General features: G+C 48.7%; 6 protein-coding genes across 25 annotated transcripts; 3 read left to right on the top strand and 3 right to left on the bottom strand.

The window, feature by feature from the left end:
• Window positions 1-5,532: 5,532 nt before the first annotated feature.
• MPL (MPL proto-oncogene, thrombopoietin receptor) lies at window positions 5,533-18,512 on the top strand. The gene is made up of 12 exons (XM_036893177.2): window positions 5,533-5,611; window positions 5,765-5,897; window positions 6,213-6,391; window positions 6,927-7,225; window positions 7,600-7,762; window positions 8,025-8,151; window positions 11,811-11,989; window positions 12,148-12,290; window positions 14,285-14,444; window positions 14,646-14,742; window positions 16,790-16,877; window positions 17,084-18,512. Exons 1-12 carry the CDS (start codon window positions 5,533-5,535, stop codon window positions 17,369-17,371), a joined length of 1,935 nt encoding a protein of 644 aa, XP_036749072.2. The 3' UTR covers window positions 17,372-18,512.
• Window positions 14,312-26,089, top strand: CDC20 (cell division cycle 20). 3 transcript variants are annotated; one of them, XM_057500121.1, is made up of 12 exons: window positions 14,312-14,444; window positions 16,790-16,877; window positions 22,287-22,516; window positions 22,627-22,775; window positions 22,865-22,961; window positions 23,154-23,282; window positions 23,371-23,567; window positions 23,684-23,778; window positions 23,923-24,151; window positions 24,308-24,433; window positions 25,344-25,461; window positions 25,846-26,089. In XM_057500121.1, the coding sequence occupies exons 3-12, from the start codon at window positions 22,336-22,338 to the stop codon at window positions 26,022-26,024; spliced, it is 1,500 nt and encodes a 499-aa protein (XP_057356104.1). In that variant the 5' UTR covers window positions 14,312-14,444; window positions 16,790-16,877; window positions 22,287-22,335; the 3' UTR covers window positions 26,025-26,089. The 3 variants fall into 3 exon arrangements, with proteins under 3 accessions (XP_057356104.1, XP_036748943.1, XP_036748942.1); XM_036893048.2 differs by lacking the exons at window positions 14,312-14,444; window positions 16,790-16,877 and adding an exon at window positions 21,930-22,161 and having other exon boundaries at window positions 22,328-22,516; XM_036893047.2 differs by lacking the exons at window positions 14,312-14,444; window positions 16,790-16,877 and adding an exon at window positions 21,935-22,161.
• Window positions 26,090-26,261: 172 nt separating this feature from the next.
• ELOVL1 (ELOVL fatty acid elongase 1) lies at window positions 26,262-31,136 on the bottom strand. Of its 4 annotated transcripts, none has more exons than XM_036893050.2 (8): window positions 30,979-31,134; window positions 28,386-28,445; window positions 28,016-28,206; window positions 27,774-27,854; window positions 27,583-27,639; window positions 27,397-27,502; window positions 27,171-27,307; window positions 26,262-26,996 (listed from the first exon to the last, which is right to left on the bottom strand). In XM_036893050.2, the coding sequence occupies exons 1-8, from the start codon at window positions 31,067-31,069 to the stop codon at window positions 26,775-26,777; spliced, it is 945 nt and encodes a 314-aa protein (XP_036748945.2). In that variant the 5' UTR covers window positions 31,070-31,134; the 3' UTR covers window positions 26,262-26,774. The 4 variants fall into 4 exon arrangements, with proteins under 4 accessions (XP_036748945.2, XP_036748946.1, XP_036748947.1 ...); XM_036893051.2 differs by lacking the exon at window positions 30,979-31,134 and adding an exon at window positions 29,016-29,108; XM_036893052.2 differs by lacking the exon at window positions 30,979-31,134 and adding an exon at window positions 28,803-28,985.
• A 4,318-nt stretch (window positions 31,137-35,454) lies between these two features.
• Window positions 35,455-51,752, bottom strand: MED8 (mediator complex subunit 8). Of its 9 annotated transcripts, none has more exons than XM_036893120.2 (8): window positions 51,617-51,752; window positions 50,271-50,389; window positions 49,473-49,617; window positions 48,842-48,988; window positions 48,560-48,641; window positions 47,942-48,190; window positions 47,094-47,163; window positions 36,070-36,176 (listed from the first exon to the last, which is right to left on the bottom strand). In XM_036893120.2, exons 1-7 carry the CDS (start codon window positions 51,620-51,622, stop codon window positions 47,099-47,101), a joined length of 813 nt encoding a protein of 270 aa, XP_036749015.1. In that variant the 5' UTR covers window positions 51,623-51,752; the 3' UTR covers window positions 36,070-36,176; window positions 47,094-47,098. The 9 variants fall into 9 exon arrangements, with proteins under 9 accessions (XP_057356106.1, XP_057356105.1, XP_036749015.1 ...); XM_036893121.2 differs by lacking the exon at window positions 36,070-36,176 and adding an exon at window positions 36,186-36,454; XM_036893118.2 differs by lacking the exon at window positions 36,070-36,176 and adding an exon at window positions 36,186-36,474.
• On the top strand, window positions 51,728-102,497 carry SZT2 (SZT2 subunit of KICSTOR complex). 7 transcript variants are annotated; one of them, XM_036893106.2, is made up of 72 exons: window positions 51,732-51,853; window positions 62,771-62,896; window positions 63,209-63,382; window positions 63,676-63,846; window positions 67,253-67,384; window positions 68,029-68,170; window positions 68,590-68,696; window positions 71,713-71,923; window positions 72,125-72,295; window positions 72,743-72,977; window positions 73,163-73,292; window positions 74,046-74,188; window positions 74,418-74,570; window positions 74,710-74,824; window positions 75,018-75,235; window positions 75,334-75,549; window positions 75,925-76,003; window positions 76,228-76,322; window positions 76,585-76,753; window positions 76,938-77,052; window positions 77,153-77,266; window positions 77,452-77,622; window positions 77,783-77,877; window positions 78,109-78,232; window positions 78,338-78,502; window positions 78,590-78,794; window positions 79,069-79,184; window positions 79,319-79,565; window positions 80,436-80,577; window positions 80,734-80,826; window positions 80,951-81,029; window positions 81,131-81,424; window positions 81,519-81,660; window positions 81,837-81,944; window positions 82,037-82,100; window positions 82,317-82,502; window positions 82,858-83,025; window positions 83,114-83,201; window positions 83,333-83,404; window positions 83,589-83,790; window positions 84,617-84,716; window positions 85,432-85,561; window positions 87,337-87,489; window positions 87,571-87,673; window positions 87,763-87,868; window positions 87,948-88,059; window positions 88,681-88,799; window positions 88,906-89,070; window positions 89,374-89,458; window positions 89,626-89,790; window positions 89,880-90,047; window positions 90,414-90,547; window positions 90,991-91,160; window positions 91,284-91,381; window positions 91,468-91,600; window positions 91,705-91,835; window positions 91,962-92,062; window positions 92,135-92,311; window positions 92,511-92,778; window positions 92,881-92,960; window positions 93,046-93,171; window positions 93,298-93,497; window positions 95,495-95,585; window positions 95,822-95,902; window positions 95,977-96,051; window positions 98,319-98,532; window positions 98,925-99,078; window positions 99,227-99,349; window positions 99,452-99,857; window positions 99,986-100,102; window positions 101,441-101,509; window positions 101,652-102,497. In XM_036893106.2, the coding sequence occupies exons 1-72, from the start codon at window positions 51,827-51,829 to the stop codon at window positions 101,793-101,795; spliced, it is 10,302 nt and encodes a 3,433-aa protein (XP_036749001.1). In that variant the 5' UTR covers window positions 51,732-51,826; the 3' UTR covers window positions 101,796-102,497. The 7 variants fall into 7 exon arrangements, with proteins under 7 accessions (XP_057356103.1, XP_036749001.1, XP_036749002.1 ...); XM_036893107.2 differs by having other exon boundaries at window positions 72,746-72,977; XM_057500118.1 differs by lacking the exon at window positions 51,732-51,853 and adding an exon at window positions 54,846-55,093.
• Window positions 102,491-105,268, bottom strand: HYI (hydroxypyruvate isomerase (putative)). Its single transcript, XM_036893116.2, has 8 exons — window positions 105,020-105,268; window positions 104,801-104,912; window positions 103,611-103,725; window positions 103,334-103,412; window positions 103,193-103,242; window positions 103,048-103,117; window positions 102,779-102,913; window positions 102,491-102,657 (listed from the first exon to the last, which is right to left on the bottom strand). The coding sequence occupies exons 1-8, from the start codon at window positions 105,216-105,218 to the stop codon at window positions 102,584-102,586; spliced, it is 834 nt and encodes a 277-aa protein (XP_036749011.1). The 5' UTR covers window positions 105,219-105,268; the 3' UTR covers window positions 102,491-102,583.
• Between the last annotated feature and the right edge of the window lie 6,463 nt (window positions 105,269-111,731).

Here is a 111,731-nt window from a genome sequence, read left to right on the forward strand (position 1 = left end):
CAGAAAAATGATGGAGAAGGGAAGAGGAAAGACCAAGGCACATCTCGCAAAGACTCAACAGGCAGGCGGCTGGGAAGGCAAACCTGAGCATATTATCCAAAGAGCCTCACCACAGCCTGTCCTGGCCACAAAAACGGAACTCCCACCAGTCAGCCCTGAGTCATTCCCTCTCTGCCCCCAAGGAAAGGGTGATTTCCTGCATGGCCCTCTGGGCAGCTAAGGCTCCTCCCATGGACAGTACAGCCTCTTATCTCCCCCAAGTCCCTCTGGGCAGGCCAACCAGGGTCTAGCTATAGTGGGCTGTTCCTTGTGTTTTCTCAGCAGGAAACCTGTATTCAGGGGTCAGAGAGCCCAACGGCCCAGTAAGAGCAGCTCAGGAGCCAGGATGTCTTGCAGAGGATGGAAGACAGAGGGCTGACCAGAGAGGGTCCCTAGCAGCTCTCTTGCTTGGGGTCACTGCTGGACACCCATTGGTCCTTCTCCCCTTTACTTGGATTAAGTCTCTCCTGATGCCTGTTTTGAACTCAGCCTCATACTGTGGGAAAGATGCACACCAGGCCCTGTGCCAGGCACATGTTAAATAAATGAATAAAATGGAGGAAACAATAATCCTAGTCAGAAGTGTCTATGTGTAGCTAAAGGAACAGGCTTTGCAGTTAAATAGAACTGAATTCACATCTCAGCTCTGCTCCTTAGCAGTGACTTTGGACAACTAATTTAATCGATCTCAGCATCTGTTCTCTCTTCTGTTAAGACAAGGGCACCTACTAGAATCACTGTGTGATGGAATGAGCCAATGCGTTAGTGCAGTGCTAGCAAGTAGCAAGTGTTCCTTCGTGGTAGCTGCTAGGGTCATGGTAGGATAGGGGATCAGACAGGAACAGGCAGGCCCACTCCCACCCAGCTTTTACCACAGGAGGAGTGAGTTCGGATGACAGTCCCCACTTGGGGAAGTTCACATCTTGTCTAGCTGAGGTGGAGGCATAGCACGGCTGTTTACACATAAAAGCAGCCCAACAGAGGCACAAAATTCTGTAGGACTCAAAGGAAGGAAAAATTGTGTGTATGCAACCCAGTGTACTCAAGGCGGCCCTCTGGGATTTTCCATTTATATCCAATTAAAACAGCTCAGTCTCTCCTCGGGAAGCCCATGCCCTCCTCTGTTTTCACTAGGAGTCTCCAAGGGTTCACATCCTCATGATCACCTGCTGATCTGAATTCTTGCTCTTGCTAAATTGTTGATCACTGAGTTGCTCACTTTCTGTGTCTGTCATCCTCCACTGACACCACAGATATTGTTAACTTTCTCCCTTTGTTCCTAAAACACCACAGAGATAAGGTTGTGTGTATAGGACACTTAATGTTTGGGGGCGCTGACTAGGGAAGCGAAGCAGTCATAGAATAGAGAATAAATTTAAAACTGAGGACTAGGCATCACTGTTCTGAAACTTTCCTCCAGGAGTCCTTCTACTGGAATTTCTCACTGGGGAAGCTTTCCTTTCTGCAGCTTGCTTTCACTTACTAGCCCTCCAGCTTTTGCTCTGGAGTTACCATGGTATATTCCAAAATTTCCATCAGTTTCATATTCACCAGATTTAGCTAACTCCTTCCTATGAAGGCCATGCCCAAAGCCCCACCACATTGTTTATAATCACAAAAGAGCTTTAAGGCCTCTGAAAGGAATGTGCAATTGCATTTCTCCTTTTTAACGAGACTTTTTCCCCCATTACATATAGTTGGGGGATAAGAAAAGACTCCCAAGCAGTAGTGACTTGGAGACAAGTCTCGATCACAAAGAAAGTCCAACAGGCTGAGAAGTTGGAGGGTTCTGTGCCTGGGGAAGCAAGTAAACAAAGGTCCTGGTGGATGAAAGGGAATTGAGTTTGGGAAACTGCAAAAGGAGTATCACAAGGGAGAGATTCCAGGAATGGGAAGATGAAAGCTGTAAGGGCCTTGCGTTAACACTGAGAAATGAGTCTTGGTCCAAAGGATCATGTGAATCATGAAAGAATTTTAAGCATGAAAAGAATAAAAGCAACTTTGAGCTTCAGAAAAAGCACTGATAAGGAGATACCATTTGTCAACTATTGCAATGGTAAATTTAGAATGATGTGCTTTTAAGTGAAAATATAGTGCCATAACAGGCTGCTAGAAATGTAAATGGAAAAATCATTTTGGAGAGAAGTTTGGCAATGTTGGGAAAGAGATGAAGAGATAGAGAATCCAAGTGCCTACAGCTAGCTACCCCTGAATTTCTGCCTGGATAAAAATGGCAGGTGTTGGAAATAGGAAAAATGGGGAGATAAAAGGCAAGAGCATGGGTATGGGCTCATGAGAGCCTGTCCTCTTCCTGATTCACTATTCAATAACATCATATTAGTAGCTTACCATCGGCCATGGTGGAGTCTATATACCATAAAAAGCAGCAAATGCTGCAAAACAGGGCTCCCTTCCGCCCCCAGAGAGCAGCTCAACAGCACACTACCACTATGAGCCAATCCTCAACCAGCAACCCCTTGAGTTCTCTGAGCAACAGCTGCACAGAGATCAAATACAGGCTTTTTGTAAGCCAAGGCTTTGGCCTTATATCCCAACAGAAAAGCTGAAGTTGATGTAGGCTGGATATTCAGGAGCCCACTGGACTCTGGCCAAAGCGTAGGCAAGTAGGAGTAGTCTCCTTTCCCTGAGGCCCACTCCAGTTCCTGCCTGATACTCTAAAGAAGCAAAAGATGGAGAAGACACCTCTTGCAAGCTGTGTGAAAGCAGAGAAAATGGCAAAAATGACAAGTACAGTAACTGGACCTTCCTCCACACAGGCCGGAAAGCTCAACTCTCTGACAGTCATAAACAAGCCTTCTGTCTCGTGGGCTCTGCATCCTTAACCACAATTAATACTGCTTCTCTGTGAAAGTCACAAGACTTGGTAAGACTTGGATGTACTCCTACAGAGTAGAGGAAGAATGAAGATTTGAGGATAACTTTCAGGTTCCAAGCTTAAATGCCCAGGTAACCTAGGGCGAGATGCCAAACATTGGAAGAGAAGATCCAGTGGGGTGAACGGAAATTAGTGATAGTTGTATTTGGGTCTTGGTGAGTTTAGGTGAAGTGCGTATGGAATGACATATAGACACATCCAATAAGTAACTGAGAATTTGAAGTTTCAAGAAAGTTAATGGTATATAGATGGAACTGAAGCCATAAAATCACTCAGGGAACATACAATTTAAAAGGCAAAGCCTTGGGAACAACATTTAAGAGAAACAACAAAGAAAGAAACTGGGAGGGAACATTCCAGGAGGAAGGAGGAAACCAGGTGAATGTGATACATTATAGAATGCAGTAGAGGAGGAGAAATATCAAGTGTTACAGAAAAGCCTAGGTAGACCAGATGTTGAGTGCAGGTAAGGATTAAGATGAACCACACGATGAGGTTATTGTGGCTGATGGAGAGTGAAGAAAACAATGGTAGAAGATGAGATTTAAGTAGGCAGGGGCCAGGGCAGGCAGGACCTGGTATGCCATTAGGAGGTGCTAGGATTTTATTCTGAGTGCAGTAAGTAATCATTAGAGGGTTTTAAGCAGGGAATGAAGAAGTGTGATTTGCATTTTAAACATCTCCATCCATCACATGGAGAATGGACTGACGGGCTAAGAGTGGAAGCAGTTAGGAAGCTATGCAGTCACCCAGACTAGGACGGTAGAAGTGGAGGTGGTAAAGAGTGTTCAGATTCAGGGTACACTTTGAAAGAATATCTGGCAGGAATTGCTGGTGAACTGAATGTAGGGGAAGAGAAAGATAGGAATCAATGACTACTGGGGTTTGGGGTTGATCACTGAGTAAATGGTGGTGCCACTTATAGAGATAGGTAAATCTAGAGGAAAAAAAAATCCAGGTTTAAGGGTGGGAACCAGAATCAAGAGTTTCATTTTAGCCATCTTAACTATAAGAGGCGCATTAGACCTGCAAGTGAGGATGCCAAGTAGGGAGTCAGCAATCCAAATCTGGAGCCCAGGGGAAGTCACAGCCGAAGATGTTAATTCTGAAGTTATCAGCATATACATTAGCATCAAAGCCATGGGACTGTGTGAACATTAACGCTGTGTTTCCCATTTCACTTGTCTTGACAGCAGTGGGGTGGCCCTTGATTGGAGGCTGGAGGAGGCATCCAAAGTCATCTTCATTGCACAGAGGGAGGTGGTCCTTACAACCTGAGAGTTGTACAGGAATCAGGACAAACCTGGCCTTGGGAACTGAGTGCAGAGAAATGGTGCCAGAGAAATCAAGTCCTCACAGAAGGGCTGAAAGAGTCTATCTACTCCTTCCTTCCCCTCCCACAATTCTCTCTGTAAGTAACATTAATTCAGGAGGAAGATAGAAAGGTGATATTTTAGGGACACTTAGTCTGTAGCCAGCAATGGGACCCCCACTGTGGCTGGAGGAGCTAAATGTGGGAGTTAATGTGGCCTGCACTCCTCATTACACCCTGTAAGAGTCAAAGTTCCTGAGAGGTGGCATCAAAGCCGCCCACAGTTAACAGCACTTCCAGGAGGAGACCTGGGCTTCAGACAGGTCTCCATCTCTTCTGCTACTAATATGAAGATGAGCACAAGCTGACCACCTAGGCCTGATTCTGAGCCAACCAAATGAAAGTACTGAAGACCAGTGCTTCTCCAACTCTAATGTACATTTGAATTATATGGAGATTTTGATAAAGTGCACATTCTGTTTTAGTAGGTCTGGGACAGGACCTGAGAGTCTGAATTTCGAAATGCAGCTCCCAGGCCATGCTGTTGCTGAAGGTTTGTGGACCACATTTTGAGTAGCAAAGGACTGGAGGCAACTGTGTAGGCTACCCGCAATGGAGGGACATGCCCTGTCCCAGGGAGAATGTGTTTACTTGTGCACAGATGCAGGACCTGTTGAAGTAGAAACAGCCACCACTGCATCATGGTTGTGAGGCAGACAGCCATTTCTCGGCTGACTACACTTGCCAGTAGCATGGCATGGTTGTTAAGCACTTAGGTTCTGAAGCTTGACCTCTGAGCTTTACCTCTTAGTAGGTATGGGGCCTTGGGAAAATCTTTAACTTCTCTGCATCTCTGTTTCCTTGTCTCTATAATGGAAATAATAAGACTGTTGTGAGGATTAGTGGAGGTAATAAAGCGCTTAACACATGGCAGCATAGTAAATGCTCAGTAAATGTTGCCATTGTTGATGATACACCCTTCTACAAGTAACAATAGTTAAGGTAGACATGCACAGAGGCCAATCTCCTTCTGGCACACAGGCAAAAATGCAAGCCCCATCTCCCTCCCTCTTTAAAATTCCTCCCACCCTGCTGCCCACTCCCCCTCCCCTGGCCCCTGGCCCCAGTGTGGTCTGGATGGGCCCCACAGGGGCAGGGGCAGGGACAGGGACAGGACGTGGGGCTGTATCTGACAGGAACCCAAGGGGCTGGCCCGGGAGGGGATTGGGGCCTGGCTTCCTGAAGGGAGGATGGGCCAAGGCAGGCACACACAGTGCCGGAGAAGATGCCCTCCTGGGCCTTCTTGGTGGTCACCTCCTGCCTCCTCCTGGCCTCCCAAAACCTGGCACAAGTCACCAGCCAAGGTGAGGTGTGTGGAGGGTGGAGATCATGTACAACCAGGAAGAGGGAGCCCTGGGAGGGGTGCAAGGTAGGAGGTGCCCACTGGGACCCCACTCTTGCCCACAAACACTCTGGCCTGGGATGACCCAGAACCCACCTCACGAGCTGTTCCTCAGATGCCTCCTTGTTGGCCTCGGACTCAGAGCCCTTGAGCTGTTTCTCTCGAACATTTGAGGACCTTACTTGCTTCTGGGATGAGGAAGAGGCAGCACCCAATGGAACATACCAGCTGCTATATGCCTACCCAGGGTATGTGCTAGGCTGTGCCCACCTCCCCTGTATCTGTCCTGTATTTACCTCCACTGAGCCCCACTCCAGTAGATTCCCTGTTTTTGGCCCTATGGGAAAACAACTCCAAGTACATGACCCAAGTAGTCACTTAATGAACAAATGTGCTTTGGATACACCCAGCTCAAACTCCTACAGCACCTCTAATACCACCTGTCCCAGGCACTGAGAAGAAGAATGGCAGTAATGGAAATAGAAGTTGGGCTTGGCCCAGACCTCGGTCTTCAGGTCTGCACATGGTGGCCATGTAGGTAGGATGGACTTCTGTGCCTACAGGGAGAAGCCCCGTGCCTGCCCCCTGAGTTCCCAGAACATGCTTCCCTTTGGAACCAGATACGTGTGCCAGTTTCCAGCCCAGGATGAAGTTCGCCTCTTCTTTTCCCTGCACCTCTGGGTGAAGAATGTGTTGCTGAACCAGACTCTGACCCAGCGGGTGCTCTTTGTGGATAGTGTGGGTAAGGGACATCCTCCTGTCACCCTGGCTCCTCTAGTTGCTGTCCTCAGGCCAGCTGCTAGAAGCAGACTAGTCTGTGTTCTTTCAGGATGATATGGATACCCTCCACTACCAGCCCCCCAGAGGCACTTCAAGACCCCTTAGCACTCCTCCCAGCCTCAGCATCCAGAGCTAGATTTCATTTCCTACCAGAGACAACCTAGTCCTCCCATCATTAACCTATTCAATTAGTCAACAGATACAGAGCACCTACTATGTGCCAGGCACTGTGCTAGGTGACAAAGATAAAGAGATCCCTGCTTTTGAGGGGCACAGAATCTAATAAACCTGCAATGAGGTCACTATTATCATGGGGAAGGGAGAACAGGGTATGGAGCCTTCCCTGCCTGGCCCCCTAAGAAAGCCATGGCCTGTGATCTTTTAGAATCAGGCACTGCCCCCAATCCAGCCTCCAGCACCCTTCTCTACAGTTCATGGGTTGAACCACAGAATGTGGTGGCAAAAGAGAGTTCTGATGTGCTCTGTCTTGCCCCCAGGCCTGCCAGCTCCCCCCAGTAATATCAAAGTCATGGGTGGGAGCCAGCCAGGAGAACTTCAGATCAGCTGGGAGGCCCCAGCTCCTGCAATCGGTGATTTCCTGAGACATGAACTCCGTTATGGTCCTGAGGATTCCAGGAACACCACTGGTCCCACAGTCCTGCAGCTCCTGTCCTCAGAAACCTGCTGCCCAGCTCTATGGAGGCCCAATCCAGCCCCAGCTCTGGACCAGCCTCCATGTGTTCAACCCATGATGCCCCAACAGGATGGACCAGAGAAGACCTCCCCAACTAGAGAAGTATCCTGTCCTTCTTCTGCTCCACCTATGTCCTACCCCCAATTTTGCCCCAAGAAAGTAGAGGCCATACTTTGGGGGTTCCAGTTGAGTTTGATTCTTTGGGAATTAGTATAGGCTCTGATTAGCCCTCAGGAGCCATGTGAATTCACACCAACAAAATTGACAGCTTCAGGCCTCCCAGTTAATGGGGATTTCCCTAAAAGGCCTGAACTACCTGAAACCCACTGACCTGGTCCCTAATCTGTACGTGTATCTAGGCAGTGAGGAATGGAGCATCTCTTCACAAGCCTGCTGTGGGGCTTCAAAATAAAAGATGGAGGCTGTCTGGGCTGAGAGGCAGACCTAGATTCTGAGGCTGGGATTCCTCTCCCAAGGCTCCATCTCCAGCAGTGATGGGTGGAAGTTGCCTCATCTCAGGGCTCCAGCCTGGCACCTCCTACTGGCTCCAGCTGCGCAGCCAACCTGATGGGATCTCTCTCCATGGCTCCTGGGGATCCTGGTCACTCCCTGTGACTGTGGACCTGCCTGGGGATGCAGGTGAGTCAACAAAGAAATGGGCAGATGGGGAGGAGATAGAAAAGATCTCTAGGGAGGCCTGGGCTGGATATGGAAGCTCTAAGAAGCATGGTCCCTCCTGACGACCTCAAACTTGCCACTGGACAGACTGAACTGTGTTCAGGGAGAGGACAAAGAATAGGGGTAAGTGTTCCAAGATGTAAAGATGTGTGTAAAGACAGTCTGGATACTCTATAGACTAGAAGCACATTGGCCCTGATGAGACTTCCTTCTCTGACCTCAGTGGAAATTGGACTGCAGTGCTTTACCTTGAACCTGAAGAACACTACCTGTCAGTGGAAGCAACAGGACCAGGCTAGCTCCCAAGGTTTCTTCTACCACAGCAGGGCACGATGCTGCCCCACAGACAGGTGAGAGTTGAGCTGCTGATTGACCCTGATATCATGGGAGAGAGTCACATGCAGAAGGAAGGAAGAGTCTGTTCTTTGTCCTCTTCACTCCCCTCCCTTGTCTCAAAACCAAATGGCCTCCATGCTCTCATCTTCCAATGGGTTTCTTATCTTCTCAACCTCTTTCCATCCCCATCCAGAATGCCTTGGTTTAGTTCGGCTTTAATCACGTCACCCAGACCATTGAAACAGCCTACGTTCTTATTCACCTCCAGTTTATCCCCACGCTGCTGACAGAGTGACCTTTGTTAAACTCAGACTTTGCATGGCCTTCCCCTACTCAGATATGTACTACAGCTTTCTACTGTCTATCATATCCTTTGCCTGGCCTTCAAGAATTTCTACCAAACACCTCACTGATCTGTCACCCCCTCTATATCCAATCCATAACCAAGTCTTGTTGATGTCACTGTTAGCTATCTCTAGAATCTGCCCACTTTTGTTCATTGCTGCTGTTGTCCAAGGACAAGCCAGCACCATCTCTCATCCACTCATTCTCCATAGCCGCCCATTATTGGGCTACTGAGATCACTTACTGAATCCTTCAAATCATTCTCCACATAGAGCTGGAGTGATCTTTAAAAAAATGCAAAAATGAACCTAACTTCCCTGCTTAAAAGTCTTTAATAGCTTCCTGTTGATCTTAGGATAAAGAAAAAAACTCAATTGTGGCCTTATAAAGTTCTGAGACTCAGACCCTACCTATGTCTTCAGCTTCATTGTACACTATGCTACCTTTTGCTCTCTATGCTCCAGTACTGGCCTTCTTCAGTTCCTTCCTATCTGCCATATTCCCCACTGTCACTGGGTCTTTGCATGTACTATTTACCCAGCCCTCCTGTCTTTTCTTAACTTCTATTTATCCTTCAGCTCTCAACTCAAACATCACCTCCTCAGGGAGCCCTCCCCTGACCATCCTCATTAGGTCCAATAGCACTATTATACATTCTTCTTGTACCATGTACTTCTCCTTCTTAAGTAATTATCATATTTACAATTTTATGTGTATACTTTATGTAGTTATTTGATTGATAATAAAATTCTCTCAGAAGTCCAGGTGAGAAAGGCTGATCTTGCCTATACATGATCCATGAGGGTAAAGCCACTGTCTGTTTTTACTCACCAATGTATTCTCACCAACCACAGGGCCTGGAAGATGGTAGATGCACAGTTAAAAAACTGTTAGATGAATGGATAATGAAAGCACCACTATTAACAGTTTTAATGTATTCTTCTAGTTTTTCTATGCACTTACATGTGTCTATACACAATATTTTCAATATAAATTGGATCACATTATATATACGGATTAACTTTTTTGCTTAAAAATATGTCTTGGAGAGCATTACAAAATGTTGCAATTCATTCTTTTTAATAACTTCACAGATTTCCATGGTATGGAGGTGCCATGAATAGATTAAAAGGGGCCAAAACTGAAGTCATCATTTCCTTTACCAAAACCTGCTCCTCCTTTTACCAAAACTTCCTCCATCCTACCATCAACTCAGTTTTCCAGGCCTCTAACATGGAAATTACCCAGACGTCTGCCATTTCTCCACCCTCCATTCAGAAACAGTCTTGTCATTTCTATCCCTTCAGTATCTCTTGAATCCATCTATTTCCCTTCATCCCCTGCCACAACCCTATTTTCAGATCCTCATCACTTTTCGCGTGGAAAAGCATAACACTGTCCTGATGGATTTCTCTGCTTGTAGTCTACCTTCACAAATCCTTTCCTACAAACTGCAGTTAGAGTGATCTTCTAAAGAGCAAAGCTAATTTTGACCATTCCGTTTAAAATCCTTAAAATGTCATCATACTTACTACAAAATTAAGTTCAAGCTCCTTAGAAAGGCCACAAGGCCATTTATGACCTTAGTTTTCCCATCTCACATTTACCATCACCACAGGCCCTCTACGCTGAAAGTATTCTGCACCACTTAGAATTTCCCCCAAAGTGTCTTATCTCTTATCTGTGCACAAGCATGTGCCTGGGATGCCTGCTTCTGCCCTTTGCCCACACTATTTATAGTCTAAGACTCAATCTAAGCACTGCCTTGTCCAGGAAGTGGACCCTTCCAGTCTGGTTAGGTGACCCTCCTTGATACTCCAAAATCAGCCTATGCACATCACAGGAAAATGCCATCTGTTTGTTTTTCTGCCTCTGCCACTGAAATGAGAGCTCCTTGAAGATTATTCCTCTATGTATTCATAGGGCCTAGAACAATGCCTAGCACATAGTATCAATTATTTGTTGAATAAATGAGTAAACATATAAATACATAAAATGATAAATAATTTTAGTAAAAGCTAGCCATTTAGGGCTTATGATCAGGAAGGAGACATGATTCATTCATTAAATAAATTAGTGAGGGTGACTATATGCCAGGCACCAGGGATAGAGTGACAAATGAAACAGAAAAGATTGGGGCTCACAGCATTTTCAGGGCTTACATTTTAGTGGCAGGAATAAAGGGACTGACCAACAAGTAAAGAAATAAAGGAACATTATATGACAGAGACTAAATGGAGGTGGATGCTAATTTAGACTGAGTGTTCAGAGAAAGCCTCACCAAGGAGAAGGGTGAGCTGAAACCTAAAAGGCAACAAGGAGTGAGTCCCACGAAGCTCTAGAATCAGAGCAATCCAGGGAGAGGTGAAGTGCAAAGACAGTGCCTGTGGCATATTTGGAGCACAGAAAAAAGGCCTGTGTGGATGAAGGTGGTAAACTGGTGTGAGAATTGTAGATAAGAATGGCAAGGTAGGGAGGAACTAAATCATATAGTCCTGTAGGCTCTAGTATTGAGTTTGGACTTTATTCCAAGTGGGATGGGGAACCATGGAAGGATTTGAAGCAGAAGAATGACTGACATATGATTTACATTCTCAAAACATATGTTCCTCTGGGAAATTATAAAGAACAGTAGAAGCCAGTTAGAAACCAGTTAGATCACCAGTTAGAAATTTGACTTAATTCAGGCAAGAGATAGAGGTGGTTTCATCTAATGTGGCCATGGTAAAGACCAAAATAAATGGACAGATTTGTAATATATTCTGGACATTATCAGATCAACATTTTGGAAGCAAATTCTGGTAGCTGTGTGAAGAACAAATTGAAGGGAGTATAGAAATGAAGGCAGAAAGCCAGTTAGGAGGTTGATGTAATAATCTATTTTACATACAGAGGTGACTAGGAGGGCTGCTGTGTGAGAACAGATTGAAAACATAAGGATGTTTTCCTCCAGGAAGATGAAGGATCTTTTAATCTTTGAAACAATCCGGGGAAGTACGTATTATTAACCCAGTTTACAAATGAGAAAACTGGGGCAGCGATAAATCAAGTAATGTGCCCAGAGTACATCAACAAGCCAAGACCTGGACTCTATAGCCCATGCTATTTTCATGTATCATCTCACTCCTTCCTTAAGAGGAAAGGCTGGACACCAAAGTAAACTTCAGAAAACAAAACATTATGGCATGAAAACAGAGAAAAGGCCTTGGGGGCCTATCCAAGGGAGGATTAGATGATAGTCATGAAGGCCACAGCCCCTGTGAGATGAGTATCAGGATTAGACTCACAGGCAAGCTTGATTCAGTGACTCTATGGGGCTGTTTCTTAGGGACACCACCTGGGAGAAGTGTGAAGAAGAGGAGAAAAATCCAGGATTACAGCCCTCCCAGTTCTCCCGATGCCACTTCAAGTCACGAAATGACAGTGTTATTCACATCCTTGTGGAAATGACCACAGCCCAGGGTGTTCACAGCTACCTGGGCTCTCCTTTCTGGATCCACCAGGCAGGTAAGAACTCTCTTCCCTTCTCCACCCACATAGTTCCCACCCCTACCGCATCTGACCCCATGCCCAGGACCACCAACTCTGACACTCTGACCCAGGGTCCTGGTCAGATGTCTCATGCACAGAATGGCTTAGGCCAGCCCCTGTGGATGTCCCTGCAGTGGTCATCCCCACTCCAAACTTACATTGGAGGGAGGTCTCCAGTGGGCAGCTGGAATTGGAATGGCAGCACTCATCATCCTGGGCATCCCAGGAGACCTGCTATCAGCTGCGATACACAGGAGAAGGCCATCAGGACTGGAAGGTATGGCCAAGGAACAAATGCCCATACACCTCACTACACAGCGGATGCCTGAGTTTCACCATGTCTGTTATCAGGAGCGTGGGTGTCCATGTCTCTATGTCTGGGCTTGTATATCTATGTTTACCCAATTCAACCGGTATCTTAATCTCTCTTTGGCATCTGACACTGCTGACTTCTCCTATTTACAAATCTTTCTTCCCTTTGCCTTTGGGATATCAATCTCTCCTGAATCTCCTACGTCTTTCTGATTGAACCTTCTCACTCTCCTTTCCTGGTTCCTCCTTTTCCACTCTTTCTTAATATGTTGTGCTTCCTACAGTTCCATTGCAGGATCTTTTCTCCTGTAGATAAATAGATGTTCTCCCTAAGTGAGTACTTCACCTCCATGGTTTTAATCACAATACATTAACCATCCCAAACTTACCTTTGCAACACCCATATGGAAAGAAACTTCTATACCACAGGCAAATTTCCTAAACTTTTGAAGTCTCAGTTCCCTCATTGGTGAGATGGGGGAAAGCCATCTGCCTTCCAGAGTTACAGTAAAAATCAAATAAAATATATAAATATCTAGCATACTGCCTGGCAGACAGAAGGTATTTAATATATATTTTGTTAAATATTAGTTTCTTCTCTACTTTCATTTTCATTTACTACATGTGTACACAACTTCTTACCATATAGCCCTGGGGCATTTCATACTCAACATACCCAAAACTAAATTCATATTTCTCCCCAAAATTGTTTTACTTTTGTATCGAGGTATAAGACATATAAAGTACACAAATCTTAAATATAAAATGGGTTGATCTGTACACGTGTAATACACCATGGACCTAATACCCAGATCAAGATACAGATTTCTAGTACCCAGAAAGTGCCTCATATGCCCTACAGTAACACACACACACCCCAAAGTAACCACTACTCTGACATTACCATTGGTAACTGACTATTGCTGAACTTAACAAAATGGAACCATGAGGTACTTCTTCCTTAAATTACTTCTCTGTTCCCTATATCTGACAATGGCACCACCACTTACCCAGTTACCCATCTGGAATCTTCCTTGACTCTTCTTCATTTTCCCTTTCCCTTCCCCCTATTTATCAACAAGTACATTGAGTTTACTGTGCTAACAGTCTTCAAATCCCTACAACCACTGCCGAGTCTCATTTTTGCCCATCCAGCCTGCATGTCCATGTTCGCAGCACACTATACTTAACTATTCTGTTAACTCCCAACCAAACAGAGGCAGCGTTACATGCTTCTTCGGCTCCCATGGTGCTTTACTTGTCATTGTTATCGCACTAATAACTTGTAATTATTTACTTGTTTGGATGTCTTCCTCATCAGACACGTGAGAGATGGTGTTTCATTTATCTTTTTCCTGGTGCCTAGCTCAATGCTTGGCACAGCATAAGCAGTTTATAAATGATTGCTGAATGAATACTCTAAGTCTCCCTGCTTGTACACACGATGTTTGTTCTTTCTGCTTGAATCTGTCCTTGTCCCCCCAGAACCTAGCACAGGTCTGACATCCTCTGCTGAATGAGTGGTGTCTATGAACACTATGTGGCCCTGAGTATCTGCGTGTGTTGGGATTTCCATTGCCGACCTCAAGTTCAATCGAACACTTCTGTCAGGATGTCCGTGTGTCTGGTCAGTTCGTGTGCACCGGGATCTGTGTCAGGGGTGTATCGTACGTATTCGTGTTGTGTCAGGATGAGTAGTCTGCACAGATGAGGTCTGTGTCAGAGGGTGTGTCGGGGCGGGCGCATTGCTCAGGCGGGGCGTGCCAGGGAGAGGCTCTCGAGGGCCCGGGTGTTTCATCTTCCACGTTTTCGCCGGGATGTCTGTTTTCTGTCAGTAAGGTTCTTCGAGGGGATCCCCGGAGGTTCAAAGCGGTAGGATTTGGGGCAAACACACGCCGGTCTCTCGAGGACTCGACGCCGGCCCCCGGAGCCTGACCACCCGCCCGCTTCTCCGCGCAGGTGTTGGAGCCACCTCTCGGGGCCCAGGGAGAGACCCTGGAGCTGCGCCCACGCTCTCGCTACCGTTTACAGCTGCGCGCCAGGCTCCACGGCCCCACCTACCAAGGACCCTGGAGCGCCTGGTCTGACCCAGTCAGGGTGGAGACGGCCTCCGAGACGGGTGAGAGCACGGCCGGCAGAGGCGGTCTGCGGCTGCGCGAGGGGCGGGGCTCCGAGCACAGCGGTGTGCGGCTGCGCAGATGCACGCGGCGCCACAGGACGGCAAGAGGCAGAGAGCTAGTGCGGGATCTGGCGGGTCTGGTGGACTTGGCGGCGGGCTCCAGCCTGGGGAGGCCGCGGTCTGACTGTTTTTGTCCCACAGCCTGGATCTCCTTGGTGACCAGTCTGCTCCTGGTGCTAGCCCTCAGCGTCCTCCTGGGCCTGCTGCTGCTGAGGTGGCAGTTTCCTGCGCACTACAGGTATCACCCTAGCCAGGTGGGGCCGGAGGTCTCTATAAACGAGCATCCCAGTGTTACCCTGTGACACTAGCTCACTAGACAAGCGCACATCCACACTTGTGACCTCAAGCATTTTCCCGCACGTCTACCCCTGAGAATCGAACGACCTCCTTACGCTCTAACAGGCCCACTATTCTGGATACCTAAAGCGGCACCATCTCCTTGCTCCCCATCTCAGAAGGCTACCGTCCACCTGTCACCCAAGCCAGAACACTTCGGTGCCCCGCTCCCCTATATCCAGTCTGGTCTGGTCATTCCACCTCCTAAACCTCACTCAAACAATGGCTCCCTTTCCCCCTACAGACACTACCTGACTCACTGCAGTAGCCTCCATTCTGTCCAGCCTAGCCTCACACAGCCACCGGAATAATCTTTCTAAAATGCACATATGAACTTGTCACTCTCCTCCTTAAATCTTATTACTAGCTCCCCATTATAGAGTCCAGACTCTAAAATGACAAGCAGAGCTCTGCAAATCTGGCCTCTGCAGGCATTTCCACTCTCTCCCACCCTGTGAATCAGCCCTGCCAAACTGTTGGTGATTTCCTACATTAATCAAGTGTTTTTACTTCTCAGTGCATTTGCGCATAACGTTCCCTCTGCCAAGAACATCCTCCCTGGATGACTAATACCCATTTGTCTTTAAATAGCTTTCTTTACTAACTCCTGGGAAACCTTTCCTAACCCTCCACTGTTAGCTACTCCCTTTGTGCCCCAAAACAGTTCTATTATAGTACCAATAGCCTTTTACTGATTTATTTCTTTGTATGTCTTCTCTATACTGTACTTGGTCATCTTTAAATCCTAAGTACAGTGCCTGCCAAATAGCACATCCTTAAATGAATGTTATTAGCAAATGATTTGTTTATGTGGGAAGACTAAGGCTGAGGAGAAATGTCATTAGAACTTATAAACAAAAGATAGAATCCATACCACCTCAGTCCTTCAACTGGTAACATCTCTTTAATTCTTGAAGACCCCATTCAGAATGCAGCTCCTCCAGGCAGCCTCTTAGGCCCTAGGCTAGGTTAGATGCTCCTCTTCTGTGCTCCCATCTGTCCTTGAACATGTCTTTCTTTGATCTTTTAACCCACTCATATGTATGAGCAGACTGGTATGTATCTTCTGTTAAGTAGCCAGATCCAACAAAAAAGTTGGGAGAGAAGAGAGAGATGGTGCTGCTGAACCAGACATACCCAGTTCCTTTTCTATGATTTACTCAGTAAGTCACTCCTCCTCCTTTGGAGAAATGTGAGTGAGGTCACAGAAGAGGCCTGAAATGTTGTTCAGCTGAATTCCCTTCATGTGGAAATACGAGCCTAAACAATTGGAGATTCCCCCAACATACCTTAATCCACACTTCTCAGATAGACCACCTTCCCCAGTAACTTAATAAGCCCCACTGATTCATTCATTCATTCTATTAATTCCTTGAGCACCTGCTATGGTCCAGACATTGTTCTATACCCTATACATACAGGAGTGAGCAAGTAGACTCTGGCTTTCATGGAGTTTGCATTCTACTGGGGCAAGACAGACAGAAGGCAAGTATGTATAATAATATAACAAATACATAGAAAGCCAAGTGCTATAAAGGAATCTAAAGCAGAGCAGGAGATAGAGAGTGATGGGAAATGAAGGTGGTGCTATTTTAGACAGGGTAGTCAGACCCCTGTCAGGATGACCCTTGATTAGAGAACTAAATGAAGTGAGGGAACAAACTGAGTGTTCCAGGAAGAAAGAAGAGAAAGTGCAGAGGCTCTGAGGTTGGAATGTTTGAGGATACTCAAACTGTTTTTTTGAATATCCGTACCACTGACTTCCCTCCTCCATTTGAGGTTTTATTTCTACCTGTGCTCTTCTATCCTACTTTATTGCCTTGACCACACCTACCTCTCCAAGCCTTACCATCCCACCTCACTGCCTCCCCCCTGCTCCACCTAAGTGCTCTCCGCCTCCCTCCCACTCACTCCCATGACTCAGTCTCCTTCTTTTCATTCTCCCCAAGGAGTCTGAGGCATGCCCTGTGGCCTTCACTCCCAGACTTGCACCGGGTCCTAGGCCAGTACCTTACGGATGCCACAGCCCTGAGTCCGGTGAGTGAACTCCCCTCCCCACTACCCACCACCAAGCCTGACTGGAGCTGGATCCCTGCCCCATAACACAATTTTTCCAAGGTCATTGCCCACCAGCATAACATCCTAGGCCCCACTCCCAGCCACGCCCTCCTTCCTACACAACTCAGGTCCTCTTCCCACAGGACCTGCTCTAATCCAGACTCCCTTTCCCCCATCTCTCCCAGCCCAAGACTACAGTCTCAGATGCCTATGAAGAAGTAGAACCCAGCCTCCTTGAAATTCTACCTAAGTCCTCAGAGAAGACTCCTTTGCCCCTGTATTCCTCCCAGGCCCAGATGGACTACCGAGGACTGCCAACTTCTTGCCTGGGGACCATGCCCCTGTCTATGTGCCCATCCATGGTTGAGACAGGGTCTTACTGCACCACTCATATTGCCAACCATTCCTACTTGCCACTGAGCTGTTGGCAGGCCCCTTGCTCCCATTCCCCTGGACAGATCCAAACCCTCTAGACCTCTCCTGAAGCTCCCTACGCAAACCCACCCACCCCCAACCAACATCTGCCCTCATAGTTGGGCTTCACAACACTGACCGCAGTACTGTTGCTGACATAAAGTCAGGACCCTCTTTTGTCAGACCAAAGCTCATTTGACTAAGTTTCTCTTACTTTCAACTTTCTCTGTCCTCTTGAAAGCCAAACTCCTCCAAAAGAAGTCACCACTTCCCACTTCCCACCGGCTTTTCAGACTATTGTAATTCATTCCACCACTACCACTTTGCTAATGAAGCAGTCAGGAAAAGCTCACCTCAAACTTTCTAACTGCAAGATCCAGTAGGATCTTGTTAATCCTCAGTTTATTTGATTTCTCGGTGGCATTTGTCGTGTGACTCCTCCTTTCGCCCTTACATTCTCTCCTACCTTGGCTTCCATACCACCACCACCTGTCCTGGCTCTGCCCCTGACTCAGAGTATACTCAGAACACAACTCTGGAGTCAGACCTAGGTTCAAGTCCTGCCTTACCCCCTTGCCAGCTGTGAGATGTTGAGTGAATAACTTAAAACCCTTTGAACCTTAATTTTCTCATCTATAAAACAGGGGTAACAACAGAACCCCATAGAGTTGTGAAGAGGTTTAAGGGAAGTAATCTAAGTAATCTATGCCTAGGACATAGTAAGCGTTTCATATATCTGAACTATAATTATTCCTTCCTATTGTCTTACTCGGACATGTTTCCACTCCTTAATTATTACAGTCCCTCAGGAGTCCATTTTAACACAGTCTCTACTCCCACCCATTCTTACTGCCTCTCCTATATCCAAAAGTTCTTCTCCCCAGCCTAGACTTCCATTACAGCACCTGTGAGGCCTTATGCGGGTAACTGTTTACATGTCTGTCTCCCGCTACTAGATTGTGAGCTCCATGAGGGCAAGGGCCATCATTGTCTTTTCCCTCCAGCACCTAGAGTAGTGCGTGGTGCATGGTAGTGGGCCTTCAATAAATGTTTTCTAAATGTTTCCCTCTTCCTCTAAGCTCTTCATATGCAGTGGAGAATGTGCTGAGGGCCATTCTGGTTATGGATTCCCCTCACCCATTCAAATTCCCAAAATAAATGGTATTTTTTTGCTAGTTTCAAACATGCCCACTGCATCAGTCAGGGTCTTGGCAGAAACAGATGGCACACTCAAAACTGAGTATTTTGATGAGAGTTTAATAAAGATGAGGCAGAAGTCAGGAAAACCATCTAGGAATAGGGCAGTAGCACAGGGCTAACAACAGTTGGGAGCTGATACCAACACGGCATCAAGGGGCAAGGGGAGAGTGTAGTTACTGGATCTGCAGAGTGTAACTGTAACAGAGGGCTTCCTGGCAGGAACTGTGGCCTTCAGTAAAGAGAGACAGCCAACCTGTGTGGACATGGCAGGGAGGGAGCCAGGGAAATAAATAGCTCATGGTCACTCTCCCCCCTACCTTCTGATTACATCTCTATTAGTTTGCTAGCACTGCCATAACAAAGTACGACAAACGGGGGCTTAAACAACATAACTATTGACAACAGATGTTAAATATTAAACAACAGAAATTTGTAGTTCTGGAGGCTAGAAGTTCAAGGTGTCAGCAGGATTGGCTCCTTCTGAGAGCTGTGAGGAAGAACCTGTTCCAGGCCTCTCCCTAACTTCCAGTGGTTTCCTGATACTCATTGGTGTTCCTCAGCTTGCAGAAGTATCACCCCCCATCGCTGCCTTCATCTTCACATGGTATTCTCCGTGTGTGTGTCCACATCCAAATGTCCCCATTTTATAAGGACACCAGTCATATTGGATTAAGACCCACCCAAATGACCTCATCTTAACTAATTACATCTGCAATGACCCCGTTTCCAAATAAGGTCACACTCTGAACTACTGGGGCTTAGGAATTCAACATATGAATTTCAGGGGGACACATTTTAAGCCATAGCATCTCTCCATAGGTGGAACCCAAACAGATATGAGAGCCCAAGGGAATCCATTGATCCATAGACCATATGAATCAGCCTCGCAGGGCACAGGACAGGGTAGGAGATGAAGAGTGGGTCTGGACAGGACAAATAGACGTCTGATATACTCATTTTCCATAATTCCTTCCTCCAGTTATATTCAAGGCTCCAACTCTATTCCTGGGGACTCAAGACTACGATTGAGATCCAAACCACTGAAGCTTTCATTTTTAAACCCACTCAGCCATCATGTCCTGACCACTTTTACTTCCTAAATTCCATCTCCTATTCTCCATCTCCACTGAACTATTACTATAGTCTCTAATAATTCTGCATACAGTCTCGCCCATTAAATCCAACCTCCAGATTGATCTTTCTATTCATCTCATTCCTTACCTATAAATCTTTAGCTTGACTCTTCAGAACCTGATCTCTTTCTCTTCCATTATTTCCCTACACGAGGATTAAAAGTGTTAACACAATGCCAAGCATAGAGTAAATACTCAGTGTTTATTGAGCTCATTTTATTATTATCCCAACTGGGCTGTTCCACCCCCTGAATATCACCTATATTTTATTCTTTCCATGCCTCTGCTTTCCTAGATTCAGGTCTTTTAGGAGGGCATTTCCCCATCTAAACAGTTGCTCAGCCTCTAATTAACCATCTTTAAAGCCTTGTTCTCCAACCCTCTGGCCTAAGGGGAAGTGATCTTTCTTTCCTAGACTGGAAAGGCTCCCTGTGTTTTCTGTTCCATTTCTTCCTGGGGAAGGTACCCAAGCACCTTGTTCTATCAGCCAACCCTTGCCTGGCCTCTTTCATCTCCCCTGGCTCTTTTACCTTCACCTTCAAGTGTGCATGCGCCACTCCGGCACTGGTCCCCTCAAGCTACCTTGGACCACCCCTTTCTCACTCCCAAATCTCTCACACGATGAGCCAGTACTTACTGGCTCCACATTCTCTCTACCCTTCTTTCTGCAACTCCTTCCAAATGGAACCCAAGCACCCACTCTCCTGACCCAGCTTTCTCCAAGGTCACCAGTGATTTGTTTCTCAATGGCCAAATCTGGCCTTTTCTTTCATGACTCTGCTTGACCATTTCACATCATGTTAGAATTTCTCACACTTTAAGGTCCATTTCAGTATAATCTCATTGGCTTCTTTCATTCCTGAAGTTGCTCCATCCCTGAAGTTGTTCTCTCATTTACCTCAGCCTTCTTTTTCTCTACAGTTACCCTTACTCCAGAAACTGCAAACTGGTGGCCATGTCCTGCCCTCAGATATGTTTTGTTTGGCCCTTGCTTACACAGAAACTCACTGATTCCACCATGCTTAGCAGATAAAAGTCCAAACTCTTTAGCATAACATTTAAAGCCCTGACCAACCTGACTCTAGACTACCTTTTCTATGTTCTCTGGGGTTCAAGGGCTCCCTATTTCCAACCCCAGCACATCCAACTCCTTGTTTTCCAGGGTAATTGGAAATAGAGAACAAAATTGAAGATAACAATATTAAGTTTGGGCTAAGAACCCCAGATTTTTCTCTGTCATCATCAGTGTTGATCTTAGGTTAATGATTGAAAATGTGTGATTTTTTTTTTTCAGCCTCTCTGGGACAGTATAGCATATGCTTAGGATGCAGGGGTCAGTCAGATAGTTTGGCTCCACTACTTATTGTTGGTGGCATGCCTTTGGGCAAGTTTCTAACCTTTTTCTGACCCAGTTTCTTTTTTTATAAAATAGGGATAGAGTATCTGCCTTATAGGATTAAGGATTAGACTCAATAATATATGTAAACTGTTAAACACAGTAGTTAGCAGATGGTCAATAAACGGTACCCATTATTATTTTATTATTGCTGCTTCATCTCTAAGCATATTCAAACAATTCATTCAAGTCATTATTAGAGCCCAGGATTGAATGAAATCCAGATCTGGATTCCCACCAATTTGTGTGACCTCAGGCAAATCCCTTCCCTACACCTCTGTTTCTTTATGTGTAAAATATGGGTATGTTGCTTGGGATGGGAAGAGTGCACCATGCAGAGACTCGACTAGCGGATCTCTAAAATTCCTGACACCTCTAAAGTCCCACGAACTTTAAGCCAGTGTCTCCTGCAAGACAGTGCAATGTTATCTTTCAGATAGGCAGGTTTGAATTCTGATCCTTTTTTTGACTTTAAAGAATTCACCCCTCTTTCAACCTCATTTTCCCTGTTTGCAACCTAGCAAATACAACCACTTTAAAAAACGCATGGGCTACTTCCTTCCTAGCAGTGTTGCTACAGGCGTCAAGCAAACAGCGAATGCACCCTAACTTGGAGCTCTGGCCTTTCTGCTCCTAAACTTCTCAACTCCTTTCCCTCCGCACCACCCGCTCCCTGTCTTTCCCGTCTCTGAACGGCTCAAGGGCTTTATGCCACTCCGCCGAGCTCCGCACTTATCATAAACAGGAGCCACACGCGAGCTTTAAGCGTCACGGGCGGGTGAGGGGAAGCTGAGGAATGAATGGAAGCGACTCGGGAATGCGGAGGCCGCGCAGGTCCCGCCCCCAGACGCGCCCCGCCCCTCTAGCTTTCCGACGCGGGTTCTCTGTACCCTGCCTTAAACCTTTCACATTCTTTAATTCACGCTCCACTACTGGACTCTCGAGAGATGTGTGACTTTCCCCGGAAGGCCCGCCTCCTGTGTCGTAGAAGCCAATGGGTGAGGGCGACGGTTGAGACAGTTGGGTTTTGAAGGAGCCAATGAGTGCTCAGAGCGGAGAGTTTAAGACGCAAAGCCACTGCAAAGGCCTGTCGGGGTTCGGAACTTGCTCGGATCTGACGGTGAGGGATGGCTGTTCTGGGCCGAGCTGGGGCCGTGGCTGGGGATTGCAGGCCGGGAGGGCCTGTGACCGGGGTGGTTCTGACTGGGGCCGGCCGTCCTACAGCACTGTCGCCTCTTCCTCCAGGCCTTGGCCGGCACCCATTCCAGGGACTCCTCCTCCTCCAGACGCTCCCATGGCGCAGTTCGTGTTCGAGAGTGACCTGCACTCGCTGCTGCAGCTGGACGCACCCATCCCCAATGCACCCCCCGCGCGCTGGCAGCGCAAAGCTAAGGAAGGCACGGGGCCGGTCCCCTCGCCCATGCGGGCCGCCAACCGATCCCACAGCGCCGGCAGGACCCCGGGCCGAACTCCCGGTCAGTGGGGTGCGGCGGGAGACGCGGAGGCGGAGGGAACGGCTGGGAGCAGCCGTCATGCCTACCCCCGGAGCCTGTCAGACTGTCTGGCTTCCCTCTCCCCGACCCAGGCAAATCCAGCTCCAAGGTTCAGACTACTCCCAGCAAACCTGGTGGTGACCGTTATATCCCCCATCGCAGTGCTTCCCAAATGGAGGTGGCCAGCTTCCTCCTGAGTAAGGAAAACCAACCTGAAAACAGCCAGACGCCCACCAAGAAGGTTTGTGTCCCAGAGGGGCGTAAGGCAGGAGACCCATGTATGTACTTTGGGTAATGCCGTCCTGCCTCACCACCATCCTTATGTGCCAGGAACATCAGAAAGCTTGGGCTTTGAACCTGAACGGTTTTGATGTGGAGGAAGCCAAAATCCTTCGGCTCAGTGGAAAACCACAGAATGCCCCAGAAGGTAAGACCTTAAGTTCTTGGTTCATGGAGGGAGGTGACAGCCCATCTCCAGGGCTGAAGGGAGACACTGGTCTGCTCTTCCCACCTAAGACTGAGGGGGGTGTGGGGGCAGGAGGCCCCAATCGCCCTTCCAGGCTAGGGGCAGGGGAAGGTGTCAGTTATCCCAGTGTCCAGACCCACTCTGTTGCCACAGGTTACCAGAACAGATTGAAAGTACTCTATAGCCAGAAAGCCACGCCTGGCTCCAGCCGGAAGACCTGCCGTTACATTCCTTCCCTGCCAGACCGTATCCTGGATGCCCCTGAAATCCGGAATGACTACTGTAAGCCTTGCCTGGTGGAGAGAGAAGACAGGCCTGGAGACCAGGCAAACATGGAGAAACTTATGTTCTTCCCTGTCTCCTCTGGCAGACCTGAACCTTGTGGATTGGAGCTCTGGGAATGTACTGGCTGTGGCGTTGGATAACAGTGTGTACTTGTGGAGTGCTAGCTCTGGTGACATCTTGCAGCTGCTACAAATGGAGCAGCCTGGGGACTATGTATCTTCTGTGGCCTGGATCAAAGAGGGCAACTACCTGGCTGTGGGAACCAGCAGTGCTGAGGTGCAGGTGAGATCTGTCCCTGTCCTGCCTCTCTGTTGTTCCCTAGACCCCCAGGGGCTTGCCCAGCAGGAGAATTTCATGCCAAGTCCCAATCTCTGATCGCAGTGGGCTTTTCTCTCTAGCTATGGGATGTGCAACAGCAGAAACGGCTTCGAAACATGACCAGTCATTCTGCCCGAGTAGGCTCACTATGTTGGAATAGCTATATCCTGTCCAGGTCAGTAGTTTTTGCTAGTGTTGCAATATCAGTATGATTTTTGCCTGCTCTCCGCAGACTGTACACCTCTGAATCGAAGCAGCTCTGGCCTGCTGACCCCCTTTGGCACTGCCACAGAACCTGATTTACTTTTCCCTCCTGCAGTGGTTCACGCTCTGGCCACATCCACCATCATGATGTTCGGGTAGCAGAGCATCATGTGGCCACACTCAGTGGCCATAGCCAGGAAGTGTGTGGGTTGCGCTGGGCCCCAGATGGACGCCATTTGGCCAGTGGCGGCAACGATAACTTGGTCAATGTGTGGCCTAGTGCTCCTGGAGAGGGTGGCTGGGTACCCCTGCAGACATTCACCCAGCATCAAGGGGCTGTCAAGGTGAGAGCTGGGCTGGGTTAGGGCTTTTACAGACTCTCATCCCGAACCTGGGGGCTCTGAAGGGGAGATGGGATGGTGGGATTGGGTTTACTCTGTGACCCCTATAGCTCCTTGTCTAGCTCTAGTATGTGCTGACCCCGTGTTTATCCCACCTAGGCTGTAGCTTGGTGTCCTTGGCAGGCCAATGTTCTGGCAACTGGCGGGGGTACCAGTGATCGACACATTCGCATTTGGAACGTCTGCTCTGGGGCCTGTCTGAGTGCTGTGGATGCCCATTCCCAGGTAGTCTTTTATCTATTTCAGCTTCTCACTCCCAGGTGCGTTCTTCCTCTATACGATCTTCCTGGGCAATCATGGCCGTCCAATGGCTTCGCTAACTATACCCTGATAATTTCCACACTCCTTACTCAGCTCTCACTCAGGAGCTCCAGATCCACATTTCCAAGTCTGTAGTGTATCTCTAACCCCATGGCCCATAGGTGACACCATCCTAATACGTCCCAAATTAAACTTGTCACTTCCCCTTTCCTCCCTGAAATGTGTTCTTCCTCCTCCTTCTCCTCATATATTGAGAGGGACAAACCTACTCAGAAATTTGAAAAACCTCCCACAATCTTTCATTCTTCTCACCAAGATGTACTGGTTTTGCCTCAACATATCACGTGTCCCCTTTCCTCAGCCTCATCCTCCCAAAGGAGGCCCACTGCACTGTTCTCAGAATTCTTATGTCCTCCAATATGTCCCCTACACTGTTGTCTGGGTCACCTGTTTCTGTCCTCTTCAAACCCTGCAATGGCTGCCATCACCTACAGCGTATAATCCAAATCCATTAGAATGAAATCTGAAGACCTTGCTTTGGGTCTCCTTGCAAGCTACTCCAGCTTCCTCTCCTTCCACCCACCTCTCCTCCCCATGCAGCCTCCATTCTAGACTTGGGCTCTGGAGCCAGAGTTCAAATTCTGGCTCCATCACCTACTAACTTAACTTGTATGCTGTCTTAGGCAACTTGGTGAACTTCCTTCTGCTTGATTCCTCATATGTAAAATGGGTAACAATTAGAACTCTCAAAGGATTTTATAAGGACTATGATCATTCAAGTCTTGAGTCTGTAGTACCTGGCTCCAGAATGGATTTAATTTTGATTTGAGCAGCATTGGCTCTATGTTGTACCCACACCATCCCCTCTCTACAGGTGTGCTCCATCCTCTGGTCTCCCCACTATAAGGAGCTCATCTCAGGCCATGGCTTTGCCCAAAACCAGCTGGTTATTTGGAAGTACCCAACCATGGCCAAGGTGGCTGAGCTCAAAGGTAGGTGCTAAGTGACAGAAGCCAGACACAAAAGTCTGCGTATCGTATGACTATTTATATGAAGTGTCCAGAAGAGGCAAATGCAGGGAAATAAAACAGATTAATGGATGCCAAGGGCTGGGAGCAGAAGGTAATGAAGAGTGACTTTCTTCATGGGCTGATGAAAATGTTCTAGAATTATTAAATTATGGTTGTACAACTTTGTGACTATACTAAAAACCAATTAATTGTATACTTTAAGAGGAGGCATTTTTATAGTATGTAAATTATTAATTACCTTGGTGTGATTTTTTTTTTAAGGTAGGTGGCCTTTAAAATCGGAGGGCTGTAGGTAGGTCTACATTCATATACACTGCCCTCACTTTTTCTCTCCTCATGCCTCAGGTCACACAGCCCGGGTCCTAAGTCTGACCATGAGCCCAGATGGGGCCACAGTGGCCTCAGCAGCGGCCGACGAGACCCTGCGGCTGTGGCGCTGCTTTGAGTTGGATCCTGCACGGCGGCGGGAGCGGGAGAAAGCCAGTGCGGCCAAAAGCAGCCTCATCCACCAAGGCATCCGCTGAGGACCAGCCCCTCACCTTGATTTTCTGTGTGTGTTTTATTTTTCTAATAAAGTCATGTCTCCCTCTCTTTTTACATTCTTCTGTCCCAGTAGCCTTCCCAGAGGGTCCTCTCTACTGTGATGAGAGCTAGAAACATCCATCCTGTGGAATCCTTGACCATCCCTCCTGCTTGCAGACAGGGCTAGCATGCTTTGCACCCAACCTCCCCTGTTCAAACATGTACACACACACAGCCTGCTGGTTTCCTCTGTCACTTTTAATGAAAATATGAGTGAGCAGCCTCCACAGGCTGTATTTCCAAGCCCATCAACCACCCTGACCTTTGGCCAGGAAGCTTCTGCTTCAGTGTGGTGTGGAGAAGGAAGGAGCCTGGGTTCACAGTGACAGATTATTGCTGACCTCTTCGGTGTGAAGAAAAAGGCCACAAGACCCTGCTGGGGGCCAGCCCTGAGTGTTCCTCTCCCAAACTTAAGGCAGGGAGTGGGAAGTAAGAGTTCAGCCCTTTCAGCCCTCAGCTCTGGAGTGGCCGAGGGCAAATGAGGCCATGTCCGTGGGGCCAGCTGGGAGAAGTGGGTGAGGAACGGAAGCGGTGGTCCCTGTGTACCAGCTGTGGGGAGGGGAAGGCCTGTCCCCTGCTCAGTCCTGACCACAAAAGCCCTGGTCACAGGAGTAGGTAAGGAGGACATGACAGATGCTGCCCAAGGTGCAGTCCTGAGGCACTTAGGTGGGCACCTAGCTAGGCCATGTCTCTCAGTTGGCCTTGACTTTGGCAGTACCTGGAGCTCCATTTTGTTGAAGTACACGAGGCAGCCGTTTGCCTTTGGTATAAGAGTGATACCAGAAATTGGAGAAGAGCAGGAAGAAGATGGTACCATACATCCAGACCAGGTGGATGATGACAGGGTACTGGTAGTTACAGCTGGCCATGAAGTAATACTGGGAGATGTGCAGTGAGACCAGGACAAACTGGATCTAGGAGAGAGAAAGGCAAGGGTCAGAGGGAACAGGGAGTGGGCTTAGGCTGGAGGAAAAGAGACTGAATACTGAATGGGGAAGGATGGGTCAAAGGTGAGGTAGGTTGGATAAAGGTAGAATCCAGACTAGGAATGTTGCGGGGATGGTTATAGGCTGGCCCAGGCCCCTCACCAGCTGGATGGCTGTCATGTGCTTTTTCCACCACAGGTAGGGCTGAGCCACAGGGCCAAGGGCAGACAATCCATAGTACAGGTACATGATGACATGCACAGAGGAGTTTATCATGGCGTGGAAAGAGCCCATTCCACCTGTGAGTGGACAATGAACAAGGTCAGGAAAGTTAAGTGTCTTGTCCCCAGAGCCTGCTCCTCTTACCACCATGGCCTTTACCACTCACCTGGGGCAATTTTTACCCCCCACCACCAGCTCCAGGGAAGCACTGAATGGTGGAAGACATGTAGGAAGGTCACCTGTCCATCTTTTTTTCGGAGAATAAAAATCACCTGAAAGAGTGGAGCAGGGGTTTCAGAGCCAGGGCCTCTTGCTCCTTTCACCCCACGAGTTCTCACTTCTGACAACTCACTGTGTCCATGAGCTCAATGAACTTGGAGAAGAGAAAGAGCCAGGCCACTCGAACCATCTGCAAGAGGAGAGGTCAGGGCAGGCCTTAGGACCACTGCACTACTCCAAGAGCCTCCCTAACTGGCCCAAAAACACAGATCCCACCCAAACTGCTCCAATCCCAGGAGACTTACCTTACCCTCCCCTACTTACCCTCAGTGCCTCTGGGCTGTTGGAATAATCCACAGGGTCACAGCGCCAGGTGTAGGTACTCAGCCAGCCAGACATCAGGAACTAGGAAGCATGTGGATTAGACCACTAGAGTTCCCTCCCTCCAACTAACCCTTCCCATTTGTTCTCTAGCTGAAGAAATGAATCCGAGTCTCTTCTGGAAAGGAGATGCCATGCTCTGGCCTAAGGCCCACCCCTAAAGCTTAGATATACAAAGAGCCCACCTCATAGACAATGTAGAGGGAGAGTGCCACCAGTGAGAAGTTGTAAACAATCATGAAGCCACGGAGCTGGAAGGGCTTCCGATTGGCCATGATTCGAGGCCCAAGTGAGACAACGAAGTACACGTAGGTCAGGAGGATGGAGGTCATTACCAGGGGGGACCCCATCAGAGGATAGCCCTGGATCCGGGGATCTGTAAATAAGGGTCAAAGGAGTCAGGAAGGGGTCAGGAGGTCTAAAAGTCCCCAGTAGGTGTACAGATATGAACGAGGTCAGGTCATAAAGGATCAAGGAGTTATATGGACTATCCATTAACAGTCCTGGATCCAGGGATCCCAGGGCAGAATGGGGGAAGGGTAGAGAGCATCATACCTGCATACTTCATCATCTCCCAGTACAAGTTCACAACAGCCTCCATCCTGGCTAAGGACTCTGGGAAGTATGGAAGGAGGGTGTCAGACAGGGCCTACCGCACCATCCCCCATCCTGCCCCGACCCCCAGACAGGACCCAGACCAGACAACTCCTGAGTGATGCCTCATGGAAGAAAGCACAGAAAAGTGAGAGAAAGGAATTGCTGGGGACAGGAGGAGGCAGCTCCGTGGGGCATCTGCTTCCTGCACATCCTGCCTGCCTGGGAAGGGCTGTTCCGCCCTTCCTCTCTACACCTTACCCTCCTCTCCTCACTCTGCTCCTCTCCAGAGGTTTTTACTTCCTGACCTCCCCTCCCCTCTTCCTCCACAAAAGAGCACTCAGTTTTGGTCTCTTTCCAGAGAGGCTTACTGCTCACCAACAGGGAACTCATCTCCAGAACGAACCGCCTCTCCCTTCCTTGCCAGTCTCCCACATCTCCGGCTCTGGGTCTTCTCTCCAAGAATCCTCCCCTTCAGCCTCTCCTGTCCCCTTTCAGGATGCTCGTCTCCAGCACAGTCCCTCCTGTCCCATCCTCCTCTCCCCTGCCAAGCCACTCCCTAGGGCCTCCTTGGCCCTCTGGGGCTCTCACCTCCAGCGTCTCCTCCTCTCCTGTCCTCCCCTGTCCTCTCTAGCACTCTCCTCTTGTCCTTCCTCTCTGGGAGCCTGGCTCTTTCAGACTCCTGCCCTGGCGGCTCCACCTGTCTGACTAGATCTGGCGGCAGCCCCGCCCTCCACCCGCCCTGCCCCCACTGCACTGTGCATGGGGTGGAGGGTGGGTCCAGGCCGCAGGTCACTGCCTGGAGGAGCAGGACCCACCAATATTGGGAAAGCCAAGTAAAGCCTGGGATTCATCACTCACCCTAGACCAACCAGATAAGCTAGTTGTAAGTTTTGAACCAGAAACCTCCAAGGGCTCCAGCCCCAGCCCTAGCCTTAGCCCAAAGAGAACTGCTGAAAACCCACACCCAGCATCCTCTCCTAAACTAGCTCCTGTAAATTCTCAGTTTGTCCTACTTCATAATGGGTACAATCACCCTTCTCTCCCACGGAGGGGCCGAAAGCCAGTGGCATGTGAGGAGGTGTAGGGGTGGAGGAGGTCTCAGGAATCTTCCCCTCCTTCAGGGAGGGATCCTAGTGAGTTGGGCCCTCTCCCCCCAAGAGCCTGAAAGAATGTCAGGGGAGGGCTCACAGGGACCCAACGAGAGCCTGGCACTCTGAGACAGTCCGAGGGACAAGGCATTCCCTGAACAGCAGGGCAGCAGATACTCTGCGAGCTACGTGCACTCCAGTCCACCAGGTACCCTCTATCCAGAGAACAACCTGTGCAGGTACTAAGTGAAGAATACACCTTCTGACACTTCCACCAATGCTGCACACGCACCCCTCGTACACACACCCCTCACACATGCTCACCGGGTACACATGTCACAGATGCTCCCTAACCTCCAATCACCAGGGTCAGGTCCCAAGTCATGCACACATACACACCCTCTCACACACATCCGCTTGCCACACAGTTCTCCCCGACACAGATGAACTCAATGTTAGCACACATATGTACACACACAGCCCACACACCTCCTGCTGGCAACACCACCCTCCTCTGACATACGACCCAAACAGGCCTCCTCCATGGACTTTGACATGCAGCTTCTAACACTCAAACCTACCCTCTAACTATATTCACATGGGCAAACACAACCGAAACACACACATGCTTCTTCACAGGTCCTGCATTTCCATGTGCAAATGCTTATACTCACATGCTCAAACCCACATGCAGGTTTAATCACATATGTGGGTCATGAATAAACGTGGTCACATTAACACATACAGACCACTTAGAGATGAGTGAACGTAAAATTACCCACATCATATGCAGACACACACCTGCCCTCAGTCATGCGTACAGATCTCTTCATGGATGACAACCATTCATTCATTCACAATCAGCCTTTCGTCAGGTTGCCTGCTCTGTGGTAGGGCCTACCTGGCACTGGCATACGCTCTAACACACAGTTCCTCCCTGACCCATGTGTTTGCCAGCTTATCTCTCTGTCTCTCTCTCAACCACCACCCCAAGTTCACCACCCCCCCACACACACACACATGAACCCTGGAGGTCAGGAGTGGCTCAAGGCCCTGCAATGGACCTATCCCCAAGCTTACAGAGAATCTGGGTGTGTCCCCAGTAGGGGAACTCAGTTCTGTCCTTTTTTCCTTTAAAATGGATGGAAAAGAAAAGGAGACAGGCAAAAGAAGGGGGAGGGGAAGAGGAGGGAAAAGGGGAGCAAAGGGCAGGGAGGGGTAAGGGACAGAGAGGGGCAAGATCGGGAGGTGGTGGAGGAAGGCCAAGATGTAAGCAAACGGGGGCCAGGGGCAGAAGGGAGGTTGCTGGAGAGGCCCAGCCCCAGAGAGCTGGGACCTCCCACCCACTCTCCTCCGGAACAGCCTCGCCCACAGCCTGGGCAGGGCAGGGCAGGGCAGGGCCAGGCCATCCAGGCAGGGTGCCCGGGCCGAGGGCAGCCCGCCAGTGGAAGGTCCAGACTCACCAGTGGAGGCCAGGCAGGCAGTAGTGGAGGGCTCGGAGGGAGCAGGGCCAGAGAGAAGTCCCCGGAGCCAGCCTGCCTGCCACTTCCTCATCTGCTGGGCCGACTCTCTGTCACCAGAGGGGCACGGGGCGGGCCGGGTGGGGGGCGCCTGCTGATTGGGCCGCCGGCTGAGGCAGGAGGGGCCGTGCTGCCCCGACTCCGCGCGGCCGAAGAGGCGGGAGCGGAGGCGGGCCGCCAGGTCCCCGGCAGGAAGCCCGCCCAGCCCGACTCACCACCCCTTCCTCGGCGTCCCTCAGCCCGCCTGTCGGGTCTGGCTCTGGCCCGCCGACTGCTGCGTCTTCCTGACGTTCAACCCCGAATGGCCTTATCCTGAGCCCTCTGGTGATTGATCCACCAACTTGAGCAGCGCGTCCGTCTCCTGTCTGTGGCAGACCCACCTGTTACTGGAGACGGGTCCTTGGTCTCCTTGAGAGAAAGAATTCAACAACTGATGCGGAAAAGCCGTTGAGCATTAAGTTTATTTGGAGGTTTAGAATTTAAAGGATAGGGAGTATGCGGCCCGAGAGTTTGGGCGTAGACAGACCCAGAGGGGTCGCGCAGGGAGCAGTGGGGAGCCTTTTTTTTTTTTTTTTAATGTGAAGCGCGATGAATATTCATCAAGTGGGGTTAGGTTTCAAAGGGAACAGGTAAGGTCTTCCGGGAGTTCCAGCTTGCTCCACCCTCACGTCGGGAGGGGGAGGTTTCTTTACTATATTTGATTCTTGGACCGGCCCCTGTTGCGGGTAAGCAGGATTTTTACTATGTTAATTACTAGAGGGGCATTTACTATGTAAATAAGTGTATAATGTATTTTGAGGTGAAGTCAAGGTCAACTCCTCAGTGTTGGAAGCAGCCAGTTTGAGCCAGTCTATTATCTATACCCTCACTCTCCATACCATGGGAACAGCTTGTACAGGCTATGTTGAAGGCAAGCAAGCATCCCTCTCTTTTCCATCTTATGTTTAGCTACCTATCTACTCAAACACACCCAATTCAGGCCCCGGGGAAAGTTTCAGAGCTCAGCCCTTCCCTCAAAGTGCCCCCTTTTCAGAGGGTGAAACTGAGAGGTGGGCTAGAGGCAGTAACTGTATGCTAGGGGCTGACGTGGGGTAGCAGGGAGGCCTCAGCCTTAAAGAGCAGCTGGGCATGGAAGCCTTCTCTGCAAGCCTATAAACTTGGACAAACCCTAGCATTAGGAGTTGCTAAAAGGATTTTCTTGAATGGAGGTAGGAGATTACAAGTGACCTGGGGCAGGAACCCTGAGTGAGTAACTGCCTAAACTGGCCTTCCGGGTACTGAAAGGAAAAAAGGTGAAATGATGCTGCCTGTGGCTCAATGTAGTAGGGCTTGAAGGCTAAATGGGGCAGTTTGTTTTCATTCTGGAAGCAGAGGAGAAACAGCGGAGGCTTTTGATGGGGCTACAATTGAGCTTGCATTATCAAATACATATCAAATATTTATTGACCATGTACAAGACTTTTCAGTGCTGGTGACAGACATATCAGTGAATGAGATAGAGTGTTGTCCTTGCATGAGGTTTACCATCTAGCTGAGTTGATTCACTCTGGCAGCCAGTGTAATTGAGAGTATTGGAAGCAGACCAGGTGAGATAACAGCCTGACCTAAAGAAGGTTTGAAAACTGATCGGATTGAAAAGGCTGACACTGTGGATATCTGGAAGCTCTGAGAGTTGGAATCTCTATATATGCTTGGCTGTCTATCTTCCTTCACTCTCCCCTCCCTGCTCCACACACTCATCAACTAGACTGAACTATTGGGGTGAGACTAGGTATTGGCAAAATTAAATCTGTATCTCCAGCAGCTCCTGGAACAGTGCTTCACATACAGTGATCTGATAACTGCTTATAGGATTGGGTGGTGTAAAAGTGAACAGAATTAGGGGATTCAGAAGAGGCAGTGGTTTGGGAAAAACAGCATGTCCATAAACAGTGGGATGTAGCGATGTGGAAGTTTAGTGTTAGAGGTAAGAGGTACAGCTATGATCCAGCCCATCAGTACCTACCCTTGAAAGGAAATGGCAGAATTCAATTGTTCAAAAGGCTCTAACTTATTAGCAAGGTACACTAAGGCCTACCTGATCTGGCCCTCAGCCTCCTGTTATAACTACTATTCTCCTGGTCCACAGCCTATGCTCTAACTATTCCCCAAGCATGTCAGCATCTTTCCTACCCCCTCCCACTCCCACCCCAGGCTCAACACAAGGTACAAACACCTCTCCCAGGCAGGAAATCACTCCCTCCCCTTGCTCCCACAATCTTACTGCAACGCAGTTATCTGCATCCGCCATCGCCACGAGTTCCTCTCACCAGGAGCCATATTTTAGTCATCTCAATACCTCTACACCTGTCCCATTGTCTGGTTCATTTGACCCTCCATAATGTTTGTTGAGTGGCTATTAGAGTGAATGAGACAATGTAAGAAAATAGGAGAGGTCTAGGGACCCTGAGTCAAGTGTAGAGGACAGTAATAATTCAAAAGCCTTTCTACTTCCCTTGGGGTGGCAGTATCCATTGAGTCAATATTTATTGAAAGCCAAACGGGTTCAAGGTATAGCTTAGTGGCTTTGGAGTCACATCTGACTCCAGTTAGTACCTATATGACCTTATCCAAATTGCTGACCTCCATAAAATGGGAACAACACGACCTCTCTCCTAGGATTGTGATGATTAAAGGAGATCACCCACATAAAGTGTCGGGTACTATTTCTGTCTCAACATCTCACAGACAAGGTGGAAAGCAACTAATTTATCAAGAGGGTATATACTTGTATGTAGGTTCATGAGCAGTCATTTAACAAATATTTCCTAAACACTTACTGTGTGCAAAGCACTGTTCTGAGAGCACTATTGAGAAGTTTTGGATTAAGTATCCATCTAGAGACAAACTAGAAATGAACAAAGCAGACTTACAGATGATGAAATAGTCCAAGAGGTCAAACAGAGCATTGATAGGGAATGGCCTAGCCATTTATTCACCTGGACCACGTTGGTAAATTACCATAGCAAGCCTTCAATAAATGGTGATGCCCAAAGACTCACATCGTGCAGTTCCTGACCTAGTCCTACTCCTAGAAAGCATCTTCAAATATCTGATATAGACCACCTGTCCCCAGGGCCTGCCAGATGGCATCTCCATGGTGCTTGGGTTCCTGCAAAACATGCAGTCTGGAGAAGACAAACATGTAAGTTTCTAACTATAGTAGCAAGTATTGAGCATTCCCACAGAGATAAACCAGAGGGGTAGGAAACCACTGAGGGGGGGCCACCTTACCCCAAGGTAGGGGTTACTTCTTGAAGGCTTCACAGAAATGACACCTAAGCTGGGCATTAAAAGACACTTTCTAGGAAGCATGGAAATGCATTCCAGGCAGAGGGAAACATGTGTGAAGGCTTAGAAGCAAGAGAAGTGACAGATTTAGGGAGCTCTAAGTAGCTTGGTGTGGCTCCAGCTCAAAGAGCATATGGGTAAGGGCAGGAAATGTAGGCAGGAGTCAGTTTATGAAGAACTCTGTATGCCATGGTAAGAAGTTTGAATTTTATTCTGTTTGCCCTTTTCAACCCTGGCTGCACAATAGAATACCTTGGGGAGCTTTTAAAATATCAACGCCTGGCCCTCAAGATTGATTCTAATGGTTGTTTTTAATGGGAAGAGGCTGGAGCATGTTTATGTGCTGTGTGGAAGGGGACAGTGGGATCCAGCATACACGTGGAAGGATTAGCCAAAGGCTTTTGGGTAAAGAAAACACCTCTCAGACTGAAATGTATGGAAAGGAAGGGTAAATCTGACAGTGGACTAGGAGGAAGTGGGATCATTTGGGACCTGCAGGGAAGCTAAGTGGAAAGCCTTGGAGCTAAGTTCAGTGAAGGCTACCTACACCAGGATATAGGTAAACTATACCTATAGTTTATATAGCAGGTTGGTAAACTGGAGAAATTGAGGGGTCTAGGAACTCAGTTTTCATAAGGATGAAGGCCAGGTGTGTGGAGGGCAGGGGAAGGGGATACCCAAACCAACACCTAAAATTCCCTTTCTTCGTGGAAACTTCCTAATGGGAAGTGAGGTGACAACTTCCCCTGGGTCCCACCCTGTGTGTCATTCACTCACAGCTAAGGGGCGCTTCCCCATCCTCTCTTTCCCCAAAAGATAAAACCACTGATTTACTTTCTCCAAGGGCTCAGTCTGAAAGCCACCATCTATATGAACTCTTAACAACTCTATTCCAATGATTATTTGAGGCTTTATCTATCTCAGCAGAAAAATTAAACAGAAATAGGATCAAAGAGGCAGGAAAGGCAATTAGGAAAATGGATAAAGCTATACCTGTATGTGTATGAGTGTGTGTGTCTTGCCAATGGGTTTCAGCCCCGGGCAAGGTTGCTATGGATTCAATGTGACCAAAGAAATTGACAGTAAACATTCTTGGGGTGAAAGGGTGATACCCAACTTTATTTCCAGGTGGCAGGTCAGTCACTAGAATCCCATCCACTCAGAGCAAGTCTGCATGCAGCAAGCCGGTCTCTGCCTCTGGGCCCCTCTGTCTGCACAGCCGTCCTCTGGGCCTCTCTGCACAGTCGTCCCACACAGCCATCCTCTGGGCCTCTCTGCACAGCCGTCCCGCACAGCCTTCCTCTGGGCCCCTCTGTTGCACAGCTGTCCTCTGGGCCCCTCTGTCTGCACAGCCGTCCTCTGGGCCTCTCTGCACAGTCGTCCCACACAGCCATCCTCTGGGCCTCTCTGCACAGTCATCCCGCACAGCCATCCTCTGGGCCTCTGTCCTCGGTGCTGCCACCACTCTAGCCTCTGCTCTGCTCTCCTGCAGCCTTGCAGCCATGCCACTGTGTCGTGCCCAGAGCACTGGGCGGAGCTCTTTATATAGAGTCAGCAGCCATGTATTGCCCACAGGTGTGCAGTGAGCTAGTCAACCAGGGCCAGGTGAGACTCCTGGCCACAGGAACTCTCATTTTATCCACAGTGAGTGAGCAAGCAGATAGGGCTGTGGAGGGAGCAGAGTTCGGGAGGTGCAGGGGAATCGGCTAAGAACCACAGGAACTGAGGGTCTAGGCTGCTGGACAACACGAGTGGCAGGTAGAGATGGAAACTGCCACCTGGGGTTGTCTCAAGCTTCTCCCTTTCCCATCCTGTAAGGGACAAAGGTCACTCTGTACACAGTGCCCACACAGGGGAGTTGAGGGGAGGGCTGAGTCCACGAGGACAGGGGAGTCAGGTGAGGGTGAAGGGTTTGTCAGTTAATCATTCCATACATCCCTGGGTCTTAGCCAGATAACTAGTGTCTTCTGTCTGTGGCTGGGAGCTTGGCTGAAGGAACTGGGGCCGGAAGGCATCAGGAAGGTAGAAGGGAGAGACTGCATGCAAACACTCATCATATCATCCAAAATCTGGGGATCTGCCTGGACCCCTGAGGGGTCAGGAACAAGTCTGATCCATCAATGGGTAGCCAATGTCAACACACATGGGTATTAATCAGTGTTTGCTAACTGAACTAAGGAAACTCAGGTGAGGGGAGGGGGCTATGATAGAACCTGTAGAATGAGCTCTGGAGAGAGAAACAAGGAGAATTTTTTGGGGAGACAAAACAGGGAAGAGGTTATCAAGACAGAGGAAGGAGAGTTCGGAAGATCTAAAAGATACGTGAGAAGAGCCAAAAGGGGAAAAGAAGAAATGTAGCTTACTATTCAGTACTTTTCTCTGGCAAGCATGGGGCCAGTGGCTTTCCATATGTTCTTATGGTTCAATCCTGTAAGGTAAGTACTACTACTATCACCACTTCACAGAGGAAAAAAATGTAATCAGGAAGGGTGAAGGGTTTCCTCAAGGTCACACAGCAAATAAGGTGGAAGCAACACAGGTGTTCCAGACTAAGGGAAAAGTGTGCACAAAGGGATGGAAGCACAGGACAGGTGGAGAGAATTGCAAGTGATGCTGTTTTGCTAAAGGACACAGTTAATGAAAGGTTTTCATTGCTAGAAGGCAAAAAAGTTGTTGCCCCAAATCTTGAAGTGCTTTGAATGAGTCTGAGTTTTGTTTCTATTGGGGTGACCCTGAAAATTTTTAAGAAAGGGATGGGTATAAATTGGTAAGGAAGAAGTTAAACTGTCACTGTTTGCAGATGATATACATTGCACATGATATTATACATAGAAAACCCTGAAGACTCCATCAGAAAACTATTAGAACTAAAACTGAGTTCAGCAAAGTTGCAGAATACAAAATTAATACACAGAAATCTGTTGCATTCCTATATACAAACAACGAATTAGCAGAAAGAGAAATCAGGAAAACAACTCCTTTACAATTGCATCAGGAAGAATAAAATAGCTAGGAATAAACCTAACCAAAGAGGTGAAAGACCTATACCCTGAAAACTACAAGACACTCATGAGAGAAATTAAAGAAGATACCAATAAATGGAAACACATCCCATGCTCATGGATAGGAAGAATTAATATTGTCAAAATGGCCATCCTGCCTAATGCAATCTACAGGTTCAATGCAATCCCTATCAAAATACCAATAGCATTCTCCAACAAACTACAACAAATAGTTCTAAAATTCATATGGAAACACAAAAGACCCAGAATAGCCAAAGCAATCCTGAGAAGGAAGAACAACGCTGGGGGGATTATGCTCCCTAACTTCAGGCTCTACTACCAAGCCATAGTAATCAAAACAATTTCATACTGGTTCAAGAACAGACCCATAGATCATGGAACAGAATAGAGAGCCCAGATGTAAACCCACCCATATATGGCCAACTAATATACAATAAAGGAGCCATGAATATACAGTGAGGAAAAGACAGCCTTTCAACAACTGGTGTTGGCAAAACTGGACAGCTACATGTAAGAGAATGAAACTGGATTATTGCCTAACTCCATACACAAAAGTAAACTAAAGATAGATCAAAGACCTGAATGTAAGTCATTAAACCATAAAACTCATAGAAGAAAACCTAGGCAAAAATCTCTTTAATAAAAACATGAGCAACTTTTTCCTGAACACATCTCCTCGGGCAAGAGAAACAGAATAAAAAATGAACAAGTGGGACTACATCAAATTAAAAAGCTTCCGTACAGCAAAGGACACCATCAGCAGAACAAAAAGGCATCCTATAATATGGGAGAATATATTTGTAAATGATTTATCTGGTAAGGGGTTAACATCCAAAATATATAAAGAGCTCACATACCTCAACACCCAAAAAACAAATAATCCGATTAAAAAATGGGTGAAGAATCTGAACAGACACTTCTCCAAAGAAGAAATTCAAATGGCCAACAGGCACATGAAAAGATGCTCCACATTGCTAATCATCTCAGGGAAATGAGAATTAAAACCACAATAAGATATCACCTCACACTAGTTAGGATGGTCAACATCCAAAAGACAAGGAACAACAGATGCTGGTGAGGATGCAGAGAAAGAGGAACCCTCCTACACTGTTGGTGGGAATGTAAATTAGTTCAACCATTGTGAAAAGTAATACGGAGGTTCCTCAAAAAACTAAGAATAGAAATATCATTTGACCCAGGAATTTACCCTAAGGAAACAAGATGCCTGATGGAAAAAGACATATGCACACCTGTGTTTATCGCAGCACTATTTACAACAGCCAAGATATGGAAGCAACCTAAGTGCCCATCAGTAGATGAATGGATAAAGAAGAGGTGGTACATATACACAATGGAATGTTATTTAGCCATAAGAAAACAAATCCTACAATTTGCAACAACATGGATGGAGCTAGAAGGTATTATGCTCAGTGAAATAAGCCAGGCAGAGAAAGACAAATACCAAATGACTTCACTCATTTGTGGAGTATTATAACAAAGCAAAACTGAAGGAACAAAATAGCAGCAGACTCACAGACTCCAAAAAGGAACTAGCGGTTACCAAAGGGAAAGGGTTGGGAAGGAGGGGTGGGGAGGGAGGGAGAGAGAGAGAGCTTAAAAGGTATTATGACCAGCACACATAATGTAGTGGAGGCATGAGGAAGGCAGTATAGCACAGAGAAGACAAACAGTGACTCTACAGCATCTTACTATGCTGATGGACAGTGATAGCAATGGAGTGTGGGGGCAGACTTGATAATATGGGTGAATGTTGTAACTACAATGTTGCTTATGTGAAAGCTTGATAAGATTGTATATCAATGATACCTTGATAAAATAATTTTTAAAAAGATTGTACATCATGATACTTTAATTTAAAAAAGGGGGGGTTGTGGGTATGATCCCTGTTGTATTTTATGAAGACACCTGGTGACAGTGAGGTATAGTATCAAGAGAAAGCAGAGGCAGGGAGACCAGCTCAGAGTCACAGGTGTGACACAAAGAAGGCCTGACCTAGAGCAATGGGAGTGAGAAGAAGGGGTAGAGCAGAGAGAGGACCCAGGATCAACAGCAAGCTGGATAACTCAGGTGGGGCAGGAAGGAGGAAATTAAAGCAGTTGGGGACTTTCTGAGTACTGTAAGTTTAGGAGAAAGGAATGGGGCTTGAGAGAAAAAGTCCAAGGATTCTCTGTAGGGATGAAACCACCTGAAATAGACTGTGGTAGCTCAGACACTTTCCCGTCCCCTTGCTTTCCATCTCCTTTAAGGAATTCGCGCCCCCCTGAATTGGTCCATTAATCATGGTATTCTCCTCACTTCCCTCCATCCAAGCTCCTAATGGCATGTAATCCAAGCAAGAACAGAGCTCTCCATAAGATGAGCTCTACTGCTGTAGAATACTGAAATGCAGGAACAGAGAGCCTAGACAACACTGGAGGCCCTGAGCCCACCTAGAGCCAGTCACCCTTCAACTTCCCTTCCACATAAACCACATACAATTGGGTCCCCTTTTGCTTTTGGTTAAGCTAAGTTTAAGTGTAATGTGTTGGAATCAGAACAGTACAATATACCATGCAATAAAAATGAGATTGCTCAGAAGAGAGCAGAGAAAGAGGAGAATAGTAGTTAGCATTTGTGTGCTGACTGAATGCCTGAAGAGCCTTGTATATCCTAAGCTTGGACTTACCCTGTACAAAGCTAAGAGCTACTAAAAGGTTTAAATTTAATTTTAAATATGCTCAGCTTCAGGTAATTGAGGCAGGTGCCATAATCCCACAGAGGTTCTTGGAAGTGGAGTAACTTGCCTAAGGTCATACAATGGATAAGTGTCCAGTCAGCTATAATTTAAGAATGGTCAGGCATACAGGGAACAAGGTGGTAAAGACTTCACAGGAGTAAGTCTTCACTGAAAGGATGAATTATTCACTAGGTGAACGAGGAAGCTGGAGCAGGTAAAAGAGAGGACAGCCATTCCAAGCAGAGGGCAGAGCATGGGCAAGCCACGGATGTCTCGGACAGCACTTGACCCCCAGGTGTTGGCTATAGCTGAGAACTTGCAGTTTAGTGGCAAGAATGATGGAGTTGCCACAACAAAACAAAGCCTAAAGGACTGGTGGTAAGTGTGAAGGGAAGAGGGGCAGGCATGGAGCTCTGGTTTGTGATACCCAATGAGTTACACATAGCCACCCATGACCACCTGAGCCCAGACCTAGTAAGCATGGAGCAATGAGGACAGAACTCATCACCACAGCATTGAGAGTGGTGAAAGGCCCAGTTTAGGGACAGAAAATAGGCAGACTGTGGAACTGAGTCTTCATCTAGTTTGGACAAGGAAAAGATACACATTAGAAAGGATGAAAAAGAACACTGCAGGGAAGGGAGCTTGTCATTTGGTCTCAAATGACACACTTTTTAGAAACCAAACTGGACTCTAATGGAAGGGTATAGGTGACAACTAAGTAGGAGAAAGACAATTCACAAAACTAGATTGAAAAATAACTCGTGTCAGGCAAGTCAACATAAAAATGTTGCAGTGCCTGCTCTGCATGCTGTGCTGAGGAAATACCAGGGAGGATGAAATACACACAAATGTTCTCTCCTAGGCCGGGCTCCTGAGATGTGAGACTAGATGTAAGCACAGAGAAGCTTCAGAGGGAGGAAGGTTATGTCCTCATAGAGGGATTGGTTAATTATTGACTCAGGCAGCAATCACTGAGAGCAGAATTCTAGACACTACACTGAGGATAGCTAATACTTATTGAGTTTCTACTATTGTCAGGCACTGTTCCTAGCACTCTCTGTGTATTAATCTATTTTAATGTCACAGCACCCCTAAGAAATAGCCTACATTATCATCATCCCCGGGAATAAAGAGACTGAGGCAAGAGAGGTAAATTAACTTGCCCAAGGCTACAAAGCTAATAACAGCTAGAATTTGAACCCAGGCAAGTCTGGCACTACGATCTGTTGTTTTAACCAAAATGCTATATTATATTATCTTTCCAAAGTCAACTAAATCATAATAATAGTAATAGTAGCAGCTACCATGTATAGTGTTTATAGTCAGTCAGATGCTCTATATGCCAATCACACATTTCTTGCCAAAGATCACACAGCAGTCAGGCCGAAGAATGGGAGTCCAAACCCTGACAGTTCAGGGTGCTTGAACTTGCAAGACAGAAGACAGCAGCAGGAGCTGGGATAAGTCTGTCAAGGTACAAATGTGGGACATACAAGAGGTCACTCAGACCATACCTGGTTGGACAGGCACTGCGCTGTGGACAGGCTGGGTTGCTGGGAAGCTTCACAGAGGAGTGACTCTTAAGCTGAATTTTCAAAGATGATTAGCATTCATCAGACAGAATGATGGGACAAAGTGTTCAGTGCAGAAGGAACAGTGGGAATAATGGAATGGATGCCAGAAAGTTTTGTCATGTTCAGAAACCTTCAAGCAGTTTAGATGGTTTGGGAATAGAGTGGGTTAGCGGGACAATATAGAAACTAAATTAAAAGAAGAAGTGAGGGGACTAGACCACATAGAATCTTACTTGCCTTTCCAGTAAACTTCAGCTGTTTTTCCAATGAAGTAAATGTAGTGAAAAATAATAATAATAATAAAGAAGTGTCTCCAGAGAATCTGGTGGCTTAGTCCAAAGCTCTCTAGACTAGTAGGAATGTTTTCAAGTCGGTTGTCTCTTAATAAATGCATGATAACTTTGCACTGTTTATGTTACTTACCCTTGAGAAAATGGTTTCATCCTATGACTTTCAGTATGCTTGGCACACTGCACCTACCCACCTGCCAGGTACGTGAGCCCCAGTTTGAGAAACAGCAGGAGGAAATCATTAGATTTTAATCAAAGGAGGAATGTGATCAAATCTGTGGTTTAGAAATATCTGTCTGGCAGCCATATGGAAGACTAGTTGGAATAAGCAAGATTGGAGACAGGGAGTCTGAACACAACTTTGAGGATGAGAGGCCCATGGCCTATACTGCAAGGCAGGATGGATATTGGGAAATAGCACTGACAACATTTGGCATCTGACTGGCTATCAGGGTCTGGGACACAAAGGGAGAAGAGTTTAAGATGGCTTCCTTAGACTTTGCTTATGTCACATGTAGGAAACCAGAAAAGAAACAGGTTTGGAAAAAAGGATGACTGGATTTGGAAGTTCAGAACCTGAGTACCATATGGGCAGAGGCCCAATAAATATCTGCAGTTCAGCAGAGGTCTGCGCTGAAAATAAAAGTTAAGAGCATAAAAGTGGTAGTCACAGGAACAGCAGGTAGAGTAAGAAGAAAAGAGGGTTAAGGACAGAGTCCTGAAGAATAATGACATCCAAGAAGCAGGCAGAGGGACAGAAGGCCAAAAGCTGCAGAAAGGGAATAGTCAAGAGAGTCAGGAACCAAGGCAGGGGAAAGAGATGAAAAGGAAATGGCCAGCACTATTAAACAGACATTGTGGAGATTGATGAAGATGAGGATTGAAAAAAATTCTGGATTTAGCCATTGAGATCAACAGTGAACTTTGATAGAGTAGTTCGAGGAATGGTGGAAGCAGAAACCCCACTTCAGGGGCTGACAAGGGAATGGGCGGTGTGAGAGAAGAGATGGTGATTGTAGGCTCTTTATTTCCCAAAAGTCAGTTGAGTAAGAATGTGGGGTCAAGAGGGATTAACATGGAAGAGGCACTAAAAGGAAGCTAACGAGGGCCATGAAAATGGGTGCAGCCCAGATAAATTAGTAAAAGAACAAGGATGGTCTACATGTGGGGGCATGGGCAAGAGAAGGTGAAGAATCAAAATGACTACCAACTAGGGAAATTCAGGTGCAAGCGAGGGAAGGCAGCGGAATGGCAGAGGGCAAGAAGGAGGGGCCCCCAGGGCTCTTCAGGTTTGATTCAGTAGGGATCGCTACCTTCACATGGGCAAAGTGGGATTTACTGCTTGTAAGGGAGGAGTCTCTCTAGTACACACTTCTTGCCAGGGCAGAGAGGAGTAACTTCTGACATAAAATCCATGTATCTCTGGGGTAACTCACAACCTCTTTGATAGGTTTTCACGAGAGCACTAGTGTAATCTAGAAAACAGTTTTAGGAAAGTGGGTCTAGAGGGATGTTGGTATGTTAAGTTGCAGGTGACAAAGAAGGAACTTTAGGAACAGTTTGTAGGGAATTGAGGGATTTGGGGGCTGATCTAGGAAAAATCGGGCCTATTTTATATAACATAGTCATGCAATGTTATTGAATAGAAAGAAAAAAATGCCTGGGGTCAAACAGAATCATTGCCAAAGACTTTAAAGCTAGGAAGGATCCCTGAAATTACCCAGGTGAGAAAACTAGGTCCAAGGAAGTCAGGTGCACTTGCAGAAGCTGCCATGGCCGAATGGTAGGGGCCATCTTGAGAGCATGTGACCTCATCAAGAGACCGCAGCAGATCCAGGATCTGCCTCAGTCATCCAGGAGCTCAGGAATGAGAGAGAGAGAGAAATTAAAGCGAAGAAGAGAGGAAGTTTGTCCTGCAGGACAAAACACACGTTGAAGTGATGGAGTGCTGTCAACCTAACAGGTGGGTTGGGGAGTCTGCCTTTTGTGCCCATCAGAAAGCACCCCCTGTAGGGCAGAAAATTCTCTCCAAGTGTTAGTCTGTGTGTTCGAGGTGGTCAGGCCACAGACACATTAAGCCTCCACAGGTTGGCACAGTGAACCCTTAGGACTGAATCAAAAAAGGACCACAGCCCCTGGCCCCAGTCCATTGCTTAAGTTCAATAGGCTGTTACCCCACATCTAAACAGATATAAGAAAATGCTCATCCCTTAGTAGTTTCTCTGGACAGTAATCAGTTGACTCAGGGTGGGCATTTGGAAGAATTCAGCCTCCGTCCTGCCTGGTGCTGGGATCAGCTCACACGGCTCCTGTGTCCACAGGGCACAGAGAAAACATTGTCCTTAAGAAGGATTATTCTGTACAAGAAGCTCAAACAAAGGGAGAGGTTGTTCCCAGCTGCCTGGAGGCGGCGAAGTGGGGGTGGGAAAAGCAGCCAGCCTTGCACTAGGGCATTCCTGCGGAGTTCAGCTTCTTCCCTTCAACAGCAGGACAGCAGTGGGCGATACACTGCTTCTAGCTTGGTCCTAATGCCAGGACTCACTATGGAGTTGGAAGAAGCACTTAGCTACGACCTATCTGTCTTGGCTGTTTCCCAAGAAAATACAAAGTTAAGAGGTGACCTGGCGAGGTAGGGCAACAACAGACACCCGAAAGGGAAGAGAATGAAGTGACGGGGGCAACGAGCAAAGGGAGGTTCAGCAATGACTGAATCCCAGCCTCAGGGCAGAGGTCCTAGGCAAGAGGTTAAGTTTTCACCTTCGGCAGAAAGAAATCAGTGCTGTAGTAAAGTCTTGAGGTTTCAAAGCTGCTGCGTCTTTTTCCATCCTAGACATAAACCTGACAATGGCCTAGTCTCATTCCCCACGGGCCCCAAGAGTAGGAGAAAGCACAGTTCTCAGGCAAAACAGAGCAGTCGGAAATTATAGGATACTACCAGAGCGGAGCAAGAGGACCATCTTGCAAATCCTAAATCTAAGTAAGCAGGTAACGTCCCCTTCGTCAAAGGAAACTCCGTATATATTCCCTCTTGAGGGAAAGGAGCGTGTTGGGGTGGGAGACACTCTCCATTGAGGTGTTTACCAGGTTGTATGGGCCCCAGAGCTGGCAATGCTACACAGAGTTGTTTACTCAAGGATTTGGGTGTGGGGGTTTTGAAATGAGGACATGTGCTCCCAGAGTGAAGACTACAGTGACATGAGTGCCTCCAGAGTGAGGAATGTTCACTTAAGGGCACAGGATGTAGGGGAGGTCCTGCATATACTCCTGCTGGGGCAGAGGACATCTCCACTCTGGGAGGACAGGGAATCCATTTCAAATAATATGGTGGGAACAAAGTCAGTATTAGCCTGGAACAACCAAGAAACCTGGGGTTGGTGCCTTACAATAGGAGAGATAAAGGACAACAGGACAAAAGATGTCCCGGGGGCTTAGAGCAGCACAGCTGGAACTCCACCTGACACAACCATTAGCTTTGGCATTTCCAGTAGGAAGGGATGAGGTAAGAATGTACAGAACATTTGAATGCACTGACAAACAGAAACGCAGATCTGTTGAGATGGGTGAAAGGTCTGGCACTGCCTCAGAGCTGACAACAGGACCCCTGTGCTGTTGTATACTATGGTCAGTGAGTATGGGTATCATTTCTTGTCTCGATGGAACAGGACTGTGTGACATCTGGGCCCTTTTTCCCAGTCCTTTGCTGCCACAGCCTGGCAGAATTCTGCCTGGCAATGAACAAATGCCAAAGTACTAGTATGTGACAGAAGAGAACAGAAAAAAGGCAGCTGGAAGGTATAAGCAGGCCCTCCATACCTCTTAAGACTTTTAGATCAAAGCTAATCAAAGAAAAGAAAACTTCATGGAGAATTTATTAGAACTGCCTTGTAGAAATCTTCAAAGTCTCACCCACAGGCTTTGGTCCCTACATAGCTTTCTCAAACTGCTATCACATAACCTTGATACAGGGGCCATCAATTTAGGTAACTTTATTCAGAGAAACCTTCTGGTTTACTTCTGCTGACTCAACCCCTGCCCTTGTCTGCAAAGGAGCACTAAGACAGCCTGGCTAGAGGCCCAAACTCACTGCTCTTCAGCTTTATAAAAGCAGGCAAAGGTACTGGTGGCTGCTCCCTCCTGCCACCATTCTGGCTCTTATTTGAGCCACAGGTTCAGTGAACTGGAGGAAAGCCATCCTGGCTGGAGCCCAGGAACGAGGCAATATTATGAGAACAATAAAACCCTGATAAAAGACAATGTGCAGTGCAATTTCCCTCTCCTTCCAAAATAAGCAAAATGAGTCCAGGGAAGGGGCTTTTTCAGGTGCTAAGAAAAATCCTTTCTCACACAATCCTGTCTGCTAGAGTCAATTCCTGAGGAAGCCCCCACCTTCTGGCCTCCAGCATCTTCCTTCATGTGCATAGGGTGGGGTAAAGGATAGGGGACTTTATGACTATTTCCCAAGTAACAGCTGAATTGGCTTCTCAGAGGATGGAGAACACAGCAGGCCCAAGCTTCACTAGAACTGCAGGTAGAGTTTGTCTCCGCCCAGAAGCCTTGTCACCTGTAGCTCAGAGTGATGGCCAGGATGGAATCTAGGCAGAAGGGACTGCAGCAACAGAGTGCCTCTAAGGACACAGAGACTGAGAGTTTCTGGCAGCACAGAACAAGTACAGTCTTCCAAACAGAACAGAGCAGTCTATGATCTTGTGTCCATCAGCTTACCACTGACATTAAGCAGTACCGAATCAGGGTAAGTTCTGAATCAAAGAGTGAGGACAGTGAGAAGTGCCACAAAAACTCTTTGTTTATTGAATAGTCATTATTTCATACACTGTGCTAAGTATTTTACATCCATTTTCTCATTTTAATCCTCATAACAACCCTACAATGTAGGTATTGTCACCATCTCCAAACAAGAAAACAAGCTCAGAAGAATTAGGTTGCTTGCCCAAGGTCACACAGCTAGTTAGTGTTGGAGCTGGGAACTGTCTGTTGCTAAAAGCCCAAGCTCTTTCATTGTGCCCATCTAGGTCAGCTTTGGGCAAAAGGCAATTTCACTACCCAACACTGCAAAGAGCACCTGGGAGCAGAGGTTGCCTACCACACTCACCGCTGGTAGGGATGCATTGAAGCTGACTTGATGTTAGTTTTTATTCCACTTGGCATTTTCCCTAAAAGGAATATAAAGAAAGATACCTGAAGAACAGTTAAGACTTTCATGATGTATCAGAAATATGGTCCCTCCGGTTCCCTTTGGCCACCTTCTCTATCATCTTAGAACCTATGCAGCATGACCCTGGTGGGCAAAGATCGGAGTGTGCTTCCTCACTCAGCTCTCTCCCTGAAGGTGTTTAGGAGAAAAAGGCTGATATGGGGGAATTATGACAGGTATCAGAACACACCTCAGCAGTCTCCTGCTCATTTACTCCTGAAAAAGATAGTTAAACCCTATTTAATGTCACAGGTAAAAGAGTACATTCTTATTTTAGTTGTCCCTTTTCCTAGACAGCTTGGAAGAAAATACCTCCTCTAGCTATTTGCTTCTGAACTCCTCCAGACTGTTTTCATAACTACTAAAAGAGAGCAGGAGAGAAAAGAATACACGTAGCACTTGGAAACTTGCCTGCTTGTCAATTCCCAACATAATTACCAAATGGTCTTAAAGTCTATCAGTTTCCCAAAATAAATGGGACAGGGGGTAGTTCAAACACAGGTCTGAGATGGGGGTAGGAGGCAAGAGTAATTTCTGCTACTCAAAGTTATTCCTCATTATCTGGCATCCGTTACAGTGTCAAATGCAACTTTTACTCCTAAAAACTGTTTTCTGGGTCACAGTCCAAGGAAGAAGAGAACAGCTCCAGCTCTGGGGATGCTAGGAGCCCAGACAAACCAGCTTATTTCCACTTCACCACTCAAGGTATACCACCAGGTCAATCCTTGCCACCTTACCTGGTTGACCTGCTTGGGCCATCTGCACCCCACTGAGCATTGGCTGCTGCTGGCTTGGAGCTCCTGTCATCTGCACCTGCTGTAACCCTGAGGTTCCTGCAAGGATTGTCCCAGCTCCTGGCTGGCCTGACTGGCCAGGACCACTGCTGCCAGAAGGTCTCCAATTAGATAGTCCCTTCCCAAAGGCAACAGCTGCTACCAAGGCATTGGTGTCTGCAGGGTTAAAGGTCTGCTTGTTCGGCCGGAGACCTGAAGGAAAAGGGAAATGAGGACCCTAAGGTATACTTCTGGCCCTGGACTGAACTGAGCAGGAGGAAGACGAGTATGAGTACTAGGGCTTAGAATTCTGATTTCAGCAGCATCTAGACTCACTGGCAGCCCAGAGGAAGAGCCAGAGGACTCCCATGACTATCTCAGAATTCTCTCTCTTCATTTTGTCCATTTCCTCCACGTGCTCCAGGGATGGCCTTACATATAAAAAGCTAACAGAATAGATGCAAACCCTTTCTTGAGCAGTTCATTCTTACCTCTTCACTTCATTACTACCAAAACCACCATTCCTATTCCAGTGATCTTATCCTTCTTTCCTTCTCCATTTTGCCATCAAGCGCCCCATACCTCCACTCTCTGATTCTCGTTCCTCTTTGCTGATTTTCTCCAAAAGGTTTGAGCACATTTTATTCAAGCTCTGGATCTGCTTCTGCAACACACATAAATAAATTTTTCACAACAAACAAATTTCTTGGCCAGTAAGAAATGATTATGGGGAACTTTCTTCCTGTGCTCTTCCAAGGGCACCTTATGTGTAACCAGCTATGCATCCCTACCAGACAATAATGGTAATGCCAAGCTTCTCGTGAGAAGACCCAGGGAGTGGGGGGCAGCAGGGCAGTGACTCAGTCCAACCTGAGCTGCATCACCACCAATGCGGGCAGCATCTGTTGTTAGTTGCTTCTCTTGCTCTTCAACCTCAGGGTCAGGCTTGGTTCTCAGATGGTCGGGGACCACCTCATGGCTGAAAACAGGTACTCGTCCTTCAGTCTGCCGCTGTAAAATAGATTTTATTGATCCTCCTAAATACTTTAAGAAGATTCAGTCTGGCCTGATATATAGTTCCTTACACAGGCAAACAGGGCATTTTCAGAGAAAATAAAACCTAAGACTTAACAGCATCTAGTTTCCTAGGACACTATTGCCCTCACTCCATCCTCCATTTCTGTCTCCTCACACCCCTCTCTCTACCAGACCTAGGGGCGAATCTCTGCTACACTTTAATCAAAGACTGAAATAGAACATACTTTTGTTCAACATAGGTTGAGGAGAAAAGTTTTTGCCTTGGTAATAGGCCTCAAGTTTATTTGGCACTGTTTGGGAGTGGCTCCAGAAAGACAAAAGGCAAGGCCTCCAAAATGCAGCCCTCACTTTTTCTTGCTACACACTGTTTCACATTCAGAACTTCTAGAATAACCAACCAACAATTGTGCTCTAAGTCCTCATCTAAGAACTAATTTCCCAAGTTGTATCCTCTTACCATGAGATCTTCATCTCGGTCTGGGGACAGCACCAAAGGAATAATGACCTGATTACGGAACAGTGGTGTCTTTTCATGCTTCAAGACCTTGTTCAGGGTGTTCAGCTGTCCAGAGAGCAAGGCAAAGCTGTCCAGGACAGAGGGCCTGGGGGTGGTAAGAAGATGTCAGAATGTTCCCAGTAAGGTCATCTCAAAGGGATCCCTCAGGCTAGGGATACCCAGATTCACCCCAAAGAGACTTATAGCCCTCTGGCTGGACTAGATAGGAACCAGACTGGCTCACAGGGACTGAATGGTTAGAAAAAGGGACATGCTTTCAGTTTCCAACACAGATGGAGAAAAAAGGCAGTTCATTATTTGAAAAGGATGAGAAACAATGCCAAATAGGAACCATGGTTGCAATGTTATCACTAAACATTCAGAAACTATATAAAGCCACCTTCTGGGTCTGGAAACAGAGTAAGTTCCAACTAAAAGACTACGCAACAACTGTGGCAAGAGATCTAGTATGAAAACTATTCCTACCATAGCAGGAGGACCCACTCCCAAAGAAGTCAAAGGGTGAGAATTACAAGCTAGAAGGAAGCTGGGCTGAGAAACTGGGCATTTCTCTACTTGCCTGCCATGGAGGCCCTAAGCCAAACTCCACTTGTTAAATGTGGAGAAACCCAGCTCTTTCTAAACCTGAAAGTGTTTACAAAATGATAAATGGTTATATCACTGGAGATGTCCTATCCACTAGGAGGCCTGCCCCCCCCACCCATGATGCCCCCCACTTCTTGCACTAGCAACCCTTACCAGGTCAGCCGGTCATACTCGTTCTCCAACTTATAAATGAAACTCCCCAGTGAGTTCTTCAGATCAGCCACTTGACTCAGCAGTGCATCTAATGATGCCTCAAGCTGCTTCTCCTCCCTCTGCAAGAATAGAAGCAGGTTGGTTACCCAGATGGGCATGGATATTCATGACACAATACAGAGGAAGGCTGAAGAGTCAGGGTGACAGTGAGAACAACAGTCAATTAACACAGGATCTCCTTGGCATTGGAAAGTCAGGTTGTTTCTTCTCTTTGGTGTTTGGGTTACATACAGCCATCAACCCTTAGACCTTTAACCCATTCACCTGACCTCAGTTCCTACCAACCGATTCCATTCTTTCATCATCTCCTAATTCATGCCTAGTTTTTCTCTGTATTAGGTACACTGTATTCTCTTGCACTGAGAAATTTTCACCAGATCCAATGTCTGGGGTTTATTATCTTTTGTGCACCTCTGTAGCATTAAGCACTCCAGCTTCCACTGTCCATGAACCTGCCTTGAGTCTGACTGTTCTTGGCAATGACACAATCTGGGGGAAACCTAGGTATATATGATAGTTTCTCTGAATACTATCTCAATCTATAAGCATTTACCGACAGACTACAAGGTGCAAGAAACTAAGTGACAAATGAAAAAAAGAAAACAAAATGTACATGCTCCTAAGCCCTAGACAATGTTAAATGCTGGGGGCGTCTGCAAAGCATTTTCTTCCCACCTGCGGTCTCCAATTTTCTTTAATTTCTTCATTCTTAACAACTATTGCGCACAGATGGGGAAGAATGATGCAAAACCATCTTGCAAACGCGCGCCCAACATGAGTGACAGCAGCCTTGATCCTGGGTTCCACCAACGGCCTCAGATTATAATTAGCTTTAGCTTTTGGCCACCGTGGCTCCACAATTCCTTCACCCCTTGGACTTCTTCCTCTCCAATTATTGATCCTCTGTAATGTCTGAATCCAACAGCGTCCGTCCAACAGCCTGGCCGGGGCCTGAGTCAACCAGCCACTTTCATGAGTCGTCTTCCTTGAACTGCATTTCAACCTTCCCAAGTTACAACGTGATCCTTTCCCACACCCCAGCCGGTCTGCGCTGCCTCGTCCCCCGTGACTAGCCGCAGTCTCTGTCTCCTGTCAGAGGGGCTCCACCCCCATCTCCCATCTGCGCAGCTCCCTCCCCAGTCGGCTTCGCTCCCCATCCTGCGTTCCCTTATCCGTCAGCCGCGGGCTCTGCCCTCGCCTCTCAGCCCAATTCCTCTCGGCCGGCCCACCCTCGGTCCAGCTACCCGAAGCCAGACAGCGGACAACAGCCCCAGCCTCCTTCTCACCTGCATGGCTGCGGCAGTGGAGGGGGCAAACAGTTCCTCTTCCGGTTGCCATGTCCGCGAGCCGCTCTGGGAAGGCTTCTCCCACCAATAAGAAAACTCAAACCTCAGCCTTCCTGATCACTTCCGGTTCCGGCCGGGTGCGAGGTACCCGGCCAGGGGTCAGGAGTGGAACGCCTTAACTGGCCCGGGTCGGCGCGGGAGGGTTGTGTGATGGCCTCGGAGCGCCCGGAGCCGGAGGTGAGGGGCGGGCGGGCGCAACACTGGGCCCCGAGATACGAAGGGGAGGGTCTGGCGGCCGGGCGCAGCCGTGGCCTCCTCCGGGTCTGGGTGCTGCTGGGCCGTACAGCCTGGGCAGGGACCCGCCCAGCTCCGAAGGCCCTGCAATTGAACCTCGTCCCCGCGGTCCGCAATTTCCTCTGGGGGCGAGAAGAAACTCGTCAACTTGTTTTGTTTACCGAAATTTCGTACACGTCGCCGACTATAGTGCTGTCAGGTTCTTTGAGCTAATAGTGGTGTAACAAAACCTGTAGTTTGGTTTTCTGTTACAGTTTCAGTGGGCATCGCGACAGTAGACTAACTTTATTGGTGTCTGGAACAGCATGAATTTAGTTCTAGCGCTCATGTTTTTGAAAAGCAACTTTCGTTTCATGTAAAAACATTTGACTCGGAGTGAAACAGTTCCAGTATTGGCTGTGCCATTTGGATGTCTCTGCAACTTGGGGCAAGTCTTGACTTGTCGGATCCTGTGTCCTTCTTCATAAAATACCTATTTTGTCGTATGTTGTAAGGATCACATGAATATAACCCGAAAATGCATATGAGGTATCCGTTAGGTGCTAGGGACTATGCAAGGAACTTCATATACATTGTATTGTTATGCAGGGAAAGTGACAGTAGCCATTCTCATTTACAGATAAGGAAACTGACAAGTGAGAGAATTACGTTAAGTGCTGCTCAGCTGGGAGCAGTAGAATTTAGGAGTTAGAAGATCTGAGCATAAAGGCTGTCAGATTTGGAAAAAACAACCTCAGTTGAAGAGGTGCCCAGTATTACTAGAAGATATAGGAGGAGGTGGGAAGGGTGAGGGCTGTGTATAATGACACAAATAGTACTCATTACTTATTGAACACTTAACACACATGCCAGGCACCATTCTGAACACCTTACCAATATCAGTTAATGCTCTCATGCCTATGAAATAAACACCATTATCCCCATTTTTCATTTGTAGAAACTGAGGCACTGAGATTCAGAGCAACAAAGTTACACAGCTAGTACATAGTAGAGCCATGACTCCAAAACAGGCGGTATAACTCTAGATCTCCAGTTCTTAACCATAATGTTTATAGTAAAAGTAATAAAGTAGCCACAGGATGGTAAATCACCAGTTCATTGTGATTTGTTGTGATGAGTCTCTAGATTAAGAAGAAAACTATGCTCTATTTAAAGGAACTAGATATTTTCACAGGGATAGTGGAACAGCCCATGAATCAGAAATATCAATATTGAGAAAGACCACTGAAAGAATTTGAAATATTTTCATTATGGATTAAAATGAGAGCAAATGGAGGGCTATTGTAGGGAAATATACTTTTTAGGCAGATAGTCTAAAACAGCATTATCCAATTGAAATCTAAAAATGCAAGCCATGTTCATAAAGTTGCTAGTAGCCAAATTTAAAAAGGTAAAAAAAAGATGAAATTAATTTTAGTAATATAATCCCGTATTTCCAAAATATTTCAACATGTAATAAATATAAAAAATTATGAGTATTTACACTCCCTTTTTTGTACCAGGTCTTAAATCCAGTGTGTGTTTTACAGTTACAGCACATCTCATTTTAGACTAGCAACATTGCAAGTGTTCAGTAGCCTCACATTGGGTGTGGCTTATGTATTGAATGGTGCAGATCTAAAGTAACTGAGTCAAGACAAGTACTCCTGGAGTCTCATTCAGCCAGAAGTTAAGCATTTATTAAATTCTTGATTTGCATTTCTGAAAATGTTATCTCAGTAGGCTAACGGAGTGAAGAGTTCTGCCCCTGGGCAGAAAACTGACTTAGAGATTGCTAGAATCCCAAGAGAGAAAGATTGGGTACAAATTGAAGGCAGCGTTCATTCACCAAGTGCTTAAAATATTTTATGAGTGCTACTATGGGCTCAGAATTGTGCTAAGTATCAAGGGTGAATATGGAGCAGTGTGAGACAGACATGTTCCCTTATTTTAGTGGTGTAAACAAACATTGAATTATGATATTAACTGCAGCAGAGGAAAAATACAAAGCAAATGAGTGTTTAATAGAGGTTCTTAACCTACTTCATTAAATGGTGGGAGGCAGGGTGGATCAGGAGGCCTTCTCAGAGGAATGACATTAAAGCTGGAAGAATGAGTCTCAAGACATCGGCCTTGAGAAGAAGAGCATGTTACAGGCAGAGGGAATAGTGAAAATCCCGAGGGGAGAAGAAACTTAGGGTCTTCAGAGAACTGAGAGAAAGCAGCTGCTAATGTGGGCACAAGGTGACCATAAGAATAGCTAACACAGAGTGCTTACTAAATAGCAGTACTTCTAAAATCCCCGTGAAATAGGCCCTATTACATCCCTATTTCACAGATGAGGAAACTATGGCACAGAGATTTTAAGTAACTTCACCAAGGCCTTATACAAATAAGCAGCAGAACCAGCGTTTGACCCTGTGCTCTCCAGCTCCGGGAGATTGGTGAGACATAAGGTTGGAGAAGATACAGGTTGAGGCCATGCCAGTCGTTCAGGACTTTGATATAAGCAAAGTAGTAAGGAGGCATCTGACAGTTCATGGGAGGAAAGCTACATTATTTCATGGGACTCTGTTAACAGGAAACAGCACAAGTGTTGGAAAAGGCTAAAAATAATAATTTATACCTTAACTGCAAAGGGACAGGTGCAAAAAAAAAAAATTAACAAGATGGGCAACATTTCCTTCATCCTGGTATACATGGTATGCAGCACAGTGCCTGATACTGTTTTATTCATCTTGTTAGAAAGGGTATGTAGGCCTCAATAGATGTCCCAAAGAATGATAGGCTTCCTCTATCATTGTTCTGACTCTCCTGTTTAATTGCAACAACATCCTTATGAAGTAGATAGTCTTGTCCACAAAACTGAGGCCTGGAAAAATTAAGTAACTTGTTCAAGCTCACTTACATTGCAAGTAGTATAACTAGATTTGAATCCAGGTCTCTGACTCTAAAACTCTGCTTTTTCTTTGCCAGACTTCTCCAAGAGTAAAGCACTTCAGACTTGGGGGGGATTAAATATGAGGAGACTGGAGCTCCATGTGAGTGTGGGTACTGTGAGAACACAGCTGTTTCAGGATTTCTCGAACATTGAAGTGGGAGAATCATGTGGGGAGCCTTTTAAATGTCAATTCCTGAGTCCCGTCAACTAATCAGTTGGGCTTGGAGTGGTGCCCAGGAATCTGCATCTTACTAAGCCCCCAGGTAATTCTGATACAGTTGGTCCTTGGATCTCATTGAAAAATGCCATTCTACCTGCTTAAAATAATTCATAAGTCTTCTGGTTCTGATAATTACATATCGAATGTGAAAAAGATTTAGAGATGGTGTTTTGAAAACACAGTTGTTGAAGGATCATGTGTGGGGAGAGGAGGATGTCACAAGAACGCCGGAGTTAGGCAGCTGTTCCTGGTTTGAAGAGAGTGGATTCTCTAAGAACTGACTGATGAGCTAGACTTCAGTTTGGCCTTGTCTGTCATTCAAAATAACCTTCAAAACAATGTGGAGAAATGGAAGCTGAACAGTAATAGAATTAAGCAGCATACTAACTAATGTGAAGTTTTCTAGCTCAGTGCTTATGTATACCCTCTATCTTGGTTTATCTTCCTTTCCCTCCTCTTAGCAAACTGAGCTCAACCTTCAGTGTCACTTTCTCCTGAGACCTAGGTCAGGTTACTTTATTACATGCTGTCATAGAGTCACATTCTCATCCTTTGGTGCACTTAGTTTACTCAGTAATAATACAATAATTAGCATGATTATTTGATTAGTTTTTTCCCATTAGAGGGTAAATTTTTTCGCCAGAACAGAGAATGCCCGTTTTTGCTTTTCACTGTATCCTTAGGACCTAGCCCAGTGCAAACATGTAGCTGTCTATCCATAAATTTGTTGATTGATGAATGAGTGCATGCTTACCTTGCCTTTGTCCTCTTTGGATTTGAATGAGGACTTGATGGTATCCTGATTAAATTACTGGAGAAATTAAGCTAGAAAGAGATTTACTAGAAAACACACCAGCACTCTAAGCCTTGCAGTAGAATAATAGACTGAATTTATCCAGTGTGATAGGGCAAATTGAATAATCGTTTGTGTCCAAAAAAGCCAGCTGCATTAGATCAGAATGGGGAATGGGTCTTTACAGCAGCACAAATGAGAGAAAGTCACAGAGGTTTCTGGAGACTTCTGAAGAAGTAAATAGAACCTAGGAGACCTTGAATCTGTGGCTTCACCTGGGTGTTGTGTTCCATTCCAGCCCCCACATTTTAAGTTGAAAAGTAGACCAGCCAGAGTTCATTTATAAGCATATGATCTAAGTTACAAAATAGTGAGGAAACTTGAAACCATGCCATTTGAGGCATAGTTAAAGAACCTGGAGATGCTTATTATGGGGAAATAAAGACTCAGGACTGTCATTAGATGTTTGATAGATTCTCCTTTGGCAGAGGGTCAGACTTTCCCTGTATGGCCTTAGGAGATAACACCAAAATTGGGTGAGATATTCTCAAGAGAACAGATTTCAAGAATAAATCAAGATACTATTGAGAAGACATTCTAATTCAATGTAACTAAATTTCCAACTGTGTCAACTAAATGAGGATGAGCACAAAAAGCTGAAGTGAATGGTTGTGCAAGTCTCTTTCCAGACTCAAAGAAGCAGCTGATTGATTAATCACTTGTTATTACTTGTTATGCTAATAGGTGCATTTGTACCTTAACACCAATGGGGTAGGTAGTGGTGGTTTGTAGAGGAGGAAAGGAAACCTCAAGCCCAGAGTCGCAGCAATCAGATCACACTTTCTTTCAAAATAGATTGATTAGAACCCACACTAGAACCCCCTCCCCAGATGCCAATAACAGTAAAAAAGGAGATAATACTAGAAAAGTACATACTAAAGAGAACCTGGTAAAAACAACTTTCATGGAAGTAAAGGAAAAGTCCAAACAATAGAATAGTCTAGTTTTTCCATAAAGTGGGTGAGGAAGGATAGGAACTCTTGAGCAACAAAGAGCAGATGTGAATAAAAGTGAAAAATTAGGAGTCACTGGTGAGAAATTAAAAACATAGCTCAAAACAAAAGAAATACAGCTTGTGAGAGCAATTTCCCTCATTACACATTCATTCAACAAATGCTATTTGAACACCTAGCATGTTTGGCACTGCGCTAGTTGCTAGGGATGCGCAAAGAACTGTGTAGACACAGCCCCTGTCTACCTGGAGCTCTTGGACTTGTAGGAAAATCAAACATTAAAATGTACACAAATTCGTCATTGTAAACTGGTTGGTGCTGTGAAGAAGTATAGACTGCTTTGTGAATGCCTAAAAGAGGTACCTAACAATACAGGGACTCGTGAAAAGGTTCATTTATTATACACAGATTTGCCAAGATTTCAGTCCTAGAAGACATAGTGACCAAATGTTCACAACTGTCCTTATGGTGCTGATCTGTAGATAATGTGCCTTCCTCCTTTAACCCCAGCTCAATGTGGGCCAAAAGTCTTTTCCTTGGTGTTTTCTTTGCATAGCTCAAACAGGCTGGCATTTGAAAAAAGTCTTTACTACCTACCAAAGAAAAAAAGCAAAACACTATTAAGAGTAGTGCTAAGTTATCTCACCTTGAGAAGAGTTGTACTGATTATGATCAGATTAAATGTCAAGTTTGCTTTACTTAGAACTTATAGTGAATTCACTTGTTCAGCAAAATTGTCATTAACATCCTGTGTACCAGGCATTGCACAAGGCTCTGGGGAATAGAGTGATAAACAGAAAGGACTGCTGAATTGGGATATCCTTCCTATTCTGCTAATACTCTGAGCACCAACCCATCATTTTTAGATAGGAATACTGGCAGGATCCAGCACAGTCAACTCACAGACAGGAACTGTCACTGATGTCTCACCCACCCAACTCAGTCAGTCTTGAGGGAGAGGTCACCTGGTTTGTAAGAGTCCCACCCTGGAACCAAGGAGCGGAAAAAGAGGGCAAGTAATTGCTGCAGTTTCTTTCTTTCCCAATATACTCCTTTTCTGTTTTTAGGAGCTTAGCAATCAAAGTGTATGATTTGATGGGACTTGTTGAGGGGGCCAGTGGTTATGATGGTAAATAACTATGGTTTTTTTAATGATTTTTCTAGCTAACTTGGAAGTCATTCTACAACTTACCTACCTTAGTTATCTTTGACACCTTTCTTTTTATCACTTTTTTCCCCATTTCCAATCAATCACCAGTCATATTATGTCTTATTCTAAAGATTCCTTAGAATGAAACTAAGCTCACTTGTCTTGAAGGTTAGTTCAGCTGACTTTTTTTTTTTTTTCCTACAACCAGACTTTCTTAATGCAAGGCAATGGTGGTTTCACAGTCTAGCGCAACTCCTCATCTCACTGGGGACCGGTCTTAAATACTTCACGGAATGGCTACTTTGAGTATCTCTGATCTAGGCCACTATCATCTCCCCTAGCTGCTAGGGAATCTTTCTGAAACATATAATAGCAAAAGGGAATTTTTTTTTTAATGCAGATACAGTATTGCTGCCCTGCCCTGCTGAAAGAATTTCCATAACTTAATCTAATTTTCAGGATAAAATCCAAAATCCTAGCCAGGCCCTACCTCAGCCCAGGGTAGGGAAGCAGTATAATAGAGTAGTATTTCCCCACGTGTGATTTTAGATGGTACAGAGACATAACAAAATAATGTTGAATCACATCGTATCAATGTTTAAATTGTCTTCTTGTCTTCTGATATGTCAGAGCATCCTTTCTGCTTGTAAACCCCCATCATGTTCCTTCTTGTGACCACTTTAAATCTTTTCTGCTCTTGAGTCCCCATTTTTAGCCATCCGTCACTCTGAGTAGACAGCTTTTGCAGCTTATCAGGCCTGGCTTTGACTTATGACCCTATACCTATTCATTATGTTAAGTCATTTGACTTTTTTGGACCTCGGTTTTCTTCTTTTAAATGTTTTGTGTGAAGGCAGAATGAATTTACTTACGTAAAGAGCCTAGTATTAAGGTATACAGATAATAACCTGTAATAGTTAGCTTTTATTATATTCTTACTAGTGCCGGGTACTGTGCTGAGCACTTCATATACATGGTTTCACTCAATCCACTTAATCTTAGATTTGTATTGGGATCATCTCCATTTTACAAATGAGGACCCCATGGCTTAAGCGTAAATACCTTTTCCGCCATTTCACAAGCTAGTAAGGAACCAAACTGGATTCAAACCCAGGCTGTCTGAATCTGAAATTCTTGCACTTAACCTGTGTACTATGGAACATCTTTCAGGTGCTCCATGTATATGAGTTCCTTCCCTCTTGCTTTCTACTTTCATCACTGCCATCTCCCAGTATCTGTTTCTGTATCTTTTTATGTTTGCCTTCTGTCTTAAAGAAGACAGACTTTCTTTATCTTTAGGTGTTGCATCTCTACCCTCCACACTCTTCTCTGACATAAAGCACCCTTCATTATTTTTCCCCAGGCTTTTTCAGTCTCTTCTCCATACATATTTCCCCCTTTGGTTGGGGGAGAGGGGAGGCTCCACTTCTTGCAGCAGTGCATTTCTGTACAAGCAGTCATTGGCTCCTGTTTCTTTCTCTTCAAGCCTTGGCAGCGTGGCATTTTCCCCCTCTTTAGTCAGAGACATGGGAGGAGAAATGTACAATTTGTCTAAAACAGGTGGAGAGTAAGGGAGTAAAGGAATTCACAGATAAGGGTGAACCAGGAAGAAACATGGGGGGAATCAAACCAACTGACCCTTATTTTCTCTGTGGAACACAGTAGGTCTGTTTATCTGCTAGGACTGCAGGGGTTGAGAGATTAGCAAGCCTTCTGAGGGGAAGAAGAAAGGTTGCTTGCCAGGGAGAAGTAAAAGGATTGGCAAAGGCCTGCCAGAGGTGGGGCCACTGGTAAGGTGACCAGTCTTCCTGTTGAAGTGCCACTGGCATGGTGCCTGTGTGGATCAGGGAGAATGTCAAATTCATCCTGAGACAAGATTTGGCAGAGCTCCTGCGGTGGAAGGACAAGTACGCGGGCAGGGAACTGATGCTTGCCAGGCATGTTGTTGGACGACTGGCTCTGCAGCAATGGAGGGAAAAAATTGGAGTGTTCACAGCTGTGAAGGGTGGGGGTGGAGAGTGTGACCCACAGAAGTTTGATTTGAGGTATTCGGCAGCTTACCCTTCCCTCGGCAAAGATTCCTTTAGAGCCTGCTGTTCTCATGGCTTCCTAGGAGGAGCTGTTAATGGCTGGCATTGTCGAATGTCTGCTCTGTTTTAAGGCAGCATATAGATGGGTCTTGTTTTTTTATCCGTTCAGTAACTCTGTGTCTTTTGATTGGTGCATTCAGTCCATTTACATTTAGGGTGATTATCGATAGGTATGTACTTATTGCCATTGCAGGCTTTAGATTTGTGGTTACCAAAGGTTCAGGGTTAACTTCCTTACTATCTAAGAGTCTAACTTAACTCACTTAATATGCTATTACAAATATAATCTAAAGTCTAAAGGTTCTTTTTTTTTTTCTCCTCCTTTTTCTTCCTCCTCCATTCTTTATATATTAGGTATCATATTCTGTACTCTTTGTCTATCCCTCGATTGATTTTGGGGATAGTTAATTTAATTTTGCATTTGCTTAGTAATTAGCTGTTCTACTTTCTTTACTGTGGTTTTATTACCTCTTGTGACAGCTACTAAACCTTAGGAACACTTGCATCTATAGCAGTCCCTCCAAAATACACTGTAGAGATGGTTTGTGGGAGGTAAATTCTCTCAGCTTTTGCTTATCTGGAAATTGCTTAATCCCTCCTTCAAATTTAAATGATAATCTTGCCGGATAAAGTATTCTTGGTCCAAGGCCCTTCTGCTTCATTGCATTAAATACATCATGGCACTCCCTTCTGGCCTGTAAGGTTTCTGTTGAGAAGTCTGATGGTAGCCTGATGGGCTTTCCTTTGTATGTGATCTAATTTCTCTCTCTGACTGCTTTTAATAATCTGTCCTTATCCTTGATCTTTGCCATTTTAATTACTATATGTCTTGGTGTTGTCTTCCTTGGTTCCCTTGTGTTGGGAGAGCTGTGCACCTCCATGGCCTGAGAGACTATCTCCTTCCCCAGATTGAGGAAGTTTTCAGCAATTACCTCCTCAAAGACAATTTCTATCCCTTTCTCTCTCTTCTTCTTCTTCTGGTATCCCTATAATGCAAATATTGTTCCATTTGGATTGGTCACACAGTTCTCTCAATATTCTTTCATTCTTAGAGATCCTTTTTTCTCTCTGTGCCTCAGCTTCTTTGTATTCCTCTTCTCTAGTTTCTATTTCATTTATCGTCTCCTCCACCATATCTAATCTGCTTTTAATACCCTCCATTGTGCTCTTCAACGATTGGATCTCTGACTGGAATTCATTCCTGAGTTCTTGAATATCTTTCTGTACCTCCATGAGCATGTTAATTATTTTTATTTTGAACTCCCTTTCAGGAAGATTCATGAGGTCAATGTCATTTAAACCTTTCTCAGGAGTTGTATTCATAATTTTACTTTGAACCAGGTTCCTTTGGCCTTTCATATTTGTATATGGCGCCCTCTAGTGTCCAGAAGCTCTACTCTCTGGAGCTGCTCAGCCCCTGAAGCAATGTCAGGGGTCACAGGGGAGCGGTATTGGTGACTGGGGGGAGGAAAGAGCCGTTTCCTGCTTCCCAGCTGCTATGCCTGTCTCCACTGCCTGACCCAGTGGGCCAAGCACACAGGTAGAAGCCTCTATGCTGTGCATTTGTAGTTGCTGTAGACAGATCTCCCCTCTGGCTGGCCTAACGCCAGGGTAGGGTTTGCTGGTTTGCGAGCCAGGTGGGGCTGGCTGGGAGAAAGGTTCAGTAGGCTGCGTATCACAGAGGGGACCCTTGGAGCTGTGTAGCCAGCCAGGGAGCTGGAGCACCTGAAGATCATGAAAGCTTCCAACCTGCTAGGCAAAGTGCACCTGGACAATTTTCTCTACCTGTCCTTTCTCCTGAACAGTAAGCTCTGTGCTATCCTTGCCCCTTTAGTAGCCCTCTTGCTAAGGGCTTCCTTGTTAGAAAGGCTCTCAGGCTGCCTGCCTTTCTTTTGTCCCAGAGCAACTAGATATGGATCCCTGCTTTCCACAAATGGCTGGAATCTCAGTCTCTCCAGGAATTCTGCCTGTCTTAGCTTTCCAACCCCCTAATCATGAGAGTACCATGCAAGCACCATGAAATGTAGGTTTGTGCTCCCAGAGCAGATCTCCAGAGTTAGGTATTCAGAGTCCCAGGCCGCTCTGTTTCTTTTCCTCCAGCCGGTGAGCTGGGGTGGGGAAAGGGCTTGGGTCCCACCAGGCCACAGCTTTGGTACGTTACCCTGTTCCATGAGGTGTGCTCTTTTCTCCAGGTGTATGCAGTCTGGCATATATATAGTCCCCTTTCCTGTTGCTCTTTCAGGATTAGTTATATGTATTACATTTTCATATTATATGCAGTTTCAGGAGGAAGCCTCTGTCTCACCTCACATGCCGCCATCTTTAATCCCTGCTAAGATCTGTCTGCTCTGTTTTAAACAATTTGCCAAGCACAGGGACACAAAAATAGAACAAGGTGCAATCCCTGTCCTCAAGGAGCTTCCAGTTTGTAGGAAAAACACACATAAACATTTGATAATGTGAAAAGTTGGACATGGGGGAATGGAAGCAGGGCATTGAGAATTCAGTCCTGGAGAACACTTCACACCAGGGTGGGGGTAAACGTTTCACCTATGCTGCCTTGCCTCTCACTGATAGATTATGAGCTCCTTGGACAAGTTACTTGCAGAGTGATCTATATCTTCTAGGAACTCAGTGAATTTTTGTAGATGTATTAATGTCTCTCTGTCCCCAGGTGGAAGAAGCTGGACAGGTGTTCCTGTTGATGAAAAAGGATTATCGAATCTCCCGAAATGTTCGTCTAGCTTGGTTCCTCAATCACCTGCATCAGACTGTGCAGGCCACACCCCAGGAGATGCTGGTGAGGCTCAGAGACATACAGGATGCAAGGGACTCGCCCAGAAAGATCTGTTTTTTTTTAAAGAGCATTCTGGAAACAGGAGAGGAGACTATCACTGAGGGGTTTGATGCTATGAGGGGCAAGTGACTTTGCCCGCAATATGATTCCATAGAGGAAATTCTGTTTAATAATTTCTGTGGACAGGAAGAGTGTATGGTTAGATTGAAGTAGTTGGAGCCAGTGCTGTGTCATTTTGGATATAGAGCTCAGGTTCTGGAGAGAAAGGGATGACTCTTCCTGACCCTTTCCTTTTCTTTACATCCTAATTGTCAGCTCCAGTCTGAGCAGGAGTTAGAAGTCCTCAGTGTCCTGCCCCCTGGGTGGCAGCCAGATGAACCAGTGGTCCCAAGGCCATTTCTCCTAGTACCTGCCACCCGGGTCACCTTCCTGGCTTGGCAGTATCGATTTGTCATCGAGCTGGACCTTAGCCCATCTACTGGCATTGTGGTAAGGGGTTGGGGGGAGACAGTGGGAAGAAAGGATGGGGTGAGGGGTGAGGACAAGAGGGAGAGGCCTGGGAGATGTGAAAAATGATCCCAGCCTCACTGAGGAGACAGGCTTGTAAAAGAATGGCGGGTGTTGAAAGAAAGATTCCATTCCATCTGTGTCACTGTATTTGGGGGTGGGTAACTGGCCTTAAGATAAGAGTCCCACTGACCCATGGGAGTTGCTTGTTTCTGCCCTCTGCTCAGGGCTGTCTTTGGTTACCCTCGAGAGACCTTTCTTTGCATTGTCCTCAGGATGATTCCACAGGGGAGATCTTGTTTGATGAAGTTTTCCATGCCCTCTCCCGCTGCCTAAGCGGGCTGCTCCGGCCCTTCCTAGTGCCTGGCTCTTGCATCGAATTCCAGCCTGAAATCTACATAACTATCCAGGCCTACTCCTCAATCATCGGCCTGCAGTCCCACCAGGTATTGCCTCCTTTCTCCAACTTGGTCCCCTCAGACCTAATTTCTATAGTCCACTGACCACGTCCTTGTCCTGTCTCTACTGTCCATGCCCAAAGTCCTCAGCTCTGCTGGCTTCTTGAGCCTGTTTCCTGGTCATCTCTGTAAGTCTGTCCCCTCTTGAGAAGAATCAATTCCTCTGATCTTAGAGAGCTTCCCATAAGTTTCACATTAGTTGGCATTGATTGGACAGATCCTCTCCTTCCTCCTGTAAGTCTCTGGTTCCGCCTGCTGGATGTGTTTTCTCTGTCCTCCTGCCCTTTAGTTTCCTCAGAAGGTTTGCTGGTATCCTGACTCCTGGCACCACCCCCAGGAGATGGTCTTTTGGAATAGTTTTATGATTTTGAGATATAATAAATACCCAGAAACATAATTTCTTCCAAGGACAGAGGTGGATCTTTTCTCTGAGGGCCCTGTGAACTGCTGGGTATAATGCTGACCATACACATAATTACAAGTCTCTCCAACACCCAAGCAGACTATCTATCACAAGACACTCCTTTTGGAGAAGAGCCAAGTCTCTTACTGGAATGTCTGTTTTTGGCTTAGATAAGCAATGGCCCAGTTTCCTCTCATCTTACTCCAAATTGTCCTTGATGGCTATATTGTCACCTTAGCTATCAAACAAACTTGCAGAGACGGGGATGCAAGGAACAGCATCTGAGGGTCTAAAATATACAACAAGGCAAGTGGCGCATGCCTGGATCTCAGCCCTCTGTCCTGGTTTAAAGTGCTGTCCTAGTGCAGCTGTTGGGACTGTTGGCTGTGGCTATAACCCCGGACAGAGGCCAGGCTTTGCAGGTGCTGTTAGCCAAGGCAGGGAAAGCATGAGTATTAGGTAATCACTCAATGCTCGGTTCTGTTTGACAAACACTTAATGAAACCCATCTGTGCCAGACGTGGGCTAGGTCCTATAGACCTAGGTGAATCAGACACTGTCCCTATCCTGATGAGAAGGTTGAGAGTACAGTGGGGAGATAGACACTGAAGGAGGTAATTTCAGGTAAATGTGATACGGACACTAGTGGATCATGATCAGGTGCTATGGGAGCCCCAAGAGGGAGCACCCAGACAAGCATGAGGCAGCCTCGGTGACAACTTTTGGTCAGAGAGGCATTTGAACTGAATTTTGAAGGAAGAATTAAAGTTAATCATTCAAAGAAGGGGAAATGGACCTTCCAGGTAGAGGGGCCAGCAAAAGCATGGACATGGCTCTATGAACCTGTGCTCTCAGTCACAGGTGTGCTAGGGAACTGCATGCTATTCAGCTGGTCACAGTAAAGTCTGAGTGGGGTAGGGGGCAGTGGTAAAGAGGAGAATGGAGAGAAAAGTGGGGGCAGGATTACGAAAGGCCTTGAATGCATGGCTAAAAACTTATCTTTCATTCTATAGGGGAGTTTAGTGTGGTGGTGAAGAGTGCTGGATCTGGAATCACATTGCTTGTATTTGCTTCCTAACTGTACCATTTACTGTCTGTGTGACCTAATGCAAGTTACTTAACCTCTCTGTGTGTTTTCTCCAAAATGGGGCTATTAGCAGGATCAATATTATATCGTGATTGAATTAGTACATGTCAAGCACTTAAAACAGTGCCTGCCACATAGAGAACATGCAGATGTTAGCTATTACAAACATTAGCCTTAAGTAGTAGGAGACTGTTGAAGGTTTTAAATGAACAGTAACAGGATCAGATTTGTATCTCAGGAAGATTGCATGTGTTTGTGGCCAGCGAGGAAGATGGACTGGGGGTACAAAAGGCAGGTTATGCAGCATGGGAGTAGGGATGAGGCCTGAGCAAGGGCAGCAGCTGTGGAGGCAGAGATTGGTTAAGCCCCCACAGACACTTGTCAGCCCTGAGCCAGCTTTCTCACCGTCTCTACAGCTCCTTCACAATGTATCCTGCTGCTTTCCTGATAAAAAAGTTTCACATTTATGTGATATGACCCCTGAAGGAAATTTGAAAAGTATGTAAAGTATAAAGAAAAAGAAAATCCCCCCGTAATACACCACCCAGAAATAACTGATAACATTTTGCAGACCCTCCTTCTTGTCTTTAAGTACATGTTCATTGTCCCTCACCACCACCCCTCCATCCAGAGAGAGGGGATACATCAGGCTCATTCAGAACACAGTTATATGTCCTGCTTTTTAAGTGTATACTATGGCCATATTTCCCTGTCACTAAATATCCTTTGAAAACATGATTTTTAATGTCTGCTTGACTTAATATCATATGTTCTCATTATATATTTAGCCAAACCCTATTGTTGAGCCTGTGGGTTGACCCAGTTCTCACTCTTCTAAACAATACAGCTGGGAACATTTTCCTTGCCTCCTTACGGCCCAGTTCCTACTATTCCTCTAAGTCTGTTTTTCTTCTCATTATCAGGCCTGTAGAGTCATAGAGAGTCCTCCTCTCCCATCCTCTTGCTGTGCCCACCCACTTATCCCTTCTGAATAGAGAGTAAAATTGTTGTTGCACAGGAGGGCAGAGGTTTGGAGAAGTGTGAGACAGGTTGTCACACTCTGATTGGGAGACAGAGAGGAGAGATCCCGAGGGCCACTACAGGGACCACCAGGCCTGTATAAAATTTTTAGGATGGGGCCACTTATTTATGTTGGAAGTAGCAGGAAAGGAGCCCCATGTAGAGAGGATGAAGATACTGACTAAAGGTCCAAGATTAGATGGAGAGATTAGCTTTAGGGTAAAAAAGGAGGAAGAGGAAGAGGAATCTTTCCTTTAGAGCCTCGAAGGAAGAACAGGAACACAGAGAGACAGAAACAGACATTGAGAGCATTTTCATGGGTTGCAGAATACTGCATCCTCTGGGCTAGGGTAAATGGGGAGTTCCTGTTGACTGGTTTCCTTTCTCTATGAGAGGGGGTGGGAGTTATCTGCAGAGAGTAAAGAAGAGGAAGGAGGGGAAAGATTTTGAGCCTAAATGAGAAAAGGTCCAGAACAGTTCTGCATGCTTAGAAATCAACAAGAAAACCTGAATCAGAATGAAAAAGGCTCTGCAAGGCCAAGACAACCTCATAGAAAATATTCAGTAGCCCAAAACTGAGAGCGCTGGAAGATGTTATGGCGCCCCCCCGTGGGAGTTTGGGGAAACCCAGTGCCGAGGAAGGTTGTGAGCCTGAGGACGGCCCTGCGCAGGGACATGGTGTAGCTGGGCTGAGCAGGACTGATGGAGGAGATGATCTGTAAAGGGGGGAGCTGGCTGTGGAATTAACCAGCCTTATATCCTGCTTAGGTGAGAAGTCAGGATTGCCTAGAGGGAGCTGCATGGAATAAATAGGGAGACCAGGGGAGTACTGACCAGCGTCCCCCCTGTCCTCCATGTCTTGATCTTTCCTTTGTGCCTCTCAGGTGCTGGTGCAGGGCTGCCTTTTGGACCCTTCCCAGCGGGAGGTATTTCTGCAGCAGGTATATGAGCAACTTGGTCTCTTTGAGGATAAGGTGGCCACCATGCTGCAGCGGCAGTGTGACTCTCAGAGCCAGGTATGCGGGAGAGAGGGTGAGTGCGGGCCCCTCAGAGGAGTGCCACGGGACAGGGCAGAGTGCTCGTGAGTGCACACAGGTTTCCTGACAGAGGAGGGCTCAGATGCACTCCCCAAGACACAGATTCTTGCTGGAAGAAAATGAAGGCTGTGTATGTGTGTTTTGTCAGTCCTGGATCTTCTCCCCCTATGGGTCTGAGAAGGGGGTCATGAGTGGCTTTGATAACTAGTATTTTGTACAACTGGGGATAAAGCTGCTTGGGTTCACTAGAATGCACTCCCTCATTCCTTTGGATATCCTAGAAGTAGCCAGGCAAACGTCAGTTCTCTATGTCTGAAGAGTTAATTTGATTGATAAATAAAATATTTCCTAGTGGTGATAGACATGGAAAAGGATCCTTATTTGCAAAGGGCAGGGAATCCCACTCTCCTACATTCTGGTACTTCATCTTGTGCCAGACTCCCTGCCCATTTGGAGGGTCAGTGTCTGACGCACGTTAGGGAGGAGCTAGGACTCAGGTCTAAAGTAGGGTGGTTGGGGTCCCTGCCTGGCCTGGGCAGTGCTGGGCTGAAAAGTCTGGCTTTGCTGTGGATGGGGCAGCAATGCCATCTGTGCCATTCTGTCTTTTCTGTAACTTGAACCAGGCAGAGGACCAGTCCCCAGACTCAGGAGAGCCCCCAGGCCGGAAGGTGGGTGTCTCCATGGTGACGGCGGACCTTGGGCTGGTCAGTATGATTCGTCAGGGCATCTTGGCACTGCAGTTGCTCCCCTCAAACTCTACTGCAGGTCAGTAGAAAGAACATGGGTAGGCGTGGGGCAATAGGAGGGTACTGGAGGGTTTGGGGGAGCAGATTATCAGGAAAGGTAGATAGAAGGCCCAGGGATCCATGGGCCCCAGAGAAGAGGACCTGTTCCCTTGTTTTTAAAAGGTAAGGGTCTGTGAGTGTATATCTCAGGTCCCTCCACCTCTGGCAACCATGAGGGACCTTAGTGGAAAGGAGCAGGGCTCCACAAACATGACTTAGGAGGAGACTGGGATCCAGCTCTCAAGAGGAAGAAGCAGAGGAGAAGGAAAGGAGTTGGGGCATTGTAAACACATTGGTTGGTGACACTGAGGTCTTCAGGGCCCTGTAGGTTGGATGCCTCCCTGTGATTTAGATATAGTCAGTGTCCCCCCCATCTGAGACTGATGTTTCCTGCTCCAGGTATCATTGTGATCACAGATGGGGTGACCAGTGTCCCTGATGTTGCTGTCTGTGAGACACTGCTAAACCAACTCCGCAGTGGCACTGTGGCCTGTTCTTTTGTGCAGGTAAGAACTTTTCCAGAAGAGGGGAGGGGGAAGCATGGTATTTCACAAAGTTGGGTGTGACTGATTATTTTCTTACAGGTCATAATTTCCCAGGTAAAGCCAATAACACAGTTACATGTGCAGGCAGTGGGGGTGAAAGGGGAGAAGTGTCACGTCTAGAACAGGGTAGGTGGGAGAGGACTCTAATCTTTGTCTTTCCTTTGGGTGTGGGAGACAGCATTCTAATAAAAAGAACGCAGACTTTGAACAATATGACAGTCAGTTGCATTTCTATCTCCCCCATTAGTTATTATTGTTTTGGTTGTAAGGGTCAGGAAACTCGGCTCAAACTAGGTTAAGCAAAGGAGGGACTAGGAATATTCAGGGAACTGCAGCCAATTTTGATTGGTGGACTGTAAGGTGGGAGGCAAAGAGCTATGGGAAATAAGGCTGGAGGGTAGGCATAAGCCAGAGCATGAAAAGCTGGCTCTGCCATATTAAGAAGTTTTGGTATAAAGCCTTCTGTGATGCAGGTAAATAGAAGGACAGTCACTAGTTGGGTTTATGTTTTATAAAGGTCACTCTTGCTGCTGGGTAAATAGCAGAAGTGGAGTCAAGGAGGCTGTTAATTACAGTGATCAGATGAGAGAGGAACAGGGCTTAGATTTGGGGAATGAGGGTACGGTATGAGAAGGGGATAGGAGTAAGAAAATTAAGAGACAGAGTCAACATGGTGTAGGATTAGTGAGATGTGAGGGGTAAGGGAGAAAGAGGAGTCAAGGGTGTCTCCACATTTCTGACTTCAGTGATGACTAGGTAGCCAGCAGAACAAACAGGAGGAGAAGCAGTTGGGCTGGAATGGGAACAAGATAATGAATCCAGATTTGTGCCCATCATGTTCAGGGAGCCTGTGGACCTTAAGGGCAGCAGTCAGGAGCACTGCCTTTGGGGTCAGGCATGCCAGGCATTGGCGCCACTTACTGGCTGTGTGATGTTGGGCCCATCACTTCACTTCCAGGTGGGATTCATTTGTAAATGGAGTTTGTTATAGTACCTACCTCACTGGGTGAGACATGCATTTAAAGTGCTTAGCATACTGCTTAATTCTGTGACAAATTGTTGCTATTCATAGCAGTTAGCAGTTGGATATGTATATCTGATACTCAGGAGACAACACTAGTTAAAAGATGGAGATTTAGGATTTGTCAGCCTACAGATAATAATTGAGAAGAGAAGAGGGTCCCTGAAGAATCTTGGGGAATAGTAGTGTTGAAAGGTCTTTCCCAGCAAAGAATGAAGGGAAATAAACAAGAACCAGGAGATTATGGTGTGAGATGTCAGAGTTTGGGAAAGAAAGGGGTAGTTAACAGTGTCAGATGCAGTAGAAAGCTCATGTAAATTGAGGACTGAAGAGTACCCTTTGAATTTGGTGATTAAGAGATCATGGGGATCTTTTTCAGGCCATTTCAGTGAAGAGGTGGCAAGGGAACTGATTGCAGTGGATTGAAGAGCAGATAGGAGAGAAGGAAGTAGAGACAAGTGTTGACCCAAGGACTTTGGCAGTTCAGATTAAGTGGGGAGAAAGAATGTACAGGGTGGAAAGAGAGAGTGTTTTGTTCCGTATTAGTTTGTTTTTTAAGCTGGAGACTTCAGCATGCTTCTAAGGAGCCAGGGTGAAGCCAAATTTGAAAGTCAGGAAAGAAAAAGCAGCCTGACAGAATAAAGTTCCTAAATTGACAGGGGAGGGCATCAGCTCAATAAACAGATTGAGGGACTCTTCTAGAGCAGGAGAGTGTCACTTCTTTCTTTGAGAGAAGGTCAGAAGTGAAGGTATAGCTAAATTCTGCCAAGGTCTCTGATACCCCTCTGAAGTAAAAGGCAAAGATGAATACAAAGGGAGGGAGGCCAGAAATAGGAGGAAGGAACAGTATGGAGGACAGCCCTGCAGGGCCAGCTGGTTTGGGTGTCATGTTTGATGTGGAGCCATCCCACACAATGTGCAGTTTTCTCCATTTGGCACCCCATTTGAGAGCTGGGTATAGAGGTTGTGATCTTAGTTGGGGTCTTGAAGTGGAAGCATTAAAAAGTAAAGAGGGCCAGGGATAGACTTGGAGAGAGGCAGAGATTCAAGTCCTGTCTGTCTTAACGAGGTCAAAGAGCAGCAGAGGAGGAAGATGGAAAGAATACAATTGTGTGTAATGAGTGGATATAACAATTGAAATTGTAAAGGTGAAGTGATTCCACGTGAAACCAAGGGCTGGTGTGTAGCCAGTGGGCAGGTGAGTGAATAGAGAAAGTTTTCAGAGATGAGGGTTAAGAAACAGAGGCCACGGAATTCCATCTACGGTAGGTCTGTAAACATTTCTGTAAAGGGCCAGCTAGTAAATATTTTAAGCTTTTTGGGCCATATGGTTGTCACAACTACTCAGCTCTGCCCTTATAGCATGAAATCAGCAGTAGAGAATATGAAAATGAATGGGTGTGACTGTGTTCCAATAATCTTAATTTACAAAAATAGGTGATGTGCTAGATTTGACCCTCAGAATATATGTAGTTTGCTGATCTCTGATTACCTTGATATTCAAAATATGGTCCACAGACTAGCAGTTTTGGCATCATCAAGGAGGTTTTTAGAAATGCAGACTCTCAGGCCCCACCCCAGACCTGATATATTTTAACAAAATCTCCAGGTGTTTTGTATGCACCCTAAAGTTTGAGAAGCACTTTGTTATAGGCACTGAAGTCTCTCAGGATGACAGGAAGCCTGTGAGCTAGTTGCCAAAATCTTCAGCAAATGGGGGCAGGCTGGCGTTTGATGTTGAGGAAGAAAGGTATGTCCAGATGGCATGGGCTGCAGGCAGAAGGGCTCAGGGAAGGAAAATTGCGGAGCAGTTCTGTCCTGAGAGAATGCTGGCCCACTTCCCACTCAGTGGTCCGGGGTATGGGAGCCACCACCAGCCCCAGTCTCTTCCTTTCTGGTTATACTTCCTTCAGTGCCGTTTTGTGAGCTAGGTCTCTAATTGCTCACTTTCTCCAGGTGGGAGGAGTTTACTCTTACGACTGCAGTTTTGGTCATGTGCCCAATGTGGAGTTGATGAAGTTCATTGCGATGGCCACATTTGGCTCCTACTTGTCCACCTGTCCTGAGCTTGAGCCAGGCAACCTGGGTCTGACTGTCTACCACCGAGCATTTCTTCTCTACTCCTTCCTGCGCAGTGGGGAAGCCCTGAACCCTGAATATTACTGTGGTGAGGGGCAGATTGGGGCAGGTGTGGTAACTGGGGAGTGTAGAATGGACCCTGAGATAATGTGGGCATTAGGCTAGGGTTTGGGTTCCTGGGGGACTGACTACTCTGGCTATGTTGGCTTCCCCTTGGTTTCAGTATAGCCCCTTCCCTGTATCTGTCAGCTAACAACCAATTTCCCCTTCCCCATCCTCTCTGGTCTAGGCTCTCAGCACCGCCTATTTAATGAGCACCTGGTCTCTGCCAGCAGTAACCCTGCCTTGGCCCTGCGACGGAAGAAGCACACTGAGAAGGAGGTGCTGGCTGACTTGGTCAGCACCGTATCAGTACGGCTCCGAGAGGGCTACAGTGTCCGAGAGGTCACACTAGCCAAAGGTAAGGGTCATAGGCCCTGCTATATCCTACGAGTCTCTCAGGCTTTGTATATAGGAGGACCTGCTGAATGAAGTGCAAGATAACCATGTATCACATGTGAAAGAGTGTCACAGTGAAGATTCTGCTTGTCATTTGGGACAAGTAGGTTCTAAGAGCTACCTTCAGATCTTAGTTCTCTTAGCATTTAGCTTCCCAATTTTATCTTCTTTTGCCCAAAGTGAGTCAGCTGAGTATGGCATGTTGTTCTGAACTTGTCTTTGTTTCAGATAACTCCTAAAATTTCTGTTTGTGTCAGTTGGCAGACTGTGGGCGTGAAATCTATGGAACCATGCTTGGAAGCTTGGGCCAGGCTAGAGTTCCATGAGATAGGTGGGGGTTTCAGACAAGACTCAATCCCAGGCCAGAGTCCAGTACCTTCACTAACTAGCCCTCCTGCTTCCACTGGAGGAGGGTCCCAGCTGGAGGTGAAGCTGGTGCTGCTATGGAAACACAACATGCGCATCGAGTATGTGGCCATGGCACCCTGGCCCCTGGAGCCCGAGGGCCCTCGAGGAACAAGGGTGGAAGTGACAATGGAAGGTGGCTATGACATTCTGCACGATGTGTCCTGCGCCCTAAGGCAACCCATTCGCTCGCTGTATCGAACTCATGTTATCCGACGGTTCTGGAACACACTACAGAGGTGAGATCACAGCTCAGTGAGTGATGCCCCATTGTTGTGTGGAAGGACTGATGTATGAAACCGGTTGCTGGAGACAGTCACACTGAGCACCAGTGTTGTGACCAGGGTCCCATGTCCCTCTGGTGTTCCCCTCCTCTGTACCCACCAGAGTCAGGTATTGCTCACAGTTGGCCCTTGTTCTGCAGCATTAACCAGACGGACCAGATGCTCGCCCACCTTCAGTCCTTCTCTTCGGTCCCAGAACACTTCACCCTTCCTGACAGCACCAAGAGTGGGGTGCCACTCTTCTACATCCCTCCTGGCTCCACCACCCCTGTGAGTGGCTCTGATTCTCATTGTCCCCATTTTATGCCCACATAAATGCCCACATATTGACATACCATCTAGAGCCCAGAACCACCTTTTTCCTTCCCTCTCAAGTCCAAGGCACCCAAACCAGAACCTTAAGCTTTAGCCTTGAGAGCAGTTCTTCTGCGTTCCAAGCCCCTGGGGGAAGAGAAGGATCTGTAGAGAGAGTCTGTCCCCAACAGACCACAGGTGGAAGACATAAAGACTTGCAGAATGTCAAGTGGTGTCCCAGCTGACTTCAAGCCCCCTTGTCCCATCTCTACATGGCATCCTCTGGCCTCCCCAACCACCTTCAACCATTTCCCACCACTGCCAGCTACCGTGAGCTGAGCACTTTATAAGATCACAGCTCCTTTGTCCTGTGCTCTCTCACACTCAGCCCACAGCCAGCTGATTATGCTGCCGTGTGGTGGCTTCACCCTGAGGTCCTGCCATCACTCAGCAGCTTTCCTCCAGAATCAGTGATGGAACCTTGGCAAATTCCATCCTTCACTTGGAGTCCACTGTAAAGGGCTACATTATCTGTCCCTGGGCTCATTCATCCCAGTCCAGCCTTCATCTAGGTGACAGTTTCTGCTTCTGACCCAGGCTGGGCTGTAAGTTCCTTTAGCCTTAAACCACTGCCATCTCTGACCGCGAGCCCTGTGGTTCTGTTTGCTGTCTGGAGGTGGATCCCTTCTTCCCACAAACGTTCCTGTAAGACTGACCTTCTGCCCCCAGGTGCTCTCCCTTCAGCATAGTGGGTCCGACTCGTCCCATGCCCAGTTTGCCGCCTACTGGAAGCCAGTGCTGTCCATGGATGCTAACTCATGGCAACGCTGGCTGCATGTGCACCGCCTAGTGCTAATTCTGGAGCATGACACGTGGGTACCCTCCTCAGGCCATAGCTGGGATGGAGGAGCAGGCAGACGGGACGGGGTGAGGGGAAGGGGAGTCAACCTTGGCCAAAGAAAAACCATAGACTTTCCTTGTCTTCCTGCTCAACAACCCCCATATCCTCAGATAGGGCCTCGGGAGAGAGGTAGGAATCTGTTCTTTTCCCCCAAGTTGGGGGCTCGGAGGTCTGACCTCACTGCGCACCCCTCCTCCCAGACCCATCCCCAAGCACTTGCACACCCCAGGCAGCAATGGGCGCTACAGCACCGTCCAGTGCAGGATCTCGCACTCCTCGCTGACCTCTCTACTTCGGGACTGGAGCAGCTTTGTGCTAGTCGAGGGCTTTTCCTACGTGAAGCTGCTGTCCAGGTGGGCACAGTGATGTCCCCTCACTCCTCCCCTGCCTCATCTCTTGTCTCTTCCTCTAACCCCAGACCTCATCCGTACTTCCTCCTAAACTCATTCACTCCCAGCCTAGAACTGCTCATTGACTCCCATTTCTCCCCAGTGCCCCAGACCAGCCCCCTTCCTCCTTCTACATGGTACGCATCATTTCCAAGGCCCCGTGCATGGTTCTTCGCTTGGGTTTTCCCATTGGCACAGCAGCACAGGCCCGGCATAAGGTGAGCTGGGCCCTGGCTAACTCCCAGAGCAAGGAGCCCTCCAGTGTAGATAAGCTCCTTCTCCCCAAAGCCATGGGACCAGGGCCAGTAGAGAGAGGGGCCCCCAGACAAAGTAAGGCTTGGAGTGGAGGGCTCTCCCACCTTGACTCTGGGCCCCTTCTGCCAGACCTACAGGATCACTTTTTTCCCTCAGATTGTGTCAGGCTTGCGGGAAGAGATCCTGCGGCTGCGTTTCCCCCACCGGGTACAGAGCAAGGAGCCAACGCCCAAGGTGAAACGAAAAGGCCTGGGGGGCGTTGGTGGGGGCAGCTCTCCCTCCAAGTCCCCCCCCATGCTGGGACCACAGCAAGCCCTGTCTGACCGGCCCTGCCTTGTGGTTCTGCATAAGCCACTGGACAAGCTTCTCATCAGGTTGGTGTAGAGGGTGGGATGGGGCTGGCACATGTGGAAGGGCTATGGCTTAGCTGAGTATGAGTGGAATCAACTGGGAGTTGTACCCTGTTGCCCAGGTATGAGAAGCTACCTCTGGACTACCGAGCACCCTTCTTGCTGACACTGGAGCCACCAGGGCCACTGCCCTTGGTGTCGGGCCGCTCGGCCTCTTCCAGCCTAGCGTCATTGTCCCGCTACCTGTACCATCAGCGCTGGCTCTGGAGTGTCCCATCAGGACTGGCACCTGCACTGCCACTCAGCGCCATTGCTCAGCTCCTCTCCATCCTCACTGAGTATGTCACCCAAGCCTGCCAGGCACCTTTGGGCAGGTATAAAACAAGTGTAGACTCTGGATGCTGACAGAAAGCCGAAGCCAGACCTTGCCCCTCTCTACCTGCCCCTTTGCTGCTGCTCCAGCATGGGGCAGCGTGTGCTACTGCTCTCCCTTTCTCCCCACTTCCCCTTCTCTATTGTGACCTCTGGTTCTAAATGGACCTATTGCACCTGAGGGACCAGTAATCTGAGCAGGGCCATCAGCAGAGAAGTCTGCCTGGATGGCGGCCGGAAGGTGGGTACAGAAGTGGCATGGGGGCAGTACATAAGTGGCATACTCTTGTGTCTCTCTTGCATCTCATCCTGTCCCTGCCCCAATCTTTATGGGGCTTCAGAGTCCGACTCTCTGAAGGGTTCCACTTCGCCTGCAGTGGGGAAGGAATCATCAACATGGTCCTGGAGCTTCCAATTCAGGTATGCGCCATCCTTCATGATACCTCCCCAGCCAAGGTTCATCACTGGAAGGACACTGGCCTCTGAGCTGGGTTAGGGCTGCTGGGAACTCTGCCTCACAGAGACCTTGTGGCCAGAACCAGGACAATGTGACAGGGGGACTAAAGTTCTGAGGGCTAGAGCTGGTCCAGGCCAGATCTCTGCTTTGGTTGGGGTTTGCCCAAGATCTTCCATTCTGCCCACAGAAAGAGCCCCTGGAGCAGGCTGCTGGCGAAGAGAGGCACACATGTGTTGTCCAGTACATCCTCTTCCCCCCACACTCCACCTCCACGAAAGACAGGTGTGACCCAGTTCCCTCTGAGACCGCCTCTTCACATTCCCACTTCCCCTTGCTGTGCCCTGAAATGCTGTCTCCCATGCCCTGAGAGTTGGGACAGGGTTTTAGATGCTTCATCAGGCAGATTCAGGTCTGAACAGGCTGTGTGCAAATTGTGGCCCTCCTGTGTGCCCTCTGCCCTCCTGCCCTCTGTGGATTGACTCCCTGCCATGTGGCTGTGGATGGACTCTGCCTAGCTCCCAACCTCAGGGCCCTTCCTCCTTAGCTTCTCAACAGATGATGACAATGATGTGGAGGTAGAGGCCCTGGAGGGAGACCTGGAGCTCAACCTGGTCACCGAAGTGTGGGTGGAGCCCCAGTATGGGCAAGTGGGGCCTGGCCCTGACTGTTGGAGGCACCTCCAGGACTTGACATATTCCGAGATCCCTCAAGCTGTGAGTGACCTCCAAAGTACCCCCATCCTTTATTGGGTTGAGTGCCATCCCCTCTGGAGTATCACACTCTGTGGGCTTCCTGTTCCGTCTGAATCCCTGACTATGTGGGCTTCCTTGAGAGCTGGAGGCTGGGGTACTCTGGACTAGGAGTGGCGACCTCAGACCTCTGCTATTCCTCCCTCAGCTCCACCCGCGGGATGCTGCCTGCATAGGCTCCATGCTCAGCTTTGAATACCTGATACAACTGTGCCAGAGCAAGGAATGGAGTCCCCTGCCCCCAGAGCTAAGGGTCTCTGATGGTCCGTGGGGAAGGGGCCCTGCGGTGGAGTAGGGGAGTGGGTGGGGAGAAGGCAGCCACACACAGGGCATCTGGGTTTCATCTCCTCTGCTCCCTCCTAGGACTGGTTCAGAGAGGAGACACCTGTGTCCAGGAGATCCCATTCCATTTTGACCTGATGGGCCTGTTACCTCAGTGCCAGCAGCTTCAGATGTTCTTCCTTCTGCTTTCCAGAGGTGGGTGAACCTTCTACCAGCTCACCCCACACCTAGAGGGCCAGCATGGCCACAAGTGTTAGAGCCTAGGGAGCAAGCTCGGGAGTGGCGGGGCAGGAGGCAGCTTGGTCAGTGCTGGTCAGGACTGAGTGGGAGCACTGGGCAGCAGGAAGCTCTTTGTGCTGAGTGGAGTGTGTGTCGGGCAGAGCCAGAGGGCATCCCTCTCGCCGAGGGGCCCTGTCCCGCCAACGACATGGTGCTGTGCCTGCTGCACAGCTGCCTGGGACAGGAACTGAGTGACCAGGAGATCCCGCTGACCACTCCTGAGCAGGCCACCTTCTTGAGCGAGGTGCTGCGGAGGACCTGCCATGGTCCAGGTGAGCTGCCCACCTCTTTGCTAATAGCAGACCTGGCCCAGCCCCTTTACCCCACTCCACAGGGTGGTTTCTGTCTTTGGGTCTTGGCCTTTCCCTCTCTTCACCTCAGAGCCCTGCCTCTGCTGGTCCTGCCTTCCCACCCATCTCTACTCCATTGTAGGTCCAGAGGGGTCACCCGAGGGGGTACACGGGATCCCAAAGGATCAAGCAACCAGCAGCGCCCAGGCCACTGGAGACCCCGCTGATCCTGCCCTGGTCAGCACTGACTTGTCCCCAAGTCCTTTCTCATGCCGATCTTCCATCACCACCTAGTCATGCTTCAGCTCTGCCCCACTGGCATGCTAGTACCCCCGCCAATGACAGGATGCCATCATGCCCCTTTATCGTGGATCTTGCAAGCTAAAACTGGGGTTGGACTCTAGGGTGGAGGAAGGGAGCAGGGGTGGGATGGCCCCTGATACATTGCTCTAATTTTGTTTCTTACAGTGTGAAGGCCCTCCTGAAACTCTCAAGCCCCTCATGTCTGCCCAGCCCCCTCATTGGCGCTGCTATGCAAGGCTTGTGACCCCCCAGCATGTGTTTCTGACTTTCCTCCCAGCCACCTTCTCAGGTACCAGCCGCTGACCCCCTCACTAACCTTCTCAGATACAAACCCCTGAGCTCCCTCACCAGCCCACCAGATGGCTCTAATTTATGTCTCTCTTTTCCTTTTCAGATATCCAACATCTGGCTGCCTGTGGCCTGGAGGGACCCTCTCAAGAGGAGACAAAGCCTAAGTTTGGAGATTGGAGTGGGGGCCCCAACCTGAAAGATCTGGGAGGAACTGGGGTCAGGGCTACAAAGGCCCAGGTGCCCATCCTCAGTGTCATCCCAGCTGGCAGTAAGTCTGCTGACTTGTAAGTCAGTAAGGCAGGAAGGGGAATAGGAATAGAGGGCTTCAAGGCCAACATGACACCTCTTCCCACAGACAGTGCCCAGAGTCCAGGAGAGCTGAGCCCACCCTTCCGTCGGGACGTAGAGGCGTGCAGTGGGCGTCAGGCTTCACAGACAGATGGGGCAGATGGGCCCCGGACCTGGTGCCCTGTCTACATCTATAGCTGTGCCCTGGAAGCACTGAGGGAGCAGATGGTTGGCATGCAGCCCCCTCAGGCACCCCGAGACCTCATCTTCCGGTGAGCCCTAAATGTTGACCTACACCCTTCCCTAACCATGGTCCCCAGCCAAGCCTTGGGCATACACTCAAGCGTGGACAGACGGACCGATGGTCAGCTTCTTAGCCATATTCTGACAGCTCCTTGCTGAGCTTCCTTCAGTGAATTGGTTGAACTTTCTGGGACATGAATGCATGTAGGGACCTGTGGACAGTCCGCTGGAGTGTGGGTGGATGGTGAGTCTTGAGGTGTCACATAGGGGGCTAGGCCAAGCTCTCTTTGCTCCCATTCCTAGGACTCAGTTCCTTGACCAGCCTTCCCTCTCCTCAGTCTGGATGGAGCCCAGGTACAAGGAGGCAGCCAACCACTGTGCCTTGCTCCAGGAGCATGCCCAGCGATGCTACGTCCGTGGTGAGCAGGAGGCCATGGGAGGGAGCATGAGGAAGGAGTGGGGCATTGCATGAGGAGATACAGGCATTACAGGGTTAGAGACTGGAGAGGCCAGCCTAGAGCTTGACCCTCACAGCCTCTCATGCTCCCATCAGGGCTGTTCCGGAGCTTGCAGCAGGCACAGAGCGTGACTTCCCAGGACTTGCTGATAGCAGTGGATGCCTGTGAAGAGCTACTACAAGAAATAGACATCACTCCTTTTCTGCTCGCGCTGTGTGGCCACACTCAGGGTTTGCCTCACATACCCGCAAGCCCTGGTCCTCTCAGCCCTGGGCCCTTCAGCAGCAGCATCGAGGAAGGCCCTGAACCTCGGGAACGAGCAGTCCTGGCTTCTGAGTCCAGGTTAGGCTTGTCCTTGCGTGACGTGTAAGGGGCACACAGACCAAGTCCCAATACACAGGGACCTTCCGATCCAGGGGAATGGCCGTGCAAAGTAGTACTAGAGAGGCAGCTGCTTTGTCGCTGGCTTCCCACTTGCCACGCGGGCATCTTTCTCCCATTTGGTGAGGGCAGCAGCCTCCCTCCTGGCTCTGTCCCTCCTGCTCTGGGGTGGAGTGTTGAACTGAGCTGGGGTAGGGAGTCACCAGCTGCTATCAGGGAAAGCCGAAGCCTGTGCTGAAGACATTCCTACAGCAGTAATAATCTCCCAAGCTAATCTGAGTTTCACTGAGGCAAAAACTATTTTGCCTGCTGCTGAGTCCCCAACTCACTTGAGGGTTCCAACAGGTCCCTGTTGAAGGGCAGGAGAAATGCAGGCAGGCAGCCGTGCCCCCCCGGCATCTGCAGTGTGTTAGCTCCAGGGAAACGGAAGAGGCAGAGGAACGAGTATGCTGGTGACGCTCCAGCCCAGTTCCCTCTGGATCCCCATCTTTCCTACCCTCAAAAGGAATGTGTTTTCTTTCATCCAACCTCGTTTCCCCATATGTTCTCCATCCATGGTGAATGGTGTCACTGTCCATCCAGTGGTCCAAGTCCAAAAACTGGGAGTCATCCTTGGTCATCCTGTGTTTCACAGAAATGTCCAGCCATTAAGAAAGGTTTAAGCCAAATGGGTGGGTTGCCCCTCCCACTGCCCGTGCCATGGTGCCAAATACCCTTCCTAGAGACAGATAGGCAGGTGTGCGCTGTCCTGGTGGGGAAGCAGACTTCCCTAGGACTTGGTGGTTCTTAACACTTCAATGCCTGCCCCCTGCCCTCACCCTGACCACTCAGCATAGAGACCGAGGACCTAAGCGAGCCTGAGTTTCAGAGCACGCGTGTCCCTGGCAATCCAGACCCTGGCCTGGAGATCTCTCTAACAGACGTCTGCCAGCTCAGAGGAGAGACACATGATGCCCTGCATAGCCTCATCCAGGTGGGGAGCTTGGTGAGAGTAGAGCAGGGTTGGGGTCCTGCCTGCCCGGGGGTCAGTTTTCTGGGTTGGGGGTGTATAGATGCCTGTTCTTGGGTAGTGGGTGGCATTCTCTTGAGAGGTGGGTGACATTCAGGCCACCTTCTAACCCCAAAACAGGAGAAGTTTCTGGAGATCAGTGGTCTCCACTTCCGCACAGTGCCCTCCAATCCCCACTACTACTTCTACTGCCCTCCATCCAGCAGGCGAGAGGTGAGTGGCTTTCTTCCTTAGCCCTCTCATACCACCAACCCATAGCCCCAGAGGCCCTACTTGACTCCTGTTTTCCTGAGGGCTGGATGTGGCTCTTGTCCAGCTGTCTCTTTCTTTTGCTCAGGATGAGGGCCCTCGGGACACAGTAGACAGAAAAGTCAGTGACCTGGAGTTTTCAGAGGCTGAGCTTATGGGAGAAGAAGGTGTGTGGGCAAGTGGGTAGAGGCGGGAAGGTTGCTTTTAGCCAGGATTCAGGGGCCCCACTGCCAACCCCTCCTATTGACCACACAACTTGCATCTCTAGGAGACACGTCAGCCTGCTGTGTGGTCACTGAGAGTGACCCAGAGCTTGAGGTGGAATACCGGGAAAGCCGTGAACCAGACTTGGGGCCTGCTGGGCTAGACTCCGCCTCACTGTCAGATGCAGACACTGTGAACCCTGATGAAGACTCCTTCAGTATCCTGGGGGGTGACTCACCCACTGGGCCTGAGAGCCTCATGCATGACCTGCCACCACTCTTCCTGCACCTCACATGCTCAGTGCGGCTACATGGGCAGCATAGCTCAGTACCCGTGTGCAGCCTGCCCACCTGCCTCGGTGAGTCTGGGGGAGAGCTTGTGAATATACCTTTGGCACTGAGAACTTAGAATCTGTTTCTGTCCCAGGGTTCCTCACTTTCTCCCTCCCCCAGGTCAGGTACTTTCCAGTCTGGAGGGCCCTCCCATTGCAGGCCGAGTGGCCCTGAGGGACCTCAGTGTCACTCTGGATGTCTTCATGCTGACCTTGCCTCTGGAAGTGGAGCTCCCGCAGACCTCAGACCCTCAGCACCACAGGTGTGAGAGCATGTTTGATTGGGGGGTCTGGAGCCTTGTTGGGATAGGGGACTATTCAAGGAATGTAGAGGCCCTGGGGAACTAAGGGCACCTTAACGATTCCAAGAAAGGAGTTCTAAGAAGGCCGCGGGGGGATAGTAGCTGCTGACCTTTGACCTTTGCTCCCACCCTTTCAGGTCAACATCTGAGAGCAGTGCTTCATTTCCACGATCCCCAGGGCAGCCATCGTCTTTGAGGTCGGATGATGGCCTAGGGCCCTCACTGCCACCCCCAGAAGAAGACAGGTACTTCCTTCTCTTCCTCAGAGTCCCTTGTTCCCTGTTCCTCTTCAGTTTTGTTTTCTGGAAACCAGTATCTGCACCTTTCTTCTAATTAGGCACCCAGCACTGTCCAGTTTGGCCACACCTCACAGACTGGCTATTGAAACCACCATGAGTGAGGTGAGGGCCTTCCCTCTCCCAACCTAATTAACAGCCCCTCAGCAGTGTAACCAATACCCTTTCTGTCATGTGAGTAAGGTAAGGCACTCACTCTATTCTGGGATCAAAGTGAGGCGCCACTCAATATGTAAGGCAAAGTATCTTCTATTCTGGAAGTGAGGTGATGTGCTAGTCAGCAAGGGAGGTGCCACTTTCTGGATTGCTCTGTGGCCACAGATCCACTGGTTGCTGGAGGACGAGATGGTGGGGGCACTCCGCAGAGGGGGCATCCCCCAGAGCCCTGCCCTACATCGAGCAGCTGCCCACATCCATAGCTCTCCTGGACGCTCCACCTGCCTTCGCCAAACTCTGCCACTGAGTTTTGTGTTTGGGCCAGAGCGTTCACTCACACAGTTCAAGGAGGTATGCTGCCCTCAGAACACTCCCTGGTCACAGCGGGGCCCATCCTTCCCCAGACTCCAGGTACAGAACTAGAGGCCCTCCCTTGGCTTGAGTCCCTAGAATCACCCTCCTGCCCTCCTCCTCATCACACTGTCTGTTCCTCACCCCATGCCTGGCAGCCTAACTCAGTGGGAAGAGGCCCAGCCCCCAACCTTGCCACTGGGCCTGTTGAACCTTACACAAGTCACTGAACCTTTGCCTATCTCAGCATGCTTGGAGTCCAAGTAGTTGTGAGGGTCTGGTGAGGAAGTGTGGGGTGCCACGAATAGGGAGGGCTGCTCCTGTCTAACCTGTCACCTTGGCTCCTGCTTCCCAGGAGTTCCGCCGCCTCCACCTCCCTGGCCATGCTCTTCTTGAGGACCCTGACAGTGGCTTCTTCTTTGTGGCAGCTGGCCAACAGACAGGTGGGTCTCATGGGGAGCCCCCTTCAGCGGCCTGGGCTTGGCACAGCCATGAGGACAGGGCTGAAGGTGTCGAAGAGGAGGTGAGTCTTTCCTGGGTAGACCTGGGGATGGGGAAGGTGGTGGTGCGTGTGTGGAGCCTTTACTCAGTCCTAACTTCCTGCCCCTCAGGCCCTGCCAACCAGTCCCCAAGTCCCTGGCTCCCCAGAGGAGTCTGAGGGCCCCCATCTCATCAGTGTGCCCAGCCTGCCACAGGGAGGTAAGCGAGAACTTGGGCAGCAAAGTCTGAGGGCCAGGACCAAGGACTTAGAGATCCCTGCCCTGCCCCATTTCAGAGGGCAGTCCTAGGCAGGACTGAGAGAGGATCCAGGTATCTACTTTTCCTCCCAGGGCACCAGCCTGGGCCCAGCCGGGGACCAAGCCTTATGTCCAGTCAGGGAAGTGTGGACTCTGACCACCTAGGTAAGCTGGGGCAATGCATGGAGGACTCTCAGCTGATGGGAAGTGGACTCAGGGCTGCACAGCAAGAGGTTGGGGCAGGGGGGGCATCAGAAGGGACTGATCTAGAGGGCCTATTGAGCCTAATGTACTTGGAGGTTCAGAGGAGCCTAGAGGATGGGGTTGACTTTCAGCACATTTGACACAGGTTATGATGGTGGCAGCAGTGGCTCAGACAGTGAGGGTCCCAGTGAGACCCTGGATGAGAAGGCTCCCTTCACACTGCGGACCCCACCTAGGCCAACACCTCCACAGCCTTCGCTCCCAATCCTCCCTGGGTCCTGCCTGCCTGACTTCTGGCTCATTGTCCGGGTACTACAGGATCGTGTCGAAGTATATGCACATGCAAGGTAAGCAGAAACCAGGGCCCTGCACCCTGCCTCTGATGTTAACTGCTTTTCTCTGGTCCCACAGTTCTCTCCAGTGTTAGCAAAAAGTAAGACTTGGGACTGAGGGTTTGGGCAGGGGCCTGACTTGCATTCTAAGGTTGGGGAATCCTGACCACTTCCCACAGCTTGTGCCAAACCATGTCACTCTCTGCTTTCCTAATTGAGTTGAAAAGCTGATGTGGATTTTGGCTCCTGGCTGAGCATTAAGAGCCTCTATACTTCAAAGCAGCTTCAAAAGTCGTTATGGGAATAATAGGTAATATTTAATAAGAGCCTACTATGTAGCAGATACTGTTCTAAGTGTTTACCTGTATCAGCTCATTTAATCTATATAGCCTTATCCTACAATGTATTATTATCCTTATGATATAAAGAAACTCAAGCACAGATAAGTTAAATACTTGCCCAAGGTCACAGTTAGTAAATGGCAGAGCCAGGATTTGTATCTAGGCATCTGACTAAATACTGCTCTAATTATCATGGAGGTGGCGTGGGTTGAGAGAAGGCAAGACCCCCGTTCTGACAAAGAAGATCTGAGAATAAAGAAGAGGTGAGCTGCATGATAGAAGCTTCAGTGTGGTGCCACATGATAGCTGATGAAGCCAGCGTAGAGCCTAGGCTGCCAGAATTGCTGCTGAGAATTCCATCTTTCCATTCCCCATTGTTAACTTCCCTCCATCCAGTCCTGCTTTCTTCTCATGGTTCCTCTTGGCCCTGCTCCCATGACTCCTCCCCTGCAGCTCTCTCCCTATTTCAGTTCTGCATCTGATCCATTCCTCCTTCCTAGGAGCCTGATTCAGGATGATGGGGGGCCAGGCACTGAGTGTCGCCACCTACAGCAGCTCCTGGTGAGGCGAGTTGGGGAGATATGCAGGGAGGTCAACCAGGTAAGGGGCAGCTGGGGGCAGGGCTCTCCAGGCATGGACTCAGCTCCAGTGAGGATAGAGTTTCCAGGAACCTGACCTTCACAGTCTGTTGATCCATCTTGGACATTTTCTCTGACCCCTGGTTACTGGGTACTGTTACTCTACAAGCTGGGTACTCCCCCCCAGCCTACCCCCAGTAACATGGGTTACTCTCATACCCTCCTATGACATGTTCCCTCTCTTTGCACTGTGCTGGCATTAGCGATATAATAGTGAACAGACTAGGTGAAACCCTGACTCTCTGGAGCTTGTGTCAAGTTGGAGAGATAAACATTGAACCACTAAATTACACACATTATTTCCATTACAATTATGAAGAATTCTACAGAGGAAGAGTAGACACTGCTGTGAGAGCATATGACCAGGATTTGACCATCTGAAGTATCAGGGAAGGCTTCTCAGAGGAAATGATTTTTAAGCAAAGGCCTGAAGGATGGTGAACAGATCTGCCAAAGAGGAGGGAATGAGTGTTGCTAATGGGGGTTTGGTGCTCAGAGCCCTGAACTCAGTGACTATGGGACACCATCTCTGACCCCCAGTGACTACTGATGCTCTTTTTGACCTCTGACCTCCATTGATAATGGATATTCTCTGGCCTTTGAGACCCCTGACCACCACCACTGATGGTTTTATGAGGACCTATTTCAGTTCCCTGATACCTTGCTCCTTCACCCAGCGGCTGCTGCTTCAAGACCTTCATGACAGTCATGTGTGTAACTCTCTTCTGGTGGCCGAGAGTGAAGAAGATCTGTGGCGCAGCGAGACCCCCTTCCACTCCCGGCAGCGGGCACCACTGCCCAGCGACGGTGAGATCCTCAGGAGCCTCCCCCACAAGGGGGTCCTGCTGCCCTTTCCTCATGCAGCACCACGGTGAGATGAGGCAGACTTGGGTGCAGGGAGAGCAAGGAGGGTTAGGACAGGGAAGGACCACGTGGATTTGGCTGTTGCAGGCTTATCGGTGTCTTTAGTGAAATTAGTTTCAGTGGAGAAATGAGAACAGAAACCAAGGCAATTGAAAAGTGAAAGGCTGTTGCAGAGAATACCTGCTCTCTCAAGTACCTTGGCAGTGAAGGAGAGACAAAAGAGATAACAGCAGGAACCAAAGAAGATGTGGGCCAAGGAGGGAGTTTCAGAAAGAGGCAGAGGCTTGAGCACATTTATGTTCCACAGGGAAAGAGCCAGTAGACATGGGGTGGTTGACAAACAGGAGAGAAGGGATCCTGGAAGGGGCCCCAGCTGTGACTTGTCCTCCTAAGGGCGTGCCTCCACCTGGCCCTGCCTCAGTTTCCAAAATGACCATCTTTCCCCTAGAGGGTAATAGACAGGGCTGAGATCTACTGGGCAGTGGAGGACAGGCAGGCCAGTTCCCAGGCAAGAGAAGATCAGAGGGAAGGAGCCTGAGGCTTCTAGGAGAATTTGCCTTCTGATTGGCTCTCTCTCCAGACAGGCTGTCAGGATGGGATTTCTAGGGTTTCTGGTCATGGTTAGGAAATGTATGATAATCTACTTGAGATGGTAATTGAAGTCTTGATACTTCTGCTCCCCTCTCTTATTCCTCATGAGCTCTCACCCCAGCTCATAAAGGAAAGTCAAGTCATGTCGACTCTTGCAGTTCTCCCTTCTGGTTTAAAAGTAAAATCAGACCACTCCTTATTTTTAATATTCTCAGCAAGTCTGTAGACAAACATTCTTAATGGCTCTGAAGAGTGTGTCTCCCAGCACATCCTGGCATGTATTCCATATCAAAGCAGATAATCTCCATAATTAGTGGACTTCCCAGGGTTTTGATGATATCTTCTGCAAACTGAGCATGAGCTAGGCTAGCCAAGCACTTTTACTTCAAAATGACTCCAGCAGCTTGAGACGTGAGACTCATCAGAACCCAGACATAGCCCTTCCTCGTTTTAGTCTCCATCTGGTTTCACTGAAACCCTTAGCAACCAGCACTCCATTCCAAACGCTGAAGCCTCCTGGGTGTCCTATACACTGCTTACATCTAGCAGTACCTTCTCTGGGAAACCAGATTGCCACCTTTGAGCTACTGGAAGGTTCCTCATCAACCTGGGAGCCTGGAGAGGGTCAAACAAGGCATTGGAGCTCTTGCGTTCTGCCACACCACTCTCTGGGTTCTTTGGGATGGCTGTCTTCCAAAACACAGGACATAGTTTTCTCCTACTCTGCAGTGGGTGTGTGTAAGCAGTCATCTCCCTTTGTTTTAATGGGATTATTATTGCAACTCCATGTGAGCACATAGATGAAGTATGTATTGTATCATGACAGGCTCAGAGTGTCTTGGCACATTATCTTTAGGATTTTTTCATGCTTTGCTTTCCCAGACACCTCTTAGCTCCTTCTCCATGTCTCCCTGAGATAGTTCTGAAAGTTTTCATGCTGTGGCTTGTCTTCCTAAGAGCATGGCCCTGCCTCGTTACCCAAAATGAGCACCTTTCCTCTACATAATAGTAGACAGGGCTGAAGGGGTGGGGGGTGAGTGTTGAGGACGAGTAGGCCAGTTCTGGAGAGAATCTGTGAGGGCAGAGAGCTGTGTCCACTCTCTGACCCGCTGTCTCCCTACCCCCAGATTATGCTGCTGATGAGAGCTGTGCACCGCGAGGGTACCTGGCTGCCACAATGCAGTTTGTTCCTGGTCATTTCTCCTGTGATGTCGTGTGGGGAACTGTGATTCGAGTCCATTCACGCCTCAAAATGGGGCCCAGCATGGGGGTCTCTCGGGGTATGTGATAGGCACGAGAAGGCAGGTAGAGCTGGAGGAGATTCTAGAGGTCAGTCTCCTGAGCCCCCGTTCCTCCCACAGCCATCCAAGCCCTACGCTCTGTGCTTAATGCCTTCTCTGTGGTGAACCGGAAGAACATGTTTGTTTATCAGGAGCGGGCAACAAAGGCTGTGTACTATCTTCGGTATGTGGGCCCTGGGAAGATGGGATGAAGCATGGGTCAAGGATGGCATAGGAGGAGGCATACCCAAAGACCGGGCCACTCTTTCCCAGGCTACTGGAGACGTCCTGCAGTGAGCGGCCTTGGGAAGGTGATGCTCTGCCCCCCTCCCTCGCTCTGTCCCGAAGCCAGGAGCCCATCTACCCTGAGGAAGCCTCGGCATGTATTAATTACCCTGACTCCCTGGTGCCCCTGTGCTTTGCTCCCTGGAGCCAGGCTCTGACCGGTTTTCCTGCAGGGTCCTCGTTCTCCCCTGGACGTGGCTCCCAGCCGTGGTTCAGATGCTGCACGTCCTGTGGGCCAGGTGGACAGGCACATCCAGCTGCTGGTGCATGGCGTAGGGCAGGCAGGTAAGGACTGTGAGGAGGGGGGGGGGAGGGACCAGATGAGGTTCCAGAATCCTTTGGGACTTCCTTCGGCACCTCCTACTCCAGCCCCTTCTATGCTCTGGGCTTGACAGACTCCTGTGAAGTTTAGAGGGGAGGACCTGTAGCTGATCCAAGTGCAGCTTGGGGAAGAGGAGCCGTCAAAGCAAACACCTGTGTATCTAGCCTAGGCGACTATGTGGATAGATGGTGGTTCCACTGGCCGGATACCAGGGGCAGTTTGGGGTGAAGGTGATACGTCAGTTTGAGATCCTGTTTGAGATGTCTTGAGCCTGAGGTATCTAGTAGGCATACGGATTTTCTACTAATATTTATGGCTCATTTAATCTGTACCAGGTCTTGGACTAAGACTTACCTATGAGCTAGATGCTATTGTTATTCCATTTTATGGATGAGGACACTGAGGCTTTCAAAACTAAGACTCATTGGTCCTCACTCACACAGTGAGTAGCTTGGCAGAACTAAAACGTAGTGCTAACTGCCTCCAGTTTATGGGGGAGTGTTTGCCTCTGGGGGTTTAGGGCTGGTGTCGGGGTGCTGGGTCCTCTGCCAGTGTCTCTACCTTCCCACCATGGGTACATCAAGGTCCAGAGATCACAGATGAGCTGGTGCGTGTTCTGCGTCGGCGCCTGGACGAGGCCACACTGGATGTCATCACCGTCATGCTCGTCCGGAACTGCAAGCTGACACCAGCTGATGTGGAGGTCAGCTCCCTTCCAGACTCCAGCATCTCCCCAAGGCTCAGGTATAGGGACAGCCTCTGCCAGAACCTCTGCATTCAGCTCTGATTCTCCTTCCCACTCCCTGCAGTTTATCCAGCCCCCCGGAAGTCTGCCCTCAGAGGTGCTGCATCTGGCCCTGCCCACCTCCTGCAGGCCCTGGCTTCCTGCCCTGGCCTGGTACTTGCGGCAGAACCTGCTCATCTTCCTGCACTCCCCCAAGTACACAGACAGCAACAGCCGGAACCACTTCCAGGTGAGACTTTGTCCACCTCTGTCCACACCATGGGCACCGGTGCACCCCCCACCCCCATGACACACACATACCTGTACACAAACACACCCTTCTTACATAACTTCTTTGTGCAGATGCCTCATATGACCCTTTGCTCGTGGATCTATATACACCCATGCCCCCAATCAACCAGCATACCCTTACTGTCCCCCTGCGTCTTCCTGTGCTCCTGTGCCCCGTCCCCATTCCCCACTGTGGATACCTGTCCCCGATAGCTGTGTCCATTTGCTCAGTCTTAGCACTCTGTGGCTCTTCTCTCCCCAGCATCCACTCCCACCACAGGGTGGCCTTCCTGACTTGGACATCTACTTGTATAACAAGCCTGGTGGACAGGGCACTGGGGGCAAAGGTACAGTGTAGGGCCCAGGCCTGTGGCACTACCAGGTGTGGAAAATGCTTTTCCTGTCTCATGGTTGAGTGGGCCTCTCCCATCCTTAGACTAAGGGGGATCTGGGAGGGATGGAGGAGAGTGTGTGGAAGTCCCAGACCTGAGCCTTCATGTGGATTTCTACCCAGGGGTTGCCTGCATCACTCTAGCCTTCGTGGATGAGGGAGGGGCCCCCATCTTGCTGGCATCGTGGCCCCCTTCCTCTCCAGGGCCCCCAGACCCACTGCAAGAAGAGGAATTTGAGCAGCTGACCCAAGTCACTCGCTGCCCGGTTGTGACAGACAGTTCTTCAGGTGGGGCAACTTGGTCAGAGGAGGGGGATGTTCAGTTAATGCTGTAGGAATGAGAGGCACTCTGAAGTCACCCTCATTCTTTCTTCCAGCTCAGAACAGGGCCCCACGGCTTCGACTGGATGTGTGGGAAAAGGGTCACATCAGTATTGTGCAGCTGGAGGAGAAGCTTCGAGCAGCAGCTCGCCAGGCCCTGGCTGATGCCACCATGGAGCTACGGCTGCTGCCTGCCTCGCTGTGTACAGAAGACACATCCCCAGGTATGGTGTTGGTCCAGAGAATGTCACAGATCCGGGCAAGATAGTGTTTCAGGTGAAGATGTAAAGAAGAGGGTCAAGAATACATGACAGAGGCCCCATCTGAAACACACCTTCCCAGTCATCCACTACCTTCCCCACACCAGCAAGGTGATAGTATAGCGGCAGACATGTCCGTGTGCAGCTGCTAACCCACTTAGGGCCATCACTTAACATAATACACACATGAAGCCATGTACTGTTAGTTCACACACTGTCGCTCACTAACACAGAGAAGTGGCAAGTCACTCTTTCACCAGTCTTAGGGCTAGGTTGTCTGAAATGGGGATTGGTGGTCAGTGATAGGAGTTTATTGTCTGGTGTCCACAGGAAGTCTCAGGAGCGGGTCGTTGGAAACCAAGAGCCCTGCAGGCCGAGTTAGCACCTTTCCCCCTGGCCCTGGCTCTGCGGAGCCTGTGACTCCCCCCAGCAAGGCCGGCCGGCGTAGCTTCTGGGATATGCTGGTAATGGGAGAACGGGAGGAAGTGGTGGAGTTGGCAGCTACCTTCTTGCCTGCCTCCTAGCTCCCCCTACAGTCCCCTACAGGCCTTGCCCGGGATCACCTGTTGTGTAAAAGTACTTTGTCCCTTGGATGGGAGTTTGCAGAATGTGACAGGTTCTCACTGATGTAGAGAGAGCCTCAGCTTATTAAGTGCTGTCACTTCCATTTCTCTTGGTGAATTCTCACAGCAGCCTGCAGGATAAGCAGGGCTTCTACCAATGGGGATGATGAGGCCCAGGAAACTTGAGTAGCCCACCCAGGGCTGTCTAGTCAGCCTCCAGTGAAGCCAGGGCCTGTACCGGGCTGCCACGCCCTCCAGGCTCTTATTACAATTCCATGATGCCTTCATCCTCCACCTCGTCCTCATTCCCATTAGCCCTTCCTCATGCACTGTGTTGCCCCCAGAGTAAAACAGAATGTGGGGACTTGGGTTCCCCCAAAACAACGGATGACATTGTCCTGGATCGGCCAGAAGACACCCGGGGCCGGAGGCGTCACAAAACTGAAAGTGTTCGGACTCCTGGTGGAACTGAGCGGGCCCCAGGCCCAGATTCATCTGGGCCCCAGAGACACAGGTGTGTTTGTGTACTTGGTGGTGGTCATGGGACATGTGCTGAGAAGTCACGGGAAGGTGGTGTTTGTACAAACCCACACATGCCTGGATGGGTGTGAGGGTCTTACTCCTCCTGTGTCTTCAGGCGCCGGACTACGCAGCTAGAGGAGGGCGAGGTAGGGACCCTGCAGCCCTTGTTTGCTCATGTTGCGCAGCGCTGGATGGAGTTTATGGTTCAGATTGGTGAGACCCCAGCCCCCTCTCCCATCCTCAGCCCCATGGCCTGGTCCTCATCTCACAGCCCCACCATAACTCTGCCCTGGTTGCAGGCTGTGCCTCCGTGTCCAGGAGTTCTGCCCACATGGTGTCCCGGTTCCTCCTCCCATCCATCTTGTCTGAGTTCGCCACTCTGGTCACTTCAATGGCTGGTGACACCAGTGTCCGTGTCTTTGAGCAGCATTTGTGAGTTTGGGTTCTCATGGAGGCTGAGCTAAGACAGGTGGGGGCCAGGCCTGGGGATGGGGCCAAGGACGGTCTGCTTTCTGTCCATCCCACCCTCTCACTAGGGGTTCAGAGCAGGAGATCTTCAGTCCTTGTTCCCTTGGACAGATGGGCCCAACTCCACGCCCAGCAGCTGAGCGGCATCTGCTGCTTCTGGGAAGGAACTTCTTGCAGTGGAGACGACCAACCCAGCAGGGTGAGGGCATGGCCTGAGGAGGGTGGGTTCAGTGACTGACAGGGCAGACTCAGACCCTACAGGGGGCAGGATGGGATTGAGGGGGATCTGTTTCCAGATGCCCATTGTGCCCCTCTCCCGCCAAAGCTGCCAAAGCTGTGCAGCGTTTTGAGCCAGGAGGCGATGGGAGTTTGGGGAGAAATGCTCCCCGGCAGAGGTTTTTGCTGTTGGAGGTTGTGGACAAGAAGGTAGGTGTGGGGCCAGGGGTTGGGTGGGAGAAGTGCTCTGTGATCTCACTGACCCTGACCCCTGACTTTCAGCTTCAGCTGCTGACCTACAACTGGGCTCCAGACCTGGGAGCAGCACTGGGCCGAGCACTGGTTCGCCTCGTGCAGTGGCAGAACTCGCGTGCCCATCTCATCTTCTGCCTGCTCAGCCAGAAGCTCGGACTCTTCCATCACTATGGCCAGCTGGACTTCCCAGTGCGGGATGAAAAGGTGCCTGCTGCTCCAGCCCCCTCGTCCAGTTCTGGCTCCTCAGGGATCAGCTAGAGGGGATACCAGCTCAAAAGCAGGGAAGAGGGGACAGACTGAGGGCAGAGGCTGTGGGCAGGGAGTCTAAGAGAGGAGGCCATGGAGTAGGAGGGAGTCTGAGGGCAAAGGCCATGAACCCATTATGAGGCTTCTTCTCTCTTAGGAGCCAAACCCATTCCTACTGCCAACCATGGAGGCAGAGACCCTCATCCGGAGTGCAAGCCCCCCACTGAGCCGTGAACAAGGCCGGCTGAGTGGGTCCTCTCGGGGTGGGGGCCCCCTTCCCCTGGACACATTCCCCTTTGATGAGGCCCTGAGGGACATCACGGCTGCCCGCCCCAGCTCCTCACTCGGTCCTGTGCCCAGACCCCCTGATCCTGTCACCTACCATGGACAACAGTTCCTAGAGATCAAGATGACTGAGCGCAGAGGTGAGGGCACTGGGCCAGGCAGTGGGCATGGGCAGTCTGGAGTCCAGGAGTTGGAGGAGCAGCCGCTTCTGGGGGGCCACTACTAACACCTCCAACCCTCAGAGCTGGAGCGCCAGATGAAGATGGAGAACCTGTTTGTAACCTGGCAGCAGCGCTCTGCCCCAGCCAGCATGCCCATCAGTGTGAGTGGCCTGACCCTGTGTGCTCCGTGAGCATCCTGTGCCCCTTCCCTGGTCACTGCTCTAGCGCTCACTGCCCATTCCTCAGGCGGGGGAGCTGGAGACCCTGAAACAGTCATCCCGCCTGGTGCATTACTGTGCAACAGCCCTGCTCTTCGACCCAGCTGCCTGGCTGCATGGGCCCCCAGAGACCTCTGGGCCCCCCGAGGGCCAGGTGAGCCTCAAGACTCCCAGATCTCTCTCATGGGAACTCCCTTTACTGCACAACGCCCTCCATTCCTCCACCTGCTATGGAATCTTTGACAGTGGGTAGAGCCTTCCTTAATCTCTACTCCCACAGCGGCGCCATCGCCTGGAGTCAGGATCTGGGAGCCGAGAGGCCCCTACAGGCTATGAGTCCTCAGATGTGCCTCCACCAGGTGCCCGAGAGGAGCCTTGGCTGAAGGAGCTGAGCTTGGCTTTCCTGCAGCAGTATGTGCAGTATCTGCAGAGCATGGGCTTTGTGCTGGTGCCACTGCGGCCCCCATCACCTGCCCGCAGGTAAGCCCATCTCTTCCTCCTCCTTCTCCTCCTCCACTATAGGTGAGGCCCCAGTGCCCCTCTTCACATGGATTCCATTTGGACAACTCTAGCCTTGTGCATGTTCATCCTACTGGGCTGAACACATACACGAGGATCTTGGACACTGCCATGCAGTCCTCATGCACGTCCTGTAAATCTCATACGTTAAGGAATTCACGGCCACATTCGTATACAAAAACTACATTCTCACAGAGCTTCTGCCCGCATATGTCTTGTGCTGGTATATAGCCACGCACTTTAATCTTGTCCACACACTAACGTTCTGACCAACTAATCGTTAGTCTTAATGACTCCTGTCCTGCTCACCCCACAGACCTCCCCTGAGATTTTACATGGCTCCTGGCCCAGGAGTCTTCTCCTCTCTGGTGGTCATTGTGTTTCTTGGTGAGGACACCTGCATTGGGCCTACTTGCTTCACTGTCCTCTGGCCTGTTCTTGGTCATGTACACTCACTGGGAGATGGTGACAGGTCTGAGTCTTGACAAGTAGGCCGTATTCTGTCACCACCTTCAGCCTCCCCAGGATGCACTGACAACTCCACAGCTACCTTTCCCATCCTCTGTCAAATCGCAGATTCCTGTTTCTATGGCCAGGGGGTGGAGGGACAGCAGCTCCTGCAGGGTCACTGCTGATATCTCCAACCCAGAAGCTGGAGTGCCGGAAGTTGGAGAACCTATTTGTAACCTGGCAGCAGTTTTCTGCCCCAGCCAGCATGCCCTTTCAGTGTCTGAACCTGCAGATTCTCTGTTTCCAGCCCCCTCCCAGTGTCTGTGTGGGGAAATATCTGTTTACATCACACACAGTTATTTTCACATCTCCAGACTTGTGAGTTTATCGGGGCATTTTCTTCCTCCTCTCTATTTTCAGCTTGATGCCTTTTCAAGCTAGTAGTGTAAATTGCTTCCTCACTCAAGACACCACCATGGCCCACAAAACCAATTCCAGCTCCTTAGCATTTTTTAAACCAGCTCTCCACCTCCCAGGCCACCTTCTCCTTTCTGGGCCTCAGGAAGAGAAGACAGGCCTGTGCCTCCAGGACCCGGCTCCTCTCACTCCTCAGTGACAGACCCCCGAGGAGGGGCTGCGCTGCCTGCTGGCCTTGGCAGGCCCCAGCTGTAGGAGCTTCTCTGAGAGACATTAGCTCACGTACTTTCCATTCAGTTTGAAGCTCTTCCCAAAATACTGAGTTCCTTTTTAAAACAAAAGACACTAGGTTAAAAAACATTTGTTTCTAGAGCAAAATTTAAAGTCCACCTTCCTTTCTCACCAGTCTTTAACCATCACTTCTTAAATCTTGTCCCAATTTCCTTGAACATTAAATGAGACACGTCTCCTCATCAGAGGCTTTGCCACACACCCACCACTACCACCACCAGCACGAGTCCTGAGTGTGATAAGTGGGTCCCACGGGCCCTTTCAGTCTGTCCTTATTCACAGTAACTTCCCTGCTCCTCTTTTCCCTTTGCCTCTGAGCTGAGAAGTGGAAAACCGTAGACCTACGGAATGCTGAAACTGCCATTCCCCAGTCCAAAGAGAACCCCTTTTCCCTCTCAGAGGAAAGTACCCAACCAGGGTTCCAAGCATCTCCTTGAATTTTCCTCATGAGATCTCAGACATACATCACCCTCCCATTGCCCCCAGCATGTGACATCTCCATCCCTTCACAGGGTCCTCCCATACTCACAGCAGCCAATCTCACCCTGCCTTCCTCTCACTGGTAGAGAGAGGCCTGGTCTCCACCTGCCTACTGAGCACTTGCTTGAACTTGCCCTTAAAGCCACAGCTGCTATAGAGAGAGCCATGCCCCATAGTCTAGACCTGGACTCCAGTCCCAGCCTTGCCTCTTACTCACCATGGGAGCCCAGGCAGGTCCCTCCCTTCTCTGGGCCTGTCTGATGGCCGTACTACTTCAGCACACTGCCCCGCCTTGTCCTGTCCCTCTTCCTTTTCCGCAGCACCAGCCGGCTGCGGGCCATGGCTGTCCTTGGAACAGAGGCTCGGGGCTCCTTCTCCTGCCCTAAAATCAAGACTGATGGGAGCCCTAAGGTAACACATTGTCATGTACCTTCCCCAACAGGGACATCAGTCATGTCCCAGACACCCGTGTCACTGAGCCTGAATTACTTGCCCAACGTCTAAGGTCAGTGACCTTGGATGATCACTGAAGCTGATCCCAACCTGACACCATGGAAATCACTGACCCAAGGGACTTTTTCCCTGCTGGTTTGAGGCTGATGAACCCCCAAGCCTTGGCCCTAAACCTGTCTTTTTCCATTCTTCAGAGCACTGGTTCTCCAGTCAGCGCCTACCACCTGCAGCGGGCACTGCCCGGGGGCATCATCCTCATGGAGCTGGCTTTCCAGGTGAGCAGGGGGAATACTGAGTGGGGAGAGCCAGACCCACTTACCTCCTGACCTCATCCTCACTCTCTCTCCAGGGTTGTTACTTTTGTGTCAAACAGTTCGCCCTGGAATGTTCCCGAATCCCCATGGGTCAAGCGGTCAACTCTCAGGTATGTGGTGAGGACAGAGGAACATGGGGTCTCCAGCACAGTCAGTGCATCCCCAGTGTGCTGTGGCCAGTGAGGGTACTGTGTGGGCATACTGGCCCAGGGATGATCCGGTGCTGCGGGCTGACTGGGTCAGTGGTCATCCTGGTGCTGTGACTAGACCTCCACCAGTCTCACCCTGCAGGTGGTCCAGAGCTGAATTCAGCCATAGCACTGGGGGCAGAGGCAGTCCTGCACAGTGGCTGGTCTGGCCCTGTGGTCCATCCATCACCCTAGGTGGTTAGTGAGTACATCTGAGCACAGGGGTATCCTGGCACATGGGTAGCTTGGTGCCATGGGCAGTCCCGGTCTAACCTACAGCTGGGCTAGCCTGGCATTGTCAGTATATCACTAACACTTGGAGTGAGGACCGGAGTTCCCACCCACACAGTATACCCCTGAGTTATTCACGTAGTTATTTCTGTCCCTGTCTGTCTGCCTCAGGGCAGGGCCTCTGTATCTCGTGAGGACCAAGCACTGAGCAGGGCTCAGAATGAGTCAGAGGACCAAGTGAGGTCAAGCCCTCTGTACTTGAGTTAGTTCAGCTCTTTCAGGTTGCCAGGCATGTCATGCAAGAGCCTGTGCCTTTTTTTGTGCCTCACATTTGGTTTCTGAGATCAGATCTGGCTAGGCCTAGTCTGTCCCGTTCCAGTACAGACAACCCAGACTCCTCTCAGATCCAGACAACTCACATCCAGCCCATAGATGGTTGCCTTTGACTTGGGTGTAGATGCCTAGTCTAGTCATCACAGGTTAATGTGCTCCAGAAAAGCATGGTAACTTTTGTGAAGGCACCTGCCTGGGCCAGAGTGCACAGAAGGGAGCTATGCACAGGCAGGTATGCTCACACTTTGCTGGAGTACTGGCAGGAAGGGCCCACTTCATTACTCTCTTGAGCTTCCTGACATCATTAGCTTCCCTATCCTCTGATCTCCATCCAGCGTGGCTCTCTCTACCCCTACTTATCCAATCTCTAACCCCACTTGGATTTCTAAATTGCTTTATCATTGCTATTGTTTATCAAGTTCTCAGCAAAGAGGAGAGTTTTACTCCTACAGTACAGATAAGGACACTGAGGTTCGTAGACGTTAATAATTTACTCCTAGGCACACCACTAGCCACTGGCAGTACTGGGGCTGAAAATAAGTCTGTGACTTGGAGGCTCATCCTTGGTACTTCAGTTTATCACACTGCCTCTGACCTTATGAAGACCTTTACTGTTATCTCCATGGTAGATGAGGAAACTGAGGCAGAAAGACTGTGACTTAGCCAAGATCATAGAGCTATTCTAACCCCTAGGCTATCACTTCTCCTACAGTCATTATTTCCTTTCCTAGTGATTCCTATGCCCAGTGCCCCCAAGGGAGTGGTCGTGTAGATTCTGCCATTCCAGCACCGTGGATCCGGTTGTTAATACTCCGTGAGGGTGATTTCCACCGAGAAGCACCAGCCCTGTGTCTCTGCCTTCCTTTCTACCTCCATCAGTGGTTCATTCATTCATTCACAGATCAGTTAGAGGAGGGCCATCCTGGCCCAGCCTTGGCCGAGTCCCAGATGAAGCTTTAAGAACGAATAGGATTTAGCCAGGTTTGGGGATCAGGGAGAATAGCATTCAGGTAAAGAGAACAGCAGGTACAAAAATGTAGATAAAATATGTAATTTACTTGGCAAGAGCAAGAAGCTTGGTGGGAAGGTAAAGCTGGAGAGATGGGAAGGGGCCAGGAGAAACTTCCTGATAGTAAATTGCACACCTGGCCTATGCTGACCACTCTGTCGAAAGCTACAGCTGCTTTACCCCTTGATTTTCCACACCCCCATCTTCTAACATACTCTGTACTATTTGCTCTGTCTGATGTTATTATCTCCCTCCCACTAGGATGTGAGCCTCTTGAGGGCAGGGGTTTGTTTCTGTTGCCCAGTGTATCCCCAGCACCTAGAACAATGCCTGGTAGGCACTAGCAAGTATTTGCTGCAACAATGAACCTCTGCCAGAGGTTAGTGGAATCTGGGATACAGAGTAAAAATGCCAGTCTCTCAAAATGGTCAGTTTCAGGTACACAGAGTTATAATAAGAAAGAGAATATAATGAGGAGGGCTCCCCGTAGAAGCTGTTCCCCTAGGCCCAGCAACAGGGTGAACCCCATGGAAGAGGGAGGGGAATGGGAATGGGAATGAGCTGGGCAGCCTGTGCTGCCTTGTCCTAACCCAGCGCCCGGCTGCCACTTCCCCAGCTGTCCATGCTGTTCACGGAGGAGTGTGACAAGGTGCGGGACCTGATGCACGTGCACTCCTTCAGCTATGACTTCCACCTGCGCCTCGTGCACCAACATGTGCTGGGCGCCCACCTGGTGCTGCGGCACGGCTACCACCTCACCACTTTCCTGCGACACTTCCTGGCCCACCACCCTGACGGGCCCCACTTTGGCCGCAATCACATTTACCAAGGTCGGTGCCCAAGAGCAAGCCAGTGAACCAGAAAAAGAATAGGCCACAAGGTGTCTCCAAGCCTGGGACCACCTCCGGGGCCACGCCTAGTCTCTGCATCTCCTGGCCCCTATTGTTCATTGCCTCATGTCCCTTGGGCCCTGTCCCCATGTCTCTTGTTTTGCATCTGCTCCTGTTTTAAATTCATCTCGGTCTGTTTCTTTCAAGTTTAGATCCTATGTCATGTGTGCCCTACCCTCTGTCTGAGCCACCTTTGTCTCATGTCAGTGTTCCACAAGACCTCAGGAAAACAGCCAGTCTGTCAGTCGGAGCCTCAGGGACCCCTGCCCCGCTGCTCCACCAGTTCAGTGTATCTGTCCCAAGCTCAGTGTTTCCTGTAACTTGCTCCTCAGGGACACTGGAGCTTTCCACACCACTCATTGCTGCCCACCAGCTGTACAACTACGTGGCTGACCATGCCAGCTCCTACCACATGAAGCCATTGCGGATGGCCCGGCCAGGGGGCCCAGAACATAATGAATATGCCCTGGTCTCAGCATGGCATAGGTAAGGTCAGGGGGGCACCAGCATGTGCTCTGGTGGAGCTGAGGTCGGGGCCATCCGTTCAGTAGGGAGACCCATGTTTGGGCAGAAGGGATGGGGCTGTCGTCATCAGAACCTCGGGGCTGACATCTCACCCACCTCCACTGCACAGCTCGGGTTCCTACCTGGACTCTGAGGGACTTCGTCACCAGGATGACTTTGATGTATCTCTGCTTGTCTGTCACTGTGCTGCACCCTTTGAGGAGCAAGGAGAGGCTGAGCGGCATGTTCTGCGGTCAGCAGATACCCCTGTGAACATGCCCATTGCCCAGCCTCCCTGCTGCCCTTGTCCTATGTATCTCCTGCTGTGACCAGCCCTGTCCGCTCCCAACCCCAGGCTGCAGTTCTTCGTGGTGCTCACCAGCCAGCGAGAGCTATTCCCCCGACTCACTGCTGACATGCGCCGGTTCCGGAAGCCACCCAGACTGCCTCCTGAGCCAGAGGCTTCTGGGAACTCAGCTGGTAGTCCTGAAGAGGCCTCAGGGGCTGGACTGGCCCCTGGGCCGGCTCCCCTGTTCCCCCCATTGGCTGCAGAGGTGGGCATGGCACGGGCACGGCTGGCCCAGCTGGTGCGACTGGCTGGAGGACACTGCCGTCGGGACACCCTCTGGAAACGCCTCTTCTTGCTGGAGCCACCAGGGCCTGACCGGCTCCGGCTCGGGGGACGCCTGGCCCTGGCCGAGCTGGAGGAGCTCCTAGAAGCAGTCCATGCCAAATCCATTGGGGACATTGACCCCCAGCTTGTAAGTGGCCATGGGTTCCAGAAAGGGCTGGGATGGATGTTGGGAATTCCACCAGCAGCCAGGGTAGAGGTGCAGGAATCTCAGGGGGGACTCTGGGACAGTAGATCCAGGCCTGTGAACCTTCCCAGGACTGCTTCCTGTCTATGACGGTCTCCTGGTACCAGAGCTTGATCAAGGTTCTCCTAAGCCGCTTTCCCCAGAGCTGTCGCCATTTCCAGAGCCCAGACTTGGGAACTCAGTACCTGGTAAGTCCCCTTGACCCTCTGAAAGGGGAGACACAGCAGAAATCCTCCTCAGAGAGAAGATGACAGGTGTCCCCTGACCTCCCCAAGGAACCCCAGCCTTACTAAACAAGCTCTGCTGCGGGAGACCTGCCCTCCTAGACTGAGCACTGAGCCATGGCACACGATTCCTGAGAGTAACCTGGGGGCTCTGCTCAGAGGCTCACAAAAACACAAACCTTGGCTAGAGATCCTGAATGACACACTCTGGAACCTCATAAGTGGTTGCCTTGGAGGCTGGAGTTCCAGAAAGGACGTTCAGGGCTTTAAAGCCCTGCAACCCAAGTGGGGTCCTCACACCAGCAGCACCAGCCCCACCCAGGAGCTTGCTGATATGCAGGTCTTGGGGTGCACTGCAGACCTGCTGACTCAGAGCCTGCCTTTCAGCCTGTTCCCCAGGAGGGTGGTATGCCCATTAGAGGTTGAAAGCACCATTGGGTAGGACAAGTGGAGAGGAAAGAGCTATGGCCGTGGGCATGAGCCTGGGAATTAGAGACTAAAGAAATGGGCCCAACAAGAACGGTGGTTCAGGCAAGGAGACATTCAAGAGAGAGGACATCAAAAGAAGTAGGAGTTGGTCCATGATGCGGGGTCCTCCCACATGGTGCTTTTAGAGAAGACCAATCTCGGTGTATGAAGGGCCAGCTGGGAAGCTGAGGTTAGTTAGGGTAAGACGGTGTGAGCAAATGGGGTGTTCCTGTGGGTGGTGGGAACACTGAAGCAGGAGTAGATTGGAGGAAGGGTGATGAGTCTTGAGGTCCATGCAGACCTAGGACCATGCTCTAGAAGGCATATGGACATCGGGGATTGGAGCCCAGAAGAAGATCCTAGGCAGCATTTATGTGCACAAGTGGCCACTGAAGCCCTGGGAGTAGAAGAAATCACCTAGGGAGAGATTGCAGAGCTGAGGATTAGGGACAAACATAAGGGGTCCCTGACCCCCAGAGCAGGTCAGAGACTCACGGGACCCAGGACAGGATAGCAGGCAGGGAGGGGTTGTGTCAGGGGTGGAGAACTCCCCTTCGTTGGTGGGCTGCAGGGTGCCAGCTTTGGGCAACACCTCTAGATAGGTGACCTTCCAATCAAGCACCTCATTCTGATGAGGCTGGACACGTTCACCAGGAGCCAGCGGGCATGAGGACTGAGGTTCAGTTTGGAGGTGAGGTCCTGGGTGACTGAACTGCGGTCAAGTGTGGTGCTGGAAATCAGGCCTTGACTGCCAGAAGGCCCCCCCCAAGGAGGGTCTATGCCTCATCAGGTGAGACAAAGCTCCCTCCTGTCTCCTTCTGTCTCTTGCTGCAGGTTGTGTTGAATCAGAAGTTCACTGACTGTTTTGTACTAGTGTTTCTGGATTCCCACTTGGGAAAGACGGTGAGGAAAGGGGGTGAGGGGCTTTCTGTCAACCTAGTTTCCCCCGCCCCCAAGGTTGGAGCACCCACTCTTCCAGGGCCCTGCTTCCTGTGCCCACCCTGCCCTCTCTCACCACTGCACCACCCTCCCATGTTCCCCACAGTCTCTGACAGTGGTTTTCCGAGAGCCCTTCCCAGTACAGCCCCAGGACAGCGAGAGCCCACCTGCTCAGCTGGTCTCCACCTACCACCACCTTGAGTCTGTCATCAACACAGCCTGTTTCACCCTTTGGACCCGCCTCCTCTGAGGGACGGACCACTGAATGTCACTGTTCCCAGAACCACGGATGGATAAGATTGCCCCCTTGAAGCAGGACTGGCCAGCCCTTCTAGGCCCCAGGGCAAGCGTGGATAGAGGGACACCAGAGCCTCTGTGAATGTATCTTGGAGGTCTGCTGCCCTCCCCAAGCACTCAGCTGCTGACCAGCCCAGGGCTCCAGAGGGTCAGGTCAACTCCTTGAGGTGTCCATCTCCTCTCAGGCCCCTGGACCCTTCCAGAACGGAACTCCTCCTTCCTGTCACGGTGGAGACCCAGCAGTTCTTCACACTGGGTGGCAAGCACTCACCTTGTAGAGCTCCCTGCCTGAATCCTGCCCTCAAGTCTTGGCTTGCTGTCAGCCACTACCCGTGCCATCTTGAGCCCACTGGTCTTCATTTCCCACTTAGACATCACTGCTGGACATTGCCATGGAGATAAGACACCTGAGCTCCAATCGCAGCTCAGCCTTTGAAGCACCCGTGACCACAGGCAAGTCCCTTTGCTCTCGGACCTTTTGGTTTCTCTTCCGTCAACGAGGAGGTAGGCTCAGAGGCTCTCCCATCTCCACAGACTGAAGGACTAAGTGTGAGCTGCATGTCCCTTCTCAACAGGATGGAAACAACCCGGAGAAACTGAAGGGCTAGACACTGTGTGTTCCCCCCAGCTCCCAATAACACACGTCTGTGAAAGTGTCCAGTGGGTTGTCTTTTAATTCGGAGGAGATTCAGGTTGCTTATTAACTCACTGTCCCAGAGAGGCATGGTGGAGTGTAGGACCTCACTGGCCAGCCTGCGGGCGGCCCCGCCTATCCCAGTATGAACGGAGCCAACTCAAGCCCTCTCCTGTGTCTCCTGAGGGGAGAGGGAGGCAGTGGCATCTCAACCCCAGAGAAGAAAACCAGCCCCTGTCTAATGCCCATCCCTCCAGAGGTCCATTTCCAAGGCCGGCTCAGAGCCTTGGCCCCTCCCTCACCTTGAGGCTGGTACTCGCAGCCCACAAAGCCTTTGTAGCCTTCATCCTCCAGCAGTTGGAATAGATAGGGGAAGTTCAGCTCACCAGGGCTGCCAGGCTCTCCCCGGCCTGGAACCTGTGCCACCTGCACATGCCCTGGGGACAGATATGGGCAGATGTGTGGCCCAGACTCCTGCTGAGGCCTGAGGGACAGAGGCAGGGGGCTGGAAGCAGGGGAGGACAGAGGCGGCGGCAAACTAGAAAGACACGAAGAAAGGGACCCCTCTCACCTACTATGGGCAGGAACTCCCGAATGTTTCCTGTCAGGTTCCCATCCATGATCTGCCAGTGGAATATGTCCTGGGGCAGCAGACAGCACTACAGTGAGAGACCCCTCAGCCCACCCTTCTTCCCCACTCCCTTTCTTCCCCTTACCATTTGTAACTGGAGGTTGGGTCTTCCCGCCTTCTGTAAGATGGCTGCCACTGTGAGAGAAACCAGCGAGGGGGCCTTGAGACTCAAGGAGAGCACGTGACTCAAAGGGGACAGGAGGCGGCTCGGCGCTGCTGGCCCTACCCTGCTGGGGTGTATCCAGGAAGTACTGGGGGTCAGTGACGCGGGTGTTGATGGGCTCCAGCAGTCCCACGAGGTTCTCCTGGCACCATATTGGGTACATGAAGAGAGCTCTTCTCAGGTCTGTACCCCTTTGGTCAATCACAGGTCAGGGCCCTCACCAGCTCCTCTGACCTGGGCCAGTGCCCAGCCTTGTTCTCCATGTGCTTTCCCCACTGTGTACCCTGACTCTGCACACACACATTCATATATTTATCTCAATGTGTTTTCATTGTCTTACCTGAGCCAAAACCCCGGCTGCATGCCTCAGGTTCTCCAGAAAAACCATTTCCATTTCACCCCTGACTGCTGCTCGATCAGCCCCCTGGGGTACTCGGCCGGCCATCAGATGAATCCTGGGGGAAGATGGCACTGGAGGGGGTGGTGGAGTCCATCCTCGAAGTGGGGGCCTTCACTGCCTCCGCTTCCTCTGTACACCTCTTGCAGCTGCCCTTGGACCACAGCAGCCCTCCCTTCTCCCCAGGTCTCCAGTCCATACCACCTAGCCGTGCCACTCAGCTCCCCCAGCGCCCTCCGACACTCTCGTGTCAAGCATAGGGCCAGGCCCTTTCCCAAGTACCCTCCTCCTGCCTCAGACCTCTCTTAGCGCGTCCTGTACTTCCAATCACTCCTTTTCCATGGCCCTTCTCCTCAACCTATAAACATGCTGAAGTCCCACTTTTTCAAAATCATGTTGACCCTTACCCCTTTTAAGTGCCCTTATGCTGCTTGTCTCTACTTGTCGTTGCATCTGTTTTTAGCTTCCTCCCTTCTGTTTCCTGCCCACCCCCCACCTGCTACACACACACACCACCAAGTATCCCTTTTGTCAGATCCTCCTCTGCCTATTTGCCCTCTGCAGGACTTGACACTGATTTTATCAGCCCGACTCTTGAGCCTTCTGCCTCCCCATTACCACCTGATCTTTCTCAGCCACTTCCAACCCCAACAGGCTACATCTGTATCCTCAAGAACGCTTACACACCAAGCCTCTTGCTTATGGCTGCTGCATTCTTGCATGGAATGCTCCTTACAGCAAACATGCTCGCGCATCCTTCAAGACCGTTTGACCATCACTACCTTCAAGAAGCTTTCTCTGATCCCAGGGTTAGGCGCTCACTCCTCTCCCACAGCTGCCTTGAATTGACCTGTCCTCAATGGATCGCTGTTTACTTTGCTATCTCCCTGGTCAGACTGAGCTGGCACGGGATCCCAGCATGAAAGAGTTGAAAACTGAGAATGACACAGAACAGGTAAACTACAAAAGGCTATTTACAAAGGACCAGGACTGGAGGAACAGAGGCGGGCCAGTGCGCTGACTCCGGAACCTCTCAAACCTGGCATCCTCTTCTCCCAGACCCCGAACAGGCGGCAGGGTCGGGTCACAGAGGGGAGGAGCCCGGACAGCATGGGGAGAGGAGGGGAAGATACCTAGGACAGCCCAGAGCTTTGGCGTACAGCACAGCCTGCTCCAGCCCCTCGCGGAAGGCTGCCTGCCTCCCAGGAACGGCCCCCAGGCCCATCTCCCCCTTCTCCGGGTCTCCTGCGGAGAAAACGGGCCTTAGCCCGGGGCTCGGCCCCCGCTAGCCCCGCTCGCCCCGCTCGCCCCGCTCCTCCCCTCCCCTCCCCAGCCCCGGTCCCGCGGCCCACCCGGGGGCGTGTTGATCAGAACGAGCCGCAGCCCCGCCTCCCGCGCCGCGTGGGCCAGCGCCTCCGGCGGCTCCTCATAGGGCCAGCCGATCTCGACGGCCTCGAAACCCGCGCTGGCTGCCGCCTGGAGCCGCGCAGGGAGGCCGGGGAGCTCGCGGAACAGCCACGACACGTTGGCAGAGAAGCGCAGCGGCGCCATGGCGGCGGGAGCACGCGCGCGGGCAGAGTCCGGCGGCGGAAGGCGGAAGTGGGCTGGCGGGCGCGCGGACCCGTGGGCGAGTGCGGCTTTTCCAGGCTGGAGGAGGGGAGGCGCGGGGACAGGGGGACGGAGGGGCGGCGGGGCCAGAGAGGGCTGGCGCGCCTTGGGGGCCAGTTAAAGTCGAGGACCGTGGGCTTTAACCATGCCTGGGTCTTTTCCCGGTTTATAAACAGTGTGTACGTTCTGGAACATGTGAAAGATGACCCAGTCGAGAACATTCGAACCAAGTTATCGCACCACTACCCGACAGCTTTCCTTAACAGATTAAAAAGTAAACGTGCGGATTTTTTCTCAGAAAATAACGATCATACTGTATATGCATGCGGTTTTACGGCCTCTTTCATTTTATATTATTTTGTGAGGATTTCCCCGTGTTCGGTATTCTTCAAAGCCATTGGAGTAGCTGCTCATTTCTTCTAAGGTTTGTCAACAGTTGTATGTGTACGCGCGCGCGCGCGCGAAAAAGCACTTGCAGTTCTCGGGCCCACCTCTGAATCTCTAACTTAGGTTCCCCTTGTAGCGATGTCCGTTACAGTGTTGCCTGCCCTAAGTCCTTTCTAAGGAAAACGGGCCCCACCACTGGTCTCCGCACAGAGCCGCTGTGGGAGGCCTGTCTGTCCCCTTTTAGCCCCAGCTAAGTGGACCATGGAAAGACAGCTGATCCAAGAGAAGCCGATCCATAGACTGACCGAAGACCCATTACTTGCCTAATTTGGAAAGATGATCCGGCCGTCAGATTCCCTCTTTCAAGAGTTAAAACAAAGGAATACTAAGTAAGCGGTGGTCAGTAGAAGAAGTAAGCTGTGACAGTAGAAACTAAAGAAGCAAGAGTCAAGTGGTAAAGAAAAGGCAGAGCAAGAGACGGTAACCGCGTCCAGGCGCAGAGGAAATAGAGGTAGCACGCGGAGAAACCGCTGCTCCTAGAGCTTCCGGCCTGCCAGACCCTGAGCTGCCCCCAGGTGTGTACACTTCCTGGACTGGCGTGTTCAGACCTAACTGGGTTTCTGTGTCTGTAGCTTAATGTTTCCTGAGATAATTTAAATGAATTTCTTTCACCCACAATTACCCAACTGATTGGGCAGATGCCTAAGGCTGGAATTACAAGGTCAAAAAATAGAAACATGTTTAAGTTATTGATGTCTGTGCTAAATTGCTTTTCAAAAATGTAAGTTTATCCTCCAACAATACATGAATAGAAGTCATCTTCATCTGTTTTCTGTGCTGGTTTGACAGAAGGAAGCTTGAAGTGCAACATTAAGAACACCTGACTTCCACTGTCTCTTCTGCTTGCCTCTGTCCAAGTCAGCCCCACTCCAACAGTGGGTTCCACACTGATCTCATAGTTAATCCAAGTGCCTTGGCAGGTTCGCTTTCTTGAGCTCTGCCTCTAGAACAGATTGCCACGAGCTATTCCTGATCACCTGATTTCTTCCCCATGTGCAGCTGGTGTTGAACTTAGAACTTTGACTTGTCTAGGAACGTGTTTCCTGGGTATAGTCCAATCAGGGTGTGACCTCTCTGAGTGTAACATTTTAATCAATCCCAACTTCACCATATTTACAGTCCAATGTTGAACATACAGAGTGACATCTAAGGGAGGTAATTCCTTTACTAACACTTCACTGTAAATCTCTGGGTATGCAAATTCTATTAAACACTTTAAAAGCAACACCATCTATTGGGGTCTGTGCCAGGAACAACATTTGTCCAGCCTCTAATGGTCTCCTTTTTTTGCTTTTATACCCTTAGGGCAACAGAGATGATATATAAACTGAATGGATGTACATGACTCACTCTTCCCCTTAATTCCCTTATAACACCTTCACACAAAATACCAAAATAAATACAAAAGGGGTACATTGCCCATAAAAATTATTTTCTTCTTTCACCATTTGGCTGTCTATACCTTATACCACTTTCAACATAGGCGAGTACACTAAGTTATTATTACAAATTTTGATGCTTTGCATTTAACTTTTAACCAAAGAACTTGCACAGGTATGATGAGTTAAGGTAACAACAATTTGTAGTTACATGGATGATGGCTAAAATTTGAGTTAGAGTTCAGATCTCATTCGATCACTGAATTGCACTCTGCCATGTGGTCAAAAACAAAAACGTATATTTCAAGTCATGTGAAATACAAATCAAAACCTCAGTGGATCTCCATTTTATACCTTCCAGACCGGCAAAAATTAAAGTGTCAGACATCAAATGTTGGACAGGATTTGGAACAACTGGAATGTTTATTCACTGCTGGTAGACTTATAGACCACTACAGTCAGTCACTTTGGAAAATAACTGGGTGTTTTTTCTTAAAGCTGAAATTTCATGTATCTTTGATCCAGTAGCTGCCTTCCCAGGTGCATCCCCTGGAGAAACTTTTGCTTAAGTGAACCAGGAAACAAGTTCAGTGATGTTCATAGCACTATTTATGTAGCAAAAGTATGGAAATAACCCAAATGTCCATCAATGCACATATAGATGAGTTGTGGTATAGCCATTCAGTTTTGAATATAAAAGCCAAGAGAAAGCTGGTCAAACGATAAAGCTGATTTTACTCTTGTATTAGAGTATATGAAAATATATGAAAAGCCTAGTGATGTTTGGGTTCAAATTGAAAACATCAGTGTGAACACATCACATGGATAAATCTCAGAAACAATCTCGACTGAAAGAAGCAAATCACAGAGAAATACAGCATGACTCCATTTATATGAAATCAAAAGCAGAGAAAACCAAACAATATCTTGTGTAAGAGTACGAACATCTGTGGAAAAACTCTCATGAAGGGCAAGTGAGTAATGATCACAAATTTCAGGGTGATGATCTCTAGAGGAGGGTAGGGAGAGTTTAAGGGGCTTCGAAAGTAATGGTCATCCCTTTTTCTTACTCCAGTTGATGTGATCATGTATCTCCTTCATCACTATTCTTAATATCTTACATATATTTTATAAATATTTTGTATGCTTTATATTTAATGAAAACAAATTTTAAAGACCTGTATGCATTACTACCACCTGTTAGCGCATTTTATATTAATATCCTTGTATCATCACCATCACAGGTTTTTCTACAGACTCAGCTTGTTTGCATTAGACTCTAATTACCACCTTTTAGATTCAATGCGTACCTGCTCAACATAGTGGTCTTTTATTGTATTACCTGCTCAGAACCTATGGTAAACCTGTTGAATAAGTCCCCAGTGAGCTCTACCTCCCAGGCTTCACACCCCCACCCCCAAATGTGGACCAGACCTAGAACTAACTTTTAACACATAGAATACAGCGAAACAGCACAGTGTCACTCAGAGATGAGGTCACAAAAAGGCTCTGGCTTCATTCTTGGGTCCTCTCTCATTCTTTCACTCACTTGCTCTTGAGGAAAACCAGCTACCATACTGTGAACTGCCCTTGTAAAGACTATGTGTGAAGGGACTGAAGTCTCTGGTCAACAGCCAGCAAAGACCTGAGGCCTGCCTACAGTCACAGAAGTGAACCTGGTGTGGATTCGCTCCCATTGAGCCCACAGGCTGTTCCCCAGCCAACGTCTTGACTGCAGCCTTGTGACAGATAAGGTTTGAGTGAAAAGCACCCAGCTAACTCTTTGATGGTTAATGTTTGTTGCTTTAAGCCACTGAGTTTGGAGATAATTTGTTAACAGCAACCAATAACTAATAAAGGATCTCTCTTCTTCTGGGAACAGTTCCCTATTTGGGGGAACGATATTACTTTTACCACTTCTTTTCATTAAGAGGTAAATGGGTTCTGCCAGCTTCTTAGATGATTCTCTCTTCCAAACCCAATGATTAGTCCATGGAGTGTCTGACCCAAGCTGGACCAACCACAGTATCTGTTACAGACCTTGTAGCTTGCCTACCCACCATCTGTTCCCTCCTTTCTCGTCCTGATAGTACTACACCTCATGGGACAGTCAGCCTGAGAGGATAAAGCTAACTAGAGAGCAAAGTGGCAAAGAGAAACCTCTAGAGGCACTGTGTGAAGCACTTGGAACCTCTGGGAGGGAGTTAACCAGGCTGGTCTTCTTGCTCCATCTTAACTCTTTCCAAAAACAAGATGTCCTGGAACTAACTTGTTTTTCCCATCCCAAGATCCAACATTGTGCACATTTCAGGTGCTTGATTCTCTTGGTAAAATTTAATTTCTTCAATTCAAAGACCTGAACCCTGTGCACTAGGGCTATGTATTTATACCATCTTATGAATTTGTGTAATTTCATATAGCTTGTAGGATGTGCTGGATGACCCCACGGCTACTTAAGGATTTCGGCATCTAACTGGGAATCTTTATCTTTCAAAGTCATGAGATTGTGCTGATGTCTTTTATTTCACCTAATCTTCATTAAGCTCTTTCCTACCTTGCTCTAATACAAGAGCATCTTCATTTCTATTTAACTTTCTTTTTTGAGCTACCAGTCTTTTAATCATTTTCATATAGCATGCTCAAATCAGATTCCATATATCATGTTATATATTTTCATACCCAACCATATGTTCAGCAGTTACAACTGCCTAGATTTAAGAATATCAACATTCAGGTGTTACTCTTTTTTTTTTTTTTTTGAGCAATTGAGCCTACATTTCTAAGGCTTCAGAATTTAACTTTGCTACTTTACTCAATTATACCAGTAGTAGTCTATATCACATGGATTCATGATAGCTTGTAACTGGGCCAAAAAGGAAACTAAATCTTTGGTAAAATTTTTCTTTCATAGGTTTCTATTATATCCAAGCATATCATAGGAATATAACTGTAGTCCATCTACATTAGGATTCTATAAAATTTCAGCACATTTAAACAGAATCATCTTATACACACAGTACATTGAATAGCATCATTATACAAAATGGCATTGAATCACTCTTTGAAATTTGTGTTTGCATGAGCAATCATCTATATTCTTGGAAGAATATTATAATATTTGCTGTTTCACATTATACCCCTTATCTTTAAAAGGCAATTCCTATAACTGGCCCTTTATCTTTAGTTTCCTGTTTTATTACTGGGTCGTTGGATCACATCCAGAAACTTTCCTCGTGCCCCTCCCTTACTTATGCATGTTATTAGTAACACACAGAAAGAAGGCTCTTGAAGCCTAAGAAGGCTTAACTCCTGGAGTATTAACTAATTATACACCCATCCACATACAAACTTTAAACTTAAATACAACCAGCGTATATGTGACTCAAAGGGAACAGGTGCGAATAGTCAAAAAAAGTTGTTTATATTTGAAATTTTGAAAAACTCAGTAACCCTGACTACAGAATTCTGCCCTTCCCTTGTTTAATTCTTACACTCATGAGCTCTATCCGTGATGTTATGTATATATCTTTTTCAATTTGTTTCCTTTCCAATATATATCTGATAAATATAGGAGGGCTTTCCTTGGGAAAAGTATATATAAGCTCAGTCTACCTTAATGTTCTCTCTCCCTTTCTCTGGCCAACCTTTTAACTACATTTTATTTCAAAATATGAAGACAAGATTGCTTCCAGTTCACCACTATTACAAGCAATAAGCATCCTTGTATATGTTTTTTTGCATTCCTAACAGCCTGTAAGAGTGCCTGTTTTGCTGCATCTTCATCAACACTGGCTAATGTCAGTTTTTAAGATTTTCTCCAATTTGAAGAGGAAAAAAGAATTTTAAAAAATCAAGTCCTTGGTCATTACTGAGATTGAACATCTCCCCAGATGTATATTTGTCATCTATTCCCTCTTCTATGAATTGCTTTTTTATAGCCTTTGTCCACTTCCCAATTGGATTCTAAGGGTTTTTATTAGTCAGTTTATAAGTGTTTTCCATATATGAATTCTGAATATATAACTCAGTATTATTTGAGATGATAATTTTGAGACAGTTAACTCAAAATGCTGCTCTTCCTTGCTTAGTCATTTTCAAAATATTTTCTGTTTTGTTATCTTTTAAACCCTTAATTACAGCCTCCCCTACCCTGCCCCCAGCATTGAGGAAGACACTATGAATGCCATTTGACAGAAAACAGATGCTCAGGACTCTGTTAAAAGTCTTTGGCTTTTTGCTTATCTTTCCCTTTATTTAAAGTATCGTTTGCTATTCAAAGTGTCGAAGGAGTGCTGTCTTTTACAAGCTTTCTACAAGCTTCTTGTGTGGAAGGAGGCCTGCCCTCCGTGTGGAAAGCTCCCAGCAACCTGCTCCCACTTCTCGGTCCTCCCCAGGGGAAGGAGAGTGACTCAACTGGTTTGTAGCTTAGGCAGAACGCTATGTCAGTCCCATCCTCCCCACTCTCTGTGGAAGCACACCTCCCACTCTGCTCCTCCACTCCGTGAGTTTACAGAGGCAAGCCCTCCCAGGGATGACCTCAGGGGTGAGCTATTAGCAAACCTGCTTGCCTAACAGACCTAAGCCATATTGTCCAGGATCAGCTGTGGTGGTAATAAAAGTAATATTTGTA

Source organism: Manis pentadactyla, chromosome 4 (assembly GCF_030020395.1).
Source record: "Manis pentadactyla isolate mManPen7 chromosome 4, mManPen7.hap1, whole genome shotgun sequence".
Taxonomy (NCBI): Eukaryota; Metazoa; Chordata; class Mammalia; order Pholidota; family Manidae; genus Manis; species Manis pentadactyla.

Coding starts and splice junctions, on each gene's coding strand:
- MPL (XM_036893177.2), top strand. CDS start 5,533: ATGCCCTCCTGGGCCTTCTTGGTGGTCACCTCCTGCCTCCTCCTGGCC. Junction 5,612..5,764: donor GGCACAAGTCACCAGCCAAG/GTGAGGTGTGTG, acceptor GCTGTTCCTCAG/ATGCCTCCTTGTTGGCCTCG. Junction 5,898..6,212: donor CTGCTATATGCCTACCCAGG/GTATGTGCTAGG, acceptor CTGTGCCTACAG/GGAGAAGCCCCGTGCCTGCC.
- CDC20 (XM_057500121.1), top strand. CDS start 22,336: ATGGCGCAGTTCGTGTTCGAGAGTGACCTGCACTCGCTGCTGCAGCTG. Junction 24,152..24,307: donor AGCATCAAGGGGCTGTCAAG/GTGAGAGCTGGG, acceptor TATCCCACCTAG/GCTGTAGCTTGGTGTCCTTG. Junction 25,462..25,845: donor CAAGGTGGCTGAGCTCAAAG/GTAGGTGCTAAG, acceptor CTCATGCCTCAG/GTCACACAGCCCGGGTCCTA.
- ELOVL1 (XM_036893050.2), bottom strand. CDS start 31,069: ATGAGGAAGTGGCAGGCAGGCTGGCTCCGGGGACTTCTCTCTGGCCCT. Junction 27,640..27,773: donor ACAGCCCAGAGGCACTGAGG/GTAAGTAGGGGA, acceptor CTCCTCTTGCAG/ATGGTTCGAGTGGCCTGGCT. Junction 27,503..27,582: donor TCATTGAGCTCATGGACACA/GTGAGTTGTCAG, acceptor CCACTCTTTCAG/GTGATTTTTATTCTCCGAAA.
- MED8 (XM_057500122.1), bottom strand. Junction 48,642..48,841: donor GTGATGCAGCTCAGGTTGGA/CTGAGTCACTGC, acceptor TGTGTGTTGCAG/AAGCAGATCCAGAGCTTGAA. Junction 48,191..48,559: donor ACGAGAATCAGAGAGTGGAG/GTATGGGGCGCT, acceptor CTTTTCCTTCAG/GTCTCCGGCCGAACAAGCAG.
- SZT2 (XM_036893106.2), top strand. CDS start 51,827: ATGGCCTCGGAGCGCCCGGAGCCGGAG. Junction 74,189..74,417: donor CTAATTCTGGAGCATGACAC/GTGGGTACCCTC, acceptor CCCTCCTCCCAG/ACCCATCCCCAAGCACTTGC. Junction 83,791..84,616: donor GAAGTATATGCACATGCAAG/GTAAGCAGAAAC, acceptor CCTCCTTCCTAG/GAGCCTGATTCAGGATGATG.
- HYI (XM_036893116.2), bottom strand. CDS start 105,218: ATGGCGCCGCTGCGCTTCTCTGCCAACGTGTCGTGGCTGTTCCGCGAG. Junction 104,913..105,019: donor TCTGATCAACACGCCCCCGG/GTGGGCCGCGGG, acceptor TTTTCTCCGCAG/GAGACCCGGAGAAGGGGGAG. Junction 102,658..102,778: donor CTGCGAGTACCAGCCTCAAG/GTGAGGGAGGGG, acceptor CTCTCCCCTCAG/GAGACACAGGAGAGGGCTTG.